The sequence below is a fragment of the Aphelocoma coerulescens genome, chromosome 1A, assembly GCF_041296385.1.
Source record: "Aphelocoma coerulescens isolate FSJ_1873_10779 chromosome 1A, UR_Acoe_1.0, whole genome shotgun sequence".
In the NCBI taxonomy this organism is placed as follows: domain Eukaryota; kingdom Metazoa; phylum Chordata; class Aves; order Passeriformes; family Corvidae; genus Aphelocoma; species Aphelocoma coerulescens.
This window is the reverse complement of record NC_091014.1, coordinates 3,895,952-4,039,148: the sequence shown is the minus strand read 5'-3', so window position 1 is coordinate 4,039,148 and position 143,197 is coordinate 3,895,952. Positions and strand designations below refer to the sequence as shown.

The window sequence follows — 143,197 nt, the reverse complement described above, 5'->3', positions numbered from 1 at the left end:
AATGGCTAATCTAAAAATATTTGTCTGTAGTAGATATCCAATATCCTCCTTGGTTCTACCAACAGATGAGATTCATCTCACCTAATTTTAGCTGCCAAAACGTCAGGTGTTCGGTGTGAGCCAAGTCTGGCCTCCCCCTCTCTAGTCAATGGAGGGAAGCAGTTTTAGAAAGCAACTCATCCCACCCATCTCTGGAACGACTGAATCACTCTCCAGGAGAGGTGTCTCTCTCCATCAGCTGTTTAGAAAGGCAAAGCAGGCGGCTGCATCAGGCACTGAGGCTTGGTAGCCCTCTTCCCTTTCAGCAGTGATTTAACATCTCCATTGCAAGCACTCCCTTTGCTCCTCATTTACTTCTTATCTTCCTTGTGCCCCTCAGCCCAACTATTCCCATGTTGCCTCTTGAAGTTACTGTTCACCTAATTAATTGCTGCATGACACTTCCTATCCATTGTCTATATCCCCTTCTTCCCCTGCTTTTTGCTGATTATATTCTGCTTTTTATTTCTTCTTGCTGCTTTCATCTTGCTGTTCACCCAAGATGAGCACCACACTGAACACTTGAGTTTTTTGGACATTCTAAAAAAACCCACTTCCTCTCAACCTTGCCTTTTCCATGCAGGAGGCTCCCTATCAATGTTTTATCCCATTTCTCTCCACAGCTTTGGGAAACCTACTGTGTTACCAGCTGCTGTGTCTCTCTTTGGGTCTGTTCTCTCTTAGTTCATACCAAATGCTGTTGCAGGTGATGTTCACAAGGCTGTGAACAGCCACCAGCCTCCAGCCCAGTGATAAATATAATTTTGTCTGTCATAATGAGGCTTGAACCAGTTGGCTCACATTTGGTGCAAGACCATTTGTGTCAGAAATGATCTCCCTTAATTTTGAGAAGGCTTGGTGATGGATTTTTTTCTGCTGGCTGCAGGAAACTTGTCTTATACCTGACTCATGCTGACATTCCTCTTAACAACAGCTGTATTGTCTGTAAAGTATTATGAAGATGAACTCATAGAAAAGTTCATTTGACTTTGTTGTTCAATTCTGTGACCCATGTTGATTGTGAGATGCTACAAATACCTGTTCTTAGGCTTGACTACAATTAGCCAGACTTGATTTTAAAACTGAGAGGGTGGAGAAGGTTTATGAGCCAACAAGAACAAGCTTCTAATCATATTTTGCCAATAAACCAGAAAGAAACATTGAGACAAACCCCTTTTTCTCTCCATTTCCCCGTCACTGTAAGGGAAACAACATCAACTCTGCTTTATAAAAAGTCCTGAATTTCTTGGATGAGAGAGGTTGCAGAAGTACAGGCAGTTACTACTGCAGACTCATGCTCGTAAAAGGTGTTCTGGGTTTGGAGAACATTCAGATCTAGTTTCCCTTTTAAATAAACCGGCTCACATGATTACCTCTGTAATGAGCTGGGACCTACAAAAACCATGGTCTAACTACCAGAGTTCAGAAGAAGCATTAGTACAAAAGAGCTCCTTTAAATGCCCTGGAGCCAGATTTACAAAGACAGATAAGACACAGCCTGTGAAAAATCAGACACCGAGTTCAAATCTCAGTTCTCCTAGGAGTCATATGTATTCATTTCTCCTCCCTCCCTCCCTCCCTCCCCTTCCTCCTTTCCCACTGCTTTTGCCAAAGGAGATGAGCTGGTTACTGTTAATGGCATCATCCCGAGCATTTCTCATGTTGCAGCACCGAGACTTGTTGAAGAAAATCCCCGTGTAATGGCATTACTTGGCACTTTTGTACAGGACCTGCACTGGGCGCTCCAACACCATCCACAAGCACAAACTGATTAAACCCCACAGTGCACTGCCTGGTAGGCACCATCACCCCCCTTTGTCAACCACTACACCAGGGCTTGGTGGGCTTTGCTGGTCCCATGGTGGAGTGGGAGAAGAAAGCAGGGACTGGTTCTCCTGCCTTTCTGACTCCCTGCATCCACACCCTGGCTGGGGGTGACCAGTGAAGCTTTTTTTGCAGCCTGTGCTGGTGGGGCACAGCTGCAAAATGGAGGGAGTGTGATTCCTTCTTGCTTTGGCATATTCCCTCCTCCCCCCTCCTCCCAGTCCAGTGCCCTGAGAGGAGTAAAAAAAATGATCTATTGGTAGAGAGAAGTTTTCTGCCTGTGCATCCCAGTGGTGGGAATTCGACTGTGCAACAGGTTAAGGGCTGGACAGCTCCAGTCAAGGCAAAGGTAACCGGACTCCTCTGGTCCCACCTCTGCACACCAGGTCTGCCAGGATGAGGAAGAAGCATTTCCCAAAATCCTGACCCTGAGGTCCTTCTCAGCTGCCGAGATCCTTCTCTTCCACCAAGCAGCAGAGGAAATGCTTGTGCCTCGTGCAGGAAATGGTGTAGCTGAGCAAATCCTCCCTGTCCCTCCCTTAAATTATTTAATGTCCTACAGGAGCAGATGACCCCTGCTAAGCAGACTGTCAGGAGAGCAGCAGCCTTTGATGCAGTAATTGGAAATTTCCATTCTTTGCTTACAGCCCTGAAAAACAGAAGAGTCTAATATACTGGGAAATCTCCATGCTGAGCTAGGAAATTTCCATGATGGAAATTTTTAATATATTCTCCGGCTTTAAACTACACAGGTTGATGAGGCTTGGGGTGTTTATTTTGTGTTTTTTGTTGTATTTGGGGGTTGTGGTTTGGTTTGTTTCTCTTTCTTTGTTTGCTTTGCAATTGGCTTGAAAGGATCAATGAGTGGCTGTGGGAAGGGTTGGAAAAATCAGCCTGACTAGAGGAAAGTGATGCATTTGCAGGAGAAACACGTGCAGGACTAGCAAGGCACCTGTAACACTCCTGGCCGAGTCAGAGATAATGGGAACCTGTATTTTAACGAGACGGTCGCTGCCAGAGGACAGCAATGACTCTGCAAGAAGCTCTGCAGCACAGCTTGGAAAGGTTGGAGCTTTTGATGCTCTTTCCATAAAAAGCCCAGGAGCCCAGAGGGCAAATCTGCCTTTGCCCCCTCAAATACTTTGCAGACTGCACAAGAAATAAGCAGGCAAATAGTGGAGAAACAGCTCTTAAGGGGAACCTGTGTGAGCCCTCGGTCTAAATACCTGGTAGTTCTTGCCGGTGCTCTGAACAGAGAGTTCTGAGGGACAGAAAATATGGGAGGGAATTGTCAGCTGTGCTGTAAAAATGATGATGAGGAGCTTGTAGGAGCGAGGGTGGGAGGACAGCAAAGGAAACACATTGGAAGCAGCGCTGCCGCCTTTCCTGGCTGTAACACTGAGACTCTGCACAGGCTACGGGTTGGCTTCTGCAAATCTCTCCCAGGCTGAGGCTCTGCCAGGGCTGGACCCAGCTCCCTGTTCCCTGTCCTTTCCCATATGGATGGTGGGGTGGCTCCTGCCAAGGTCTTGCAGCAAAATGCAAAGCAGTCCTGAAATTTCAAAATAACAACATGAAAACAAAATCCTACCAAGCTCCGAGATCCCTTGGCATGCGAAGGCCCCTCCATCCAGTGGGACCAGCAGAAGTGGTTGGTTTTATCACCCACTGGACTATTTCTTAAGCAGAAATTAGGGATTCATGGAGATGGAGACATTGCAGCTTCATTTTGTCAGGCAGCTCCTGGTGAGCAGCAGGGGTGGTGAGGAAGGGAGGGAGCCAGCCCCGCACCAGGGGCTCTGGGTTTGCTCCACAGGGGACTTGTGGGGCCAGTGCAGACACAAACACCTGCACAAAGACAGCCTAATCCAAAGACAATGGGAGTTCTTGGCTGGCTTGTTTCTAATGCCCCAAAAGGTTTTTACTCCCTTCAGCCCCGTGCTCCCAAGTGCATTCAAGATGTTCCTGCCAGTTCCCAGTGTGTAGGATCTCAAAGGAAACACTGAACTGGGATGAATGGCTGGGTGAGCAGTCAGTTCTTCATGTCCAAGCACACAAAACCAAAAAGCAAACTTGTGGCACAGTAGGGAACTTCACCTCTCTTCCAGCTGGAACAGATCACTGCACCAAAATATCAAAGGTTTTATTTAACTGTGCTCCTACAGGGCCCTTTGAGTACAGAACCACTGAGGCTGGAAAAGACCTCTAAGACCATCAAGTCCAACCATTAACCCAGCACTGCCAAGGCCACCACTAAACCACGTTCCAAGTGCCACATCTACACATCTTTTAAATCCCTTCAGGTTTGGCGACTCTACCACTGCCCTGGGCAGCCTTTTCCAGGGCTTGACAACTCTTTTGGTGAAGAAATTTGTTGTAATTTTTTTCCTAGTCTAGGAGAAGATGTGGTCAGGTGTCAGTGAGTGAGAAGAGGTAGGACTGGTCCTTCTGAGAACAAATCCTTTTGCCATTGGGTCAAATCATGAGAGTATCCTGAAGTCCCTCTTTGCTTCTCCATCACTTAAGCCCTAAATACCAAGACACTAAAACAAGTTATCTCTAACAGGGAAAGAGCTGAACTGTTGAGTGTCTGCCTGGGATGTGTTGACTATAGATGACAAAACAACAGCTAAATCCTGCTCTGCACTTGCAGTAAATGCAGAGAAGCACAAACCCTTAGGGCACAACCCATCTCCCCGTAAAATAGACACCACACTCTACCATAAGCAAAATTACTGAGCTCAGAGTCTGGCTCCACAACACAAGTGGGTGGATCCAAGCCTCACAGACTACAAAAGTGGGTGACTTTGGTTAGACAGATGGCTTTGTCACTGAGATCTCGTATTCATTTATGTGTCCTTCAATCTGAGTCCATCTGCTGTCTCCTGTGCCAAACACAGGAGGTGGAAGCCATCACTGGGGTGAGGTGAGTCCTTTACCCTGGGTCTGTACTCCTTGCACAGCCCAGTCCTGGTCCATATGTACAGTCCCCAGGTATAGGAACAATATGAACCATGTGCTGCTTCCCTCTGGGTTTGGTTGTTCAACTGGGAAAAAAAAAACAAAAACATAAAAACTCTGCTTGGTTTTCACCGTCCTTTGCTAATGATGGTATATTTTTATTTTCAAGGATTTCTTTATTATTTCCTCTTCATGGCTGCTCTGCCAAAGTGTCACTTGAGTCATTTCCTCCATCCTGGAGCTGAGCCAAGCTCAGGATCAGGTCTCCAAAATCAGGACCTTGTCTTTGAGTGGGAGATGAGCCAGAGCCCAGGACCTGGTGTCCTGGAGCCTGGCACACGGCTGGGCCACCGCTCCGGGATCGGTGCACTCAGGGCGTGATTTCAGGCTGCTGCTCACTGGGTTTTTCCACTTTGTGAACTCAGCTTGACCTTAGAGCTTGATTCACTGCTGGCTGCCTGAACCCAAGCCAGGTTCACCACCAAACAGGGTCACACCTGAACTTTTTGGGCTCAGGGTGTCATTCACCCCGAGCAGGGAACACACCCCCAGGCTGGCTAATTGCTGCTTCTCGCTCCCTGCAGATGGAGAGAGCAGGAGGAGGGCGGATTGCTGCTGTCCATGATGGCATAGCAGGCAATCTGACTTTTAGACCTCTTCCTCAAGGGCTTTATTCCTGAAAATGATTTATTAGGATGGTCTGTTTGATTTAATATATGGACATGCTTTATGGGTCACAAAACGGAAACCTGATGAAGAATCTTCAGCAAATTCTGCCAATAGTGTTTTGCCTCTATTCCCTTCCATAATCCAAGAGATTTTCTAGATTTGTGTTTGAGTGGACTGGAACTTTTAGCTCAATAACAGTTTTGCCAGTCTAGGTCAAGTTTTACTGGCTTATAGAAACTGTACGTCAAATTTACAACTGAATATTCACAGCTGAGAGATTTACATCGAGGCTGAAGCTGTTGGAATAATCAGTCAGTCGGGAGCAGCCATGCTTTCTGACCAGCCAGAATGATCCCACCCAAATGGAATAAGCCCCAGAGCGGCGCCGGTGCCTGGCCCGTGCAGAGTCACACGGTTGAACCCAGCGGCGGCGAGCGCCGAGCGCCGTCAGGAATGGTGATTCCTCCATGCATAATTCATGAGCATAATAAGGAGCCACATTTGTTAAAGGAGGTGGTGCTTATGAATGATGCACTTACCGCTCTGCTCTGGTTCTCTTAGCACTTCTCCCAGACACTGGAACATTATCCACATTATACATTCAACAGGATTTGTTCCAGCCATTTTCCAAAGAGAATTTTTTACTGTTCCCTGTTATTTTGGCTTCCCAAGGAAGCGAGGCTGACGTGTTCAATCACCGTGCATTTGGAGCCACACTTCCATACCTGTCTCTCCAGCACCTCTCAGAGCTATTGAACTTGGTGGGCGTCTTCATCTGAATTTAATAGATGGAGACGTGAAAATTGCCCAGAGAAGCTGTGGCTGCCCCATCCCTGGAAGTGTCCAAGGTCAGGTTGGATGGAGCTCTGAGCAACCTGGGATAGTGGGAGGTGTCCCTGCCCATGGCAGGGGGCTGGAACTGGGTGGGCTTTAAGGTCCCTTCCAACCCAAACCCTTCTGTGATTCTATGAACGTTTTTGGAAGTTTAATGAAAGCAAGCAAAGGGAAACAGCAAGGAAAAGAAAGATTACAGGCTGACTGCAGCTCCCCTGGGAATCCAGAGAGAAATGAACTCTTGTAAGACCTTTGCCTGCAAGCAAGGTGAGCCTCAACCCCATGAGGCACAAGAGAATCCACACTCAAAATGCATCCTTATCAGGAACCTTATCTGTTGCTACCATACCTACCTTAGGGAGTTTTTAAATTTATTTAAAAGTTGTTATTTTAAAGGAATAAGTACCTTGTGGTGCAGCATCAGAAGAAAAACACAGTGAGAGGCACCATTAGCAGGTGGAGCCGAGCAGAAAGCGCTGCCTCCCGTTGTGATGCTGTGCAGGGCTGAGCAATGGAGAAAGAAAATATTAAACAGAAACAGGCTGTGATATCAGCTGACAGCCTCAGCACAGGCCCGGGGGTTTGGAAATCCAGGATCAAATCATGTCTGCGATAACAACTCCTTTTATTGCCCACATGGACTTGGGGGTTTGGCTACCTTAGTTAAAAGGAGTGGGGATGATCGAAGCTGTCTCACAGGATCATTCCTGTCCAGCAATATGAAATCACTTGATGTGCTCAGAGGTTGAAAGCACCCTGCAGTGAAATAAAAGGCACCAGCCATCACTCCTGTAGGCATTCAACGCTTCTCCCTACCTTTGACAGCTGCCACGCTACAGCAGAGATTGTTCTGCTCAGCCCCAGCTTCAGAATCCAAATTTAGAACGTGTCCTATGACAGGAATCATTTACATGACAAAATCTGCCTTTCTCCAGATTCCTCTAATTAAGTCCTGCCTCCCTCGCAGCTCTCACGCTGGTGGAGCGTTGCAGGGGAGCCGCCGTGGGAAAGGCAGCGTGTCTGTCTGCAGGATGCTCTCCTGAGCCCACCAGGGTGTAGCTGGTGCTGCACATCCATCTGTGGGATGCTCTCCTGAGCCCATCAGGATCTAGTTCAGTGCTGAATATCTCAGGGTCAGCCCACACAGCCAGAAAAGGGGTGAGGGCTCCTCATCCTCCTGCACTGGCTGCAATCCCACCATCAAGCTGCAGATGTGACAAGAGAACACTTCCCTTGGAACAATTTTTAGGGCAGATTTTAGTGTCTTTGTAAAGCCTGTTGTGGGTGCCTGATTGAGAATGGATGTTGGCAGATTTTTGGCATCACCTGGGTCTCCATTGAGTACCTGTGGTGGAAAGATTCACAGTGGTCAACAGGAGTTTCTGTCCTCCAAAGGGTGTGCTGAGCTGCTAACGTGCCAGTCAGCTTGGAATCAAAGCTACATGGCCGCACAACTAGAAGGATTTTAGGAAATCCCACGTATCCTTCAACCTAGTCTAGAAAAAAAAGGTCCTTTCTTACTCATCCAGGGGTCACTGAGGATGTCTGAGCTACTTGCAGCAGAGTACAGTTTCAAAGACTTCCTCCTTCAATAGCTGCCTCTTCCCTGCTGGGAAGATCTTATGCATACCCGGCAAAGGAGCTTCTTCCTCCCACAGGAGGGATGTGCGTGGAGCCTTCGTGGCACTACCCACCTCTGGAGACCCCAGGAGGATCAGACATCCCTTCAGCTCTGCCCAAGGTCCCTCAGCTGAGGCACCCAGTGCTCTCCCAAAGCCGACCGGGCGTTGCTCGGTGTCCGCACGGCACTGCCCAGGTTCGTGGCACGGATCAGAGGGTTCAAGGTGCCACCCAGGCTCGGGGCACAGGGACAGGGTGGCCACAGTCAGTGAAACACAAAGGAAGGAAGGGCGGCACTGGCAGCTCCAAGTGCTGCAGCTCATCTGGTTCCAAAAAGCCTCCCTGGGATGGGTCAGCGTTTGTTCCCTGCTGGTGGCACTCGGCCATCCCTGCAAGGTCTGGGCGGGATTTGGTGTTGCTGACACTTCTCCAGACAAGGGCACATAAGCAGCTGGAGCAAGAGCAGCAGGAAGTTCCAGGAACTACAAGACCATTTGCTAGTGATGCCAGTGGAGAAGCTCTTCCCATGGAGCAGCTCTTCCTCGTGTCGCCACGTGCCAGGATGTCAGCCAGGATGGATCATTTCAGAGGAGTCACGGGCTCCATGCCCTCAAACCCAGCACCAGCTCCAGGAGTGGCACTCCCATGCTCCTCCTGAGGACGGGTGTGTTCCTCCCTGTCACACATCCAGGTGGTGACCTGAGTCCTTTGCTCTCCCCTTCATCCATCCCTCCATTGAATTCCTGCTGAGAGCCATGCACAGTGCTGCAGTGAGAAAGGACACACAGGATGTGCTGGCCACCAGCAACATCTGGGGCATGTTGAGTGGAGACTGGGGCTCCAGCGTGTCTATCCCCTTGATAAATGAGATGCTGGATCCTTGGAGGCTCAGACATTATTGGGAAAAGCCCTTGAACCTCCTTCCCACAAACCTGCAAAGCCCCCAGCAGCACCTTTTGATGCTGCCAGCAGGTCCTCCCTGCCTTTCCTCCATGGTTTGGCACTTGAGGCAGGTGCCTGAGCTTCCATGGACACGAAATTCCTGCCACGGGCAAACCTGTTATCCCAAACAGGAGCACATCAATTCCACACTCTCACCCGCTGTGCAGGAGAAGGGATCATTTCACTCAGTTATCCCGGCCAGATTCCACCAAAGCAATCACAATTCAGGGTCTGTGTCTGATGCCAGCCACGTAATGCTCTTAATCTTGGTAATTGTAGTTTATTAAGGATCTTGGAAACTGGGAAAATGGCTTTCATAGGAATAAAAAAAATTTCCCATATTCCAAATCAGGGAGGAAATTCCCTCAGAGGATCATGGCTGAAAACAAACATGTTTTTGTGCTTCCAGAAAATCAGCAAGACTAACAGTGCCATTGTTTGTGTAAGGGGGATTTCCACATTTCAGGGAACAGCTTGGGAGCCGGCACAACAGCTGCTCTCGGGAGAGCAGGAATTGTGAACCAGCACCAGGAAAAATCACAGCAGGTTAAAAATCATGGGATTTTTCTAAATGATCATCCAAATTTAGGCTGTGTTTTGGTTTTTCTTTCCTTTCTGTGTCTGCTTTCCAAACCTTTAGGGGGCATATTTTCCTGCTTCCCTCATAGCGTGAGGAGCACAAATACACCGGACTATTTTTGCCCCTCATAAAAGCTCCTTGTCACAGAGCCATGTGATTCTGGCCACCTCTGCGTCACTGATGGCATGAAATATCACAAGATTTATAATAAAATTACACAAGTCATCAATGCTGAAACGTACCACAAGAAACAAGAATGCCATCTGGAGGGGAAAAACAGTGGATTTCTAAAATCCACAGTGAGCTGCACCTTAGGACAACCCACGCTTGGTACCTAGGATTCCTTTCCAGATGAAGAACCCCGTGGAGACTCCCTCTGTATGACCCTGGAATGGCCAGGAGACAGCACCAGGGTGATCCCATTTGCAGAGGTGAGACCAAAATGGGACAGAGCCTGCTGGGCAAGGAGAGAGCCAAGGGAAGAGCAGGAAGGGAATGACAGGAGGTGTGGGAGAGAGCATGAGGGAGCCAGGAATCTCTGTCTTGTCTTGCTGGCCCCGATGACAAGAAAGATACTGAGGGGCTGGAGCGTGTCCAGAGAAGGGAACAGAGCTGGGGAAGGGTCTGGAGCCCCAGGAGCGGCTGAGGGAGCTGGGAAAGGGGCTCAGCCTGGAGCAAAGGAGGCTCAGGGGGGACCTTGTGGCTCTGCACAAGTCCCTGACAGGAGGGGGCAGCCGGGGGGGTCTTCGCTCTCAGGTAACAAAGTGACAGGATGAGAGGAAACAGCCTCAAGTTGCACCAGGAGAGGTTTAGGTTGGATATTATGAAAAATTTCTTCACTGAAACAGTTGTCCATCACTGGAGCAGGGAAGTGGTGGAATCACCATTCCTGGAAGTGTTCAGAAGACTCTTGCACTTGAGGACATGGTTTAGTGGTAAACACAGCAGCGCTGGGTTCATGGTTGGGTTTGATTATCCGAGAGGTCTTTTCCAACCTAGATGGTTGTGTGATTCAATGATCTTAAGGACATTTTCCAGCCTGAATGACTCTTTGATTCCATGGGGATGGATGCTATCACCACAAACACTGCAGGGAGATATCCCAGCCTCAGCTGATCACCCTGTCTGATAGTGTTTGGAGATTACCATATCCCTTGGCTGGGCTGCCAGCCAGGAAAACATGACTGAGAAGGCGATAAGAAGAGTGCTTTACGGGGAAGGCGATGGCGTCACTGCTGACAGGGGTGTTACCTCATCCCCTCTGAGTAAGCACCTTGTGACCACCCCGAAACTGGAGCAGGGGAGGTGACACAGGGGCCCTGTGGGGTGAGGGCAGGGTCACCTTACTCCTGCCACCATGGATGGATCCGTGACAAATATTTGGTGGGACAGGGCAGACACTTGGTATGTGCTTCTGAAACATGTGCTCTGTCTTGGTGCCCACTGGGAGTACAGAGAGTGGTTGCTCCAGTGGGTAAAGGAGTGTGGCTGTTCTCAGGTCTGCTCTACCAGGGGATGCAAGGTCCTTTTGGGGTGTAGGAAAGAAGAAATCATTGCTCAATTTTAGTACTTATTGTCACAAATCAGAAAAGACTCCAGGCATGCTTGTGGTGGGACACCCTCAACAAGCAAAGATGAGCAAACGCAAGTTGGGAAGACCCTGGCTTAAAAATATCCCTGCAACCTGCAATGATCCCCCTTGTGTGGGTGAGTCCTGATGGCCCTTAATTGAGCTATTTTTTGCACTGAGCTGCTGCCTCCTTTAGTGCTCAGGATGTGCCGTGCTCAGTTAATGAGCAGCTAATCAGTGTTGTTCTTTGGCTGCTCCAGGCTGAACCCCGCAGAGCCAATGGACCTGGCAGCCCCGATGGAACAGGGACACTCCTGCTCTTTCTCCAGGTGCAGGGAGGCACCTGGTGGGCTTTGAGCCTGCTGGGATTTCAGTTGCTGCCATTGAAGATGTCTCATCTGAACGCTGGCCAATGGCCCCTTTTGAAGATTATGGCATTCACAGGAATCCAAAGGACAATCAATCCTACTCCACAGCTCAAATCCACAGATACTTTCTTAAAAGGAAGAAACATCTCACTCTTCCCTACCCCTGTTCTCAGAAATAGCTGGCAGGTTTTGGCTGAAGGTTGAGCATTAGTACAAAACTCTCAGCACAGAAAACTTCTGCCCAAATATTCCAGAGTTCACAGTGTTGAAAGCAAGGTAATACATCTTCTGGTGGGAAGCTCTGGGTGATTTACTAACCCATCCTGGAGTGCTACCTAGAAGTTAAAAACCATGTGCCTCCATCAGTCAGTGGAATTAACTGCTCCAGAGAGCAGCTTAGCTCAGCTGAGTGCCAAGCAGGAAGGGGAACATTTAGAAAGATCCAGTTTCCAGATTAGACTCAAGGATGTTTCCCTTGTTCTTCCCCAAAAAGTCTTTTAAACAAACCATCAAAGATACCAGGAAACCATGGCATTTAGTTTCCTTAGGGTTTCTGAAGAGTTTGGGAGACAAAAAATAATTATGGAACTAACAATAAATTATAATCTCAGCCTGATGAGATGAAGGACAATGAGGAAATACTGAAATTAGAAATACCCATGGTAAGCACGGAAAAAAACGCCTCGTGTCTTTCCACACCTCTTGCAATCCTACCAGTGCAGGGTCTCTGTTTGGAGGGAGAAACTTTCATAAATGTATTAACTAAGGAAAAGAAAACTGAATGAAAGGGGCACCTGATGTGTTATAGATTGTCTGAATAAAGCCATTAGAGGCTACCATAGCTCTAAAACTTGATTATAAAAACCACCATCTTTGTGCACTTCCCAGCACGTCAGATGTAGCCCATGAGAGTCCTGCAAGGTCCACAACCTCCTTCCTCCTCCCTGTGTGATGTGGAAATGCAGGACTGACATCACTGCGATACAGAGGATGCCTTGGCCAAATTGAGAGATGGCAGCAGAACATCTGCCAACAAAACCATCCTCTTGGTGATCCCCCACTGCATAGGGACCCACTGTGCCAGAGCCAAAAAACAAAGCCCTGAAGGATATTCAAGATCTATAAGAAGTATTTGGAGCAAAATACTGAGAATGAGACCTTGAGATGTGCTTTGCAGAGAGCTCTTTGGTGAGCCAGGGCAGGACTGGCTCATGGACTTGCTGATTTGTGCTCCGCATCCACAGATTTTGAGTTGACTGTTGTCATAATAAATGAGAGATGGTGCTTCCCCAAGGAGTGAAAAGCTGTTGTAGGGATTAACTTGGTACTATCCATTGATCTCAACATGGTACCCCTTAAATGGATGCCAGGCTTTGACATGTTAAAAGACCTGGACATATTTAGAGGACAAACAGAACCATTTACGTGAAAGGTCAGGTTTTGTGGGTGGGCTGTGGAGTGTCTCCCTGAAGCACCTTTATAACACACAAGAAACAAAGATAATAACATTACAAATGCCAATTGCAGCAGCAGGGGCTGATTTGCTTCATTTTAAGGTTGGCATCAAAACCGACAGACCAACCTCCAGGTGCAGCTGCGTCTCTCCCTTAGTGGGTGAATGAAGGGAGCAGAGGGTGATGACAGCAGCAGAAGGCTCCTGTTTACCCCCAAAGTCAGGGAAGATGAGTGCTGTCCCTTTCCCTGGAGTCTGGTGCAGTCCTGCTGGGATGGCAATCCTTCCTCACCGCGCAAAAGAAAAGGTCCAACCCTCGGGCTGCAGCGGATGCCACCCAACCGTGTCACCGCCTGCTCCCGTGCCAGGCTCGGTCCCTGCTGTCTCTGCCAAAACCCAGCCACTGCTGACTTGCAAAGAGCGCCCAGAATGATCCTGTTTTGCTGCCAGTCACTCACGTCTAGACACTGAACCTTGTCCTGGACTAGCTGCAAAGACAGGGCAGGAGTAAAGTCCTCCCCTGCCCAGCGTGACTCCATCGCCTTGGGATCTCACCAAGGAATCGCCTTCATGTGACCACGAGGGAAGAGGCCACGAGCGACAAGGGGCAGTGACTCCGCAGTACAGCAGGAGCCTGGAGAACTGGGATCTCCCTGTGCTGTGCCACTGGCTGGAGAGGAGCTGACGCATCACTCCAGAGTCACTGCCGGCAACAAAGTGACCTTGGCCAACCTTGGCTCCCGCCAGTTGGTCAGCACTACACCTGGAACCTGTGCCTGGATGCTTTGAGGCAAAAGCTGATGAATTTGGTCTCTGCCTCTCCTGGATGAAGACCAAAGCTCAAAGCCTGGCAGCGGGTCAAGTCACGCAGAACATCCAAGTGAAGAGCTGCTCTGCTGAGGGAAGGAGGAAGGATGTCTTTATCTCTGGGCAAGTATTTGCTGGAGGTGCTGGAGAGCCATGCCCTTGATGGCCTTGCTGAGGAGCGTATGGGGTCACACAAGCCGTAAATTGGCATCAAATCCAGCAGTTGTAGACCTACTACACATCACTGAGAGGAAGATGTGAGATGTGACTCACAGGAGCTCCAGGTTTTTCTTACAAGTTGCCATCAGTATTTTTCTGCTGTGCTGGAGCGTGGTTGGTTCACTGTGTGGAGTTGAGCACCTTTCAGGATTTGGAAGATGACAGCATTGTGCAGGTGTTGGAGGGAAGATTCACGCTCTTGCCCATGTGGCATCTTTGGATGGACCCACACAGCAGACAACACCTCCAAATTCTCCACAGAAATCTGGCCAGGACAGACCCAGCTTAGTCAAGAAATGGTGCTTTACACAGTGGTCCAACATCTCTCTCAAGCTGGCCACAGTCAGTGCCATTCTCTGCATCCCGAGGGACGTGCCAAGCTTTTGGCTATTTCTTGGGAAGGGACACTGTATCCCACCCAGTGGTGAAGCCATCCCACCCTGGAAGCTGTGGTTAAGGCTCTTGGTCTCTCTTTGCCTCAGTTTTCCACGTTCAAAACAGGTCTGGGTATTTTCGTACCCCTGCAGAGCTGCATGAGGATGAGTATATTAAAAACTTGGCTGTTGTTCAGGTTCTAGAGTACTGGGAGTGACTTAGATAGATGATTTAATGCTAATTAAAGCAAAATCTTTGCTCTGACCATAGAGAGAGGGAAGATATGTCAGCTCACCCAGCCCTCATCTCTGCCAGTGTAGAGTTGTTCTATTTATTTTCTGATCTTCAGCCTTGTCCAAGTGTACATGCTGGAGGCAACTCACTGTATTTCCACCAGGAGAAATTTCAGCATTTAACTTAAACACTGCCTCTCTTCACGTCACCCCTGTGAAATTTATTTAAATGGGGATTCCCATTTATCCCCTTGGCAATCTATCTTAAAGCTTGTTTCCAAGCTAATAACAGGAATCACAGCAGCAGTGAGATAATGTCCTGTTAAAGGGATGAGTCTGTTTGGCCTGGGAGAATCATCTGGGTGAATTAAATGCTCCCAGGTGCCTGAGATGATACAGAACGGATTCCCTGCATCAGGTCCCCTCCTTGTTCACACCTCTCTGGCACAAATTTAGGGTTTTCCTCCATCATCAGAAAGGCCAGTCTCCTCCAGGTTGTGCTTTAAGGTGGAAAAAGTGTGATGAACGCACGCAAAGGGTAAATGTTTGTTGAAACACTCACTGCCCTGAAGCCCACGGCAATAACACAGTGCTGACTTCTCAAAGTCCAGCCCTCACCTCGTCCCTTGGGCATAAATCGCTCTCAAACCCGATTTGTTTATTTTCATTTGCCTCCTTGTCTCATTTTTACTCTGGCTGTACAGACACAAACCCATTTGTATTTCACATCCTTACAAGTGGTGTTTTATTCAATGCTTTCAGAAGGTGTTTTTTGTTCACAGTGTGTCCCCAGGGGGCAGCTGGGATGATGCTGTTCCAGCACCATGAGCTGCTGAGGGCTCGGCTGCATTGCTTTTGTGCAGAAGATCCTTCACTTCCACTTTAATTACGGGCATTTCAGACCAATGGTTGAAAACAAATAGGGTATTTTGGTAGGTTTTCACTCCTGTGAAATTAATAAGCTCCTCAGCACCACCCTGGGAAAGGATTAGCTCAAGATGCACAAGAAAATATGCACAGGCAAAACTTTTTGTTGCAATGAAACTTTTCTCCAAGCCCCTTGTGCACATTCATGGAATCATTGAATCCCAGAATGGTTTGGGTTGGAAGGGACATTAAAGATCCTCTAGTTCCAACCCTCTGCCATGGGCAGGGACACCTTCTACTATCCCAGGTTGCTCCAAACCCCATCCAAGCTGGCCTTGGACACTTCCAGGGATGGGGCAGCCACAGCTTCTCTGGCAATTACTCAGTTGCTATGTTATTTAAGCCCTGGGTAGGACTGTCACCAAAATAATCAATCCATTGCAGTCTGCAGCTGTTGGCTGGTCTTTGATCACAGCACAGGGGCACAGGAGCAGAGGTGGGCGCAGGATTTGAGCCTGTGGGATATGGCTGCTCCATGCTGTAGGCTGGATTTCCCTGTGTGCCACTGGTGATGCTGAGGAGGTGAACGTGCTCTGAGGATTTTTGGTGTGAGGATCCTTATTCTGTCCCCACTGATGCCTTTTAGCCACGTTTTTATTTTGTAAACATCAATCAGTCATGGGATTGTTTTATTTTGATCGAAATCTTGTCATGCCCTCTTTGTGCAGCCTTAGGAATGCCAACACTCTGATTACCAGAAGGCATTATTTTGAGTCACTCTCCATCAGTAGGGCTTTTGAGAGAAATCCATGGCAGCCTTCAACCACTAGAGTGGAAATAATTTTTAAAAACAATTTGACTTGTCACCATTTTCTTTGAACTCCCTGATGACTCCATCCATTTGTCTCTATTCAACCCACCCAATTTCTCACATCTTGCGAGGTGCTTCCATCAGCTCTGGTGACAGCAGCAGGTCCAGCTCATGGCAGTGACACCATCTGAGGCTGCACGAGGCTGTGGACCTCTTGGAGTTGGCTTTTCTAACACTGCCAATGCAGGTGGTGCATTTGGGACAGCCCAGCTCACACATTAATTCCCAGGTTGCACATTTAGCTCTGAAATCAAAGAGGGTGGTAAGACACTGGCACAGGCTGCCCAGAGAGGGGACTCCACCTCTGGAAATACTCAAGGCCAGGCTGGGTGGGCTCTGAGCTCTGATCTAGCTGAAGATGTCCCTGCTCATTCAACCTGACCCTTGGATGCTTCCAGAGGTCCACGACCTCTCTTGGTGACCTGTGCCTGTGTTTCACCACCCTCACTGTAAAAAAATTCTTCCTTACAACTAATCTAAATTAACTCTCCTCCAGTTTAAAACCACCAGCCCTTGTGCCAGGGATTTTTATGTGCATCCAACTGTTTCTAGCCTGTCCCACAGGTCTTGGTGGGCAGAGGGACAGTGGCCTGGCAAAGCAGAGCCAGTGCGAGCGTGCAAAGCTAGTACATGATTAATTAAGGCTTCCAAAGCACGTTAAGGACCGTAAAAGTCTCCAAGTGCAGTCAATTTAATGTTTGCATGATATCCTGCTTCCTTTGGAATAATCCCTGTTCCACATTGCAATAAATACCAGCAACCTCACATTTTCAGGAACCAGCTTGTTGTCTCATCCCCTTGGGGACAGTGACATTGGCACCCACATACAGAGCAGGCACACAGGGTCCAGGTGTGGCACCCAGGGCATCTGCCCACTCTGGAAACACCATTTCATGGATTCTGCACCTGAGCTCCTGAACTCCAGGGGTTTGGTGCAGCCAGTTCAGGAAAGCCTGGGCTGTGCTGTGGATCCCCTGGGAGGAGAGAAGCTGGGATCTGCTATGCCTCTCTCTTCCCTCCTGTGCTGGTCACAGTTTCTGGATAAATTCATTAAAGAGCAGCACAAGGATTTTGGGGACCATAACCAAGCCTGCTTGGAGCTGCAAGGGTGGATTTGGGAAAGGAGCAAACAGACATCTCAGTCCTCCATCAGCATCTCTGGCCAATCGTGCTGCCTTTGCCAGGGATCCATCCCTCAGACATGGAAATTAAGGCAGCTGGAGAAGGGAGAGGGTCATCATCCTGCCCACTGCTCCTTTTATCTGAGCTGCTCAAAAGCTGCTCCATCCTTCCCCATTGTTGGAACCCTGGGTTCCAGAGAAAATTAACACCCCATCTCTCTTCTTCTCACTTTCTCAGGAGGACGGGAATGTTTATTCAGAGGAGCAGTTCAGGTGGCAACTCAGCTGGCCTGGGCTGAGCCCAGTAGTGAAGGAAATAAAAGTCCATCCAAAAATGAAGTCCTGAAATCTCTAGAAAAGTCCCTCAGCACTGCACCTGCCCCATGCCACACATACCCCTTCTGTGCTGCCTACAAGCTGCAGATTTTTGGTTTCTGGACTGTAAAAGACCATGGGGAGAGAAGAACTTTTCCTCTGTTTTGCTCAGCATTGACACAGGGGTGCTCTAACAGGGATTTTGGGTACCCCCAAGCCAGCATCCTCAAGGAGCAGGAAGGTGATGGTTTTCCAGTCCTCATTTTCAGGATGGTTTGGAGCAGGACCCACATTTACCACAGTATTTCTCTTCTTTGGGCACGGTGGTAACAATGAGAGCACTGCAAGTAGGCTGATGCTTCTCAGTGATTAATTAGTGTTTTCTGAGGTCTGACCAATCTCTGTCCCTTGTCAGCAGCGCTGGGTAGTGAAGGAAGGGCTGTTGTGCTTCCTTTGCAAACAGCATCTCCTTGGGCCCCCAAATAACTGTGCTTCACCCCAGAGAGGGGCTGGTGGGGCTGCTGAAGGGCTGCTGACTGCTGGGGGGAGCTGCCATGTGCCTGAATGTCCACCGCCGCCGTCTCTGCTTCCCTGTGCCCATCCTGGGCCAAATCTGGGGCAAAACCGGGGTCACAACCAAGCCACAGCCATTGCTTTGCCCCTCTGCCCCTGTCAGCAGTTCCTGCTTTTAGCTACGCCCCATCCTCTGCCTTTTGCATCCCCACCAACCCCGCTCCTTGCAGCGAGGGCTTTTATTTTCCAGCCTAACCTTTGTCTCGTTGAGCCAGTGACTCATCTCACTCATTAGCTGAACTTTGAATATCTCTTTATCCGCTGGATCCCTTTCAAGCTCGTTCCCTGGCAGCGGAAGCGCCTGCTCGCCTTCGCTCTGCTCTGGATTGCAGGGGAACCGCCTGCCTCGCTCTTGCAGCGGCATCTGTCTCTCCGGCAAGGCAGGAGAATAAACCCAGGGTGGAGCAGGGATGGACTCCAGCCCTTCCCGTGCCCTGGGGGTTAATCGCAAGGACACAGCCCTGGGCGTTTAGGAAGCCACCCCGGTTTTTGGCTGGCACCCCTCATTCCTCCCCCCGAGCCGTGTTGTTGCTGCAGTTTGTGTTTGCAGAGCGCCAGGGATGCTCTGCAGCCGCTCCCGAGGCCAGCTGTGCTCAGCGCCAGTGCCAGCAGAGCCGACCAGAGCTGCCTCAAGGGCTGCCCTCCTTGTGGTCCCCGCCAGAAGGTCCAAATCCTTCCTCAGTGGTCCCCTTTGCTCCGCGCAAGGCTGGCCACGGGGCAAGCAGAGGAAATTTCGGCTCCTGCGGCTGAACAATCTCCTGGGAAGAGCAGGGGAGGGGATGGGTCAGGTGTGATAGGGCATGGATGACTCAAAGGGGTTTAGAGCAGGTTGGAGAGATGTACGTGACCTCAAATCACTGCTCCCGATGTGCTCCTGCTGCTTCACACTTGAGGAGCCTCTCACCTGATTAAATAAGAGCTGAGAGTGCTTGATCAAAGGGAGAAACCCCTTCCCCGTTTCTCCCTGGAAAGTGAACAGGAGGTGACTTTCTCTCGTGGAGAAGACCGGCAGCCTCCTCTGCGTGCCTGCTACCTTTCACCCGGCTCATTTTCCCATAGAAAATTCAATTTATTTTTTTTCCTGGTTAGCAGCTCTAATCGCCTTCCCAAATTGCCGGGCACATGACCGAGGGCATCTCCGTCGGCATCTCCGCTCTCCTGCTCCTGTTTACGTGCTGCTCCCTGGTAATTTGTGTCTCTCCGAGCCGGGGAGCTGGAAAGCCCTTCCCCGCGAGGAGCTGATGATTCACAGAAAAGGGAATCAATAAAGGATGACTAAGGTGGCCCTACATCAGGATGGTGATTAGACGCTGCCTCCACAGCTTTGTCCAGAGTGGCAATTTGCGGATTGTCTTTACAATTTTTGTCTTGCGGGGTCTCCACCAGGCTCCCAGCAGCACTTTTTACTTATTCACTTATTTTTGACTCTGGTGTTTCACAGGGATTTGCTGTCTTGCACTTTCTGGGGGTGAGAAGTTCTGCCAACCTGCACATTTCTCAGCGAGAACAGTAACTCAGGCTGCCCTAAACCAGCCCAAACAGAGAGATGGGTGCTATTAATCACTGCTCTGGGGCCTCTTGGGCGTTGCCTGCCCACGAAAGCACTTTGGGACAGAAGAGTTCTTGAGAGCTTTTGATTTATGAGCTCTCCACCCAATGCACGGAACACACAGACACAATAAGTGCACACTGGACAGGAAACTAATTATGTATTATCAGCTGCTCGACATCCATGAGAGGGTAAAATAATGCCCAGCCATGAGACAGAGGATATTTTACACCTTGTGCAGCCCAGCTCCCAAGAGTATACAGAGGTACTCCAGGGCCTGGAGGTCAGCTCTCGTTCCATGTTATTCCTCCAGTTCACCATGTGCTGAAGCCTTGTAGGAGTAACACAGGGTTGCTTCTCATGGAAGGCATCCCTGCCCATAGCAGAGGGGTTGGAAGTAGATGATCTTTAAGGTCCTTTCAAACCCAAACCATGCTGCCACTCTATGGATGCTGAGATGTGCCTGGTCACCAAACCAGCTCCACTCTTAATGTATCTTGGAACATTTCTCCAGCAGCTGTGCTGTCCAAAGGAGGCTTTTTATTTGATGGATTATTCCGTGCTGGATCAGTTCCCCAACTGAGATCATTGTGCGGCCCCATGGCAGTGAGGAGAGGGATTTGGGAGCTGTGGGGCTGTTAAATAGGGAAGGGCAGCCTTAGTGGCAGGTAATGTGAGGCAACTGACTGGTGAAGGAGGCACCAGGGAAAAGTGTGAGGAGGGGCTGCTTGGAAGACCCTCCAAAGGGCAGACTCCTGGAAAGGGGGTGGAGAGATGCCACTCATTGCCTGATGGCATTTCCTGGGCATCCCGGCTCCAGAAATGCCATGTGGAGCGGAGACCCCGTGTTGGAGCAGTCCTCAAAGCCTGCCGAGGTGATGACAGGGAAGAGGAAAGCCAGGAAGGAAGAGGCACTTCCCGCACCCATGCCAGGAGGATGCAGCACGTAATTCCTGGCACATGGATGGCAGTTTCCACAGCAGTCCCCGAGGCTCTGCCTGACCTCCCTCACCACAGGGAGTTAAAATACCTCTCTGATCTTCCTGCTCAAAACTCCCATTAACTTTGAGGTGCCTGATGGGAGAAAGTGCTCTGGGATGGATGAGCATCCGTCCTGGGACACTCCTCACCTTAGACACTGGATTTGGGTTCTTGCTAATCCCATCCCCAGTCCAGCATGGTTCCATCTATCCAAAAGAGCTGCTTCAACATCCCAAAAGTGCATATTTCTCCCTGCAGCCCTTCGGATGTACCTGAACTTCTCCATCAGCTCATCCTCATATTTGTTGCTGCATCGTTTTCCTTGCCTCCATCCAAGTGCTTGGGGCTGCCTCCAGGGGGCAAGCCAGGATGCCCAAATTTACTATAGGGGATCTGTGGAGGTGACTTTGGTCTGTCCTGGAGCAATGAGGTGTCCCTCCAGCAGAACCCGGGTCTCCCTGCTCTGCTCAGTCCACTGGAGCCCCTGGCTCTTTGGATGCCCTGAGTGAAAGCATCTTTTTACCTGGGCTGGGGGAACAGCTGCCACTGGGTAAATAAGAAAGCAGAGGAGGTACCAGCACTGCTGAAGCATGTGGCTGATGGAGACCTGTTTATTCCATGGCCTCAGCCCTCCTGCTGCCTCCTGTCCTCCTCCCAATTTCATGGCTAATCTTCCAAGAAAGAGGAAAATAGAAGCCAAATCGCAGCCAGGCATCACAGGTGTGGGAGCACAGCTGTGCCCAGTGTTCCCTATCCTGAATGGGGACACACTTTGGGTTAGACTCCCTGGTCGTGGCTCTGCATTCTGCTGGGGATGGTGATGCCATGCATCCCACCAGGAATGGTGGTGCCACGGGTGAGGGTCTCACTGGGGATGGTGATGCTGCAGGTGAGAGTCCCACTGGGGATGGTGATGCCACGAGTGAGGGTCCCTCTGGGAGCCCCCCAGCTGTGGCAATGCTGCTTCCTACTTGGATGCAGGTCCTCCTCTCAGCCTGCCTGCGAGACTCCTGCTCCTGGTCGGTTCCCAAAAGCCAGTCAGATGACAGGGTTATTTACTAAGGCTGGCAGGAAGGAAAAGCCATAAATTCCCCACATATAACGGCTGAGTCAGAGAATGAGGCGCCCGCAACCAATTCCAGCATGGTCCGGGAGAGTGGCATGAAGGGAGGGGACAGGGTCAGCTGTGGTTTGTGTTGTTCCTGCTAAGCCAGGAGGTCCCTTGGAGGCTGGGAGGGACAAGGAGGTACCAGACAGCAGGTCCCACCAGCTCTTGGTAATCCTGGAGCTGCTTTCCCTGGGAAGGCCACCCTGCTTCCCGTGCTTGGAAGACAGCAGTTTTCTTTGGTCCCCTGCCCTGCTCAAGGATCATGGCTTGGTTGGAAGGCCTTGCTGACAGCCTGCTCTCCCACCCCAGGGATTGCTGCTTCTCTGGCAGGAAAGCTAAAGGTTCAGCCTATCTTCTGCAGGGTTTTTGCAACCCCCTGGCTATTTTTTTTTTTAAGAAAATTATTGCACATTCCTAAAATTAGCCCTGACGTGCTGCAAATGCAAAATCCACATATTTCATTAAGAAAAAAAGAAGAAAAAAAAACCCCACACCATAAGGAGACATTTGGATCCATTCACATGCATTTCTTTTTCCTCTGTTTGTTTGGTTGTTTGGGAGCAAATCCTCTAGCAGCTTCAAACAGTCTCAAACCAAACCAGATAAATATTGTCTCTCCAGAAGGTTTTACCCCACACCACCTGCTCCTGCCCTGTGCAGGTTTTGGCCTCCACAGCTGATCCAACCAGACCCCATCCCTGGTAATTTTGCTCATCAGTCACTGTAGCCATCATTTCTGGTCTCTCCAGGTTTCTTCCCCCTCTATCTCAGGGGCACTCAAGACTTCCAGTGGGTGATGATAGACTTTGCAAACCCTTACTCCTGTTTTGAGTTACAAAAGCTCTGGAGTTGCAAAATGCACCTCCTGAGGACCAGATCTCATCACATCTGCAGACCTGAGGGTGTCAATATTTTATGTCCCTCCCTTCTTCAGGCCTCCTGCTCCCTGTGTGGTGCTGGTGTCTGAGACCGCGGTGCTGCAGCCCCAAGGACAACTGGTGACCAGGGCCTCTGCACAGGCAGACTCAGCCAGGAGAGAGAATGAGGTTTGGGGACCATAAAAAACATAGGTGAAAACCACTTCTGCTGCAAACCTCAGCTCTTCCTTCTCTCCCTTCAATCCCAGCAGGTCCTGAGAAGACTGACAGACGAAGGTGTCCCCTTCCCACAGTGACACCTGGTTCCCTCACTGAGGGTAACGCTCTACCTGATTCCCTTCCACCACTGAGCTTGATCTGTGAGAAAAACCATGAAATCCTCCCCAGAAACATCCTGTGTCCTTCTAGCCTGCTTAGAGAGGACACAGATGCTCCCAGGTCCCTGTCCTCTGCTGCTCCCTGTCTCCTGGCAGCCCAGAGAGCTCGGCTCAGTGCTCCAGGGACCTGGATCAGGCTACTCCAGAGACTCACGGCTGTTGCTCAAGCCCTCACGGATGGAAAGGTCTTGAGCAACAGCCGTGAATCACCCAAATAGTGCAAAGAGGAGGCAGCCAGAGGAGCGTGAGGCCAGCACAGACCTCAGAGGCTGCTGGGGGGACCAGTTTAAGCCACATTAGGTCGGAGCACTGGACGCAAAGTGGGGTGGGACACACATTTGAAGGCACAGTACTCATCATCATCATCCTTTCCAGCGGTGTTCATTGCAGAAGGGGAAAGGAGAATGAACCTGGAGAAGGCAGCTACGTGTGCTGGGCTGCTCTGTTTGCTCCAGAAATGTCTCTCTAAATACCAACCCAAGGCTGGATCTGCAGCAAGACCTGGGAAAGACACTGGTAAGGAAATTGGGAGGGTTAAAAAGAGACACTGAGTGGGCTAAGTGGTGAGTAATGGAGATGTCACTCAGCAAGAGGAGATGTTTCAGGGTGTTCAACACCACTTGATATTGGATGGAAATTTCCAAGTGTCCGCAACAAAACCAGAGACAATTCCTTATTATTTACCAAAGTGCTTCAAATTTACCATCCTCTGTGTTTCTCATTTTATGCACTGCCCTTCCAGATCGTTAGCAAAGATGTTAATGAAACTTGATCTTTAGGCCTGACTCTTGTTCTGCCCTGGTAACTGCGCCTTGCTCCGTGTAGCCCACTCCTGTTCAGGATTACTGACTGCATCCCAATGTGTTTTCAGTTTGTACAAACCACACTTCAGACCAAGGCATTTTTTTGCCTAATTTTTGTATTTCCTAAGACAAAGAAGCAAAATACATCAGTCAAAACAAAACCACATGTTCATAAAAGGCTGCACTGCTTTCATCCTCTGGCCATGCCGATCTCTAACAGCATTTCTCTTCACACCAAAAAAAGTTGGAAAATAAGAAAACTGGCAGTTTTCTGTGCCCATCATCCCTTGAGTCTGACTGTTGTCTCATTGTAATTTTATTCAGAATCTGGCTTCTGCAGATTTTCTCCCCATTGACACTATTGTGTGGACAGAACCAAGCTGTAAATATTTCATCCTGAGTTTTTAGAAAATATTTGTTCTGCTACTTTTATATGCTGGTGATTGCCATAATTATATTCTCCCCTTCTTTGTTTTAAATCACCACCTCATTTCCTTTCTTCTGCCTCTCAAGATCACACTGTCCAAGGATTTTAAAATGTAACCACCCAAAGATCAATATGTTCATTAAAGAATCCCATTGTTAGCAGCTGAGAATGGATACTGGATGTCTGCAACCCACACAGATTTGTTTCTTAAAGTTTCTCAAGAACTCCTTTTTCCTCTTTCTCCCTGCACTTGGAGAACAGGATTTTAAGGATCACTCAGAGTACTGGCTCTTTTGGCTTGTCAATAGTGTCATTTTCCTCCTCACTTACCTCCCTGCTTCCTTTTTGGGTGTAAATCTCCTTTAATCCTTCAATGAAGACCAATCTGTTTTCCTGCCTGGCTCACTGTCCTCCTCCCAGCAATTCTTCACTGTCTCAAAAGGTTTCCACGTGGTTACCTCCCTATATTTTCCATCCATGGGCAGATGTCCACCCTGCAGAGGGCTGCGCCAGCTGGAAATGTCACAGTGCCCCAGCCAATAATCCTCAGCAGCACAGGACAATCTGCCTCATGGTGTCCATGAAGTATCATTCTGACCCCAAATCTGCTCCAACAAGCAATGCTGCTCCATGTTGAAAGGGCTGGAGAAGCTGGGGGGTGGGGAGGAGAGGCTGGAGGAGGAGCATGTCCAGTGGCACAGCTGGATCAAGGAGCACACATCTGTCCAGGGCTCCCCATCCCTGAAGAGCCTCTTGAGACTCAGCCTTGGACAACTTTTATGTTGGACAAACCCTTGGACTTCATCCCTCGGTAGAACCTTCCTTGGGATTTTCCAGCCTTCTCCCTCACCTCTGGCTTTTACTGTCCCTTCAAGCAGAGACTTAAAATCCCCAAAATCCCTGTTTTATTTTCTTTCTTTCTCTATGCAATCCTCACTGTGGCCCAGCTGAGCTCCTTTCACAAGTTGCATCTCCAAGAATTCCCCTCTACTCCCAGTCTATAAGAAATAGGTTTAGGAAGGTTTTCCAAAGCATAACTCATCACATGAGTGCATGCTCTGGACCCTTGCATTGGATCATTTCTTTGGGATGAGCAGCTGAGTTGGAGAGAAGCAGGGACTGGGTGGAGGATTGGCTGGAAAAATGTAAAAGCTCAGTGCAGCCTCGAAGCAACAAGACAGAGCAACCCAGCAGTTTTTGGGAGGTTGGGGGGGTCCTCCAGCCTTAGAGCAGGAGCCAATGAACCACGGGCTTCTTTTCAAAGCATCCAAGGAACCAGCGACTCAAGCTCGGGGCCGCAGCCGTAACCAGCTGTGACAGCTCTGATTTCTCCTGCACTTGCTGTGCTGCCTCCAGGCTCTGCCACATCACCCTGAGCAATCAGTCCTTGCTGGCAGCTTCCTCACCTTGGGCTGCCAGGAGCTTGGGGTTCTGAGGAGAGACACTGGCAAGGGCTGCTCTCAAAATAGCAGGGAGGCTCCTGGCTTTGGGTCAAATGTCCCCTGTGCTGGCCTTGGCGGGGGACACATTTTGTGCCAGTGTTTCTACACTCACCACCCAGATAGGCTACTGTGGAAGGGGAAAGGATGAGAGTTTCAAATGCAGAAGCATTTTGGGGGATGCCCATCTATGCCTGAAATACCACTCCTGCTATGTAGAAAGCACCAAAAATGGGGGCAAATATCCCACTTTAATCACTATCATGATTAAACTGAGAATTCAGTATCAGATTTCAGCCCTGCTATGAGAAATAATTGCTAAATCATAAGGATTCGGTGGTCGTCGCCTCACTGGGCAAACAGAAGCGGTGATGTCAGCCTGCAAAATACATTTCCCTAGGGAATGGCTCTCTCCAGGTCCTTCTCCTTCCCCAGAGCCGGCTGTTAATGGATTTCCCTGAAAGTGACTCAGTAGCCGGGTGTGATTCTGGCTGCGCGCACCCGGCGGATCCCAGCCCGCGGTGTCCACGAGTTAATGCAAAGCCTTATGAGGTCCCTTACTATTTTATCTGCTTATGGTGTGGCTGGAGGAGACCGAGCAGTGAGGGAATGTCCCAGCCTCATGGGATCCGGGGGCTGGCAGGGACCAGCCTTCACTTACCAGAAGCCACCCCCGTGGGGAATCACCAGGAATCGCCGAAGGGGGGGGCATCTCTACAGCCTTTTTCTACTGAACAAAGGAGTCATTTCCCCACGGGAATATCCCAGACAACCCCCAAATACCTCTTACACACTCAGCCGTGGCAGGGATGCTCTATTATCTTTCAAATCACAGCGATTTGCCTTTCCTTTCCCAACTCCATAACAATGGTTGGTCTTCATAGGGCATTTTCCCTACATTAACCCCATGCCAAGGAGTGCTGTTTGTAGAAGGAAACTGAAGCACAGAAACAAGGTAAATGTGTTTTTCAGAGCTAGAGCTGTCAGGAACTGTGGTGCCTCTTGACCTCCCTTGACAGCCTGCCAGGGCTGAAATCACTGGGAAACAGGGATTTTTGGGCAGAACTTAAGCTGAAGGAGGGTAAATTTAGATTACAAATTCGGAAGAAATTCTTTACTATAAGGGTGGTGAGGCACTGGAACAGAAGTGTCCAAGGCCAGGTTGGACAGGGCTTGGAGTAACCTGGGATAGTGGAAGGTGTCCCTGCCCATGGCAGGGGGATTGAAACCATACGATTTTTAAGGTCCCTTCTAATCCAGGCCATCCTATGATTCTATGATAACTTTCCCCAAAAAAGCGTTAAATTCTCACCCTACCTCCAAAGTCTTTCCCTGCTGCCCTGTGCAAGCTTGAGTGTCTTTGTGAGTCAGAAATGCTGACACCTCATCACCAAGCAGCATGAGGGTGCAGGAAGGAGAATACTGCTTAGCAGCACTAAATCCAACCCCGCTCCTATTATTGCTGGGCTTCTGAACCTGCTTCTCCTTTGCCCACTTTGTCAACTTACTCACAGTTGCTGTTTATGCTGGAATTATTTAGCAGCAAAAGCTTTCCTAGCGGTGTTTTGACATCCACCTCTTCTCCAAGAGGTTTACATCTGAGATGCAGATGTGCCGGCTCCAACCTGCTGCCTGCTGCCCTGGAATTGTTGGAGGAGGCTCAGATGGAGCAGTGTTGATCTGCAGAGCCCTAGGGCCCAGTGTCCCCCACCCATATTACCCAGGCTGGAACAACAGAATTATTTGTACTGAAATCAGCACTACAGTTTTCATCCACCCTCACTACGCCGAATCAAGACCCTTGGATGGCTCTGAGCCGAAACATGATTAATGGTTTTCCAAGCACAAGCCAAAGGTGGGTGGAAAATACATCTTGGAAATCAGCTCAGTAGCACTTTGATGCCTTCTGAAGTCTTACCAGGATGTGAAAATGTACCTGGCATTTTGCAGCTGTAAATATGGGCTTCACAGCCACATACAGGACTTCCAGCTGCACAGATGCTACTTATCTTTGTGTTTTCCTGGAACAAAACATTGCTTTATTTTTCTCACTTCCAAAATAAACTTCCTTTTCTGCACTCCCACAGAGAATCGCCACCAGGAAGAAAAGCTGTGCAGAGTTCTCTATCCAGCAGATTGCCTCTCTGTTCCCTCCACCCTGAGAACCTGAAAGCAGAGCTGGGCTACTGTTTACAGAAATCTGAAGCGCATTTAAAGATGTCTTGTTTCTAAATCCATCCACTTCTGATTGAAAGAAGCTGAGCTAGTCACATTCGAGGAGCTCATTAAAATGTAAACAGCATCGCTTTTAATTGCCAGCACTAAAAATTGTCATTATTTATTTTAAATGTCGAGGTGCATAAGAATATGTGTTTAATTGCAAAAAGAAGGAGGAGGTGAATTTTAAATGCACTTTGGAGATGCTGCAGCTTGAGCTGTGGCTGGGTGTTTCCACAAGGAATTGCAGTCGGCTGTTTCACCCTGCAATTCCTTCCATGCAGACACACTTTTTATATATTTTTTTTTCTCTTTTAATGCATCTGTTTGTTTGGCCTTTCTTTTTCAAAACCCTATTTCCCACCTTCTGCAAATGCTCACTCTTGGAGAAATCTGGAAATCAGTCCAACACTTCCAGATCAGTCATTATTGGATATTTTTCTGTTCACGCTGGTAAATTGTTTGAATGTGTGTAATTAGTTAAAGATGTGAAGTGCCAAGTGAGTGCTAAGAAATGTTACATAAGTGCAATGTATGGCAGACACACTGTGCCACGAAAGCCACGACACTGTTCTGCACTGAACCAGCACCTTTCCCCCAGGCTGGCAGAGCTCCTCACTGGCGCTGCCGGAGGTTGTCAGCACCCGACAAATTAGGAAATTGTTTTAATGTTCATTTACAGCTGCGAAAACTGAGGCATAGAACAGCGAAGTGCCTTGTCCCCATTTCCCTGGGGCCTCAGCAGCAAAGCCAGGCATCCCAAATTCCACTGCCAGTTCCAGTTAGGGGTGACACTCCAAAACCCCTGGCTGCATGGATGCTGCTACACTTGCTGTCAGCAAAACCCTGGGATGTCACAGCCCAGGGATCAATTGGGAGCAGAGGAGGAGGAGGTTTTGGATGGGATCTGGAGATGCTGCAGCCCACTACGGCCACAGGGACTGGCTGTAGGTGTGCTAACACGAACAGTTTGTATCCTCAGAAAGGCTCCCATCCTAGTGAAGGATGGAGATCCCATCTCTTCCCTTTCCACAGTCAAGCTCTTCTGAGAAAGATCAATTTCCTTGGAAAGTGGCAGGGTTCTGCTGCCCTCAGTGTATTTTTGTAGGGTTTGCTACACTGAGGAGGGAGAGGAAGAGCAGCTTCATCTCCTGCTGCCCAGCTCATGTAATTTCCCATTTCCTGACCACCATGGATACATGCTGGACCCATTGACTCAAGGACTTTCCCCATGAAACCCAAGCAGCTGTGTGGTGAGTCAGAACTGTTGGGACATAGCTGAGCCACAGCAGGCCACTGCTCTGTGCCTAAAGTCACCAGCCAGGAGCTGGGACATGCCCCATCCACGGGATGCAGACCCAGACAGATTGTCCCTGGAGGGCCTTGGGCAGGATATGCATCATCCCTGCTGCCTGGCACCTCTGCTCTGTTCTTCTTCAGCAGCATCACTATGTTCCCCCCACTTCCTCCTCCTTGCAGCCTCTTCCTCCCTCTCCAGTGTTTTTCTTCAATTGCTTTTATAACTGTGCTCTCTTTGGATTTGCAACGTCCTCTGGAAAAATTGATTTCACACCATATTTGTATGTTTAACAAAAATAATTCCAAACACCAAAAACAAGCCGTGCCCTGACTGGCGTTACGTAGCGTTTGTGATAATTGGATTCTCAGAAAGCCAAGCACTTTCTGGGTTTTAATGAGATTCAGACTTTAATTACTGCGGCCCTTTCCCAGGCATGCAGTGGAAGCAGGGAGGAAAATGACCATAATCAGGACTTGGGCATGTTGCAAGAGACAGCCTTGATGGATCGTGTTTCGGTTCCTTAATGAGGGGCCATTCTTGCCACACAGTTGGAAAGCCACTTTCTCTTGCAGTGTGGCCTATATTTACACCCCTTAGGATTTTGGCCACAAACCACTGCTGCAGCCTCTTAGAAGACACTTCTTCCCTGATGGAGAGCCAGCAGAGATGGCTTCTGGTCCTGCAGGAGAAGAGAGAGAGACAGGGACATGGTGGTTACTGGCACATGTTTTTGCTGAGTTCTGCATGTAGCACAGGAAGGACATGGACTTGTTGGAGCAGGTCCAGAGGAGGGACACCAAGATGATTAGAGGGATGAAGGCCATCTCCTGTGAGGAAAGGCTGAGAGGGTTGGGATTGTTCAGCCTGGAAAAGAGAAGGCTTTGGGGCCACCTAATTGTGTCCTTCCAGTACTTCACGGAGACAACAAGATGGAGAGAGACTGTTTACAAGGTCCTGGAGTGACATGACAAGGAGGAGTGGGTTCAAATTGTCAGGGAGTAGGTTTAGTTCGGATATTAGGAATAAATTCTTCCCTGTGAGGATAGGGGGGCCCTGGCACAGGTTGCCCAGAGAAGCTGTGGCTGCCCCATCCCTGGAAATATTCAAGGCCAGGTTGGATGGAGCTCTGAGCAACCTGGGACACTGGAAGGTGTCCCTGCCCACAGCAGCAGGGTTGGAATGATCTTTAAGGTCCCTTCCAACCCAGGCTATTCTACGATTCTGTAATTAAGGTTTTGATGATGATGATGATGATGATGATGCTAGCAAGGGTGATCCTTGGGAAGGGTCTATGATTCCAGCAGGACCAGCACCAGCTTCCTGCAAGCCCCTAGCACAGCTCTTCGCCTCCTGCACGGTGCAGATCCCAGGCAACTCCTGCCCGTACGGCTGGGATGAGTCACTCGCTGGCTTTCTCGCTTACCCGCCTCCATCCTGCAGGATGTGGTGTTTTGTCGAGTCTTATCTGCACTGAGGTTGGAGGGAGCAGATGAATGCAGTGGTTTCATGTCGGCAGAGCGCCGGCCTCAGGGGAGGGGTGGGGTCATCAACAGAAACACTCAAACTTTTTCTGGGAGGAATCAGGATTCCACGTGGCCATCTGAGAGGACATTTAGATTGTAATGTTCAGCCTGTGTGACGATGTTCAGATCCAAGCCAAGAGAAATTAAAAAAAAAAAAGGCTTTGTTAGACACTACATCAAACTCACCAACTCACCAAACTCACTGATGAGTTGATGTATTGCCTCACAGTGCTCCCACATCCACTCATTTTACACAATGATAAGAAATCTCTCTATCTCTGCGATCTCGATAGCCCTACTCCTTAATTTTTGTTATTCCATCCTCCTTTCGCTGATCAGAGATTGATGTCACTCCGTGCCTTCCCCCTTGCTGCGTTCAGGACCGAAGTCAGAATTGCCAGGTAAAAATTTCCGGGATTGTTCTTCTTTCCATTTCCTTTTCCAAGTTCCTAGCTATCTGCCTGGTTTTCCACCACTTCTAAAAGGTCACCACTGTTGCTTCTTTTCCTCTCTCAGCAGTCTGGAGAACACGCTGTCCTTGCTTACCACACAATAGCCTTTCCTTGGAATTACCTTCTTTTTAGCCGCTCGCTGCTTCCACATTCAGCCACACACTCTGGATGCCCACAAAGCAATGACTGCTGCTCCCTGGCAGCACGGGAAGCTGAGGTCTAAGCAGGCTGCACCAGTGAGTGGCTTGAATGACATGAGGCACTTCAGCACCCACTGTGGGCAGGTTTGGCACCTCCAATCTGCCCAGTGCTGTGATCTCCATCAGTTCATGGGATGGGGTCAGCACTGAAGAACACATGTAGAAGCTGGGGAGGAGCTCAGTGGGGCTGGTGCAGTGAGGAGAAAGCCTTGCACAGGGCTCAGAGCATGCCTGGGAATGTGGTTTTTGTGGCCATCCCCTCCAGCACTGCCCAGGCAACGAGACAGAGCAGGGACACATCTTCCAGCCCTCGTCCTCCAGAGACAGACCTGTGTCTCTGGTACTTCTTGAGCCTCAGTGCCCCCTAACTGCTCTGTAGGGTCAACCCCCAGCACAGAAATGTGTTGTTGCTCATCCCCCCACCTTCCCTTTTCTCATGCAGACCTGCTTGCTTTGCCCTTTTCCATTTCCAGAGCTGTTATTTTTACCCTCAGAGCTGTGTATTCCCAGGGAGAGCCATTGCTGCTGCTGCTGTCCTGCTGGAGGAGGCAGGGCTGTTCTGCCTCCCCACGGCTCATTTTTAGGGCTCTGCAGCTCTCATGGGTGATAAGTGCCCCCCAGACATCCAGGACAAACAGGGAGCTGGGAATCATGAACAAATCTGTAGTTTTGGGGTATGTGTAGGGACATATTCCATGGGGCTACAACACAGTCTTGAGCTTCTTCTAGTTTTGCATGGAGCCAAATTCCCCATCTTTGACAAAGATGACTGGATTCAAGGCAAAGGGCAGAACTAAGGGTCTCAGGGAAGAAAAAGAGGGTGAGCTGGAGGGCTCCCATGGGATCAGGGCCTCACCCTGCAGAAGGACACAGCCAGACTTAGGTCCCATTGAGACAAATCCCAGGAACAAGGTGTCTGCACAAAGGCTCTTAAACCTGGGGCTTATGCAGAGCAAACTCCTTCACCCCCTGCAGTGACCAAGGAGCTTGAATTTCCACACCTAAGTCTGGGCAAACAGGAGTACATCAGCAGGTAATGTGGGATGACCTGTGCGGAAAGTGAAGTCCCCTGCTAAGTGCCAAGACTGGAGAAGTCTTGGCACTTAGCAGAAGAGCACCTGCCTTGTGGTGTTCCCCCTGTTACACCAAAACCAGGAGAAACTGGGATCTGCCTGGCTTGCAGCATGCAGCACCACTTCAGGACACAACCTGAATGTTGTTCTTAGTCCCAGTCTAAACCAGCAAGGGAAAACCTGTGCTGGACAGGGTTAGGAGGGAGCGTGTTTTATTCCAGCACATGTTGGGCTGATACTCTCTGGACTGTGCTTTTCCAGGTGCTCATGTTGAAGGATGTGGTGATTTGGGTCATACTCCTGCCTCTTTCCTCTGACTTTGGGTTGTGTATCCTCTTCTGGCATCTCTGGAGAGGGACTCCTCATTCTCAGCAATGTGGGGAGGCCCCTGAGCCCTACACTCTAATCCTTGGATGTGGGAGCAGGTCAGAAAAGTAGCAGGGATGGCACTCCCACAACCCACAAACCTCTGAGCTCTGCCTGCCAAGCCCACACAGAAGACTGCCTGTAAGCATGAGTCCATCCCAAGCCTCCAGCAGTCACAGGACCGTTGACTCCCTCCTTTTCCCAGGAAGCAGACTGCAAACCCATGTAACCTCAGCGACCAGCAGAGCATGGATGGGCTCAGGCCTCAGTCCATGCCTGTCTGCAGCTCCTGGGAAATTGCTTCTGATGGGGTGGGACAAGCTGAGCCTGGGAAGAAACAAGCCTCCCACTGGGTATGTGGCTCTCTTCTCTTCCTGAAAAAATGGAAGCACTGTCCTGCAATGGACTGAGAACTTCTGTATCTGTAGATAAAACCAGCCCCAGACCATGTGTCACCCCAGCCCCTCCCAAAAGCCTTTTGGTGGGAGTAAGATTGAGCTCTGGACAGAACAAAGGAGTCTGTTTGGGTGGACTTGCTGCTGGGGCAACAATAAAATGCAGCTTGAGATCCCTGAATGACTTGCACTGAGTGAAAATGCTTATTCCTCCACAGAATATTATTTCTCTCCTAAGTGGAAGAAAAATTCATCTCTCTTCATGGGAGCAGTGTGTTCCCCTTATTTTCCACTTGTGCCTGAGTGCCAAAGAGGGTCTTAAGTGGAGCATCTAAGGCCATGAAGGGTGGCCTTGGTGAACAGACGTGTCCTTCCCTAAGCCCTGCCCTCCCTGGAACTACTGCCAGTATTTCCACCTACAAAACCAGGAGCAGACACAACAGGAAGCAATGCTCTGGAATAAAGCAGCTTTTCAAAGACTTTGGAGACTGGGCACAACCTCTCCCCAGGGAGTGCTGGGATGGGTTGGTGGGTTTGGCATGTGGATGTTTCATGTGCGTGGCCATATAATTGCATTTCATCAGGCCGGGGAAGTGAAAGGATGATTTCTTTTTCCAAAGGTCAGGCCTTACTGCTCCTTAGGGATCTTTGTGCCAAAGATCAGAGAATGCCTGTGGTGGAGAGGATCAATTCCAGGTTATCCGTGGCTTTTCCTCTCCCTAGTCCTGGCTGTGCACATCCCGAGTGAGATGTCTGCACAGGATGCAGAGCAGTTGGCAGAAGCTGCTGAGATGGTCTGCAGCTGGCTAAGCAACTCCAGGGAAAAGGGATGGATCATCCCCATGTGGCCTGTGGCTGGACACTCCACAGTAAATAGGGAGAGCCCAACAGCCTCCCTGAAAAAGTCATCTTCTGCACAGATCAAAGCATGAGACTGTCCTCAGGAAGAGAAAATAACTAAAGAGAGTGAGAAACCTTGGGCTGTTTAGAAGAGAGGCAGAGGGAGAATGTGCCTGCCTGGAATGGCCTGGCAAGAGTCAGACTTGCAGAGGTGGGACAGAACACTCTAGGAGGGCACTGGGAGAGCACTGAATTTTATAATTTTCATATAAAATAAGAATAGGTTAAAAACCTTGGTTTGCAAGTCCAGAGCACAATTAGTAGTGAGTCATGGCAAGTGTTGTTCCAGCTACTGTGAAAAACAAGTTGGCGCTGAGGGGTCTGCTGGTCATTTGAAAGCATGGAGAGCTTCAGCCCAAGATTCCTCCTTCCTTAATTGCACCACTCTTGGCCACTTGCTCTAAATTAAGCAGACAGGAGCACAAGAGAACTAATGCACTGCTCTGAAAGGCAAGCTATTAACCAAAGTGTCTCTCAGATGTTTAACTTCAAGGAGGTGCGATTGAAATCTCATCAATTATGATCAGTGAACATGAGGAGGGCTTGAAGTTCATCCATAACGTAATTTGCAGAGTAATAAAAATTAAAGATGTGAAATCTCTGTTGGGCTGTGTCTGCTTCAGTCCCCAGGGCGAGTTAGATGGGTCCCTGTACCACGATTCCCACTGTGTTGCCTTTGTGCAGTAAGTGCAGTGCAAGAAAAGTTTCTCCGATGCACTTTTGTTACTCAGAGGATGTTGCTGTTGAATATTTACGCCACACTTAAAAATGTAAGGATTTTCTGTGCAGCCCCAGGCATATTTCCTGCTTTTGGCTTCATTGGCAGTTTTCTCTTTCCAAAATTCACCCGTTTTTCTGACAGTTCTTCTGGACCACCAACAGCTCTCTACTGTCCCTGGCTTCCTCTTCCTTTAAACACTTTGCCCAAGTTCCCTGCCCTCAGCAAACCAGTCAATGGGAACAATGGACTTCGGGGAGACCGTGACATTCCCGGCTGAAAAACAAGATTGAGTCCTTCATTTCCCACTGTGCTGCTGACAGAACACTACTTAGCACTCCTACCCTATGACACATTACCCAAATATTAGTTAATTATCGTGCCTGACTCCTTAGAAAGTAGGCAATTAAGTACTTAGCTTTGTTCTCCTGATGAAGAAACACAGGCACAAAAAGAGGTTAATAGGGGAAAGACCAATCCTGTCATGTAGGGTAGAGAACATCCCTGCGCCTGAATCAGAGAATGGTTTTAGTTGAAGAGACCTTAAAGATCATCTCATTCCAGCTCCCTTGCCATGGGCAGGGACACCTTCCACTGGGTTGCTCCAAGCCCTGTCCAGCCTCTTCTTGGACACTTCCAGGGATGGGGCAGCCACAGCTTCTCTGGGCAACCTGTGCCAGGGCCTCACCACCCTCACAAGGAAGAATTCCTTCCCAATATCCCACCTAACCCTGCCTCTGGCAGCATGAAGTCATTCCCCTCTGTCCTGTCACCCCATGCTTTTGTCCCAAGTCCCTCTCCAGTTCTCCTGGTGCCTCTTTAGGCACTGGAAGGAGCTCTAATGTGTCCCCAGAGCCTTGTCTTCTCCAGGTGAACACCCCCAGCTCTCCCAGCCTGTGTCCAGAGCAGAGTTGCTCCAGCCCTTGAAGCATCTTTGTGGCCTCCTCTGGACTTGCTCCAACAGCTCCATGTTCTTCTTATGTTGGGGGCTCCAGAGCTGAACACAGTACTATAGGTGGGCCGTGATCCTCCACTTGAATTCCTCTGGTTTGGAGGAGGAATGCAGAGCATGGGGCTTGTCTTACCCTTCTCAGCCATCTGCAATAAAGTGAGCCCTTCTAGAATGTGCATAAACAGACCAGCACCTCAGGAGAGTGATTCAGCTTCACACAAGACGTGTCCAATTGTGGTGAGCTGAATCATCCTCTGGGAAGAGCACCCAAGGAGTCCACCTTCTCCACAGTGCCCAGGGAAGGTGTGGATGCCCCAAGCAGACAGTGTGAGTTGTCTCCAAACCACAGACAGCAGAGTAGCCAGGATCAGTGCTCAAGAGCTCCTGGATCCTGGGAAATGTTTTGCTGCTGTTATTTGAGCCGACTTTGATGTGCATTGTGGAACACCATGACAGAGAGAGGGCTGCAAGCTCACTACTATCAATTTGATGACCAGTGCTCCATGAATTGGGGATATCTTTGGAGGGAGAAAATGCTACAATACACTATTTCTAATGCAGAGAGAAAACATTCAGCAAAAAGGTCTATAAAATAAAGCAACAGAAGGAGTCCAAGTCAAATAACAAGAGCTCTAGCCATTGTGACTAAGTACGCCATAAAATCTGTAATTAGGCACTACAGCAACTATTGAATTCCAAGGCACATTTTGCATCTGAAACACAGGACAGAGCTCTCTTTGGGTGATTCAGAGGAATCATCACAACACCCCAGAGCTCTGCAGCGTACAACGAGCAGCGTGTGCCTGGTGTGGAAGCACATCCATGTGGGAGCAGCCCTGCCTGGGATGAACACACCTGCCTGGGGGGGGGAAGAGATGAGTAAATATTTTTAGCCTGAGGCACAGCTGGAAGCGTCTCGTCTGCTTCCCACAAGTGCTGTATTGTGGAGCGGAGCTGAGCGTGGTGGCGCGTCACACTGGTGGGCACGGAGAGGGTGGCATGGGGGTGGGTGACATCGGAAAACTGCATTTTCCGAAAAAAGAAGGACGTGCTATTGTTGGAGCAAAGTCCAGAGGAGGGCCACAGAGTTGGTAAGAGCACTGGAACATCTCCCTTAGGAAGACAGGCTGAGAAAGCTGGGGCTGTGTGGCCTGGAGAAGAGAAGGTTGTGTGGAGATCTCATAGCAAGCTTCCAGTATCCACACGGGGCCTACAGGGAAGCTGGAGAGGGACACTTCATGAGGAATTGTAGTGATACGACAAGGAGTAATGGGCACAAAGTGAAAGAGGGAAAATTTAGGTTAGATATTAGGAAAAATCTGTGAGGGTGGTGAGGCACTGGAACACCAGTGGGAGGATGTGCATGACCCAACCCTGGCAGTGTCCAAGGCCAGGCTGAATAAGGCCTGGAGCAACCTGATGTAGTGGAAAGTATCCCTGTTCATGGCAGGTGAGGTTGGGACTAAATGATCTTTAAGGTCCCTTCCAACTCAAACCATTCTGTGATTTTACCAAAGGATGGAGAGCGTGGGTGTGATTTGTGCCACCATTCCCATCTCACTGTCCTTTCCCTGCCCTCGGGTGCCCTATTTCAGTTCAGACAGGGCTGAGCACGCAAGGGTACCAAGGAGATCTTCTTTCCCCAGTGTGGCTCGGAGCCATTTGCATCCCTTAAAAGGCATCTTCTGACTCAGATACACTCTCCTCCATTGTCTGGGGCATGTTGTTTTGCAGCTGGAGACTGGTGAATGAAGCTGAGTTACTGACCTTGATTCGAAAAAAATGCACACTTGTGCTTTGCAAAACAAGCCTTTTAGAGCTGGCTTTTATGCAGAGAATTATGCCAATGTGTGCATGGAGGCGCTGGCATTTTGGGCCCTTTCAATCTTCTGGATTGTCAGCGAGGTCTTTCACTGATTTAAGCCTTCAACCAAAGGATGGATGCTGCAAGAGGCAGTGAAGAGGACTCAAGCAGGTATTGGAGTGTTTAGCCCAGGAGCAGATGCTTGGATCAGGGCCTAGATCAGAAGAGGTATTTTATTACACTGAAGGAGGTATTGTTTTACTGCACTGTAAGGAGGCACAGATGATCCCTCTCTCTAAAGAGAGAAATAAAAAATCATCTGGTTTTGAGGCTTGTTCTCATCCCTTTTCAGTGTGGATGTGCACGGCAGCCCCACAGGAAATGGGTCTCAATGAGTTTTGCCACTTTTTTCCATCATGTCATCAAAATGAGAGATGAAGATGAGTGAGGCCAGTTTGAGGAGTTTTTGGAACTCTCCCTGGTTATGCTCCAGCCGTGCCCACAGGTTAGAGACATTTTTCTTTGAAGGTGCTATGGGAGGCAGCAGGTGTTTGGTTTGGGAGGAAGCTCGTAGCCTGGGTCTGGCGCAGGCAGGAAGTTTTATTCCCTTTGCACCATGTCTGAGTTAAACGAGGCCCTTGCCTTGCAGGAGGAACTCAGTTAGGTGAGCATCGCCAAAATCTGGTAGGACCATACCCCGCCAGGCCAGCGCTCCGCTTCCGCTCGCTACACAATAGGAGTTTACACAACTGCAGCCCACTTGAGGTTTCTGCCTTGCTCCATGGCTGAGCAACAAGACCCCAAATGTTACAGCTCTGCCTAATGTCCTTGGCTCTGTCCTGCTTTGGAAGGAAACATGCAGCGGCCTGTGCTGCCAATGCTATTTCCTCTCTCGCTTGTCTTTAAAGGTCTCTTTTTCCAACAGCTGATCAGCTCTGCAGCTCCGGGGAGGACGTGAGATCCGGCTGGCCCACGAGCTGGCTGGTATGGCTGCGTGCCATGTTGTTGTTTGTATTGCTTTCATTTTTCTGGCGTTACTTGGCTCTTCCACGCAACTTGTTTTCATCCTGAACTATGTGCTCATTACATATCCAAACGCCCACGCGAGGTTTTGCATGAGGAAACTCGAAACACACGCGCAGTAGAGGAGCGAGTTCCTGATGGGGGGGGGAGGAGGATGAGATATTTGTCTCGAGGCTGACACAAACAATTGTCAAATCCCCGAGTTTCCTGTGTTTGGGGTTCCAGCTCGCTGATGGACAAGCACGTGAACGCCGTGTGTGCATCCTCCTGGCAAAGAGATGTGGGGAACATCTCTTGTGGTCACCTTGGCCTTTCCCAGCAGCTCCAGCTACTGTCCAAGGCACACGTCCAGGGACATCCGAGCTCTCTGGCAGGCTGGTCCCTGAACGCCAAAGGGACCTTTCTGCTGCTAGGAAAGCTCTCACTTCCCCTCTGTGGCCCCATCCTCAGAGAGCAGCCAGCCACAGGCAGCACAGATCCACCCAGCCAGCTCTGGGCTGGGAGGCACCAAAACGTGCTGGAGGGTTGCAGTGAGGTCCCAAGTGAGGGGGCAGAAGCAGGAAAACTCTGCATTGGGGTTTGCTTCATATGGACAAGGAAGCTCATGAGGGGCCTGGAGCACAAGTCTGATGAGGAGCTGCTGAGGGAGTTGGGGGGCTCAGCCAGGAGAAAAGGAGGCTCAGAGGGGAACTTCTCACTCTTTACAAGTCCCTGACAGGACGGTGCAGCCAGGTGACGGTCGGTGTCTGCACCCAGCAATAGGATGAGAGGAAACGGCCTCAAGTTGTCCCAGGGGAGCTTTAGATTGGACATGAGGGAAAATTTCTTCATTGAAAGTGTTGTTAAGCACTGGAACAGGCTGCTCCGGGTAGTGGTGGAATCACCATCCCTCTAAGTGTTCAAAAATCATGTAGATGTGGCACTTGGGGACATAGTTTAGTGGTGGGTTTGGCACTGCTGTGTTAATGGTTGGACTTGATGATGTTAGAGGTCTTTTTCAACCTTAGTGATCCTGTGATTCTACGTACATGTGCCCTCTTTGCGGTTCTTCCCTGGAGCAACGGGTCTCAGTCACTGTTGGAGGCAGGATGGGGCATGTTGGTGCCATGGGGCTCTCCAGATTCCACAGATCCCGCGTTACATTGGCACAGCAAGCACAGCACAGGCCTGGACCAGCACAGTGGTCAGATACTTGTGTTTCTGAGTTTTCTCCCCCTCTTCTATGGCCCTGTCACCAGCTGGGCTCCAGTGGGGTTCAGATCCTTGTGTTTCTGAGTTTTCTCCCCCTCTTCTATGGCCCTGTCACCAGCTGGGCGCCAGCAGCTGCCCTGGTTGGGACACAGAGAGCTCATCTGGAGGCTGCAGGCTGTCCAAATCTGCAGCACAACACTGCCCTGCACATCACGTTCCTCCCCACCGTGCTCTGTCCACTCAGAGTGGGGAAAAAGCCTCTTTTCCAGCAGCCACTGGGAGGTGCACAGGACTGGGCAGGCTGTGCTGGAGGGACCAGGGGGCTCGGTTTGCAGCTTTGGATTGCTCTGCTTCCTCACAGCCTTCCCTACCGCCTGTGCTGCAGATGAATAAAGATTTTCCAGGGCTGTCAGTACTGAGTATTTCACCAGCATTCCCTTCACTTTAAGTCCAAAATGTGCTAAAAATACCCTGGCTTGGCATCCAGGTCTTGATTCAAGTGGTAACAGGATATTGGGCAGAGAAATCCTGGGGTGGTTTCACTGTGTAGCAGGGAGTTGCTGGCTCTTCCTCCTTTTCCTCCTCCTCCTGGCTGCTGCAGTGTTGTTACCCCTACTCTCAATCCCCTAAATTTCATATTCAGAGGTCACAGGTTTCACATGGCATCACTCCTCTTGGGCTGGTTGTTAGCGAGGCTCTGAACACTGAGGTGGCATCTCTTTCCCTGGGGTTGGGAGTACATTATTAGAAAAGTATTTGTTTTATTACTCCTGTGGTAATTTTGGGAGGGGGATGCCTGCAGGCAGGAGCTGGGATAAGTGAAGTCTGAAGTGCCACGGGAAGGCCACAAACTTCAAAAGGCCTCGTTAGTGCAGCAGCAGAGGGAGATGTGGATGTTTGTGCCTCATCCATGGATTTTGTTGTGCTGTTGCTGAGCCGTGTGGCTTTGATACCAGTGAAAACACAGTGAACCCCCTCTGGGAATGGGTCTTGAGATGAAGTGTTTTCTGCTCCCCCTCACTTTTGAAACACCCAGTTGATGTTCAGCCTTCAAGGCTGCTGAGCGAGTTTTTCATCCGCAGGCAGATTTTGCTGCCACATTCTCACTCGCTTTCCTAAAATAAAGAGGAAAAAAAAATAAAAGAATCCTTGTGCTAATTTAATCTAGCCAGGCATCCTGCTGTCCTGCCTCATAATATCTCTCCAATCTGTCATTTCCAACAGACAGCGGTTTATCGGTTTGGCTTTTTTTTTTTCTCCCCCTAGTCTTGAAATATCTCCCTGGCTTTCTCAAGTAGCCCAGAGCTCCCCCAGGGCTGTCCCAAGCGTCACCCTTGCTTTGGTGGGAGCTCTGGGTGAACACATCTCCATTCTCCAGGAAAAACCCTACAACAACCTCAGAGAGAGAAATGTGTCAAATAATCCCCATCTTATGTGCTGGCTCTGTCGGTGCTGGGTTAGTGGTTGGACTTAATGACCTTAAACGTCTTTTCCAACTTTAAAAATTTTATAATTCCAGAAGCCAGGGTGGGATCAAACCTCACTGGGTTTTTCTAGATCCCTTTCCCAATCACCCACCTGCGTGGCTCCAGAAAGGAGCATTTCCTTTGGTAATCAACACTCCATGAGCCCCTCAGGGCATCCCCCTTGAGGCACACGGGGCACTCCCTGAGCCCCTCACCCCACAGTGCATTCCCCAAACTTCTCACCTCACTTCAAACCCTTGAGGCATCCCTTGAGCCCCTCAGGGCATCCCCTCAGACCCACAGCCCCTCTGAGCCCCTCAGGGCACCCCTCGAGGTCCGTGGGGCATTCTCTGAGCCCCTCAGGGCATCCCCTCAGACCCACAGCCCATCAGAGCCCCGTGCGACACCCCCTGGACCCCTGAGGGCACCTCAGCCCCAGGGGCAGCGTCTGAACCTCTCAGCCCCACGGGACATCCCCTCAGCCGCCCCCTGAGCCCCCTCAGGCCGTCCCCACCCCCGCCGGCGCGGCCCCTTTAAGAGCGCGGCCCCTTTAAGAGCCTGGCCCCGCCCCCCGCGGTCGCTGCCGGGGCCGCTGCTGACAACAAGATGGCGGCGGCGGCGGGTCCGGCGGGCGTTGAGAGCCGCGTGCTGGGCTACAGCCTGCACCGCTGGAGCAGCTTCTCCTCCACCTACCTGCCCGAGTGAGTGCCGAGCCCTGCGCCGCGCCTGCAGCGGGCTCCGGGCTCGGGTCTGGGGGTGGCCGGGCGGCCGGGCCTGTATGGGGCCTGCGCGGGCCCCGCGCTGAGGCCTGCGCGGAGAGGCCGCGGCGGGGGGGAGTGGGACCGGAGCTGTGTGTGAGCGGCGTTCTGTGTGTGAGACGGCTCTGTGCAGCAGATTTTGGGGGGCTGTGTATGAGAGGGGTCTCTACAGCAGGGTTTGGGGGGGCTGCGTTTGTGTACAGCGGCACTTGGTGTCTTTGTGGGCAGGAGTTGCTCAGCAGGACTGGAGATTCAGGGACAGGGCACCATCACTTGGGAGTGTGTTTGGGAAAGTGGTTGATGAAGACATTTGGGGGGAGTTGTGTTGGGCAGAGGATCTGGGTTTGCAGGTTTAGGGTGGTGAGTTAAGTGGGGAGGGCCTGGAGGGTCAGGTTTAGGGGGTGCTTTAGCACGAAGCATGGGCAAAGGAAAGTTGCACTTAAGGAGTAGCAGCTGACCACAGATTTGGGGGAAAAACAGGTGCTGGTGGGGGAGAGGCTGGTCAGTTAACTGGGTGAAACGAGGAGAAGGGTCAGTGCCCCTCCTTCCCTGCCCTGCTTCTGTCAGGTGCCTGTGGGTTGTGTGTTTTTTGGCAGCTGGATATCCTCTCCTGCCCCTGACCTCTGGAATGGTGGGCTGTGTCACCTGCTGTGTGTGGTTTTAGGGGAAAGGGGTGGCCTGCTGCCCTAATCGCGTGCCTTTAGGAGTTTGGGGGTTGGCAGAACCGTTGGTTTGTGCTGCTGTACCTACCGACTGATCCCATCCCCAGTGGGAGAGCTGGCTGAAAGGCATCCGGCTGCAGCCTGTGGAATTCCGCTAGCTGCTGACCGTCAAGTTTGGAGTGACCGCAGCATGGTTTAGGTGTGATGTCTTTGGTACACGTTTTGGATAAATCATCCTTTGTGCTGGAATTCGGGAGGACTGCTGGGGTCACAGCACAGCTGGGTCATCATGGGCTGTAGAGACTCATCTGATCATCGATTGTGCTGCATGTACTGACCTTTGATTGATGTATCCCGAACTCACCTGCTATCAACAAGTGACAGTGTTGCCTTAGTTGTTAATTATTAATATCCTCAATTATCTTCACTTTCCAAAATGAAGCAAACCTCTAAAAATGGGTTTTTAACTGAACTCCGAATTGTTTTGTTTTTCTGTATATTGTGTTTGTTAGATGTGAGGAAGAACTGTTTTCTTTTGTAGTTGGTAGTCTTTGGTGATAATTAAGTCATCCCTTTTACCTTTCCTGTTAAAATAGCTTGACTTTAGGGTGCTTCTTTCAGGTCTCCGATTGTCTTGTAGTTATTTCTACTGGCATTTCTGGCTTTTGAAATCTTATTAAAATGTTGGTCCCTGAGCGGAAGGGTGACAGTCCATTATTGATTTCAGTGATTCGATATAGACACAGTGTATTGTTTTTCTCCTTGATATTCCTTTCCAAGGCTCCCATTAGTCCCTTTTGTTACAGACCCGTGTCAGGAATTAATGTTCACGTGGCATCTGCAGTGCTGCCCAAAGTCCTTAATGCCTTTCCTGATACAATTCCCATTCCTGTAGCTGGGCTGGTATTTTACAGACGCGTGACCTTGCATTTGGCTGTTCTAAGATGTTGTTTAAAAGTGCTTGTCATCAGTGAAAACAATTTTATCTGCTTTTAAGCACTGTAATCCCAGCAGTGGGGTTGTTCTCTGGTGTGCTGACCTTGGTCTGAGGGATGCTGCTCCTAACGTGCTGTCTGCTATGGAAGTTTTGGTTTTTTCTTGCTAACTTTTGATTCCCGTGGTCTGGGAGAGAGCTGGAATACAGTCTGAATTGGAAAGGAGAGGTTTTGACCTGTTAATAGAGATCAGCCTCTCAAAAAGAGAAAGTTTAATAAATATGTGCAAGGGTGGGTTATTGGGAATGGTCTGAAGATTGAAATCTTAAAAATGGCTGGGACAGGATCATAACACCCTGTGGCATGAACATGCACATAGAGCTAAAAGTTGTCTTAATATTTAATGTGTAGAACAAAATGATGCTTGTCTGGAAGGACTCAATCTTAGAGGATGTTTTCCAACCTATATGATTCTATGACATTGGGAATTCTGGTTATACTGTAGTTTAAATAAGTTTGCTGGCATAACTAGAAAGAAACCACTTTAGCCTTGAGGGAGAAAAGGGGCACTGCCCTCATGTATGTAGGAACAAGTATACAACTTATTATTAAATCTTATTGCTTGTTGTTGGAAGTTGCAAAAGTGCTGGGGGAGGAGCAGCAGAGGAGCTTGTCAGTTAAGCATGATTTAAACACATGTCTTAAGTAGCTGTGGGGTTTTAAATGTAAAACGAAGTTGTGGAATATAAAGCTTTCATCACTGCTGACCAAGGAAGAAATTAGATGTCTAGTGACATCTCACCTGCTTATGTGATGCTGAACTGACATTGACACTTTTCAGAATACTGAAATCACCTGATAATCTCTCTTTTAATTAAGAAAACCGAAACAAAGCAAAACAAAATGTGTTTTTCAAAGGCCTTTCTGGTCCTGCTCTAGTTGAGGATCTATTGAAAAACACCCCTTTTCTTTCAGTGACAAGAGAAGCTTCCTCTGCTGAATGTCAGTGTCTTTCCTCTTGCATTTGGTGGTGGTACTGGAGGATTAGTTAGTGCTGAATCCAGTTTCTTGCAATTTTACCAGTGCTGCAGCTACCTGCATGTTTGCAAGGACCTTTCCAGACATTAAGTGAGGATAGTCTTTTTCGTGTCTGCCAAGGAATAGTTCTGTTTTTCAAACCACTGGAGTTGTTGTCTGTTGGTTTGTATCTACCAGCAAGAAGACTGACTTGGATATTTATTTCAGAAACTCTGTGGGTAGAAGTCAAAGTATTGGTCTGGTAATAGCGGCTGGCTTAATCTGTGTTGTAAGGGAGGTTGTGCCTTTGGGAAGAGAATTGATCCAAGAGGAAATTTGGTATTGAAACATCTGGTGTTCCCAGAGATGCTCTGCCTGTGCAGAGGCACTGGTGCATTGAGAGGCTTCAGCTTATCCAACTTGGGGAGTGACCAACCCAGCCCATCGCCTGAGACTGCTCTGTTAGATCCCTTCCGTGCCTCTCCAAGGTTCCTCCCCAAAGGAATGGAGCCTCAGGGGCGGCTCCCTGATACCTCACATGGGACTGGCCTAGGGATTGTCCCACCACCGGCAGTCACTTCACACCAGTGACACAAAGGAGTGCTGGTGTCTTTTGACACGCACAGAGACAGGGAGATGGACTTTATTCCCCTCCCTCCTCTGCCCTCCTGTAGGAAGTGATGAGCTCAATCACTTAGTTTCTTCTTTGGACAAGGAGGGAATAAACAGTTTATAGAAGGTAATGCAGGCCTTGCTCCAACTTGGGGTTTTTTGGTAGGCAATAGAACCAGAAGCTGTTGCTCTACACTGAGAGAAGCACTTCATATCCTGACTTTTTTAGTGGCCTGTTTTTACACCTGCTCCAGTTTGAACTTCCTCCTGAGGTGAATCAGAGGTGGAGTGCTGTGGTCTGTGCTATGGCAGCCGTGTACCCTTTTTTATTGCCAGATTGCTGTATCCTGGGCCGTGGGTTCTAGAGGCTGCCTCAGCCTCGTGGCTGATGGTATTTTTTTATTTGGTAATGCACTCAGGTCCTTCTGTCACTGTTTTATACGGCTGAAATCCCACTTCAGAGAGTAACAAGAGCTTTTTGCTGTGTTACTCTATTCGCATACCTTTGTGGGCAAGGTTCATCCTGTTTCTGTTGCTCAAATTTTCAGTCCTTCAAGTTTTCCTGTATGGAAGCTGTATAGAGGATCAATATATTTCCTATTTTTGACTTCAGGATTTTTAACTAGTATTTTGTTTATTTCTTGTGCTACGGTTTTTATTAAGAATATAAATTAAGATTGGTTTCTTAGCTGATAATTAAATGTCATTAACAACCTCTTAGTTGGTGTCACTTTTTCACTGCAACTCACTTTTACCTGTTTCACAGTCAACTTCAGTTGTTCAGAGAATTCCAGTCTTCTCCAGTTTGATGCCTTGAGCAGTGTCATATGCTGAAGTCTAAATAACTCTGTTGTGCCTTTCCTAGGAAGTGTCCTGGAGTAGGGAAAGATCCAGTTGATTTGTTAAAATACACTTGAAATAATTTTATTTTTACATTGGTTTTCTGTATTTCCATCAAACTACGGGAACTAAACTTAGTGAAAGATACTTTGATGTAAAATATGAGTGACTCATAGGCTTTTAAAGTGAGAATGCAAATTTTTTTCTGCTTTCTAGTTATGAGGATGTAACAGCAAGTTCCTGGCCAGACTAAAATGTACTGCTGTAGTGTGGTCTACTCTGAAAGAAGTGTATTCTTTAATGTTTTCAAATCTTCCAAACCTTAGTAAGAAGGTAAAGAGAACACATGTAGCAAACTTTTTAGGGTAAAATCTATAAGGATTAAAAACAACAGATCTAAACAAACAAAAACAAACAAAAAAAAACCCAGGTGGAAAATAACCTGAAGTCCAGCTTCTGTGCTCACTGAGATTTTTTTTAACAGGAAAAAACATATGTTTCTGGCCAGTGAAACGTGATTCTCGGTTTCTCCCCCAACCACATGAAACTGATGACTCAGATCTGTACCTTAGAGGTTCATAAATCTCCTTATAGATACATCCAGGTCTTGAAGAATCTCATGTTCAAGCTGAGATCAGTCATGACTAATGAAAAGGTTTATTTTTAATATTATGTTCCCTGAGCCCAAGCTCTGTTCCCTTTACGAGGTGAGGATGTCTTCTCCTGACATCTCAGCAGTTTAAAGCCATCTAAACCAGACCCAAATGGTGGAAGAGTTGTAGAACTGTGACTTTGGAGATTTTTTGCACTAATAATAAGTGTTAATATATTTTTTCAGCTTAAGTTGTCAGCATTTCTAACTTTACTTCAGTATTTTGACATAGCCAATTCACTTTCCTTTTTGTAACTGCTTTGCTTTTAGGTATGGGAAGGTGAGCAGGCACAGGGGCTGGCTCTGTAACTGCTGATGACTTTTAATATTGATCAATACTTCCAACATTTATTAAAATGAGCAGGGGATGCAAACGCTGGCTAATCAGTGAGCTCACCCGCTCCTTTCCTCTCAGCCGAGCCCTGTGTATAGAAATGTTCTCAGTCCTGCTTTTCATCCTTTCCAGTGGCCAGTGGAAAATATTTTTCCCCCTCTGCTTGTTTGTGTGGATTTTCTGGATGTTTCTAGACAACCTCATGTCCTGACAGGCATTTTCCCTCTTGTTTGCATCACTTCTGTAGCCTAGGATTTTTCTGTGAAAGCTGAAATTCAGTACTTAAAAACCAAAATATTTCTGTAGAAAATAAAGTTGCCTACAGATTGAATACATAACCTTTAGGTGCTTCTTTGGTGTCTGATAATTAGTGAGAAAGAAAAATGTCAGAGGTAGAGGGAGTGAAAAAAAAATCAGAAAATTATGAAGTTATAAGGAGTTATGAGTTATGGTACTCTTGCTCCCCAGGTAAAAGCACAAGTGCTGTAGTATCAGGAGAAATCTCTTTAGGCTCCAGTTAAAATATAGACATTATTTAAGAGATTAGACAGGTTTATTCACTGGCAGGTGAAATGCTAATTGCTCAGGTTCCCTGGTGTGCCCAACCTGGCAGAACCTGTAGTGCTCTGATGTTCAGCCTTTTCTGGGATGGCATTTTACAGGAACATTAAGAATGTAAAATTTTCATGGGAGGTGTTAACATCATCAGATGGTGGATCATTTGCTGTGTACGTGGCTGGATAGCCTATGAGTTTAATAAAAGTTTTCCAGCTCTTAATTACTAATTACTGGTTTAAAGACTAACCAGGTTTTGAAACAGTTTTCCTTGGGATAAATGTTGTTGCTCAGGCATCACGTACAGTCTGCTTGTTGGGGTTTTTTTTTTATTTTCATGGCAAAGAATAAGGTTTTTAAATGTGTACATTCATTCTGTTTTTATCAGATTGTTGGTAGAACAGTCAGGTTTATCACCACCATTGACTTTGTAATCTGATCCTGATTTTTTGCTGAGGTTAAGTGGTGTGGGTAGCACTGATTCCATGACTTACACAGATGGTGACTTGTTCCAAAGCAAGCCAGTGCTTGACTTTAATTACATATTAATATAAACTTGTAAACCCAAATGTAATTTTGCTTTTTTTGCCTGTTGAATTTTGTGGGAGGAGTGAACTGTAAGTTCTGTGAACTGTAAGTTCACGGGATCTGAATTCCATAATACACTGGTTACTGGAAGGGGAGGAGGGAGCACTGAAGATGTAGAGTGGTTTGTTGCTTTAGGTAGTTGCTATTTCAGTCATTACTTGCAACTCGGTGCGCATAATCCTTGAGAAATTATTTCCTGGATCAATTTAAATCAAGGAACACAACCATCTATTTAAGTTGAGGACAGCAGCCTGCATGTCTGAATTTAAACTGCAGAACCAGACTGGCTGATAGCACTTGCTCTTCCTCTGCTGGCACCCTCTGTTCCTGGAAAAGGACAGGATCTTCATCACGGAGAGAAATTGTGCTCTGGTCAATTTGAATTTGGTGGTGTTTTCCTTGTTCTTCCCTTGCCTTTCCTCCTGAGACTGGCTTGAGTTCATAATGTCATGCTCAAGCTCTGGGAAGGTGCCTGAAAAAACATTTAAACTCTGTTTGGGACATGACCTGTATTTTTCTGGAATCCTTTTCTGTTGTTTAAACAGCATTTGACTCTTACAGTAATTATATTTAAACAGCAATTTCCTAGCCCGTTCTGCACTTGAAAGTTTTATTAGTAAAGAGTTGCTCTTAACGCAGAGTGTTAAAATTGGAGGTAAAAATTTGGGTTAGGTAAATTGACCCATGAATAAGGAATTGGTGAATGAGTTCCCACTCCACTCTTACGTAACAGTGTACAATTGCTAACTTTCAATTTTGTCTCCTAAAAATCCTGGTTTCTCCTACAGGGTTTGGAGCTGCCAAATATGGAAGTAATTTTGGCCTGGGAATGGCTGTATCCTTTAGCGTGAATTATGTATATTGATCCAAAATAAGGAATTATTCCCTAATGTAACTCCAGGGTCAAATATTTGACCTGTACTGCATTTCTCCAAATAACCAGCACTTTACAGGCTGATACTTCCTTATTTTCCCAGATCAGTATTTTGTCTTCTGCATTCCCTGAGTTGCACTGTCAGCGAAAGAGGCTTGATTTTGAAAGGAGCTCTGTGAAAGTTGTCCCACCTGGGACCAGGAGACCTTTTCCATAGAGTTTTGGTGGAAAAATCTCCAAACCTGACATCAGTTTGGGCATGAGGGTGCTTCAGTCTGTTTTACTGAACATTGTCTGCTTTGAATTCTTTTACAGGCATCAGTTTTTTGGGTGAACTTCTACTGGGTGTGAGGTTACGGTGCTGATGAGTATTAAAGATGTGTTTATGGCTTACATTAGCAATGTATATCTTCACATATAATCACTCAGTCTGGTTTTGTGGCTTCCCCTGAGTGGAATTATTACAGATATTGTGGAATGTAAGAGCATCCTTGCACTGTTGTGAAATTGGGGAAGGCCTTAATCTACTTCCTGGCCTTCGTTAAATTTTTCCACATGTGCATTAGTCAAACAAAAATACTCTGCTGAGGTTGTGATGCTTCCAAAATGCAGCACAGGGGATTTACATAGATGTGTGTTAGACATTGCTTTCCTCTAATCTACTTAAAAAGGATCTGTCCCATCCTAAGAAGATGCTTTTGAAAATGAGAAGTGAGCAGTGCTGAAGTAGGCTGCTCCACCAGAACTGTGGAAGATTTGGAAAGTCAAAGTTCAGTGACTTTTCTAGTGATTGCTGGCAGTAGAAATCCCCATGTTCACATAAGACCCAAACTATTTTCAAGCTAGATATGAGATTTTCTCAAAATGAAAACTGAACTTTGTTATCCAGTGGTTGTGGGTGGTGATGTTTTAAACTCTGGAAGATTTTACTCCAGTATTTTATCTGTTGGCTACAAATTCAGTGAACTGAAGAGTTTAATCTGTTCATCTTTTTCCTTGAGTGTTGAAAGGCAGAATTCCTGCTGTTCTTGGTCTTTTTATTAAGCCAGGGATTTATTTCTACTCAGGGAGTCTTCTGGTATCTTACCTAGGCTTAGTTAAAAGGCTGGAATTCAAATATCCTTGTGTCCTCAAACATCCTTATGTCTTGGACATGTACAAATGAACAGAGTAAGAAATGAGCAAAAGAAACTATTTCAGATGATCTCATAATCATTGAGTTCACTAATCTCACTGGCATTTTGAGTTATTTTCTTACAAAAAAGCAGATAGACATTAATTAAAGTACATAGAAAAGATCTATTTCAGTGATCTAACAATTCTTAAATCTAAACCCAAAGTTAGGTAGGTAACAAACCTTGCAGGGAGCTACCAAACCTTGGTAATTTTTCAAGCTTAGAAGATTCTCAGCATCACTTAGCAATGAAATTGCATCTGAACTATAATCCCTAATGTTGGGACAATTAGGCTGGTAATCATCTGTGATGCATGGAGTTACTCTGGGTACCAACCTAAGTAAATAAGCCTGACTTTATTTTTTCTCCTGTTTGTTTTTCCTCTGTGCTAATACTGATATTCCCAGCCTGGAGCTGGGAGCTCTTGCCACCAAGGATTTGAATCTCTCCGTGATACAGTCAAAAGTTTAATCCGCGATTTAGGGTCGTTGAGTGTCACTGGAATAGAAGTTATTTACCAAGCTCTGATAACTTGGAAATGACCTCAGGTTGTGCCAGGGGAGGGTTAGATTGGATATCAGGAAGGGATTCTTCACCAAAAGGGTTGTCCAGTCCTGGCATAGGCTGCCCAGGGCAGTGGTAGAGTCACCGTTCCTGGAGGGATTTTAAAGACATGTGGATGTGGCACTTGGGGACGTGGTTTAGTGATGGCCTTGTCAGTGCTGGTTTAATGGTTGGACTTGGTGATCTTAGGGCTTTCCCAACCCCAAGTGATTCTATAATTTCCTGCACTACGTTGCTGTTCTAGTCACTATCAATACTATTTATTTCCCATTGTGTCTTGAGGAAGAACTGATGAATCCAAAAGGTCTTGTTTAAAAAAGTCTGAACTAGATGAGGGGAGTGAAAAATAAAACCAACTTCCTAACTTGCCTTACTGGAAATGTCTGTGACAGGGTCAGTTAGCATTTAAGAAGCAGTTTGGTTGGTCTGGCAGTGATGATAGGCAGCTTAAAAAACAAAAGTAAACTTTTAATTGAAAAAAATTGTGAACCTGATTTTAATTGGGCTGTTTCTAGGCCAGAGCTAAGTAATGCCATGTTTATTGTCCAGTATAGTTAGCTGTGATCTGATGAATATATTTCTGTAAGGTGATTTCTAAGTTCTTCAGTTTATTTTTGTTATTCTGTACTTACTAAGCTATTTTATTTTTGATAGAAATAGGTTTATAATATACTGGATAATAGTGTGAGATTGCTGAGGAGATGAAACAAAATTGAGCAGAAAGCTAGCCAATCTCGTGACATTATAATATTTAAAACTGTGCACTTCTGTACGTTTTGCTCAAACTTTGTTTTGCTTTTTAAGAGGTTAAGAAATCCTGTGTTGTAAAAAAGCACCCCCAAAACCCCCTACTTTTTTCCTGAATGAATCTGCATAATAACTTCACAATAATTTCATGTTTTTACTATGTTTCAGCCAAGATGTTGTCACGTCTTTACATCCTTCTGCCACTCTAAGCAGAGCACTCTTCCAGTGGGAAGGAGAGAAACTGTAGCAGAACCTAAAAAGTGTTTTTTGACCTGGTTTAGGGGACAGCCATAGGTGCATGCAGGTTTTCACACATTGCAGCCAGGTGGTTTGAAACCAGCATGAGTTGTAGTGAGTTATGCGAGTTGCAGGAGAAAAAAAAAAACTGTAGTTCTTTCCAGATCCTTTGGGGTTTTTGGTGGTAAGTCATTTTTTTCCCCCTGTTTTTCTTGTTAAGACTGTGTGTACATTCCAGTGTCTAGGCTGGGCAGGATTATCTCCGTGGATGCTTTCTGCTGGCTGCTGTGAGGGTTCCACGTGTTTGGAATAGTTTGATCCACCACGTCTTACAGTGGACTTAGTGGAAATTCTAGTCCATATATTCCAGTTGCTGTATTCTTCCCAATCTCTTTTGGGATGGTTGTAGGAAAAACTGAAAGAATCATCACGTGGACAACTCTGGAGCAAGTACTTAGTCCATTTCCAGCCAGTCTGTGTTTTCCTAGCACTCCAAGTGCCTTTTTGCAGTGTAATGGCCTGGTAGCTCAATGGTTTTCTAGAAGAGAGCCTGAGTTCCAATTCCTCTTAGTAAAGCCTGTGCCCTTTCCTGCACAGCTGCTCTCTGAAGAGCTATGTGAATGTGCCAGGCAAAGTGAGAGTTTGGGATTTGTTTATTCTTAAAGGCTCGTTCCTAAAGTCATGGATTTCTCTAATAGCAGCTCCATGAAAATATTTAGGTTAGATGCAAATTATAGCAGCCTTAAAACTAATTTGCAGTGTATTCTGCAAAGTCATCTTATTTCTCTCTTCCCCATTGAAGCAAGGGAAAACTCTCCCTTAGTGATCATTGTGTCTGAACCCACAGAGCTTTTTGCACAGAGAAGTCCCCAGGCATGGGGACACCTCTGTCATTCCAGCAGAGATCAGCCAACAGTTGGCACAAAGGATATGACGGTTTCTGGGCTGGTAAAAGGAAAAATTATCTCCTTCCAGCAGTTGCAAGGCCCATGTCTGCCTGGGTAATAAAAAGAAACTTGCTCCGTGCTCTGCCAAGAGCTTTCTGCGTGGAACCGTCTGCCTTTTAGCGATGGGAATGCTTACAGAAAGGCTTAGCTGCTGATAGCTCTTCAGGCAGCCAGGTTAGGAAATGAGGCACACCAGGGCCGCCTCTGGCATTGCTTGTGGTGTTAATAAAATGGCCCCTTCTGCTTTGCTTCTCATAAGCAGAGGTGCCACATCATCTCATCTTTTTAGTAGTTTCCTTCCAGTGGGAAGGGGGGATTGGGAGCTCACTCCAGTGTGAACCCCTTGTCCGGATCCAGCTGCTCATCTTTTAGTCTCAGTTTGTGCTGGCGCTGGTGTGAGCTGAACTGGAGAACTGATCTGATGAAAGAAGTTATTTATGCAAATCTTTATTATAGCTGCTGGTGCATGGAGGGGGAGGATCCTTTGAGAGTGGATGGGGTGGTCCCTTTGGCAGTGTTGTAGATTCGTGCTAGACTGGATCTTGTATCTGCAGCTGATGATAAGAAGTTATCTCAAACCACGTTTAATGGCTTGCTTTTTTCACAGGAGAAACTTGTGTAAAACCATTGGTAATTGTGGTAGCTCGAGGGCTTACAAATACCTTTTTTTTTTTTTAATGTCTTGTGAAAATTACATAGAAAGTCATTGTGTTAATGGAATTTTCACTTCTAAAGTTTCTCAGATTTTAATCTAGGTGTCATACCTGCATAGTCTCCCTCCGGGTACTGTGCAGGAGTTTTGTGATGTCCAGAAAAAGGGCTTTACACGGAAAAGCGTCTGCCTTAGGACATGCATTTTTTTGTTTCTTATTGCCTCACAGCTGCTGCAGTGCTTGAATTCCTCCAAGTCCATAAATTTTCCTAAACTGTTATGGTAAATTGCCTTTGTACACATGGACTTCTGTCTTTAATGTTTGTTTAATTTTAATAAATTAATAACCCATGTATTTTAAACATTTCTAACTCCATTGATACAGCTGTCTTTCTTTCTTTCACGTTTCTTTTTAGCCTTTATTTTGTGTGAGCTGCCTTTCCCTTCTCTTTCTCTCTCTCTCTCTCTCTCTCTCTCTCTCTCTCTCTCTGCAAAAGAATTTTTATCTTGTCTAGCTGCACTGATTGAGATCTTCCTTGGTCATGGCAAACTGATCTTTGACCTGGAGAAGCAAACAAATCTACTTCTAAAAATATGATATTTGGGATCTGTCCCAGGTATAAAATGCCTCTTTCCAGCTGGGCAATATCTGACCATGCAGCAGTGCCAATTCCTGCAAGTGTTGCTCAGCGTTTGAAGAGTTTGTTGTCTAATGTTTAAACAAATGTAATGGAATCATAAATAAAATTTATTCCATATGGTAACTTGTCTTCTTGTGTTCCAGGATTAGGATAAAGTTCCATAAAGGAGAAAAGCCATATAGCATTATCTAGTTTTATCTGCCTTTGGATCCCTAAAGTATTTAATATAAAATACATATCTTTAAGTTTAGCATTTTTTTCTCTCCGGATGCTAAAAAGTATTAAGAATTTATTAAATACCACGTCTTGCCTGTGGCATGGTAGAGGAGACTGCAGGTGTGATTCTTCTCAAAAGCAAGTGTCTTGTGGTTTCTAATGGTGACTTAGCCTTCAGACTGGCAGCTTTTATTAGAAATCTGTATCTCAGTTCCCAAATTGTTCCCTTTGCTTAGGTTGGTTTGTTTTGTCCCAATTGTAATTAAAGACAGAGCCAGGTTTTCTCTTGGAGTTGAGCCTCTTTGCGCTGCAAATGATGTTCTTAGCTGGGTGTTGAATTTTGTAGAGCCATGTTCTTTATGTTTGATGGGGTTGGAGTGCAGGGCAGTGCTGTTCCGTCGTGTTTTCCCAAGTGGGGATGGGTCAATAAAGCAGCCACAGACCTGGATTGGCGCTGGCATCGCTGTGTTAATAAATGCTGTGTTATGATGGGAATCAGCTAAAGGGAGGGGGAAGCTGATTTATTCCTGCACTGTGTGAAAATCCGGAGGTGTCCTCTAAGCCTTTGGATAGACACAGCCAGTTGGCCAGCTCTCGAAAGTGTTCAGATTTAAGAGGCCACCCTGGTCTGGCTCCTGGCTGTGTCCCTTGTCTCATCGTGGGACTGCTTGGATACCGTTGCTACTGCGGTGATTTTGGGCTGCCCAGTGTGGAAGGAGCCAGCTAATTTCTGTCTGTTAATGCTCAGCCTCTGACTTAACCTCTTTCCCTTTGGTGCTTTCATTGGAGTGCTTTTTCCTCCAGCCCTTTGTAGTAATCCAGATGCTCATGTTCTTTTCCTCCTACACAGCAGATGGAGATGGCATAAGCCTTTTGATGACTGTTTCCTTCTTTTTACATAAGTTTTATGAGCTGACGAGTTCGTTAGTTGGATGTGGTAGAGCTCACAAGCACTGTCCAGCAGGTGGTGCATTGTCACCTTGCCAATAATTATATATTTTAGGGATTTTTAGGGTTTTTTTTTTTAGTTTAATCTGGGACGTGAGCTTTACTGCGTGGTTATAGGAGAGAAAGCAGATGTGTCACGTAACTGTCATGATGAATCTGTTTAATTTTAGCCAAAAAATCCCCTATTTTGAATTTGTTAAATACCTAAGTATTGTACTATTTCAAAATGAAGAAAGCAACTCAATTTTGCTGGTTGAAGAGCTGAACTTCTGCTTTCTTGTGTGTTGTTCTGGGCTTGTAGCTCATGAAAAATACTTGTCAAAATTTGTCATGACTCAGGTGGTCATCTTTCCATGCTTCAGGAAAGCTTAAGTTGTTTAGCAGCCCTCTCTATCCATTCCAGTATTGCCTATCTACTAAAGGAGAGTTTTTGGCTTATTAACCCTCCTGCTCATCATTTTAACCTTATTGAAAAGTTCTTACCCCACTGAGGTGAATAAGCCCATTTTTACCACTTCATTACAGACTTAGGCCTGTGTAAATTCATCCGTTTTACATTTATTTCACAATTTGGCTTTTTTTTTATTTCGCAACTTGGCGATCCGTTTCACAACCACAAAGCTCGAGGGTGTACTTTTATGGGTCCTGTAAAATGGCAATGTAGAAAATCTTTATTAAAGAAGGTGGAGAATCTGAGTCTGTACCTAATGATTTAGGTAGTTGCATGAGAATGTTACTGATCTGAATCTACAACACGTTTATTGGAGATGTAAACTATGCAGCTGTTATTTAAATTACTTTTGGCTTCTCATTTTTTAGGAATATCTTGGTGGATAGGCCAAATGATCAATCCTCACGATGGTCTTCAGAAAGCAATTATCCTCCCCAGGTAAGCTCCTGAATCTCTGCTGCTCTATAGCTGTGTCGTACAATTTAATGTGTACTGGGGTTTTTATTTTAAATGTGGGCTGCTGCTATTGACATCGACGTATTTATAGGCTTCCTTCTCTGAGAAAAATGCAGGTTGTTGGTACATGAGATACTTATATTTCTAGCAATTTATGATCCTTCTAGAAGTGCTTCATTGCGGGGGAAGTTTCAGGTTTCCTCCTTGGCAATCGTGGTTGTGCTGGAAATAATCAAACCTTATGGTGAGATTAAGCTGCTAATGAGGCGTGCAGGTCCCCCCCTTTGTCAGCACTACTGGAGGCTGTTGTAGGTTCTTGGCCCTGAATCCCAGATCTAAGGAGCTGGTGTTTGTTTCTCCTAACAGCACGTTTAGAAATGTGGCCTCTGGTTGGAGACATGAATGTCACCTCTTCTACTGGTTAAGCACCTTGTTAAAATAAGATTTGTATTGGTTTTAGCATCTAATTTGTTTTCTCACTATTATTAAGGCTGTTAGATTATCCAGAAAATGCTTTTCCACTTTTTTTTCTCTCTCCAGTGAATGTTATCCTCCTCTCTGTGTTAGATCTGTACCTTATTAGTCTGATATGGTTTGATCAGCTTCTATGTCTCTTACGTTGCTTGTTTTAAATTCTTTGTTTAAAGTATTGATATATAGCAGAGTGACTTGCACAGTGTCTCTCTCATGCAAAGTTCTCCTTATCTACTTATTTAATCCAAGTATTCCTCATGAGTGAAATATCACAGGATTTTTCTCCAGGAAAATTTTGTTGTTTTGCCTTGGAGTTCTGTTAAAAATCCAGAGTCTGCACTGGTGGCTCCCTAGAGCAGCAGGTCATCTGCTCCAGCTGAAGAGGTTTCACCTGGATTTTCTGATCAATCCTTCTATGTCATTGTGTCGGTAAAATTAGGTTTTTGGGTTTTTTAGAGGAGAAGGAAAGCTATCCTTTGTATTCCATTAACTTGTTCCTTAAACTTGAATGTGAAGACTGATACTGATCCTCTGTGCACCTATGGCTCTTTTAATTGGATTATTTTACATACTCATATTTTGATAAACAACATAGGATTTTAATCCACAGCCTGAAGCAGTTCTAGTCTGTCTAGGAACTATGGATTGCTGAATAATGGGTATTGAGCATGGATTGTATTCCAGTCTGTACCATCCTTTACTTTCTTTCATGCAGGAAGCACATGTTTTTCTTGAGATGCTTTTGTTCTCAAGGCAGGGCTGGCTCATGGTGTGTCTTTGGACTGGGTTTTTCATCTGAGATGTGCTCCTAGTTGTGCTCAGATCTGCTCTTCAATTTTCTGAGCCATCCTGAACAGTTAGTACTTCTAAAAATCTGATTCTGGGATGGGAACACACCTACTGTAAGTGGATGCTTTGGAATATTCCCACCTTATACTTAAGGCTGACAAGCAGTGATGCAGGTTATACTCAGACATGTAGATTAAGCAGGGATTAATTAGAGTGGCAGACTTCTGTACAAACCACACAAGCTTGTTAAAGAGATGTCTTCCAAAAATTTCATGTGTGTGAGTCGTGACCTGAATGGAAATGTTGTTGCAGAACGACTTGACTCCAACCCTGGAGAGTTGGGCACTGCTCTGCATGCTAAGCAAGACATTTAAACCAAACTTTTTCGTAGGAGAGAGATGAATTAACACTGGCATTATCTACCTGTGTGTGCATATCGAGACATGTATTAGGTATCCAGAATTAAGACCTGGCTTGCAAAAAACTAGTCTTCATAGTGGCAACAGAGATTGGCAAGACAGTATTTGAGTTTTATTCTATTACTTAGTTTAGTCTTTAACAGAAAACCTGGCTGCCTAACTGGAAAAGACAATGCTGCTGGATCTTCTTGCTTGAATCTCTGTATCTAACAGTGAAAATATGACGTACTGTGTAGCTGCCCATGTGTTCAGCAAGCCCAATCCTGAGCACTGAGTAAGAGGGACGATGTATTTGCAGTGCCTTTATACTACATAAAGTACTATATGCTTCAGCTACTTCTTGCGTTTCTAACCTGAGTGTTCAATTATTCATGCAAAGCATTTTTTATGATTTAATTTCCCTGTTGAAAAATTAGCTGGAAAGAGGAAGTGGGGAATTAAAATCTGCAGAAGAGTCCTGTGTGCAAAGAGTGCAGTTTTTGTCACTTCTGTGTATATAGAAGCAGTTCCCATTTGTGTTTCTCATACTTGACAAGAGAACTCCAGATCTGCTTGCATTTTGATCAAAATAGTTCTTGTGCCTTGTCCATTGAAAGACTGACATGTTTAACTGCAGGAAGAACATTTATATAGGTGTTCTGCTTCCTTGTTTCTTACAGCAGAATTTTAGTTTGGAAAACTTCAGTTGAAACAGTGGATGACTGAAGTGTGGCGAGGAGAGAATTTGGGGAAAAATCAAGTTGAGTAGTTCATATTCCAGAGGAGGTTGATGTATACACATGACTTTTAATCCCTGGTATAGACATCATGTATCCTATAGAAAATGAAGCTGCAGGGCATTTTATGGGTGTTGTGTTGGCAGCTCTTCAGTTAAAAACTGGTAACTCGTGTGGTGACGCACTTGCTCAAATGTGTGGGTGGCCATAATAATTCGGACAGGAAGTGAAATAAAACTCAGGGAAAAAAAGCTCTCCTTGTTCCCAACTTTATTAGCTGAACCCAGGGCTAAGGGACAACACAAGGACTGGTGTCCAGCGTGTTCAATGTGAGATATTTTAATAAGCTCTGCAGCTCTAATCGCTCGTATTTGTCTCCTCAGTGCCTCACCTTAATGCCAGGGTTTAGCAATTCCCTGCTGAGGTGATAATGCTGTGCTGTCTTAGAGGTAAAAATATGAGTGAGTCCCTAAACATTGGTTTATTCCCTTCCCTGACTGAGTGAAACAAAACCTTTCCAGGCACCTTTTCTTTCAGAGCACAAATCAGAAGAACATAGGTAAAAACATCAAAATGTGTTCAGTAACACAGTGAAAATGCAGTAGATGTGCTAAAGTCCATACCAGACCTTTTTAAAAAGAGAAAGAAAATGAAAGTGGAAGTGTAGTCCCTTGAAGTGTAGCCATGTGACTATATTTAGTAAAGGGTTTTCCGGGCTTCATGGGTATGGTAGAGTTAAATAATTCTTGTGGCCATGGGAGCCACCAGTTGGTTATGAATGAGTGCCAGTGAAAGGAAATACATCTGACAGCTGTTTTTCTGTTTATTAAACTAGATATCTTTCTTGAGTCTTGAAATAGATGACCCAGAAATTATATATTTAATAACAAACCTGTTACGTAGTAACCTATTCAGGCAGGAGAGGGCTGATGGTTCTATTTTTAATGTCGTTCTCGTCTTACATAGGAAGTGTGAAGCAATGAGGCTGGTGATGCTGAAGACCACGGCCGTGTCAGAAAGGCTCATCCTGATGATTCCAGTGATAGTCTGATGTGGAAGACTGTGCATTTAATTCCCCGGAGTGGCTTGATTATTAATGTGTAGAACAAAAGCATAGGTTTTTATTTAGCCACCAGCTTAATTGCAAGAGCAGTTGAGATGTTTGTGTCATGCACAAGGGCAGCCCTTGTTATTTTGTTATTTTGTGGGTTTTATTTTACATGCAGTACAAGCTTCACTGTTCCTTAATTAAAAAAAATGCTTCAGCAGAACTGAGGAAGAAATTGATAAAAGACAGTGTGACTCTAATTGTACAAGCAGTTTGTGTAGTGCAGCTTGGAATCTGGTTCAGCATATTTGATCGCAGAATCAGTTAGGTTGGAATAGACCTCTGAGATCACAGAGTCCAACCTGTGACCAATCACCACCTTTTTAGTGCCAGGGTCCAGTTAAATGCCACATCCAGTTGTTTCTTGACACCCCCAGGGATAGTGACTCTGCCAGCTGCTCCCTGAGCAGTCCATTCCAGTGTTGTGGAGATGTGAATTTTGAACCGTTGAGGAGCATATGTATAAAGTTTATGGTGGTGTCCAAACAATTGGTTTCAGTTTTGCATCTGAAGAACAGTTTTCCTATGATTTCCATCCTGCTGTGTAGATTGTATCAGGAATTAATTTAAAGTACATTAATAAAATTTACACTCTGTTGTGTGATGCAGCAGCCTGCATATGGTTGTCATCAAATGCTAGCACAGACCAGAGCTTCAAAAACGTTTGGAATTTGCTGCAGCTCCCAGTGTGACAGGGCTAGACTTGCTTTTTTTTGGGGGGTGCACTGTAAGGAGCTGTTGGGGTGCTGAAGTGCCGTATGTGACTTACTCTACTCTTTGTGCATATTTACTTACAAATGTGTTGAATCAGAAACCAGAAGTTTTGCTGTTCTAATGTTCTGTAGCACCTTTTTTTGTTAGTGTTGTGATATGAGGCCTAACAACTGGGCTGTGGTTTTTGCTCAGTCATGCCAATTAATCTGTGTGCTGTGTTCTAATGGACAAACACTTCAGTTATAGTTTGGATTTTTGGAATACTGCATGAATACGTGGACCTTAAATATACTGATGTTGCTCGCAGCAATAAAATGGAAAAGTGTCAAATGTCTTGGTGTATGTATTTGCCTGAAATCTCATAGACTTGTTCTTTCCAGGTTGAATAAATCACTTGATCTTACAGACATTACTGTCACATCCTTCAGAGCTACAGAGAATAGTCTGTCCCAGCTAAAATCCTGGTAGCAGTCCAGAAATATCCATGCAGCCAGCTGTTAGCAGCTCTTGAGGCAGTGTGTTTTTTCAACATCAGTGGGATTCGTAGCTGGTACCCACACAGTGGCAGTAGTGTGTGTTTGTATAGAAACCCAAAAAGTACATCTCTGTATTTTTATGTATATACCATAGAATTATAGAATTATAGAATTATAGATGACCTTAAAGCTCATCTCATTCCAACCCCCTGCCATGGGCAGGGACACCTTCCACTATCCCAAGTTGCTCCAAACCCCCCAGCCTGGTCTTGGACACTTCCAGGCATGGGGAATCCAAAACCTCTGTGGGCAACCTGTGCCATGGCTTCACCACCTTCACAGGGAAGAATTTATTCCTAATAGCTGATCTAAATTTATCTTTTAGTTTGAAGGTCTTTCAATTTGATATGTGTCTATGTATTCATTAAAAAACAGAAAAATACGTACCTAGGCACAGGGTTTTAAAACAAATCTGTCCTTTGTTTCCATATCAGTCAGCAGACACAATTCACAAAAAAAGGTTGATTTTAGTTTTTGTGCTTCTATTTTCTGTAAGATCTGCATGACTCAGCAGATGGTGGGATGTGTGGAAGAGGGAAGGAGGGCGGCAGAGTTCCCTCTCTATCTGTAGGGTTAAGAAATCACTGCTGGCCATGTGGAGTAATTGCTGTGCCTTGCTCCCTTCCAGGCATAAAGGACTTAACTGCAGTCCTGGTTTTCTCTCCTTTAATTTAGGGTAAGAATTGAATAATGCAGGGTGACGTTTGTGCCAAGTTTTTGCAAATCTTGTGTGGTACTTGAGAAAGTATGTGTTCATGGCCCAGGCATTAGGTTTGGGATTCCAGCAGGATTAAGAACTGCAATTGCTGGTAGTGCTGGCTTCGCTTTTCCAGCTTTGGGAGAAATCTGCAGGGAAGATATGATGGTGTAGGAGGAGTTCTTAGACATTGTGTACTGTCTGTTCTGTATGGGAATTTTGGCAGCGGGCTGTGCCATGTATCAAGTGCTGCCTTGCTCATTAAAGGACCGTCCTTTTGCTCATCCTTTCCTTTCTCCTGCTTTAGAAAATCAGTTTTCTCTGTAGAATTTTAGTGGGGTTCTTTTCCTGAAGTTTGGGAAGTACTTCAAGACAACAGCATGGCTTGCTGCTGCGTAAACAGTGGGTTCTGACATTTAGGTGGATGGCGTTCTTCACAAAGCTAGAAAATTTTCATTAAAAGTATTTGGAAAAGCACCAAAGCATTCTTCTGTTGTACCCTCACAGTGCTGATACTGGTTGATTTTCTTCATTTTGAAAAAAAATGAGATGCTGGAAACATCTTTGACAGTAAATCTGCTATTAGTACCTATCCAATCTACATCCTCACCTGTAACTGCTCTATATACAAGTATTTCTCTTAATCTAAGCTTTCTCTGAATGTAGTAGGAACCAGCCATTGAGGTCAAACCTTTATTTATCATACCTTTATCCTGGTGCTCTCCAGAACAATATCAGTACTGCTCCTAGACTGAGAATTAGTTGCTTTATAGGGCTGAGACAAAAAACAAAACCTGAGAACTAAATGGATGAGCAAGTTTTTTCTGCTGCTCTCCCAAAAGTTACCTGTCTAGGGTAAGATTGTCCTACTGAAGGAGTTGTTTAGCATAGGAGATACTACTCAGTCTCTACAGAAAGCAGCCACCCACATGCAAATAACTCTACTTGATGTTGCTGAAAGACCAAAACTCAGGCATCATGTCTGGCTTGGCGGTGCTGCTGCGTGGAGGACAGGGCCACCAGCAGAGCCTGCGGTGGGAGGTGTCCTACAGTGTGCTGGTCTGCTCGTGCTGGAGTCCTGATGACAGGGTTTTGTAACAAAATCAAGCACGATGAGTAATTGTCATTCTGTGCTTTGCCTCTGTGGTGCACTGCTTATTTCTGAGAAATCAGGGAAGAGAATGAAACACATTGTTTTCGGATATAAAACTCGGTGTATTCTGTAAAACAAAGTGTCTCCAGACTCCCCACAAGAGCTGTTTGGTAGGGGAATGTGCTCGGTGGACCCTGATGGATGGTGCAAGTGCTTCCTTGCATCTGCTTTTCCATGGGAACAGACCTCTTCCTCCAGCAGTGCTGGTGAAGCTGGTAGCTGTGGCCTTTGTATAGATAATCTGACTACTCATACACAGATTGTGTCCACCCAGTGTGAGAGGGGAGCAAATGTTCACAAGGGAGAACATTTTCATCATTTTCCATGTAAAGCTCCTTTTCTATCATTAAGTGGCTCCCTTTTATTTGGGATGGTTAATAATAAGCAGTTGGTTCCTATGTTTGCCACACACCGAACTTAGTGTTCAGTGGTTAAACAGCATCAGCCCAGAGAGGAAAAGTAATTTGATGTTCTCTTAGCATGTGGAACATACTGTATTTATCTAATTGTGTATTCCGTTTAGGTTTCATTTCAGGCTGTAGTGGGCGTTTGAATCTTCATTCTCTGTAGTTTGATCCTATTTGCCAGATTTCAGGAAGTCTTGCGTCCAACTTAAAGGAATGTATGTAATCTCTGAATAGAATTGCTAGGAATAAGTAGTTCAACCAAATCTTTTTCCTAGGTAAACTGCTTTTAAAGTAATATTCTTAAAAAATCTTTCCTTCATTCCAGGACCAAATGAGAAAATACCATAATGGGGAGGTTTCATCTTCACTTTCATTCTCTGGCTGTGTAAACTGAATATTTGGAGGTTGTAATGCTTCTCCCTTAGTGTGTTTTGCTTTGGCTTTAATATTCAAACTCACTGTTCTCTTTTCTGCAGTATTTGATTCTGAAGCTTGAAAGACCTGCCATAGTCCAGAGCATCACATTTGGCAAATACGAGAAAACACATGTCTGCAATTTAAAGAAGTTTAAAGTCTTTGGTGGGATGAATGAGGAGAATATGACAGATCTCTTATCCAGGTAAGACGTGATTCCATCAGCTCTGGGAACTGTAAAGGCTGGACCAGAATGCTCTTCCCCCTTGGCTCCCCAGCAGACACATGGCCAGCAGTGGGGCAGAGCTGTGGTTGTGACCCTGCCATTGGCTGCCCTCATGTTTGTGGTCGGGTCAGAGAACAGCAATCCCAGCGCTTGCTCCAGGAAGCCTTCCTTATCCTGCTCTAACCACAGAGGATTTGTGGAGAGCAAGCTCTTGGGGATTTGGAAGAGCTGAGCGCAGGGTGCAGCGCTGCTGGATTGCAGTTCCTTCCTTCCATGTGTTTGAGGCACAGGAGAAATGATTCCCCAGGTGTAGGGGACTTTGAAGTAATTTCTAAAAACCCAAGTAACCTCCCCATGTCAAAAACCTCATTGCAGCCATAAAGATCTGAACTAGTCAGCTGCTCTGCCTTTTTCAGATGGGTAAATAGATCAAACAGGCAAATGGAAACTTGCATATTCCTTTGTTTAGTTGCATTTGGTAGCGCTGTACTGTCAGGTACTAAAGAAAGAGCCTTTAGGCTGTTCAGGTTATCCAGAATTTCTGAGTAGTTGCTAATATAAATTTGCAAGGGCCTTTTAAGGGGTCTGCTGTTTCAGAAAGGGAAATGAGAGTTAAATATCCAGGAGTACAAGAGAAAAGATTAGCAAGAACTTGTAAATTTTGGGAGGCCTACAGAAGAGAAGTCCATCTCCAGGGATTGTATGGGGTACATCATTTGTAGTCAAGCAGAGTAGCCATTGAGAAACATGGGAAATTCTACATTGCAGGTGTCATTCAAGACTGTATAGAATCTATCCAACAACCCTTCCCACACTTTTGCCCTCTTAGATAGATCAGTCTTGAAATCTGCCTTTATTGCTGTTACAATTGTGGGGGGAGAAGTCTTTTAGTATCATAGTAATTACTGGCATTTAGTATAATTTCACTTGTCCGAAGTTCAATAAAAATCCTCATTTTGTGACCTGTACTTGTATTTTTGGTTAAAATGGACTTAAGATTTTTGATAAATTATACTAAATATTTGAGTAAGTAATGTCCATAAATGAATCACAAAGCACTTTGTCAGGGTGATAATTTTGAGATCTGGTCCACCTCCCTCTTGAGAATGGAACAGTGCAGTTCAGTATATCAGGAGCTGAAGTCTCAGGGTTCCAGATGCAGAGGAGCAGCATTGATCCAAAGCCAGTTCCCTCCCAGAATCCCAATACTGCCTCCCAGGGAGGCACAGGTAGGTGGAGAGCAGCCCAGGCCTTGGTCCAGCACATGTACTGATAATTCAGAGTGGTATGAAACAAGCTTCGCGTTTCAGGCGTGACCTAGATTGCATTTATTAGCTAGTCCTAAAATACAAGGTAAGATTTAGTAACCTTATTTATTTTTTCCCACAGTGGCTTAAAGAATGATTATAACAAAGAAACATTCACCTTGAAGCATAAAATTGATGAACAGATGTTCCCCTGTCGATTCATTAAGATAGGTAAATGCATTTTTTCAGCATTCTGAGTAGAAAATAATCTCTTCTGATACTTGTGCCGGTCTTGGCACTTGTGACTTCATTGTACTCAGGCAAAGTATCCACAATAGCTGTTCCATTTCATCATCTTTTAGTCTGGTTAGATTGGAACACAGTGAAGTCCTGTTAATAAGAAATAGTAGCTTCATAATTTAAATCCTGCAGAGTGAAAGCAAAATAGAGCAATTTTCAGTAATACAGCTGTTGAGTCAACTAATTGCGGGAGAAGCTGCTTACTGTCCTCCTATGAATTGCTGTATAGAGCTTTAAATAAATTACTAAGCTAAATAGCAGTAAAAGTTTCAGTATTGGCAGCCCTGGAGTCTGAAAAAGCTTGAAAAGTTTCGTTCTCAAACACGCTCGCAACTCATAAAGCAACAGCAGAAGCCTCCCTTGTTCTCTCCCTGCTGCTCTAATCACGATGTCTCACTCACCTCTGGCTAAAGATGACACCCAGGGGCAGGGAAGGGTTGTACCCCCTGATGTCTGGTTTGGCTGGGGCAGGGGCTGAGGGGGTGCTCCTGAAGGCTGGGTGCTGGGACGTGTGATTGGGAGCAGGTGAGGATGTCTCTTCCTTGCTTTCTGCAGGCCAGAGAGAACAAGAGTCTTACAGTTCTTGGATTTAATCCAAGGATTTGGAGCCTTTCAGCTTGCTCAGTAAATTTATCTTTCCCTTCCTACCTACTGAGATAGTACAAGAATGACTGGGTTTAAACTAGCTGTTTAAGGTTAAAAATAGAGCAAGGAGGTAGTTGCTGAAAAATGAGATAAGATCCTGTTGGCTAATTTAGATGAATTTAGGAGTGTTTTGATGTGTTGGGTAATTCCTTTGCCAAGACTCTGATGATAGTGGCTGTGTAGGGGCTCCCCTCAGAGCCCTTTGCTCTAATGTGTTGTTTCTGAATCTCTTCATGTTTGTCAGGAACTGAAAGCTTCAGGCTGGGAATCCGGTACTCATTTGTGGGGTTTCCTGTTCTTAGAGAAGCAGATGATTTGGTTGTTCACTGGGCTGGTTTCTGGCTGCTACTTTTGGAAGCAACTGTAGTGCTTGGCTTTAGGAAACCTCAAGAGTAGCAGAGGAATCGAGTTAAAGGTTGACTACATCAGGGAAGTTAAATGAATTTTAAAAAACTTTTATTTTTTATTTTTTATTCTGAAGCTTCCAGCATTAGGTTTTTGGAAAATGTTATTTTTCAGTGGCTAAAAAGCATCAAGTGGTTCCTGGAGGGCTAAAGGAGCCAATGGAAAGATTTCTGGCTGCTTCTCTGGATGTGTAAATTGTATTCCAGAAAAGTGTGTTCTGATGAAATGAAGTGTAGCAGTGAGTTGAAACTTGTTATGAAAGTGAAACGCTGATTACTTTCTACTACCAGGATGTTTTCCTCTGAAGTTACATGAGTACCTTATTTTCTTGGGATGGGATCTTCATGTCGCAATTTTCACAATGGCATGCAGTGATAGGACAAGAGGAAGTGGCCTTATCTGAAGGAGGGTAGATTTAGATTAGATATTAGGAGGAAATTCCTGATTGTGAGGGTGGAGAGGCCCTGGCACAGGTTGCCCGGAGAAGCTGTGGCTGCCCCTGGATCCCTGGAAGTGTCCAAGGCCAGGTTGGATGTGCTTGAATCAACGTGGGATAGTGGAAGGTGTCCCTGCCCACCTCAGGGGAATGAAGTTGGATGCTCTTCCAGGTCCCTTCCAACCCAAACCATTCCATGAATAAGCATTCTCTATTGTATCAATTAATATGAGGTTTGCACTGAGCTGTCACTTCCTCACTAGTTGTGGTTTGAGGTGAGTTTTCCTTTAACTCTTATCTATAGCCTTCCATTTCTTGAAGCTGTCTTCCATGAAGGAATTCCTTTGCTAGGACAGAACTGGAAATGATCTTTTCACCCAAACCTATGAAAGCCTCTGGTTGATGGCCGGTGCCATTTTGTTGATGAAGTTGTGAGAGCGTTTTTTGCTGCGAAACAACTGCAAAACACTGTTATGAAATTCTGTTATTTTTCAGATTCACAGCTTGAAAATGTTTTGAGTTTGTTAAAATTTCCAAGCTGCTAGCCAAAGTAACTCAAAATTTCAAGCACCGTGCTGTGTTCCTTGTAACAGTGCCAGGAAATGAGGCCAAAATCTGCCCTTTTGGACTCTCGGGGACTGACATGGCAAAATCCCACTATCAGTGAGGTTTGGGTTTGGGGTTTCACAGCACCTGCATCAGGAATTGGCTTCATGATTCCACAGATGAGCACAGGGACCTACAACAGCACTGTCAATGACACAACACTGGGGTTTATATGGGGGCATGGGGCAGGAGGAGCCATGGGGAGATACGGGAGAGGGGACAATTCCTGCTCCAGCTACCATTGCTCACGTATCAGAGGAATTTTCAGGCTCATAAAACACAGAAAGAATAACCTCTCTCCTTCTGTCAAGAAAAGCCTTGCACTTCTGCTAGTTTAATTACTTCAACTTCGGTTCCTGAGCACTGAAATGCCCAGTTGTGCAGGCTTTTGACCTACTTGACAGGTAATTTTTACATTTCATGTAGCACCTCATTAAAGAACTGGAGAGAGGGAAGAAGATATTTATCCTGACAAAATATTGAAGAATAATCTTTTTCATGTCTGTGAGCTTTGTTTCTGGCTCTGTTCTCATGATTCCTCCAAGCAGAGATTTTTCTGTGCTGTGTCCTTGAGAGCAGAAGGTGTAAAGACTGATTGCCATGAAAGAGCTTGAAAAGTACCAGGTGTGATTCTCATTGAAGTTTGTTACTAGCATGGGGTTTGGTAACTAGGCTTCAAGAGTTTTAGGCTTTGATGGAACAAAAATGAGGGATACTTTTTTAATGGATATTTTCTTCATTTTTGCAAGTGTACATGTTTGTATGTCTGACTGTAGATGAGGGACACAGAAATTAGCTTGAGAGAGGTATTTAAAATAACTGTGTTTAATGCCTTTGCTATTATCTTCTCTACTGTAGAGTTGCAATCCTTGTCTAGGCATAGCTATTATTGAGAAGTAGCCCTTAAAATCATCCTTGTGTGGATTAAGAAGTGTTTAAGTGACTCAAATACCTTCTGCTTCTCAGAAGAATATTGATTTTTTAAAAACTTATTTTTCCTCTGCTGAGCTCCTCTCACTGTGGAGTGACAATTCAACTGCTCCGAACAGTTACACGTTTTAGGATGGATTGCTGTGGTACCTGCAGGAACAAAACTTGGTGAGGTGGCTTTATGATAAGAACTGGAAGAATTATGTAGCTTTAGGCATTCAACACCTTTGATTGTAGTGTATTACCATCTCAAAGGTGTGCAGAAAAAAGTGCTTCCAGGCTGTACTTAGTGCCTTCTCTTTCCAGGTAGAAGTCAGGTTGTGGGTGCTCTAAAAGGAGATTTTTCTGAAGATCTGAGCACTCCTATGGAAGCCTCAAAAAAGAGGGGGCAGAAGGGATGAGAGGTGTCTCCTGGGAGTCAGGAAAGAAGTTCAAAAAATGGGGAGATGATCCAGCAGAACACTTCAGCTTGCCTAACTGGAATAGAAATCACGTTCCAGTCTCAACCTTCAGCTTTGTTTCTTTTCCTGCTCCTATGGAGTAGTTTACAGAGATCAGGCTCAGTTTTCTCTGCCAGTGCAGTGCTGGGGAAGTGTTTGCCTTCCCTTTCCTGTACACCTTAATGTGCTTTCCTTAGAAAATATGGTTGCACTGTGAAAATCTTGTTGTTAAAATCACCATTTCTGGTGGTTTTTTTATTCCTTTTGGTAAAAAAGACTTGGAAGCTCCCAGTTAACTGTGGGGAGGACAAATGTCAGTAAGTTGTTGGCTTTGCTTTTTCTTGTGGTGAGAGCTGCCTGGGATTCTTTTGTGCATCCCAATAACTTCTTAGGTGTTGCAGTTGGCTTCAAAGATAAGGGGATGAATTGTTAACTGTTTTCTGAGAGAAGTTTATGTAAGTTCTGAGGGGAATTGCTGAAAAGAAATAGAGGTGGATAGAGAAGGTGGTAATACTTTGGTTAGGAAATTGGCCTCAGGTTCACCATCAGGAAATGTATGGTCTTGGCCCATTTGAGGTGGTCTGTGGTTTAGTTGAGTGTTTCAGTTCAGTGAGCTGATGGATAGACTTTGATCTTTATAGCTGACCAAATACCAAATTTAACCTCAGTTTGGTCTGGTCTGTGTGTTCAGGCTTGAGGACAGACCAAAGGTGTTAACCTTAGATGTGGTATTTTGTCAGACTGCTGCAGTAATGGGTAGGATATCCGGGACCAAACTTGGGTTTAGAAGCAGTCATGTTTTATGGTGTTAAGTTACCATGTTGGCAGCACTCAGGTTGTGCAGGGGATGAAAGACAGGTGCCTCTTGGTTTTTCTGACCACTTCACTTCTCTCATGTCTCTGCAAAAATGCTCCTACAAGGAAATGCTCTGAAAGCATCACACTGTGTGCTGAATAATCAAGTTGAAAAAAAACTGCTTGAAAAGATGATTTGAGAGCTGTGACATAGCAAATACCTACTTAGGGGTATTAAAATCAGTTAAGAGTTGCATATACAGTGTCTCTTTGGATCTTGACTGTTCCCAGAAGTTATCGTGAGTCTTTAGGAATAGGTTTGTAAACACACCCTCTAAAACTTAGAAAAATCATGTGCCTTGTGCCCAAACACATTGCAGACAGTCAGAGATGTAGTTTGTTTGAAGTATAAATACTTAAGAACCTGTGAGAGCTCGGGAACAACTTTATGATGAGTTTGGGGTTTTTATTTCCTCAAGGAGTAGGTCAGAAAAACATGAGTTCAACAGGTTAATCTCAGTGGTATTTCATGGTGGTTTGAAAGACAACAAGCAATTTCTCTGTGGCAAAAATAGTGGAAGGGAGGAGGTAGTGGACTCCTTGCTGTTGCTGGTAACTGCTCATTCAACTTCAATACTGTCTTTTCCTGTTTATCAGTTACAGTCAAATAAAAAGGAAACAAAAGTATTTGAAATGAAACCACTTGATTTCACTGCAGTTTTAAGGAGTCAGAGTTCACACACAAGTTTTCTGGGAGTTGGAGTTGCTTCAAAAAGCAGAACCAAGTCTTAACCTGCAGATAAATCACGAAATCAGTGCAAGGCCACAGATGTTAACCCAGTGTGGTAGAGAAGCCATAGGTGAGAGGCTGTAGTGTATTTCATGGGTCTTTTAGTATTTCAAGTTAATTTGTTCCAATATTCAGATAAAATAGTATCAGCAAAAAAACTGAACAGATTAAAGCTTAAAAAAAAAATCGGAGTTTTTAAATTAGAAACTGACAGTTATCCTTCTCTCCCTCCTCCACAACTTGCAGATGTTACTAATTTTGTGAAATTTGAAATACCCAAGCTTCTTGTCTTCACCATTAGGGGAAATAATTGTTGCTGACAAATGGGGAAATAAATGTACTATGAGGAACAAATACTATCGCTAGTATGCTTGTGATTCCCATCCTTGTCAAAGCTTGTTGCCTCTTGGAGCTGTTCTTAATGATAGTGTTTTTGCTCTTTTGCTTAAAGCAAGCTTCTGCTTTGTAATGATCTGCTGTGTTAATGTTGCTCAGCACAGGTTGCTTTAAATGACAACTTGAACGTGATATATTTGATAATTTTGCTAAGCTAAGTTAAATGAGCTAGAACTTAAGTCAGAAATACTGACTTTTGTGTAAACTTTAGAAGCATTCTGTTGCAATAGTGGTGGTTTGATGTTTATGCATCCTTTTTCTCCTTTTCCTTTCTTCTCCAGTTCCACTCTTATCCTGGGGACCTAGCTTCAATTTTAGTATCTGGTATGTTGAACTAAATGGCATTGATGATCCAGATGTGGTCCAGCCCTGCCTCAACTGGTACAGCAAGGTAGGCCTGCATTTTAGATGCCGTTTGTTTGAAGATTCCCAGTCTCAGAATCTTGTGAAACTTCTCTTACTGGAGTGATGTGACCTTTTCATTCCTTGAATATCAGCTATTAAAACAGCAAACATGCACAGTTGAAACCACGTGGCTGACTTTGACTCTAAGGGAAACTTTCTGAATTTTATCTGTCTGTTCTCTTTGAAAAACCAACAAAACAGCCCCAAGACCCCCCAAAACCACCAGCGTCACCCAAAAAACCCACCAGGTGGACGTTACAAGAAGGACATGAAAGAAAGGAACACTGAGTCAGAGGGGACAATATTAGTGAAGTAGTATTTGTATTGGAAGGGAAACTAATCTTAACAAAACCTGATTCCATTTCTCCTTCTTCCTGCCTTCTGATTAGTCATTCTTTTAACATGCCTGGAGTCCAGAGCCTTTTGGGTTACAGATGCAGCTTTTGTTACAGCATATAAAAATGACTTTCTTTGAAAGAGAATCTACATTGGTGTCGTTCCTGTTGCAGTTCCTTGAACTTTTGCTGTTTCCCTCTTACTGTCTTTTTGCTCAGTACCCTGGAACAGAGTGGGGCTGGTGCCACTGAGCTGTGACATGGAATGATTGATGCCATTTGTCATTCAACAGACAGAAAGTTCAAAGGGTTCCAAACTTTATTTTTATAACCTGTATTTAATTGAGTATAAGAGATGCCTCTCCTGCTGGAGGGAAGTGTACTCTGACAACCAGAACCCATTTTGTTGCTGCATTTTGTGCATTGAATCTTCCGGAACAATTAATGAAACTGATACTATGTTGCAGAGAAGACATCCTTCCCAGCTGAATAGGACTGAATAGTGGAGCAGTGTATTTCTACTTCCAGAAGGAAGAACTTAAAAGGGGATAGAGGTTGTGTGTGATCAGTACTGAGACTCCCACACCAGTTCATGGTGCTGCCAGAATGGTGAAGAAGCCATGTGACTGGTTTTTGGTTCGTCCCCATTTGCATCAACATCATAAGCTGCTTTGTGGAGGATTTAAATAACCAGCACAGTGGAAGTTGTCTGGAGCTGCTTTATGATCCAAGTGGTGGTGTGGTCATGAGTCAGCTGATGCTGGATGTCCAGTTTTGAAAAGTCCAGTTGACAGAAGCTGCTGATGGTTTTCCTTTTGCTGGCTCTGCACATGGTAGTGTCTCTGGCAGTTTGGACCAGTTGCTGCAAGCAGGAAGCTCTGATTTTATGGTTTTTTGGTCAGGAGTCATGCAGTGATGATGTCTGTTTTGTTCCATATTATCCCATGGAATCGGCACTTTTCCTGGTCAGCATTGTGTGTAGGGACAGCTTCTTCAAGGGGTGCCAGCATTGTTCTCCTAAAGGTTGGAGCCCCAAAGCAGCAGTGCGGAGACTGACTCACGATGGTTTGGGCTCTACTAGGATCTGTTGCCAAGTTTTTGGTGATGAGTGCATGTGTCACTGATGTTCTCCTCTCTCACAGAGAAGAGGCCACTGTTGCTGGATCCATGGAGAAGGATGTGCTGACCCATATTTAGGGAAAGGCAGAAAGGTTGACCTGTTTGTTCCTGTTCTTTGAGATGGTGGGAATATTTTCATATGTGTTTTTGGAAATCTCAGAGGCTTTGAAGTGTAATAATTCTTCACTGCCTGCGACATCAGATGAGAGGAAGGTTCTACAACACATTGTCCTTCCTTTTCATAATGTGCCAACAAAACCTCCCTCTCCTGTGTGGAGTGGAGTGGGGGATAATGGATAAGGGCTGAAACATTCCTTAGTGCTTTCTCCTCGCTGTCTAGCTCAGCCTACTGCCTTCAAAAAGCTTTACTCCTTTTTCCTGAAGAGTGGACATACTTCAGCACCTAAGAAGGGGTAGTTTATTACTGGGTACCACTTCTGCTAATGAACACATCTAAGTATTTTTAATTCTATGAGTGTATTTGACAGTGTTGATGTCTTAGTCTCATGCTCTTGTTACGTTTTTAACCATAGGAATTATTTACAGCTTTGGATCAAAGCTATTATTTGGATTGTCATCTCTTTAAACCTGTATGACAGCATTTAAAAAGGAGCCTTTTATATGCTTTTTATACACTTTTTTTGCTTAGAGCAAATTTTTACATTTAACTTCTGAGGTACTACTATGGTGTCACTTGAGTATAAACTTTTATAGCATCAAGTGACCAAACTCCATCCAAGTCATTCCTGTCTATCTAAGCCAAGTCTATCAGTCATGAGAGGCTCCGAGGAGGGGAGGAGGTACCTTCTATCCCAAGTCTTCATTTTGTCTTATTTCTAACCTGGAGGATCTGAAAATGCAGAAGCTGGTAGTTACTGGTGTGCAGCTCTCCTTTTGCTTGTTATCCCTTTGAACAAAAAAATCTAATTTGGTTTTGGCCTTGACTCATGCAAGTGAAGATTTGCTTAAAGAGCATGTCTTAGGTATCTCTTGGAAAGAAAAAAAGGAGTTGTTTTTTGCCAGTTGTGCTGTAAAACTATTTTAGCTTTAATATTCCTTTGCTGAAGCCTTGCATTCTTATCGGTACATGTCCTTGGCCTTTATGTGGGCTGGGAACTGGTTTTCTAAAAATGCGTAGTTCTGGCTATTTGCAGCTGTGAAATACTGATGGATTAAGAACTAAAAATACAGCCCATGGCCGTGTTTCTTTTTAGCCACTTCAGTTTATGAGATTCTTGCTATCGAGCCATTATTTCAAGAGCACTAATTTTTGTTGAATGTCAGTGTTAGTTCCAGGTTTTCATAAAGATTCTATTCATTTAAATACTATAAACTTCATTTTTACCAGTAGTGTCCATTTAGGAGTAAAATCTTTTGTCTGTAATTTGATCAGTCTTATAGATGCTTAAAGTTCCATTTGCTTTTTACCACAGTAGTTGTGTGTTAAAGATGGAAATTGAGATTTTTTTTTTCTTTAATGCCTTAGAATTTAGGCTTGAAAAGTGTATTTAAAATAAGTGATTCTGCTACTTATCAACTTCAAAATCTGTGTTTCTTATGCATCTTGTTAGCAGCTTTGAAAATTGTAGCTCTTACTCAGAGTTTACTACTCCCTCGTGTGTCTGTGCCAGGATGTTTGACCCCGCGTGGGTTTTATCTCACCTTTCTCACCCGTTCCCACAGCTGAGTGGGAGATGGGCAGCTGTGGCTCCATCCATGGTGTGAAAGCAGAGGTTCTGCTTCAAGATGCAGGGAAATATTCAGAAGTTAAAACTTTGGTGTGCACATAAATCCTTGGTGCTGCTGATCCCAAACCCTCACGAAAGGACCCCGCAGGATTTGGGGTCAGCCTTCTGTCTTTCTGTGGCAGGAGTGCTGGTCATTGCAAGTATTCCCATTCTCGCGGCTTTTTTTTTTCCTTCTGCTTCTAGAAAAGCTGTGACCTACTTACTCTTCTAAATTATTTTGTTATGTAAGAGTCATACAATCAAATTATGTAACGCTGATAGTGAAGGCTTTTTCTTGCTCTGTGCTTCATGTAGGCCTCGAACAGCAGGGCCAAGCGGATGGGGGGGAAATAATGGTCACCTCAAGAGATCTGGGACACCACGGCACTCTCTTCTTGTATGCTTATTAAATTGGATGATACCAAGTTGTATAATTTCTATACTGTTGGAAAGTAAATGCCTGCACAGCTTGTAATGTCTCTCACACAGCGTTCCTCCGTGAGCTCGCGAGTCATTTGTGTGGTGTGGATAAGAGATCCTGTCTCTGGGCAGGTTCACAGGTAGTTGCCAGCAGTGCTGGTCAAAGGAAAAATCTCCACGTCTCAGAGGTTTTCTTGTGTTCCAGTAGTACCGTGAACAGGAAGCCATTCGCCTTTGCCTAAAGCATTTTCGGCAGCACAACTACACCGAGGCTTTTGAGTCGCTGCAGAAGAAAACCAAGATTGCTCTGGAGCACCCCATGTTGACAGACCTGCACGACAAACTGGTGTTGAAGGGGGACTTCGATGCTTGTGAAGAGCTGATAGAAAAAGCTGTGAATGGTAAGAGAATCAGAGGAATCTGATTCATTAATTTTACAAAAAGCATTTTTGTAATTGAAGTATTGCCTTCTTTTGAATGTTAACGTGCTTAGTAGTAGAATTGGCAGGTCCGTGTGTTGTTTCATTTCTGGTGTGCTGTCAGCTTTTGGACTTGTGAGTGTGTATGTGATGAAGGATAAAAATTCATGAAATCTCTTACCACTGCTACTTTTGGAGTCTCTTTCCCCCAGAGATGACAGTGAGGTGCACTTGAGTGGGTAAAGAAAAGTTCTTCATGTAAGTGTTGGCAAGCTGAGGGTGGGCTTAACTGTCAGTAAAGTCACTGGAATGGTGAGTAGGGAAGCAGAAGACTGGATTTCTCAGTGGTGATCAGGATCATGGTTTCTGCTTGGAGCTCACCACTGAACTGGTGTTCACGCAGAAGTTTTCGGGTGTATCTGGATGAGGCTACTCTCTTTGCTTATGGGGAAAATAATCCTTGGAGAATGGTGTGGAAGTCAGTGGCAGCAGGCAGAGCCTGTTGTTCTTTGCAGAGTGGGACCTTTGCAGGGCAGTCAGTTTCATTGGAACTGCTATTAATTTTTTACTTGGAAGCTTCCTACTTAAAAACACTGTGTATAAACAGCTATCAGCTCCTAAAAGGAGGGAGATGTACTCTCTCTTGATCGAATAGGATACAGAAAGAGTGGGGCTGTTGCACTGAAGTGACTCTCAAGATCTGTGCAGCAGTTTTGGATTGCAGTCTGATAAAACTGGGGCGCTCTTGGTGGTGGGTGTAGAGCTTTTTGACTCTGTGCAGTCACTCGTTATTGGAAACTTGTACTGGCGTAAGAGAAAAACTTTGTGTCTGATGCCAGTAGAGTTAGAGACTTAGTGAACCAATTTCATGGATAGCTGGCACCAGAGATGTTGTTCTCTAATTCTGGGCTAATCAGTTATTTTGTAATACCTTTGGATGGATGCCGGTGTACCTGCTTGACTTCCATCAGTGTGGTTTGTACCACTGAAGCTGGAAGTGGTTCTCAGAATGTGATGAAAATCAAGGGTTGTCTTCCATGAAAACTCACCATCTTTTTGTGACTAAGCTGTTCAACTGAGCTCAGTTTTAAGGAGCTTATTGCAACAGGTCCTCCGAAACTGCAGTAAATAGTTTTCTATGGGTTTGGCTCAAGGTTTCTCTTCAGACAGAACAGCTGAGACCTGCCCTGTGCTGAGCTCCATGAGCAGCTACAAGTGTTGAGACTGATAATTGCCATGTTCATCCTCACCCTCCTGAGACAGCGGAGTGTTGACTGGGATGGGAGTGTGAACAGCTTCCTGCAATGCAGGGGCATTTTGCAACTGGCAGCTTCCTCCTGAATTGTAAGGGCAAGGGAGGATTGCAGGCTGGAAAAACAGCAGGGAGCTGGTGCTGTCTGTGTCTCAAAGACACGAGTGCCTGGAGGGAGCTGATGAGCCCACCACGATGCTGCAGCAGCCAGAGGAGTGCTGTGTGCTGATGGTGATGATTTTATCATTGCCTCGCTCTGCTGCCTTGGCCATGGCTTAATCTCAGTGCCTGGAGGCTGTCCTCTTTCCACTTCATTGCAGGCTGGAGTGGAAATGATTTCTTGAATGGAATTTCACTCAAAATCTTAGAATGTGCTGAAAAAGTAGTCTCAAAAATGGAATTTTTTTCTTGGGCACTAATGAAGTGAGTGTTTGTAGCCTCATATTTTGAGCTGTTATATCTTAATTTCTTTTACTAGTTAATGTATGCTGAGAGGGGGCTGCTGTCAGCAGTGCTCTGCTTTACCAAGTGTGGAAGTACTGCCAAAGGACTGGCCTGGTAGAAAACTGTAGGTCTTGTATTGTTCTGTCTGACAGACAACTTGTTTCCTGTCAGATTTGATGTGGATAATCCTCCTTCCCTGGTTTTTGTAATCATGTCCCTTTTTGGAGGCTGAGGAGCTCGGCATCACTTAAGTGAGCTGGAGAAATACGCTGTAGCTTGTTTTATCAGTCCTTTTTTTGTTCCAGCAAGTATAAGAAGCAAGTCTTGGTAGTAACAGACGGTGGATAATTTAGCAAGAGACTCTCCAAGAGCATCATTAAGTTTTGTCACTGCTTCTGAGGGACAGGAAGATATGCATAGGGATGTTTATTTTGCTTCGTTTTAATCCCACACCTGGCTAGCTGAAGTTAAATGTCAGCGTGCGCATCTCCCATCGCTCTGTTGGTCATCCTTAATGATTTTGCTTGTCTTGGAATACATTAACCTTCCTTCCCCCATCCTCCTGCCATTCTTTATGCTGTCTTCAGCTTTAAATGTACCCATTTAAAGCTCTGTCGCCTCCCAGCACCCTTTGGAGAGAAGTGCTATCTATCCCGAGACACCGAGGCTGCATCCCATATTTGCTTTAAGCTGACACGACTGCGGGTTTTCACTAACTGGGTCAATCCTGCCCTTGCTCAGGACAGTGTGTCCCTGGCACTGGTGCTCGTGCTGCCACATGGCCAACCCAGACAGGGAGCTGATCAGGCTGGAGTGGGGGAGAGGACAGGATAAACCTCTTCTGATAACCACAAAAAGCCCCAAAACTGCAGCTGGAATAATTTGTCTGAAGTTGTGGCAGTCAAAGTGCTGAATGTTACTGGTGCTTAACAGCTAGATTCTTCTTGGCAGGATGGGAATAGAGGTTTTCAGCCTTCAGCAGGTTCTCCTACAGTATTCCTACTACCTGCTCCCTGTGGTCTTCCACAGTTACCTGTCCTTATTCTGTTCTGCATCGCTCAAGCTCCCCAGCATTTTCTGAGCAGCCTGGTCTGGTGAAAGGTGTCCTTGTCCACAGCACTGGGGTTAGAACTAGATGATCTTTAAGGTCCCTTCCAAGCCAGGCCGTTCTGTGATGATTTTTTTACCATTTTACTTTCCTGGGAGCTCTGTTGTGAAGTCACAGGAGCTCGCTGCTTAGTCTCTAAGGTGTGGGTGTTGTTAACCACTGAACTCCTGTCTGATGTGCTGTTTTTCCAAGTAAAAGTGGATTAACTTTAGTCCTGTGTCTGTGTAGTGTAGCTGAAGTGTAGAGTTAATTGAGACATACAGATCCTTAAATTATCCCTGAAATTGTTCAAAGAGCGACTGTTCTGTTGCAGACTGGGCATGAATATGTGAACTCCTGACCGCTTGCTGATCTGGGAGTTCATTGCCTTAAAGGCACAAACAGAAGTGCAGCGAGGTTGACAGAGATACTGCACACTCAGTTCAGCCTAAAATGTCTTCTGGAGAGGCTGATATTTGCAGTGGTGGGTATTGACAAAGTGCAACACTCTGCATCTCTTGCGGGCTATTTCCATAGGCTTAGTCATGTAGAAAAAGAGTAGGTGGTCAAGAATTAGTGCTGGCAGAGCTAACTCTTGTTCTTTTGCATTGCTAATGATGAACGCTGTCTTCCACCTCACATCACCAGATGATTTCTTTTGAGAGCTCAGTGGCAGGCAGCCACACTTTTCCCGCTGATTCTTTTGACTTGTGCGTTACACTTAGAAAATGGGCAAATGGAAACTCTGGCAGCTGCCTGACTTCCTCTCAAAAAGAAAAGGTTCCCTAAATCTCAGCTGGTTCACAGACTCAGTTCAAATGCTTCACATTTGGATCCATTCTTATAGCTTTCGGCCCTATATTATCGAAGGAAAAAATCTGCTTAATATTCCTACAGAGAGTATGTGGAGTGCAAATTGCTTGGTTGAACTGCTTGCAGCTCCTGTAGACATGGAAAGCTGCTTGGAATGGGTGGAAGAGCTGCTTGTTTCGTGTTAGTATTCCAGGGATTGAGGTGTTCCTTCTGGCACCACTCGTGTCAGTATGTGACATGTGTTTATCTGGTGACAAGTCAGTCCTGTGCGACAAACAAGAAGTCATGATGTGCAGCCTGCAGGCTTCAGTGTCTCCCAGAACTCATGATTCACAGGAACAGGATGCACAGGAACAATTGTATTCCCCTGGAAGCTCTAGACAGACACGTATACCTGAATTTTGCCATTTAATATTGTTTGGATTTGGTTCTGAGAAAGGTGTTCTGTATATTGGGATATATGGAGGGGAGAGGTTGGCTAGGGATCCAAAGCCTCTGGGAAGTAAATCGTAGTGTTTGTGTAGAAGAGGGATAACTTACATGGATTTGAGAGCAAACCTTGTCTCGTTTTTATGAAGAACAAAGTGCAAGAAAATATTACAGCTCTGAGCTGGAAAAAAAATTGCATGTTTCCTTGTTCCTCCTAAGTCTTGAGGAAATTGTCAAGTAATGGCTGGATTTTTATCTGGTAGCACCTTTCTCTCCTTCAGTTTTTCTTTAGAAGGTAGTTATGACTCAAAAAGCCTCAAACTGTTTGGGTGTTTTGGCTACTTTGGTTTGAGAAAAATCTTAAAAACCTCAAACCCCAGCTCCCAGAAATTATGGGCTAAATGTCACTCTGAAGGTTTTTGAGCCATTAGCAGTGAAGTGAATGGATTTCAGTAACCCTGTCTGGAGATGTGTGTTGTCTAAAACCCCCAAACTGATTGGCTTGTGCAAGTTAAATATTTTTGTGCACAATGTTTGTCCTAATCCTTTCTGGGTAACCTGCAATTGGCTGGCAAAGTAAAGACTTGGATTATCAGGGAGGCAGAGCTTACTTAGCTTTAACCACCGTGCACTTGGTGTTGTTACATCCAAAATGCGTCACGACTTGCTGCAAAGGGCTTGAAAATAGTACAAAGTTAGTTTTTTTGGCTGTAATTTTTGTAAACATGGACATTGAAGTGAGAGGTCTCTGGGGCAAAGGAAAATGCTTCATTTAAAAACTTCCACCTGGCACTTTTTTTTTTTTTTTTGACAGGAGTCTTGAAATTTATTTTAAACTCCTGATTCATTGGGAACAGCTGACAGACCTGAGCAGGCCTAGATCTGATCCTCAGTGCCTCACAGGAGCTTTGGAGACCTTTTTGGTCAGCAGTGCTCTCCTGACAAGGAACATAAGGAGTGCGCTGGCGTAGGTCTGGCATTGGGTACAGAATCCACCTAGAAATCCTCCTTTTTTTTCCCTGGTGGTGTCAGACAGGTGGTGATTCAGCTTCCAAAACAAGCTGCTGCTGGTTTGCAACGCAAGTAGAGTGAATGTGGAAACATTTCTGGGAAGCAAGCTGGAGTATTTCCAAACCGATGTCCCGTGGAAGACAAGAAGCATTATTAAAAGAGGCTGAAGGCACAGTAGGGGAGAAGTGTCATATCTTGACAAGTGCAGCCTGTGGGTGTAGAGCATGGGAGAGAGGTTAAATCACCCTTTCAGATCCTATGTGGTGTAATTCATCCTTTTGAGCTATTTATGTCCAATTATCTATTGGCTGCCATCGGGATAAATACGGTTTTGGTTTCTGTCTTGCAGACCCAAGGCTGTAACAATAACCAAAAAGCTGTGTTTCTGTCTGGTTTTGTGGCTGAGTCACTGTGGGATTTCTTACAGCACATGCATTTGTTCTATTAGGGCTGGCTTTTCTGAATCAGAATTTATGAGATCTCAAGCTTCAGGCCTCTCGTGTGTTGTCCCAGCTTCATAAATGCTGAAGAAGTGGGAGTTAAGAACCCTGCTATTAAACCCAGAATAAACCACTTTTCTTTCTATATACGTTGAGCAAACTTCTGGCTTTCCTCGATTACCTAATGTGGGGAGAGAGTTGCTGGTTTTGGCTCTGAGGTGAAAGTAAAATCTGCCCTGTTTTCAAAGTATTTATTTGGAAAAACTTGCACAGCTGAGTTTATGGAAGTTTTATATTTTCAGACCAAACTCGTCACCTTTCAGGAGCTCTTGAATGCCCTTGTTTTCCTGTTAGATAGTCTCTAAATAGAGCATTCATCTTCTCCCAGGAAATACTTGCTGGCTTGGGTTTTAATTAAAACCTGGATTTCAGTCACGACAAACTACAGGATGCCAGGAAACACTTTAAAATTTTCTCTGAACCTTGTGTCATGCTTAACAAAGATTTTTACCTTTTTCTAAGTAAGTAGGGATGTGTTCAGTAAGGATCATTCTTTTTGCCTATGTAGGATCCAAGGTGACAATTTTTATATACCTACAAAGGGCTTTTGTATAAATAAGCGGGGGCAGCATTCATCATCTATTAAATTCCTATTGTTTTGTTTCTAGGTAATGCATTAATACAGCAGAAACATTTGTCAGGAAGAGCTTGTGTGTTGAGATGGTGGGTGCTGGGTGGGATGGAGCCAGGCAAACAGTGCTCAGGGGGTCTCATGGTTTGTTGTGCTACAGAAGGTGAGGTAGGTGTTTCAGAGGAGACGTTTGAAGAACAGCAGCACCAAGTTCCTCACGTGCCAAGCCCTTCCGACACTGGAGAGCAGTCCCAGGGAGTGTGGGTGTTATGAGTCTCATTTACAAAAAATTGGTGTTTGTGATAGACTGCTAGTATCTAAGCAAGATTAGGAACTGGCCTCTGGGTGCTGAAGAGGTGGGAGGCACAAGGGGAATGTGGGTAAAGTGCTGGAGGTGGTGCTGCTCACAGAAATGCTGCACTTGGCACATCTGGCCTGGGTTCTAACGCCTCTTCTGTTGCTCTTCTTGCTTAACTCTCTGAAGAGAATGTAAACTATTATTTTGTTTTCATCCAGTGCTTGGTTGTCCCATATCACAGCATTTAAACAATCTGGTCTGCTTCCCTTCTCTTCTCAGATGAAGCTCCAGAGATGCTGTCTGACCTAGTTTTAACTTAACGTCCGCTAAAATGGTTGAATTTTATATGCCCTGGCAACTTTCCTTTTGCCTAAATAAGGGGGAGGGATTCTATTCTTAATTAAATACACCACACTGGAGATTTATAGACACTTGGCACGACCTGGCAGGCAAACTGGATAATTCCTGATTGATCTAGTAGCAAGTATTCTTTTTATTTTAGTGCTTGCACATTTAGTTCATTAACAAACTAACAAAAGTTTAACAAACTAACAAAAGTTTAACAAACTAACTGACATATAATGGGGAATTCACTGAAAATGAAGGCTTTGGAGTGGCATACTGGATTGAGTTAGGCTGAAGTTACCCACATTAAAAGTGATTTTGCTATAATGGAAGGATAAATGTTTTATCCAGCAAAATTTTTTGTTTTGCAGATGGCTTATTCAATCAGTATATCAGTCAGCAAGAGTACAAACCTCGCTGGGGGCAGATTATCCCCAAAAGCACCAAAGGTAAGGACATTTCTTAAGATAGAACTCATGTACTGCCAGTTCTGTCTTGTTCCTTTGAGAATATGGAGCAAGAAAATGATGCAAGAAAGTCTCTAGGAGAGTTCTAGGGAATGGTTTCTTCTCTGAAGAAATTGCATTTGTCTGCAAATTCAGTGAAACTCAGTCTGGTCTCTGGTTGAGTAAGGAACACTGCAGGAATACAAGTGGTAACTTTAAGGATAGATCATCAGTTTAGTAACAAATCCCAGAATACTGGTTAAACATGAGATCAGTTATCTGTGTTACTGGATTTCGCACGTGGAATTGATGTGACTTCAACTTAAAGTGAAGAGTTGAGAAATAAATACATTATCTTAACAGGGACTATTTTAAATGAGGTGGATCTTTTGAAGTCTTGATCTGTTACACAGTAAATCCAAGTTGCAGAATCTTTTCCCTTCCTCTCTGCCTTGAGAGGAGACTTGTAGCAGCATCCCTGACTACACAGTACAAAAATCACTGTCGTAGAGCAAATGTAGGATCCAAGGTGACAATTGCCAAATGTGGAGCACTGTCACCAAGCCCCTTGGGAGGGGTTATCTATGTCACCTGTCCTGAATGCTTAAGATACATAAAGTGGTTGGAAAGCTGCTTTAATTGGACAATTGGAATTCCCTTATATGTGAAAATAGCTGGTGCAAAGCTGGCTGTGCTCTACCTCTGCATCACCTCCTGCTCCCATTCCAGGGGTTCATTTCCCTGTCATTTGAGTATCTGTTCTCACAGCTCAGCCCTCAGGCAGCTCTGAAGTGGGGAGAGATGGAAGGGGAGCCAAAGGCTGGCTGTGTCCTCCCTGCTGGAGAGGTGCAAGGACAGCTCAGAGCTCTTTTGTGTGCACCGAGTGTGTCAGGAACACTGGAGCTCCTTTCAAGGCACTGGGAGTTGCAGTATTCACTTCTGCTTTCTGTACTGTCAGTCACCAGATAATTCAATATAGAGCTTTGTACAATTTTATAATACACAAAAAATATTACCTGGAAAAAAAATGATGTGGTAGTGTTGAAAGAAGGGTGAGTTACTTAGTTTCTCTGCTTCTGTGTTGAGGTTGTATCTTTCTTTGGTTTAAAAATCTTATAATGGAAAACTCTCCCTTCCCTCTTTTTGTGAAGGTGACGGGGAAGACAGTCGGCCAGGGATGAGAGGTGGCCATCAGATGGTTATAGATGTGCAGACAGGTGAGTAGTTGTTACATTTCTTAACTAAATAATTTAATCAGTTATTTTCCAGGTTAGTATGCAAATGTGTTTTTCTTCAGACACTGTGTTAGCTTCAGGTTTTGAGAAAAAAAAATCGAACTTTCTAACAGTTGGGTTAAATGCTCTGCTTCCTCTCTGGATCCATATTCCAGCTGCCTTTCCCTTTCTTCCCTATTAATTCTGTGTTATGCCTTAGCCATTGTCTTGTCTTAACTAAGAAACCAAGAACAATTGGTTTTAATTTTTTGTTTGTCCTACCATCTTAGAGCAGGAGTTCAAACAAGAGAAGAGAAATTAAGAATAATAATTTCCCTTATCTGCTACAGGCTCAAGCAGTAGATCTGATGTGTTGAAACATTCCTTGTATTTTGGTTGGAGTGGCTTCTGATTTCCACAGTGTGCAAGAAACTCCTGTTAAATATAATCCTTTAGATATCCTTTGCAAAATTGTTTCCTGTAGTAGTTTAAGGAATGGTTCAGCCTCTGTTTCAGAGAATCTGCAGAGAAAAGAAAGTGGGGTGGTGTATCAGGAACAGTTCCAGTGATTGTTGTTCTGCATAATTTTCTGTATCTTTGTCTTTTATTTAATCAGATTTCTGTGGTATGTCAGTCCTTACTAGAACAAGGAAGCATCTGCCTGAGTCTTTGCTGTGTGAGTGAAAGGATTGTTCTTGGGAAGGGAGAAACAAGACCAGGGTGTGGGTATTGGACAGGAATGTAGGGTGGCATTGAAGGAGTTGGCAGAAAAATGCCCATGGCTGTATCTGCTGTGGTCACAGGACGGGGACAGAGCATGTGACAGGATAGGACCTTCCAGAGTAATTTGCTAAGTCATAGTGAACAAGCAAAAATCCAGCAGTAGCTGCAGCCTCTGGCTTTTGCTCGGAGTAGTTACTGCTCTGGAGGAAGCACTCGAGTTATTCTGTGTATGAGACTAAACTTTTTTCATGTGGTGGGAGAGGTTTGAGATTGATTAGAACAAAACGCTGCTGGAGGATTTGCCGGTGTTTGTCTGTGCAGAGGCTGGGAACGCTCCCTAGTGGCCTCAGGAATTAGTAGTGAGTGTCTCACAAGAGTGGGGAAGAAACACGATCCTTGTTAACTTGGAAATGATAGTCCTGCACACCTCCTGAAAATAAAATATCCATGGTAGTGCGAGCCTTCCTTTCCATTCCTCTTGGTTTTCTTAAGGCCCAGTAAGGTTGTTAGCTCTGCCTTTGACTTTCACTCTGCTTTAACAAGGCAGTAAAGCTCATCCATATATTTTTCAATATTTCTTGATATATTTTATATGTATTATATATACTTTGGATATATTTGCATGTTTCATATCTATTAATATTTATATTATTTATGGAAATCTGTATCATGTGTATTGCAAATGTATCAAATATATACCATTTTTTGTTTTTTACTTGCACAAAAGTGGATGAACAGCACCCACAGATGTGGAGTCCTGGATCCTCCTCCCTTTCTCATGCTGGTTCTTTCTTGCTGCAGCTCTATTCAGAGGTGGTGGGATACCATCCCAGAGTTTCCCTGCAGGCTCTTTGGGAAGTTGCTCTTAGTTTTGCATCCGGGTCCACTGAGGCTTGTAAGAGCTGAAATGCTTTTGAGATGATCAGTTTTTGCCATTTAATTTGGCTCGTGACAGGCTAGGGGAAGTTCTTGGGGCTGTTTCCCATTGCTGATTGCTGGAATTTTCCTTTTGGATATAGGTAGAGTTTAACGAGCTGGTGGGAATTTAGCCAGTTATGTCAGGATGCATTTTATAGACTGGAGCTGGAAAGCTCCCTGGCTAACCTTGGACAGATCCAGTGTTAATGGAAAAGGGAGCAGTCAGTGGTGTACTCTTCCCTTCAAAGACATCCTCCCTCCTTACTCACACACTTGCTGAGTGAGTTTTTTTTAGAAGACTTTGGCAACTGAAGAGAAATCGTCTCACTTTGCGTTCCTTGTTAGAAGAGTGAGTGCCTTCTCAAAAATCAGTATTTTCTTCAACTTGAATCTTTTGGAAATGAAGTGAAACATCAAGATCATACTTACAAGGGGATTCTGAAGTTCCATATCACATAGAATAAGCGTTGGAAGCAAATTTTCGTCTATGATGGCCAGACCTGCTGTAGGTATCAGTGAACTATAAATGGTTCAATGCTTTGATTAACCTCAAGGAAATTTTAACCAGTTATTACTGACTAGAAAAATAATTTTAATTTAATAGTATGGAGCTTGCTGGATGCACATGCTGGTGTTAAGATAGAGGATATGGGTTGGCGAGTAGCTGAGCTAGATCTTAAGTTGCTGATAGTGCATGGAGTCACTGAGACTTTGTTTATCAGTTTCAGGTAGAACATGGATTAACTTGGTCTAAACTTTAGCATGGTTTATCTTTCACTTAGAGCAGGCTGAAAGTAACTGAAAGAGAATTTAGCATCTCTGCTGGCAGCCAGTAACTTGTGCTGGAGCTCATTTCCATCTGATACTCCTGTTCTTAATACCTGCCTGTTATGATCCAGTTTTAAGGTTCTTAGAAATGCTTCTGGCTGAATTAAGGTGCAAACGAGACCATATGCCAGTGACAATAGTAAGGGTTTTATTTGATGGTCAATATGAGAGAGAGAGAAACATGTAGAAAATAGGTGGGGGGGACAGAAAGAGTGACCAGGACAGAATAAGGAAAATATCACCCCTCTGTGGATCCCAGCGATGTCCCGTTGATCCTCTCCAGCTGGTCTCTCGGTGGTGAAGGTCTCCCAGAAGGCACAGAGTCCCATGGGTGCACATGCTCAGGCTGGGTGGGCACGTCCGGCCATGTCCCCCTGGGGTGGGGTCAGTCTCTCACAGCAGACTCTGGGTCTGTTGCATCATGTGCAGCCCTGGGGGGCCAAGCCTCTCATGTGGATGTCCCGTGGATGTGGCCTGTGGGGTTGAAGGTTCCACAGCTGGGCCAGTTTGTGTAATTGGAGGATGGGTGTTTATTGCCTCTCACCAGAGGTTGCACCATGCACCCAAAACCTCCTCCTCCCCCCTTGGTTGGGGGGAGTCTGTGTAAACCTGGCTTCTGTGAGCTGTGCTCTCCTCCACCCCAAACTCAGCCAGGGTAGTTGCAGCTGGTGGCTTTGCCCTTTTGTGGATGCACACCTTTCCCTCAGCCTGAGATGACTGAACAATGGGTTTCCCTTTATCTAATCAACAGTTTGACTTTCAGTTCAAAGACCCACTCTTCAGGGAAGCTTCTTCGGTTGTAGCTTCTTTATAATGAGCAAAACTTTATATCAATGTTTGAGGCATGAACTATTTTCAGTCTCTGACACTGCCACAGCTGACTGAGTAAGTGCAGTGTTCCTGATGCTTTGGAAAACTCATAAAGCAGTTTGAAATTGAACTGTAGGCATTGTGGGATGCAGAACTGAGAATGCAGCCTAATGTCTTCCTATATTAAAAAAAAAAAGAAAAATTAAAAATGGGAAGTTAGTTATTCTCACAGTGTCCTCCATGCTTTTAATTCCATTAGCATTCAGACTGGAATGACTCTGGATGGCAGAATTAGGAAGTTGGATTTGGGATACAAATGCAGATGCATTAACTGAGAGAAATTCACAGTCATAGCTGTTAGGTACTTTACAGCTTTAGGCTGCAAATGAAAACAGAAAGCTTGTGCTATTCCTGCTTTTCCCTGCAAGGTGCATTTCTCATGCAGCTCTCCATGTGGGAGGCTGGAGAGTTCTCTCTGCTTTTCTATGAGGAAGGGGAAATATTTGAGTAGTTGCAACCCAGGTACATAGATTAAAACAAAATTATCCCCCAAACAACCCCAAAACTACACAAGAGCACAGTGTTGTGTGCTGAATGTCAGACATGAGAAGCTGTTTGTGTAGGCCCTGGGGAAATATTGGAGCAGTAGCACAAAGGTTCATGTGTAAAACTGTGTTTCCAGGGAATTGACCCATAATGCAGTTTTGGATGAGGGTGTCAGCATCTGCCACTGGTTCCTTATTAACAGCTCTTTGAGTCTGCCCTTTCTGGCCTCCTTATGGGTCAGATATGGCACATGTTTCAAAATTCCAGTGCTTATTCTGGAAGAAAGTGGGAATGGGTAAGTGAATTGCCAAAAGCAAAGTTTTCAGGAGTAATGTCGGTACTTAGGAACAGTATGTGTGTTGTGTTTTGGAGATGTGGTTTATAATTCCATAGGCCAGGTGGAATTGATCTCTCCTGCTCTTACAGGGCAGACACAGTGAATGACAGTGCAGTCCATAAAGCCATGTAATTTATTTTGGTAACAATAGAAATATAGACCATGTAGAAGTCATTCTATTTTAAAAAAAGGATATTTTATGTTATGTCATGTCAGGCTTTCTTAAGTGTTCATCTTTTAGTTCATAAAGCTGAAGCCTTCTGAAGTTTTCCAATGAGCCTGTTTTAGAAATAACAGCAAAGCAACCAGGATGGTTTCTTTTCTGTCTCCATTTCTCTTCTCTTTGGCAGGCGAAACAGTTTTTTGAGGGAAACCATTAGTGAAATGCTCTTTATTGATGTAGTACCTCTGTGCTCTCACTGAAGTGCAACTGCTCTGTAATTTTGGTTGTACATCATTTTGCTTTTCGTTTCGTCAGAAGGAATTCTGTTTGCTTCCTTCCATTAGATAAATGAGGACAAATCTGTGGGTTGGGAAGAGAGGGAGATTCAGAGCAGTGGGCCCAGCGTGCCCATCGTATATGTGGGCAGCACAGCAGAAATGACAAGGCTGGTTCAAAAGCAGCATGGAAGGATGAAAAAGATGAAGAGAGAGCAGCAGACGTGAAGGATGCTGTTTTGCCTGAGGAAAACACTGCTATCCATAAGATATTTAAAGACAGGACTTGTGTACAGGATGAAGGGATCTCAGAAACAAAACACAGATGGCTTCTAAGCTCTGAAACACAAACAGCTGCTGAATCCTGGAGGTTACTCAACTTCATGGTGCTTTCACATTTGGGACTGTGTGCCTATCCTTTAAAAAAACCCTTGTATCCAGCCAGCTTGCATCCAGCTGAACTGTGGCTCAGAAATCAAGGGATGTGATACTGCAAGAAGATTTAAGGCTGATTTTATATTTGTGGTCTTAAACACTCCTCACAAAGTGGACAGCGCTGCTGGCACATAACTAAAGGTGTGGGTGCTACGTGGAGAAGTGACATCCTTTTGTAGAAGGCTTTTGTGAGATCTTAAACATTGATTTTTTTATTTCTGAGAGGAATCCTTTGTAGTTCTGGGACACTGATGCTCCAGTACAGCCCCAGCAAGTTTGGGCTGGCAGCTGACTGGGAGGGCAGTGGCTGATGAACTGGAGAACAGGGCAGTGAATCCAGGGGACCCTGAGGGGCTGCAGGAGAGAATTGAGAGGTTCTGATCCTGGCCCTGGGATGTGACAGCTGTGCAGGAGGACAGACTGGGGACTCGCTGCATGGAGGGATTTGCAAGGCGCTGGAAGTGGAACATGTGTCAGCAACGTGTCCTTGTGGCATTGAAGGCCAGCCTCTCCTGCTGGGCTGTACCAGCACAAGCACAGCCAGCAGGGAGAGGGGAGGGTGATGTTCCTCTCTTGGGTACTCGAGGACATATCTGGAGTGCTGTGCCCAGTTTGGGCTCTCTGGGAGAGTAAAGATTGTGTCAAACTGAACTGACCAAGGTGGTCAAGGCTGGAGCATGTGATGTGTGAGGAGATGCTTAGGGAGCTGGTTTTGTTTGTCTGGTAGAAAAAAGGTTCATGGGAGGATCCTAGAGATGTCTTCAGCTGCTGGTGAGAGCATGGAGATGGCCAGGCTCATTTTGGGGCGAGCAGAGGGATAGGATAAAGGACAGGAAGGGAAAATCCTGTTAGATATTAGGGGGAAAAAATTGTAATGAAGTTATCAGTCATTGCATGTCCATCCTTGGAGATACTCAAGGTATAACTGAATAATTCCCTGGGCAACATGGTCTCTGCTGAAGTTAGCCCCTCCTGTGAGGGGGTTGGGGGATGACTAATGGACCAGATGACTTGCAGAGGTGCTGTAGATCCATAATTCTTCTATATTCCATGGAGAACTGTTCTAGCAGAGACATGGAAATACCACTTGACCAAATAATGTAGTTAAATATGTCACCAGGATTGGAATGCATTCCTTGAGGAAGGCCTCCTGTACCAGAATCCCACCAAGGATTTCACCACATGGAGCAGATGGAGTTAACAAGAGTTAGAGAACTGTCCTTGAGAATGTGTGTGAACCTGGACTGAAACCACCCCAGGAATTTTGATATTTAATGTGTTAGAGAAGGCTGCTTTGCTACTTTTCTGAAAAATAGAAATTAAGGAGAGGTTGACAGGAAATATGTTGATTGTTGGGAATGCACCTTCTCTAATTTGAGGACTTCTCTGGCACCTTTTAATCATCCAGAGAGTAAGGGAATAAAAGAACTCAGACATTACAGAAACATTTTTGACTGAGCAAGCAGTTTAGAAATACTCAAAGAACATATTTAATTCAAAGTGTTGAATTTGTATTCAGAAATAAATGTAGAGGAAATAAGCTGAGGATGCTGGAGGAGAAATTTGACTTCCTAAACGTAGCTGGTAAAAGCTTTGGGTAAATATAATTGCTTTCATGTTTTTTTTCTTGTTGCCTTGCAGGTAGGTTTGAAAATTCTCCTTCTCTGCCCCTAAAGCTGAATAGAGACTTGCTTTAATAAAGCAGCATCAATTTTGCTGTGTTCCATATTGCTTGGATGCAGAGGGAGGATCCTTTCCTCCTTGAGTTCCCCCCAGTGCTACCAGAGTTATATTGGTGTGAGACTGCTGGGCCCCCCTCGAGCTGCCCCACTGCTGCTGCCTGGGGTTTGTGGCCTCTGTCCTCTTCTTTGAATATTGTCCTTTGATATCTGTCCTGGTTGGTCTCTGCATGCAGGGTGAAAAAAAATCCCTCCCGTAAGATCTGAATTAACAGCTAGAATTCAAGCAGTGATACTGGTTGGGAAATAGAGTGGAGCTTGACTTCAAAAAAACCCTTAAAATCCCCAAAAAACTCAAACCCAACCAAAGAAAACAATCAAACTCAAACCCAACCAAACAAGAACAATCCTACAAGCCACCAAACAACTATTTTTTTTTTCTTTATACCATGGGAAAACATTTACAAATTTTAGGAGAACTATAACAAATTATTTGCTTGACATTACCAGCAACAGATGCATTTATGTATTAAGAAATAAATCTTTTTAAAACACAGAACCTTCCTCTAAAGTATGCATATAGTTCTGCAGTAAGGCATGAAAGTAAAAAATTATTTTCCTTGGGTCTAGACAATGATGGAGCCTTTCTTTCATGTGAGCTACAGTTTTACTTCATGGTAAAGAATGGGTCTGGCACAGAGTTCATGTCCATTTGTGTTCAGGGTGTCGCTCTGGGGATGGTCAGCACCAGCTGGGTGCTCGTGTTCCTCTCTCAGTGCTCACATTCAATTCTGTCAGCCTGGGTTAGGTAACTTCCAAAATCTGAGTTTTCATCGGAGTCATTCAGGTTTGCTATTAAATTTCATGTGAGCCAACAAAGCCTTTCCAGGCAGGCCTGACATTTTGGCAAGGTCCCAGTAGGATTTTTAGCTGGTGCCAAATCTTTTATTTTTCTCGGCTATCAATGAAGCTGTTGTGGTAATGTGGGTTTTGTGAGCTGTGAGAATTTATGCGCACAAAGGGACCTGCTCTTTGCAGGGAACACTGGGAGCCCTGAGTCCAGGAGGAAGGGTAATTAAAGTTAATGAACCAGGGTAACCTTTCCATGGTGATGACCACTATCCTGATGGTAGGTAAGGGTCAGGGACTAGTCCCATTTTATAATCGCGCTCTAACCCTGCTCTTTAATTGGTGTTGGATTAAAAATTGGCCATTACCTCCATAATAGAAGTGGGTTTTGGATTTTAAAGGAGTTTTTCAAAGCTCTGCAAGTCTTGAGGAGCTTGTTCTTCTTGGACTTGGCTTTGTGTTGTGTTTTAATGCAGTCTAAAAATGAAGTATATTTAGCATTTGAGACCAGATAGTGCTGTTTCTATAATAGGAGCAGTTTGGTTATCTCTCTATGGCAGAACAGAAACTCCTTTCTTAAATGCTTCCCCTCTTCAAAAGCTTCATCTGGTTTTATCAGTGACTCTGGGAAGCCTTAGAACTTGTTGTACACAGAGCAGTTGTGGGTTTGAGGTGACAGCCCTGAAACACTGACTTAAATTTGTAACTCTTCTACTCACTGGCTTTCGTGGCATCAGGTAAGTTACTTTATGCAAGACATTTCCCTGGAAGAGGATTTTGTAGTTGAAGTAGATTTTTCTGTCTAAGGGATGGACCAAACAGAAAAGCTTTGCTGCTTCTATCTCAGAAGTCTTGTTGATGTATAAATCCTGCACCAAGCGGGGCACAGGCTGAGATGTCATTGATAGACTACATGCACAGGATCCAAAATGTTAAATATTGTTCATTTGTCTGTCTGGAATTTTAATCAGAAGGCTGTGGGTTTGATTGCCTCTTATGTAAATGTGGAAAGAGAAAATGACTCTGAGAATTGGCTGTCTATCAATCCTAAAATCTTCCATTACTAAACCAAACCACATTTTTGTCTTGATGACTCGTTCCATTCAAAGAGGAGTGGTGTTTTAAGTAAAAAAGAGTTTAAATTTCTCTTCTGATAGTGTCTTTGTCACAGATGTTTTGTGGGTATTAGCCTGTTTAAATACATTCTCTTTTTAAAATAAAAGTAACTTTTTTTTTTTTTTTTAATAATAGAAACTGTTTATTTGTTTGGTGGCTGGGATGGAACTCAGGATCTGGCTGACTTCTGGGCATACAGTGTGAAGGAAAACCAGTGGACCTGTATATCCAGGGATACTGAGAAAGAGGTAAGTTCTGCAAACATCCATATTTTTTAAAATACATCAGTTGTTGCCCACAAAAATGCCTCTTCTAAAGTGCTTGTGTTGAAGTTCAGCGTGAGGTGAGAGCCTCAGAGTTCAGACCTTCAAGTTCTGAAGACTTTTGAAATGCTTATGTGGGGAAAATGTTAGCTGGAGGTGGCTTTGAAGTGTTCAAGATTCCTGGAGGGGAAAAGTTTATTTCTCAAAAGCAGAAAAATCAGCTCAGTGAGTAGAGCACGAGTTAAATAATTTTGTGTGGCTGAACAATGAGACTTATCACAGAATCACAGAATGGTTTGGGTTGGAAGGGACCTTAAAGATCATCCAGTTCCAGCCCTGCTGCCATGGGCAGGGACACCTTCCACTGGAAGGTTCCAAGAACTTGCTAATGAACATTTCAGACCCGATCCTGGTGTTTGAGCTTCAGAAACAAATTGTTTATTTTTTTAGCTTCCGTCAAAAATGAATAGAAATGGACAACTACCAGATGGAAATCTAGACAGGGGTTACTGCCAAAGGCTACACAACCCTGAGAGCTTTCGTGGAATTCATTTGAACCATTTTCCTTGGCCTGTTTTGCTCAGTATTTGACAATATGAAACCTGAAATGAATCTAGCTTGGGTTACAGGGCAAGACAAAAAAAGTCCAAGACCTTTGGCTTGTGTAATTCATTCCACTGTCCACTGAAATCTTCAAGTTCTGTGTGGTTATTGTGTTTTGAGTTCATTAGTTGTCTGTCAGAGGACAACTCATGCCACCTTTTCTTGGAGGTATGAAAAGTTTGAGATCCCTCCACTTTTTGACAAACTTGGGAGTTGATTTCCTCAACTGTTTGAAAACAGTATAAAAATGTCTTGTTTCTCATTTGTATTTCCCAATTTCTTGTCATGGTTAATTTTGTAAGCTTCCTTACCAGATTAAATAACACTTTAATATTCTCATTCTTTTCATGGCAAAGGTTTTTAGAGGTCGTAATCAAGTAGGACAAATAGCCTGAGCTGAAAAAAAAAAGAATAAAATCTCACAGGCATTTCCTGTAGCCTTCAAATCTCTGTCATGTACTTACTGATTGGAACATCCTTTACAAAATGGGCAACATGATACTCTGGTTTCTGTCATAACAAAGCTGTGGAGAGGTAAAATTGTTATATTTATGTAGTGTTTAGTCAAAAAGGGGCTACTGTATTTTCTTCCTGCACAAACCAGTATGGGTCAGTCCGGTGTTTAAGGGATTCATTTCCTTTCTTGCTGGGGTCACGCCACATCCAGTTGAGTTTCTGTAAAGCTTCGCAGGCCTGGCTGGGATGTTTTCTCTTCAGGTTCCTCATGTCTGACTCCAGCAGGATAAAACTGGAATGGGAGGAAGGAAGGATGCACAAAAGGAGGGCTGTGCAGGAGACACAGTAGAAGAGTTGGGAATTGATGTGATTAAATGATTATAAAGGGATTTTGGAGGGAAAAATGTTAACAGAGTGTTACGGAAGTTCAGGAAATTCAGGTGGAAGATGGGAAGGGTCTAGGGGAGAGAGGAAGAAAGAGGAATTTTTAATAAGTGGAGACTTGTTAAATCTATGAATGTATGAGGAATTTTGAAGAAGGGATGTACTTAATAGGGAAAAATGTAAAGAAACGTGGGTGTCTTTAGAAGGGGAATTCTGGAAGGACTCTCTGTGACAAACTTGAGAGGTGGGGCCCCTGTGAGCCTCATGGAGTTCAACAAGGCCAAGTGCAAGGTCCTGCACATGGACCTTCCAGGGGTTGGAACAAGATGATCTTTCAGGTCCCTTCCCACCGAGACCATTCCATGATTCTGTGATGTATTCAGCAGTGTTCAAGAGGCCTCCTGAAGTGTAGTCCAAGGTTTTGGTGACTTTCAGAGGTACAGTGAACTGGCAGCAGCTGTACTTGGAAACCAGCAGTGAGTTGTGGTTTGTTTTTTTTGGGTTTTTTTTCCAAAGAGATCTGGATGAAACCTGATTTAGAAATGAAAAGGTCAATCTCAAATGTTGAAAAGTAAATTCAAAAACAGAGACTCCAGATGTTTCTCTAATAGGGACATCACTGTTCACAAACAATTTGCAAAAAGGAAATGTCTGTTGACATGGAATTTTAAAAAATATTCAGAGTAGATTCCAGTAGAGCTTAATCTTATTTTGTTGTATTGTGCTAGTTCTGCTTCTGGCTTTTTTATTCTAATTAATCAGTGACAGTGGTTAAATTAGCCACTCCATAATTAAACTTGGACAAGAGCAAAATATGGTGAAAATTGCATCCTGTCCAGTGTTATTGTAGGGATAATGCACAGTAATGCTTTTGGGATAAAGGTACTGGCAGCTTCTGTTGCAGTGCATTAGGAAAAGGTTGTTTGACCTTTTTAGAAAAACTTTTTTGCTGCTGTTTTTCAAAGTTTTCCAGTGAGGTGTCTCTTTGTCACCTGAAGTTGCATTTGTCTTTTTTAACAATTAGACCACTAAAGCCGATTTTCCATAGCTCTTTTTCATAGAATCATTGAATAGTTAAGTTGGAAAACCCCTCTAAGATCAGCCCCAGCTGTTCTCCCAGCACTGCCAAGGCCACCACTACACCATGTCCCCAGGTGTCACATCTACATGGCTTTTAAATCCCTCCAGGGATGGGGACTCCACCACTGCCTTGGCAGCCTCTTCCAGGGATGAACACCCCTTTCAGTGAAGAAATTTTTCCAAATATCCAAGCTCAACCTCGCCTGGTATAACTTGAGGCCGTTCCCTCTCCTCCTGTCCCTGTTCCCTGGGAGCAGAGCCTGACACCCCCCCCCCCCCCCCCCCGGCTGCCCTCTCCTGTCAGGGAGTTGTTGAGAGCAAAAAGGTCCCTCCTGAGCCTCCTCTTCTCCAGGCTGAGCCCCTTTCCCAGCTCCCTGAGCTGCTCCTGGGGCTCCAGCCCCTTCCCCAGCTCTGTTCCCTTCCCTGCACATGCTCTGCCACCTCCGTGTCTGTCTTGTATGTCTGAACAATGTGCTCAGGGTACTGCTGGAGTAGCTGATCACTTACAGCCTGAAAAACAGGGTGTGGAGGACCTGCTGGTGAACACACCACCACTGCTGATGGACAAACAGACCCCACCATCCCTTCAGAGTATTCCAGCAGGGCTCTTGCTGTCCTTGTCAAATCCTTGTCCTCAAGCCTGAATCCTTCCAGGGAGATGCTCCATGGAGCAGCTCAGGATCTCTCAGCCTACCCACAGGTTCTGTCTCTGGAGTGTGTGACAGCTCTGTGAATAAGTTGGCACAAGGCCCAGCCAAAATATATTTCATTTAAGAGTTTCTACCCTGAAAATCAAGGTGGAATGTTCTGACAGATGCTGTTGTCTTCAGGGTTTATTAGTGGCTGTAGATCAACAGACCTCTTCAGGATTAGGGAATAAATAATTTTAAAAAAACAAACCTTGTCATTCCTTGGACATTTTTATTCTAGGCCAGTGTCAGTTAATAGAGAAAGTTAATGTGTATGTTTTGATGTCTATTTCTAGTTACCAAGCAGCAGCTTTCACTTTTGAAGGGTAATTTAGTGAAATTCAGTGCAGGAGGACGATTTTAAGCGTAGGAAAGACTTCGTTTGGTGTAAATTGATAGGCATGGGGATTTTGAAATAGGATCAAAATGCTGAGGGATGTTGATGCCTCTGGAGATCAGATAAGTGAGACTAAAGTAGTGTGATAGTTGGCATATTTTGTGTGTCACTGGTATTCCTGTACCTTGTTTTAGCATTTCCTAGAGACCAGAGATGGGGGGAGCTCCCTTCAAACAGTGTCACTGCACTGATTGGTACCTTCTGTGCTGCTTCTTGGAAAATACATTGACTCATCCTCATTCTGGCTGCTTCAGAGAAAAACCCTGCTCTCAAATCAGCTCTGTGAAGGACGTGGAAATTGTGTAAATGGGTTAGGTTTAGGTGACACTGTGTTTCTCTCAAAAATTTTTGAAGTGTTTTCTTGCCAAAGGTAGAAGTGAAGGTCTTGTCATGGTTTAACTGCTTGAGAGGATAAATCTTTCCTCACAATGAAGGAAAGTGTAGGTCAACAAGTGCCTCCTGTTCCTTAGGTTCAGAATGATGTAGAGAATGGCTGTATTGTGAGGTGACAGTTTGCTGTGAACACCAAGTGCTTTTCCAGGATGCTGAAAGTAAAAGCTGACAAGTGTAGAAAGATCTCCTAATGGTGAGAGCCAGGGGGAATTTCAGCTGCTATTGTATTTCCAGTTAAATTTTCTCCAGTCTCTGCATGCATTGCCTTACATTTGTTGACATGGATGAATTTACCCAAAGCTTTCAGTGTTGTATTACCACAGGAGCATTTTGTTAAGAGTTTGTGACACCTCTGACTGTTTTTTTGGGTGTGATGCAGAAGTACATGAGCTTATAAATGTAAAGCTTTTACCCTATGCTGTTTGAAGTGTAGGAATTGAACTAGTCTCAAATATTGACTTCTTCCCACAGATGGTGATACAGTTTGGAAGACACTTCAAGTGACTTGAGGGGCTTTTTGTTTCAAATATTGTGATGTTTACGGACTTGAGATCTAATACAGTGAATGTGCCATGTCCTACTGCTGAGCAGTTCCAGTGGTACAGATGCTCAGTTGTACAAGATGCCTGGTGCCACAAAAGCACATAGGGAGAAGGCAGCTGTCCCTGAAAGAAACTTGGATACTGCAGACGTACCTCGGAGCCAACTTCCTAAATAGTGCAAATGCCTACAAAAGTAGGGACAAAGACGGCAGATGCTGAAGTGAACCAAATGAAAAGTATCCTAGGCTGATCCTAAATATCACAGGCTAATGGTTTATTTTACTCCCTATTAGTAGCATAATGGCTTAAAATGTTCTAAGCCTGTATTCTTTCCCCAGAATGTTAGAGAGAGACTTTCACGTATGCCTAACTGACATCCCCAGTGGTTTCCACTTAGGCAGCCTAAAGCACAAAGACCCTGTTGAGGGAGTAACACCTCAGCTTTTAAAAATAATTTATTTTTAAGTAAACATTTTGGTAAAGGTTTTCAGCTTTTAAAGCTAATTTATGTGTGCCTCCAATTCTGTCCTCTTAACACTGGTTTATTTGTCTTTTTTTTTAACTTTGACTTTTTTTTTTAAGGAAAAGATCATCCATATTTGAAAACAGCTCCAGGTCTTAAGTTATTCAGTTCCCTCACTGGGTGCCTGTATTTCTTGCTTCCAGCATGAAAAAAAGCCCAGAAAACTAGCCAAACTTCAGTTATTCCTCACACCAGATGTTTGAATGTGTGGAGGTCCCTTTCCTCCACATGCTGCTGTTCAAGTCAGTCTCGTGGAGAAAGAGGCATTAAATAAATGCCTTGTGCCCGGTGTTCTGGAGGCTGCACAACTTTGGCAGCCCTGGAGCTTGTGCGTGCCAGTCTTCAGGTTATACTGAATTTCCAAGTCATCATAAAGCTTTCAGTTGCAAAGTAAAACTACTTTTAGTCCTTGAAGTAATGCATCAGGCAGAGTTGATTTGTGGCGTTTATGTTCCGATAAAAATCACCACTTCAGCTGCAGCTTATGATGAGTTTAATGCTCTGATCTCTGGTCTGGAATGGAACTTTATTTTACTTACATGGCTTTATTAGGACATTATTGCATCATCCTAATGCATTTTGCAATTCCCTGTGAATAGGAGATGAGGCAGTGTAGAGTCATTCTTGGGTGGCTGTGGATGCATTTTGGGGGAAAACAACATTACCGGATTGTCAGGTAAAGATTTAGTGAAGAGGTTGATATTGGTACAAGGAATTCTGATTTATATCCTTTTGGCTTTTAAAGACACAGAAATATGCACCTGTGAGATGAGCCAGCTGGAATGTCAGGACCCCTGCATTTCACACTGAAGGGATTAAAAAGAAAGGATTTTCAAGAAATAGGAGAATATGTAGAGGTAGAAGGAAAACTTACTCTTTTGCCAGTGAGTGAAAGTAGCTTTACACACCAGTCTGCTTTGCCTTGTGAGTAGAGTAATGTCTTATTTCAGCTACACTGAGAGTTTTTACATTAATGTTACATTAACATTCCTCAGTCTGTACAAATACAGAAATCCCTAAAGAAATACTGGTTATCCCAAGGTGGTAACATAGGGGAAGCAGTCTCAAGTAGTATCCCAGACAAATCTGTAGCTAAATTGTCTGGATAATTACATGCTTGAAAATGTAGTAAGTTTTTGTGGACCTTACTACTGAGGTATCTCAGCCACTGGATTTTGGAGGTAATTATGAATTGAGCTTTCTGGAGTGTCTCAAGAGAACTTACTGGCAGAATGGGTGGTGCAATGATGTGTTGAATTCAGACCTGCCTGAAAGACCTTAGTGTGTTTAATAGGACTTAATCCATGAATTTTCCAGGGCATGCATGTGATGGAAATGTTACTGATATTGGGCTCTAGGAAATTAAACAGCCACTCTTATGACTTGCTTACTCCTTTGGGTGCAAACTACTCTTTTGTCACCTGTTTGAAACTGTCTTTACTTTCTCAGAAACATCTGAGAGCCTGTGTCTGTCAAAGGATTTAGACTTAGAATTTCATGTTTGTCTATCACTGACATCTCAAGGACAATTAATTAAAAAAAAAAAAAAATCAATTTCCAAAAGTGTAACCTTGCTGCATCCTCACCTTTGTGGCTAAACAGTTTATAAGCAACCAGTTAAATTTTTTCAGCCTTTTGGTCTGCAAGTGGGGCTGTAGCTCAGCTGAGTAGTTTGTGTCTATGGAAAAATCTCTCTTGGCTGGACCTTTGTTGGCCATTGTTACTGGTAATGAGAGGACAGCGTGAACTTGTGGTGCATGCAAAAATGACCTCATTCAACATCCTGCAATTGTTAATGGGGTTAGTTAAATTCGGCACACAAGGGATGTTGTCCTGAGGGCCCATCTCAGAGCTGGTGAAAGCTCTGGTTCTCCGGTGGGTCGTCTGTTACATTTCACCAGTGTTGCTGAAAGCAAAGCTAAGGAGTGAATGTGGAACAAACTGACAATTTACTTGGGTAAAATTTAAGAAGTTATATGTTTTTTCACATTTCACCAGTGTGAGCAGCACTTGGTTTGCAGGTGAATTGTGTCTTTTGTTAGAAATAGCACAGAATTGATGTCCTTTCGCTGCAAGGTTGCCTTGTATTGGGGTATTCCCTCAGTACTTCTCTTGTTTGCATTTGTAAGCTGAATCACAAAGGTTGAATGACTTTTATTTTTGACTGTAAACTAAAGCCTGTGCAAGACCTTCATACACATTCCTTCGACCTTCTTCACGTAAATGAAAGAATCCCAGAATGGTTTGGGTTGGAAGGGACATTAAAGATCAACTCATTCCAACCCCTGCCATGGGCACGGCCACCTTCCACTATCCCAGGTTGCTCCAAGCCCTGTCCAGTCTGGCCTTGGACACTTCCAGGGATCCAAGGGCAGCCACAGCTTCGTTGGGGAACCTGTGCCAGGGCCTCCCCACCCTCCTGAGTAGAGAGTTTCTTTCTAACAGCTAATCTAAATGTCTCCTCTTTTAGTTTAAAACTGTTCCACTTTGTCCTGTCACTATCTGCCTCTGTAAAAAGTTCCCCTTCATCTTTTTTACAACCTCCTTTTAAGTACTGAGCGGCCACAAATTATTTCCCACTCTTTGCATGCTTGAAGATGTGGAGCTTTTTCCCCTTTTCACTGTCCACGGGCTGGTAAGATGTCTTGGTGTACTGCAACATGAGATCCCTGGTGTTATGCATTGCTGGAAGGCCTTGATGGTACCTTGGTATGAAAGCAGAGAGCTCAAAAGATGCAGGAATGTGGCTCCTGCACTGGCAATTCCTCTGGCATTGGCTGCCAAAGCCATTTCTGCACTGTAGGGGAGAACTCAGGCAGCACAGCTGTCAAAGCACAATGTTGGTGCTTTGGAAAGTTCAGCTGTGAGGACACATTTGGTCTTTAGAGGTACCTTGATCAGGGCACATCAGAAGCCGGAAGATCATGTACTAATTCATTCCTTTATAAAAATACTCTCAAATTAGTTATTTCTGCAAGCAGGCTGGCAGGGAGGCTAATAAATAATAATTTAATGGGAATAGAGCATTATCTATTTGTTTTCATAGCAGTGTTCATGTGCTGCACTGAGTCTGTGCTGTGCTAAAGCTGTGCTGATCCCTGAAGGATGGAGCAAAGACTTGGAGTCAAGTTCATGTCAGACTGGAAGGTTGGGCTGTCAAGGGTCATCAAATCCAGCCTGCTGCTGTCATAAGGATCGTGTCGTATGATCTCTGAGCCTGATCATTTGACTTATAAGCTCATTGAACCGTCTTTCAAAAATAGAACATCAGGCCATTTATTTTTTTAATTCTAACTTAAGCAGGGAAAGTCTCTTTGTGGCAGACTCAGCTCAAGGCTGCGCAGCATCAACAGTGGGAAATTAGGACTGTCCCAAATGTGAGTGTGCTTTTAGGAAGGGGAGAAAAAAAATCTTCATCCTGTTTAATTTTATTGTTTTTCCACCTTGAAGAGATGTTCACACAAAAGTGTGTGCTAAAAGCTGCCTCTGAGTTTAATCTGCTCCATCATGTCTGAGTCAGATGCCCAGAGAGGACTTTGCTGGTAAATCTATCCCGTGGCATCTCTGTAGGAGGGCACCAGTAAGCAGATTAGCCATAGCTCAAATTCTGTGTCAACTGCCTGACCGAGGGTGCCTTCCCTGTCTTGGCTGTGCCTGGACTTATTAATAGTTAATTACAACTTTTTGATATCCAAACCTAGTATTTATCATAAGACATTTAACTCTCCTGTGTGAAAAATTGTGTAAATTCATGGCTTTCCAGTACTGGTCCTGAGGAGTTTTCAGCATCATGACTCTTAGACAGATTCTGGTCTATTTGTTAGGCTTCCCAAAACATTTATTGGCAGAAAATAGTTAAATTATATGTAACAGTTTTCTAGAGAAGCAGTGGCTGCCCCATCCCTGGAAGTGTCCAAGGCCAGGCTGGACAGGACTTGGAGCAACCTGGGCTACTGGGAGGTGTCCCTGCCCATAGCAGGTGGTGGTACTGGATGAGCTTTAATGTCCCTTTCCAACCCAAACCATTCCATGGTTGATGAATTTGCACGTTCTCAGAAATATTCTTTGTAACTGGTAAAGCAGCCTTAAAATTAAATTGGTATATCTGTTATTTTTATAAACAGTGGCAAGAATCATGGAATGTTGAAGGTTGGAAGGGACCTTAGAGATCATCTAGTCCCAAACCCCTGCCATGGGCAGGGCCACTTTCTGCCAGACCAGGTTGCTCCAAGCCCCATCCAACCTGGCCTTGGATGCTTCCAGGGATTATTTGCAGAGTAATTAAATGAATGGAGTGTACATTGAGCATCCAGAATCTGCTTTTTGGAGCTAAACTCCCATTTTATGCTCCTAGAAACATTCAGTCCTTTGCTGCATCTACCCCGTGTGACATCCAAAGGGTTTTAAACGACTGCTGGAGCTGTCAAGTCTTGGACATAAAAAGACACAGGTGGAACTGATTTCTGCCATCATACCGAGTAGGAAGTTGGGATGTGCTGTTTAAGGGAGGGTCTTTCACGTTGAAGAAACCCTTACAGAGGGCTCTGAGCCCTGCCATGTGCCCATGCTGGGCTGCTCTGTCCGTGAGCGTGGTTGAGATGCTCCTGTTGTGTGACTGAACGTGCTCTGGTGGTTTGGTGCTCCTGACACATCATCGGTGGTTTTGTGGGTGATGGGAACGATACATCAGCTCCCAGCTCTTTCTGTTTTGTGTTCTGGGCTGATGTGCTATCCAAATCCTCCATGCTACCATAAAAAACGCAGTAGATTAAATTATTTTATTATGTTCCTGGCGCCATTAGGTTATGAGAAACTTAAAATGCCTTCTGTGAGTAACTTGTACAGGATGGAAGTGTTTTATTTTGTCGTATGGCTGCAGTTGTTTCTCTTGCTGAATTTAGTGCTCAGCTAGAGCAAAGCAAATCTTTGCTACAGCTCAGATGAAACATTTTGGGAGCTATTAGCTGTAGACCGGCATTGATAAAGCACTAACAAGCTCTAATCTTAAAGCACATGGACTTGAATTGATGCCAAGAATAATATGCATTTCCTTTCATTTTCAAGTTTATGGAGAACTTTCCCTTTTTTTTGGTGGGGGGGAGGGGTGGAGGAGGAAATGAATTATACTCTGAAACTGGGAAATGAGAGCAATTAATCTCTGCAGTTGTGTGTAGGCAGGAGGGGACTATTTGTTGCCTGACAGGCTGCTCTCAGGACTGGAAACAAAGTAGGTTGTTTGTGTCTTTTTATGTCCTCGTCCTAGTTTGCTTTAGGACAAGAGCATTTACCTCATGATGCTTATTTTTGAACTTCATACTGGAGGCAGTGTTCACATTCCTCTCGGTCTTTTACAGGACCAAGAACGGAGAATTAGTCAGCTGTTCTTTGTTTTTATTTCCCTGACTCTTGAACAGGATCCAGGCTTGCTCCTGAGATTTTTCATCTGGATTGGTCTGAATAAAACAGATTTTTCTTGCAACTGAAACCCCTTTATTTGCAAAAGGTTATGATAACCAGAAGAAGCCAAGCTCCCCCAGTTCTTGTTTGGGATGGGCAGTGGAACCGGCTTCCTGCAGTCATGTTCACATTAAAGGAGGTTCATAGGACACTTACTTAAAAACAAACCAAAAAATGAAAGCTATCATGTTTGTGCCTTAGTGGAGCATGCCAGGATGCTGTTGCTATGATGATGCCTGCTGATTCTGGCATAAATAGTGATTTGAGCAGACCCTACCCTAAGGAGTTGAGTCCCAATCCTTTCTCCCCTGTATAGGAACAAATCAATTATTCTAAGGAGGCGGTGTTGTCTCTCGGTGCTGTTGTGTTGCTTTTTGAAAACGTTTTGTAAGTTAGTCCTTAAGTGGGATAATTGCTTTCAGCATTTGCAAGTTAAATGAAGAAAGCTCTAATTAGATTTTATAAAGTGGCTTAGCATGTTGAGAAGGCTTTTCATAAAGTATACTGTGTATTCACTTGGCATTGCACAATTGAATTTCGTGTAGCACTGACGAAACCTAAAAATCCTATTTGGCCCTGGGTGCTTAAAGGATTGAAAGCCTGTTTTAAGTGCTCCTGGCCATACAGACTGTCTTCCTTTCCCCACCATCCCACCCTCACCAGGACGTTTATCTGTGTTGTAGAGACCAGAGAAGTTGCATCAACACCAACCTGTTTGAGGAAGAGCCTTAGAGCTGGGCATAAAGCTTGGTATTTTGTAGCACTTCCAAATGGGACTCTGCACATGCTGTTTAATCTGTTTTAGCTGTTATTGTGCTCTGCTGATTGTATGGTGGGGCTGGGTGGCACAGAGCCACTTTGTTCAGGTCAGTCCTGGCTCTGTGTGGGCACTTATTGAGTCCCACACAAACCCAGCAGTGCCTGTGCTTAGTCGTTTTTGGTATTGTTTGGTGTCCTGTAGGTTAGAAATGTGATATGCTAATGCTTTCCTCTTGCCATCACAGCCTTGGCAGGCAGCTGAGGCACTGGCCAAAGCAGCACAACGCACTGCTTGCCATCTTAGCCCAGTCACAAGCCCCTTTCACGTGTGGTTTCTGCAGAATGTCTGCCAGTAGCTTTCTGATGAGAACTGGAAGGAGTCCCCAGAGCCAGTGTTTGTTCAGGTCGTTTGGGTGCTGTTGGTGGATGTGACTTTTAGAGTCTTACAGAAGATGGGCTCTGTTTGGGAAGGGACACCTCTGCTACCTCGGTCAATCAGGTCGTGAAGCCTCATCTGCAAAAATGTTGATTTCATGTGTCAACAACTTAGAAGAAACCAGATCTAAAGTAAAGCATTGAATCATAGAATCACAAAATGATTTGGGTTGGGAGAGACCTTAAAGACCCTCTAGTTTCACCTCCCTGCCATGGACAAGGACACCTTCCACTAGGCCAGGCTGCTGAGGGCCCCATCCAGCCTGGCCTTGAACACTTCCAGAGATGAGGAGTCTTGCATGGGTTTGTTAGGAGTTCAGATAACCACAGAAGCAACTGATCAAAACTGTGACTTGGTGCTAAGGCCTGAATTTGAAGAAGGCTGTAGAGATGTCTGTTAAGATCCACTCAGCTTGGGACACGAACTCATGGATCATGACCGGCCTACATCCTGGCAGGGAGACAGAAGGTTGTTCCTTTGCCCTCTAGCCATGCTTGATCTCTTCAACCTTAGGTTAGAGAGTCATCTCTGTCATGGTCAGTTTTTCTCACTAGTTGCTTTTAAAGGGTCAGATTCTTTGAACATTTGTGGAATCAACAAACTTTCCCATTTGAATTTACTGGATTGCTGTGTCCATGACAAGTTGTGGCAGTGTGTTCCTTTTGTGAACAACAGGCTGCTGTTGTAACCACATGGAGCACATGGCTTTGCATGAACGCTCACAGCCACCCACGGGCTCTTGATTCATCACATGTGCCTTGAAGCGTTTTACTCATTTGCAGTGTCTTTCTAAATGGACATTGTGTCCCTCTTTGAAGTACATACAAACTGCAAGGACTGCCATGGTCAAGCTGAACTCAGAAGTGAACACAGGTTTAGACCTTCCCCCTTTTCTGCCTCAAATGTCAAACTAGCATGTACCATTGTTAATGGAGTTATTTACTCATTTTGGTAAACATGTAGGCTAAGGAGGAAACTTTTGGCAGGTTCCATGTGATCTTGTGAGTGGTGTGCAGGCAGAACTCCAGTTTTCTTTGAGAACAGATTTTGAATTGGATGAAGTTTCCTGTATTACAAGAGATAGCTCATGCTATGGCAGGCTCTGCAACTTGGTGAAGCTGAAGTTCTTGAGTGAGCTTGAGGTGATGAAGATTCTGTGTTCGTAGAGATGGAATGTTAATACCTTAAGAGATCTTTTAAAAAGTAGATGTGGCCAGGATGTAATTCAAGAAAAAAGGTATTTGTCATGAATTCTTTTCTCATTTTAAAATAGTCATGGGAAATCTGTATGTTGTGTATTTAGTGTAGCAACCGTGTTGTTGGTGCCAGTGCCTTGAAATGGGAATTGAGTTGTGAAGTGTCTCAGCCTTGTGTCTGTGTGCAGACAAATTTTGGTTGATGATGTAGCTTTTTGAGGCAAGGCAGGGTCTGGAAATTGCTAAATTGGAGATTTACTCTTGAAAGTGCCAAAGACATCATTTGAATGAGTTTGGGAGGATTTAATTTAGTCCACATAGAGGTCAGGGAGTAGGGGATGATTCTTAAATTGTCCAGTTCAATTAAAAAACTGCAGTGACGTGTCAGAGGGGAGGCTCAGAAAGCACAAGGTGGGTCCTCACATCTCACCTACAAGGCAGCTGTGCCAAGGCAAATACGTGCTCATTGGCAGAGGACTGGTGCCATATCCCTCAGTGTCCCAGCTCCATGGCTTGGGATGGACTTTGCACACTGGGGTGACTTATTTGTGAACCAGGGGCTGCCTTTGTGAGTGTACAGATTGGTGCTTCACATGCTAAGGCACTCCCCTGTGTGTTTGGAACAGGGTCCTCTGCAAGATACTGTTTTTGTATTTTCTAAGAACAAAGTAAATTGTGTTGTTGCCTTCTGTGTCATCTTCTTCCATGTGACCAAAGGCAATCAATGAGCTTTTGCTGCATTTCAGGATTTTATGCTAATACTTCACTGCTATCAGTACTTTTTATTTTTTTTTTTCAGAAAAGAAAATTATCTTAATTGCCATGAAGTAACTAATCCTCAAAGCTGTAATCATTGCCGACATAATGCTTCATATTTACCAAATATGAACAATTCAGTTCACCTCTTCACGTGGTCTTTTGAGTTACTGTAAACAGTTTCCTGGAACCATTGCCTAATCAAGAAATTGAATTCTGTAACATGAATAGTGCAGGCTTTTGACAACAAAGATGTAATGCTTCCTTTCTTCTTTTAGGCAATTTAGTGATGTGCATTCCATTAGTGTACTTTAAATTTCAGTAGAATTTGAGTGAAAGCGTACAATTATGCAGATTTTTTCATAAGGCAGTACTTGGTAGCACATGGAGCAACTATTGTGCTGATTATTTGGTGTGATATGGCTACTCTTCTTTAACTGTAAGTCTTCAATAATGATTTCAGTGATTTGCTATATCCTTGCCTACTTGCCTAATCTTTACTTTTCAATAATTTTTAATAGACTTTTTGGTATAGAATCCCAGAATGGTTTGGGTGGGAAGGGACCTCAAAGATCATCCAGTGCCACCCCTGCCATGGGCAGGGACACCTTCCACTATCCCAGGTTGCTCCAAGCCCCATCCAACCTGGCCTTGAACACTACCAGGGATCCAGGGGCAGCCACAGCTGCTCTGGGCAACCTGTGCCAGGGCCTCACCACCCTCACAGGGAAGAATTTCTTCCCTGTATCTTAATTTAAACCTGCCCTCTGTCAGTGGGAAGCCATTCTCTGTGTCCTGTCACCCAACTGTGTCAAAATAAACTATAGAATTGATCTACACTCAGGATGTGATGTTTTTCTTTTTTCTGATATTTTGCACATAAGGCTTTGCACATCTTCATTTCTAATGTTTTGGAGTACCAGAATATCACTCTCATGCTTCAAGAAAAAGAGTATGAAGGCCCTTAAAATGAGGTTTGGGAAGCAGAAAGGAAACTGCTCAGGACTGTGTATCATCATCATAATGTCATTGAATAAATTACTTCATGATTTAACTTGAGCACTCCTGGATGGATTAAGCCCATAATAATTTGACATGGGGCACTCTGTGTGTTCCTCTTGAAGATCATAACTCAGGGCAGTTTTGCTTACCGTGGGAAACTTTCTTTTAGATGGAGGCTGGGAGGGCCATATCTATTTGTGAAGGACAGGGAGTGCTTTTGTTACCTTCCCAGAGCCATTACGGGATATGATTGCTTGGGGGAGTGTCTGCTTATGATCTGTTAGAAAACAGCCTATTAATAAAACGGAGGCTCTTGTAATAGAGCACTTCTTAATCTTCTTCCTGTGTAGTTATTTATAGGCTGTGACATCTTAATTTGCCTCTCATGTGCATCGACTTCTGTTATTTTAAAAGATCAAGTAGTTTTCACACGCCTCTTGAGAATCACTTCTGGGAGAAACTGACTGTTTTCTAAGGAATCTGACAAAAAGGGGTTCAAATCATAAGTTTGTTGTGACAAGCACATTAAGCTTTTTGCTGGTGTCTTTCTAAAGGACAGAAGTTATGGGATGTGCTCTTGTAGCTATTTATATATTAATCCTGTATTTGATTGCAAGCAGATTTTCCTGAATTCCCCAAGGATTTCTAGTTGCAGCTAATACTTATTTTCCCTTAGCGACCTACCTGGAGCAATATTAAATCCATTATTCTCCTTATTTTTGGGGTCCTTTCCTTTCTCAGAGTGGTCCCAGTGCCAGGTCCTGTCACAAGATGTGCATTGACATCCAGCGCCGGCAGATATACACCCTGGGGCGGTACCTGGATTCCTCTGTGAGGAACAGCAAGTCCCTGAAAAGCGACTTCTATCGCTACGACATCGACACCAACACCTGGATGTTGCTGAGCGAGGACACCGCAGCAGATGGAGGCCCCAAGCTGGTGTTTGATCATCAGGTCAGCCACACTCATCCTCCTACTGCAAGTTCTCAGTGTTTAAAAGTCAGTTTCGATCTAGTCTCTGCGATTTCAAGGTGCTGCAGCAGGTAACAGAGCAGGGATGAGGAGGGTGGGAGCACTCAGTTAAATCCTAATAGCGTTGCTGCTCAACGCCACTGGCTGCTGGTGTTCTAATCAAATGGAGTCAGAAGAATCATAAAAACCTTTGCAGACAAATGATTTTATTAAGACACGTTTTATTAAAGCTCAAAGCACAGTTCATCTGGTTTTAATCAGTCTCCTTGAGCTGGGTTTGCAGACCTGCCTGCCCAGAGGGCCTTAGGGAGCAACTTGAAAAGCTGTGTATGGTACCTTTGGAAGAATACTCCAAGCAAGCTGCTGGAATGAGGCCAACACAGGAGCAGGATTCTTTCCAAACTGGTTACTTTAAAAACTGTAGAATGTGCTTGAGTTGTAAAGCTTGAAACACCTTAGAGGAATGGCTACTAATCCTTTAAAAGGCACATCTGTCCACGTGTTCAAATTGAAAACTTCTTTACTTATGTTGTGTTCAGTGGTTTTTGTCTACTTGAAAAAGGTATTTTGTTCTCAATTGATTTTTTTTTTTTTTTTAATGAAGCATTGCCAAGAAACAGCACATCAGTACTCATTTTTAAAGCAGCCCAAGATCTGCTTTTATTGGTACTGGCTGTTTTGTAACCAAAGCTGCTGTTTGCCAGCACAATGTGCCTTTCTGCTGACACCGAAAATTAAAGATACGCCATGTCTGCAGAACAAAAGCCAGTCAGTCTTTCTGTTCTATTAATAACCAATGCCAGTCTCTCAGGTGTTGGGGAAGAGGCACAAGGAAATTGTCAGCTGGCAAGGCTACTCTGGGTACCTTGTTTGCCTCTTGAAATGTTTCTTTTTTATCCTGTGCTGTCTCTCAGGAAAGAAGGGCCTCACTGAATTCTGTCAATCTACAGCTCTTCCTCTTCTCTCCCTCAGCACCTACTGTAATTTCAGATTTTATTTAACCTTCAGAAATGTGCTGCACTAGAAGTGTTTTGTGTAGGCTTTGCTGAATAGCATCTCTATCTTACTGTAATCTTGTCTTTTGCTTTGCCTTTTTTTTCCCCCCTCTGGTGTTCTGTAACCCTCTGCTTTGCACTTTGTCTGAAAACATCACCTGGAGTCAGGGAGTTTGGTTTGGTTTGATCTATGCTGCAATGCTTCTCTTGTGTGCCATAAGCTCAGTTCAGGTTTGAGGGTTAAATATATAAATATATTCCATGAGGAATCTTTGGCCAGGTTATGCCCTACTTTGTGTTCCAGTAATGGGGGTAACAGTAAGTGTGTGCTTGGAACGGAATCACAATAACAAATCACAGGCTGATTTTTGCTTCAGTTGTGTGGTGGGCAGTGAATTAGCAGCAGTTTTGAATTTCTTCCTTGCTCAGCTATTGCCAAAGGTGATACTCTCTTAACTCTCTGGCTATAAGGATGTAGCTTGAAAAGATCCCCATGGATTTTTTCTGTGGAAACTATGGATCTATGGAAAAGAACCCTATGAATCCTTGTGAAAGACTCTCAAGTACTTTTCTCTGAAAGCAGTAGGTTTTTTAGGTGATGAAGGGTACATTTTGTCTTTTCTTTGGCATATTAAATGGCATATAGAAATTAGGTTTGTGTTTTAAATTTCTTTTATGAGATTAAGACCTGACAACCACGAAAATGTGTGTCCTTTTCTGTTGGTTGGAGGCTCAGGAAATGTGCAGAGCAGTGTCTTAGCTTAGTAGGCATTGCTTGCAGGAGAGGAGTGTTTAAGATTAGATCAGAGTGTTAAGCTGTGCCAGCTTAAAACTGCTTCCCTGGTTCTTGCAGATGTGCATGGATTCGGAAAAACACATGATCTACACCTTTGGAGGCCGAATTCTGACCTGCAATGGCAGCGTGGACGACAGCAGAGCCAGTGAGCCCCAGTTCAGTGGCTTGTTTGCTTTTGACTGCCAGTGCCAGACGTGGAAACTCCTGAGGGAGGATTCCTGCAACGCCGGACCCGAGGATATCCAGTCCCGGATAGGACACTGCATGTTGTTCCATTCTGTGAGTATCCACACCCTACTTTGATTTATGATGTCTGACTTGAAGGAGAACATCTGGTTTTGGTTTTTCTTGCGAGTTTTGAGCTCTTTAATCTCCTGAGTGATGTGTTGTCTCAGTTAATTTGATGTTTGCTGACATTCTGATGCTGCTTTGGTAAGTGCAGCAGGTGCTAATTCAAGTTTAGGAGCTTTCATGACTCAACTGAATAAAATTTCAAGTAAAAATCAAGGTGAATTTAAGAGAGTTGATTTTAGTGGAATAATAGTAAGTAGATCCAAAGGCTGTGGTTCAGTTTGACCCAAAAATATGTTCTTTTTAAGTTAGTAGAGGAATTTAGAAGCTTCTGATCTGGTAGATACTCTTTGTTTTTACTGGAATAGGACTTACTGGGTGTGCATTGAGTTGCACAGGCCTCAGAGCCCTTGGTGCTGGAGCATCAAGCTGCTTTTTGTTGTCCTGAGCAGCTGCAAACAGCTGTAAACAGCTGGGGTTATGGACACTCCATCCAGAGCCTCATGGAAGAGCAGAGGGGTGGGGTGTATGTAGCATTTTACTCTGTACTGGGTATTAAAAACCACCTTCCATTGCCTTTCCAGTTGTGTCCATCAACCACATGTCTATTTAAGAGAAGAGAATTAAGGAGAATTAAAATAAATGTGATGTTTAAATATTTACTAATACCACCAATTCAAAACCCACCAATTTGAAGAAATTGCTGATTTTATTTCTCTTCCCCTTTCAAGTGAAGGATCAGAATTTTTATAGTGAATACTGGGCTTTCAGAGCTTTCAATTTTATTTTTGTTTTGAATGGTTCTTTAAAATCTCGTGGAAAAACATATTGCCACACAAAATTCTGCACAGGGCCTCGAGGACCTTTCAAATAGGTGCCTGTGGTAAATGTAAGAATGCTGGTTTCTGTAAGCACAGGTCATGGAAGTTTAAGTCCTTTTCTGTTTTCTCAACCATTTGAAAGAAAAATAATCTGCCTCTTACGGACTTTCCACTTGGCAGACTTGAAAGAAGCAATAAACCTGTTATTCTTGGCTTGCTCCTTGCCATTTGCCTGTACTGAATTTAGTAATCTGCTGGTACCTGGATGGTTTCTCCTACAGTCTGTCTTTTGTTCCCATTGTGTTTTTAACAGTGAATTTATGATGGCTTTTAGAGACAGGGCCTGTTAATTCCTTAATAATAAACTTGAAAGATGTGCTGCTGCTTTAATGGTATGAAGTTAAAGCATCAGTTAAAGCTGGATGAGGCAGGGCTGCAGCAGTTACCTGTGTGCAATGATTTTAAACTTAGAAGAGACATTTCTGTTCCTCTTTGATTCATTAATGACTGCCCCTGGATCCCTGGAAGTGTTCCAGGCCAGGTTGAATGGGACTTGGTGCAACCTGGGATAGTGGAAGGGGATTGGAACTGGCTGGGCTTTAATGTCACTCCTGACCCAATCCACTTATGATTCTATGATAAATATTTCTGTTAATGATCACAGTTGACCAGCATACTGTCTTGAACTTCAAAAGACTTTCCTTTTCTGCCCCCCATTCCAGAAAAATCGCTGCTTATACGTATTTGGTGGCCAGAGATCAAAGACTTACTTGAATGACTTCTTCAGCTATGATGTGGACAGTGACCACGTGGATATTATCTCAGATGGCACAAAGAAAGATTCAGGGATGGGTAAGAGGATAACTACATTATCATTTCTTTCTGTTTTTACAAATGAGAAATATCCTGTGAAAGATGAAATACTGTAAAAGGAGAGATGTGCAGGTGAAAGGCCAGGGTCAACCTGTGGGATCAGGTTGGCATCCTTAACTAACCCTCCACACCCAGGTAAACTGCACAGAATATAGGTTAAACTTATGCCAGCTCTTCTGTTCTTTCTGTCATTTGACACTCCCCTTCTTGAGCACAATACAAATAATTGATGCATGAAACCATATAGCACCTCAAAAGGAAAAAAAAACAACAGCAAAATAAGAAGTAAAAATACCTCTTCTGAAACTCTAGCAAAGACAAAAAAAAAAAAGCTGAAAAAAAAGTCTTAAAACCTGGAAAGGAGAAAGCAAATTCTTATTTTTCTGGTTTTCACTAAGTGAAAATTACCATAAGATAGAGAGATAAGCTGCAGAAAGGCAGGTAGGGTGCTCAGAGACAGAGAATTGGAGTGGAGGGACAAAAGTTATTTTGACCAGAAAAATGAGACCAATCTGTTGTCCTGTTATATTTGTAATAAATATCAGAAAGGGGCAAAAAAAGGAAGAGGAGGGAGCAAGGCTTCAGTTCTGTGTGATTCATAGCACTGGAGCTACATATCCTATGTGTAGTTCTGTATGACAGAAGTCTTCAAAAACACCCAGAAGGCCTGTAACATAACCATAAAGAACCGATTTCATACCTTTTCTCCTCAAATGACAGAGAAAAATGTTCCTTTCTTCCTGAATAGCATTTCTGCATGTATAAGCACATCATTTCCCTGTTCCAAATACTCTTGATTTTCATCCTACAAGTCAGAATTTGAAATTTGAGTTGCACTGTGTACCACTATGGGACAGAAGTTAGGAGTATTTCTCATTTTATGTATATTCAGTCCTTGTTCAGATCTTGTTTTCTCTTTTTCCAGTTACTAAAAACCCCAGGAAGGTAATTAATCTTGAATTTAGGCTGCCCTCCTCCTTTTGATCAGGCTTAGCTTTTAGCAAATAATTTTGCTGAACTTTTGAAGTGAATTATTGATGGTGACGAGTTATTGTTTGCTCATTAATTTAGTTATGCCAATTCTGGAGAAAAGTACCCAAGCTTTAATTCTCTGGAGTCATTTATTTACTCAAGTGCTTCCAAGAAAGAACCAGCTCATATTGTTGACAGTCTCCTTTATTCAGGTGCATGTTGCCTGATGCTGCTCTGCACACACCCATGCTCCCTTTGTTGTCCTTAGAGCTTTTAAAGAATTATTTTTTTTCCCCAGGAAATTAGTAGCATTCTGCCATTTTGATCTTTTCAAGCTATGCGTCTTCACAGGCAGAAGCTTGAAAACATGTTCTAAGTTGACACCTTTGTCTACTTCAGATTTAAAGAGAGAGTTTGTCAGGACACTGAGCTCTGCTTTTCATACATGAACTGCAAGGTTCAGTGAAGTAAATGAGAAATGAAGTAAGTTTTTAGCCCTTCTCCCCATTCCCACAGGCCCTGAAGTGATGAATAGAAGATTTTTTTTTTTTTTTTTTTAAATAAGAAAATGACTCACTGGAAATAATTCACGAGTAGATTTTTTTGGTTTACTGTTCTCCTGTGTGCAGAAAGTAAACAAACAGATTTGAACGTTTCCATCGCTTTTGAAAGAAAATGCTGGGATAATTTGCATTTTAACAGGAAGAGAACAAAATGCTTATTACGTTCAGACAGCAAATGTTGACAGCACTGTTTTCACCCAAAAAAAGTGAGTCTTTATTGTGCTCTTGTTAGGTAGTGATACACCATTTTGATCTGTCTGAACAAAGTGATTGCCCGCCTGGTTGCTGTGAAGTTTTAAGCTGCTCAGCGTGATGAGTCAAGTTGAGGATGCCTGACCTAAATGTTCCTATAAAGTCCCATGATTACATTTTGTTCCTGGCTCGCATGTGGCATTCAGTTCTATTCTTAGTGGTGCTATTTTGATTTTTACCCTTTCTAAAAGAACTTAATTGTGCATTTGTTTAAATATCTTGTGGAGTAGGGAGATTTTTTAAAAAGTAGTGAAATGGATAATAAGGATTATGAGTAACACAGAGTTGTTGCAGTGCTCTAAAACCATGGTAATGATATGTTGATTTTGCTGCTCTCATCTTCTGGGTGAGATATTTATGCTGTTCAGCATTTCTTTGCTTTTGTTTGTGTCTCTGATGTTGATCCTGTGACCAACTCCTTGGATGGCTGGTGTGTTCGGGAATAATGGGTGATAAGTATCACTTAAATTTTCTTAATTTGAAGTAAAAGACGTTATTCTAACAAATTCAGACATGTCTGTGATGATGTGTTGGATGTGAAGGAAGACAACAGAGGTACAAATTGGAGGAGTTTTAGTACTGTTGAATCGAGTTTGTATTTGAAGGACAGGCAGAAATCTTTATGTTGATGGACACTTTTAGAACAGTTTTATACTTTTAATTGCTTTAAAAAGCACATGAACAATACACAAACAGCAAACCTCCCTCCCCCAACAAACAAAAATGGTGCATACCTGAAGCATATGGGTGGTCTGGAGATGCCACCAGTCCTGGGTGTCCCCAAAGGCTGGACTGGGAGCTCTCCTGACTCTATTCATGCTCAATCCATGACTAATCCTGGGCAGTCATTTCAGTCTGAGGGAGCTCGTGGCAACACTTGTGGTCAAGGTTCCTGTGATAATCCCCTCTGGCCCTGACTCAGGTGGTGTGTCAGAGCTCCTGGTCAGAGGGGGAGTTCCTTCTGCAGGAGGATGCAGAGCATCTTACATCCCTTGGCATGGAGTAACTTCCAAAGTCAAATGTGAGCAAGCCTTAAATGTTCTTGTGGTTCCTTGTAATGGTGAAGTGGTTCTTAAGGGCAGCCTACAGATAGTTTTTCAGCTAGGGGTGAAGCTCCCAGGTCTCTTGTTGAGCAGGTGCTCATTTCACATACAGAACTGTGCACCTGATGGATGGAGAATTTCATGGATAAGTACCACGGACAGAGGCAACACAGCCCAGCCCAGGAAACAAGGCAAAGTCAGAAAAACATGAATCAAAGTAGACAGTACAGCTGGCTCAGCTTGGCTGGGGTCCAGCTCAGACAGGCAGCCTGAGTATCCCATTTTCATTGTCTCTTTGTGATACCTGGCATGTTTTGCCTGTGTTCAGGTAAGTCAGGTAAAGTCAGTGGCCAGCACATCCCTTGCCATGGAAGCATTTTGTTTTGTGAGGGACCTTTTGTGCTTTTCATCTTGTGAGGTGCTTCTCTGAACCAATCCCCAAACCCTTTCTTCTACCTGTGAAGATGAGGAGGGGGGCAGGTCCTAGAGTTGCTTTGCAGAGCTGCCATAGCTCAGAATTCCATTCAGATTTACTGACTAACTGTTTTTTTCCAAAATCTCAGAGAGAACCGAGTGTTGGACATTGGATTGTTGCTTTGTCAACATGACAACCAAACTGTTCAGATGGTTTCCTTAGCTGTTCCTTGGCCGACTGCCAGATGCAGTCTCATCAGGAAAAATCCAAGAGGATAATCATTATCTTGCTGTGTCAACAGCTGGCCTGGTGCTATCACTCACCACGACTTGCTCCATTAAACTCTGGGGGAGGTGCTGCTTCCGCTTTATAGGAATTACAAGGAGTGGCAAGGAATAATTTGCAGACCTACCACTTTTAAAAATGAATCCACCAGGAGGTGCCAGGTTCTGGTGAGCAGTAGTATCCATGTGATGCAGCTTTCTCCCAATTCTCTAATCACGAGGCATCACAAGGAGGGAGGATACTTGCAAATCACTTGCACTGGGATTGGCAGGCACATTTTCTGAGGGTTTCATAACTCAGGTGACACTAAAGCCCTGTCAGTGAACTTGCTTCCCTTATTTATCCTTAATGATATCCTTCAAACGCGGTCTATAGACTATAAATTTATATATTTTTTGCCATTGTTGCATTGCAAAGGGTGTTGAAAAATTTGCCGTAGTATCTCCTCAAATGTAAGAGATGAGATTTAATTTCTGAAATTCTGTCCAGTATTATGAGAACCATGTCTGTGTAACCATAAACTTGACTTTAGGTTGCCCATGTGGCTGCCCCATCCCTGGAAGTGTCCAAGACCTGGTTGGATGGGGCTTGGAGCAACCTGGGATGGTGGAAGGTATCCCTGCCCATGGCAGGGGGTGAAACTGGATGGTCTTTAAGGTCCCTTCCAACCCAAACCACCCTAGGATTCCATGAATTTCAATTTCCTGCTTTGCAAGCTCTGTCTCTGTGTAAAAGCTGTTTTCTTGCTTTGATTCTGGCAGCAGCCAAGGTTGTGCTTGAAACAACTGTAGCTGTTTGTACGCACAAGCCAAAAAATATTCAGCTGGCTGAAATGCTCACTGTGATCCATAAACCCCTGTAAGCAGGGACCATGGTAGTGGGAGCGTGGCTGTTCCATGATTAGGTGTCACTTTTGGGGAAAAGCTTTTCTCATGTGTCGTATTTAAATGGAAATTACACTGTACAGAGCTCCACAGCATCTCTTCGGAGCTTGCTCAGGAATTACTGCTTGTTTATGGAACTGGCTGTGAACTCCAGGCCTCTGTGGGTGAATGTTGTTTTCAAATATTGAGGCCATGAGCTTTTAATTTTTACTGTGTAAAAATGGATGAAAATAATAAGTTCCTGAACAAGGATTCAGACCTTTTATTTTCAGGTGGTTACTGCCCTTCTACTCTGGGCTGGTTAATGAGATTAAAGGGGAAAAAAACATTCAGTAGCACAGGAAAAGCATTCATCATCTTCCTAGACTTTTTGGGATTGTGTTGTGTTTAATGATTTCTCTCTACAGCTTTTCCTCTTCAATAAGTGATGTATTGTCATAGGAACCAAGTTAATACCACGTAGCCACGGGCCAGTGTTTAAAACATCCAGGGCTAAGTCCTCAATCACTGCGCTGTTCCTGGAGCTGGCTGCCCATGGCCAACCCCAGAGGTGCTCTGAAAGATGTGGAATTGGTGGAGATTTGCTCCAAAGCTGATCTTAAATCTCTGTGTAGAAGCAGAAGCGAGGGAACTTGCATGGAGCCTTTCCTACCACTTCATTCACCCTTTGGATCTAGTACATTGCAAGTAACAGATCTGGAAGTGCTCTGGTTCTCACCCCTTGTTATTTGACTTTTTTCTCCCAAGTCCTAAAATTAAAAAAGATATATCCTAAGCAATCAGTTACTGTCACTGTTAGTAGACTCATTTTTATAGGTTCAATTTTGTTGCCCATGCAGAATTAGATTTCCTTCCCGGCGTACATTTTGTTACCTAAATATCACAAGTATTTTTCCAATGTTTCCATCCTGTGTCCCTCTCTAATATTCCAACTATTCTCGTGTGAATTCTGTCCAACATTTCCTACCAGTCTGCTGCACTTGCAGATGGTGAACCTCTCTTACCCCCTAGTGGAAGTATTTCAGTCCTGAGGTTTTTATGGAGCCCTTTTGCTCTGTCAAGGATCAGACTTCCTTGGAAAACACCTTTTTGATGTTTCTGTTGGGTTTAAAACATCACAGCTTCTCCTGCTCACTCTGTAGTATCTTGTCTTACTGTGTATTTATTTTCAGGGACTTGTTTATCAAATTTGTGTTATGGTTTTTTTTTAATGATACTGCATCCAACTTTCTCATTTTGTCCTCCTCTGCAAAAGACCAGATGTCAACTTTTTCTAGCCTAAGGCACTACTTAAATACAGTTTCTACACAGTTGCTTAGATAGGTCACAGAGTTTATGTAAGTTACTCCTCGTCTTAGGCCCTTAGTAAATGTGGGGATTTATATTTCTGATACTTTTCTAGAAATTCTGCATTTCAAACAGTCTCAAGAAGGGATTGATTTACAACTGAGGGAAGCCTGAAATTACTTGACTTGAATCTGGGTTTGATTGCAGTTGCTGCAGATGAATTCTATTCTTAATATCAAGAGGAAGAAATCCACCAGCACTGAACTTTGGCAGCTTTTCCCTCCTTCATTATTTAAATAATAATTTCAGCTTCGGGAAATCGAGCTTAAATGAGATACAAAATTCATTTATTTAACAACATTTCAGGAGGAGGGATGGGACTTCCATAGACAAGTTTCAGATGCTTTGGGTATCAGTGGTAACAGAACAGCCATGTTTCTCATGATTATAATAATTTTCATTTCAATGAGGTATTAGTGCTCTGAAGATTTGCATGGGAGTTTTTTATGTAATATTCCCGGCATGGTCTCAAATGTTCAAAGCAGAAGATAGGGTTGCAAAGACATTTTCCATGTGCATTAGCATTGCTGGTCAAATTTAGATGGCTCTCCTGCCAGAAATGTCTCAAACAGGCCTTGAATTTAATCCTTTTGGGTCAGCAACTTAGTCTCTGACAATGCAAGCAAACACATTACACAATACTTTTCAAAAATTAGCAATTTTTACTCTATAATTGTCTTTTTGTTCTCAATTTCTTTATGGGATCACTTTCACAGTCCTCATTTGTTGTATTTAAAAATCAAGTTCTTTGTGGTTTGCTGGTAAAACAAGATGTGTAGTTGTTGTTGTGCCAGTGTTATTCCCTGATTTTTTTTTTCTTTTTTTTACCACCCATTTCCTTATAAACTAGATTAATTTTCCTTTAAAACTTTGTAGCAAAGTTGGAGGTCAGACTAGACAAGTTTATGCTGATGAGAGCTCCAAAGCCTCTTCCTCCTGTGAAATCATAAGGAAGGATTTTGTCAAAGGGACTCTGCAAATGAATTATCCAAATATATTCTAGTTTCTATTTAAATTTACATGAGAATTAAGCGTTTAAAATTTTTTTTTCCGAAATGCTTAGGTTTTGTGGTGTTGCTAAATTCTTCATTAGGGGCTAAAATTGTAGAAAACCAAATTCTACTCAAAATTTTTAAATTCCTTGATTGCTTTCCTGGCCTAACAAATGAAAAGAGTGAAGCGTGAGAATGAAACCAGTTACACAATGGGTTTCCAAAATACCATTTTGTGTATTCCCCAACAGCAATATTAAATGGTTTATTAACGTAGGGCTCTAAGCCGTGGGTGCAATTCAGTTAATTACAAGGAAGAATTTGCAAAATACAAGAGTTCTGAGAATTTTTCATGCCAAAATCTTGACCGAAGGCCAGGAACCTTTACCAGCCTTTGTAAACTGACCCAGAAAGAGAGAGGAGACAAACAGGATCTGTAAACAAAGATCACGTGCCCTTCACAAATACATTTTGGAAGGATGGTTGCCTAGGGAAACAGGAAACGGGGAATTATACAACAAACAAAAAGGACTGCCAAACAAATTTGCTGACCTTTTTTTTCAGGGAATTATGATGAAAACTGTTGGAATCGGCAGGATTTCACCATATTTCTAAATCTGAAGGTGGGACAGAAGAATAGTTTGGTGATTACACCCCGACTATTCAGAAAATACAAAAAGCTTCTTTGACATCTTGGTCCTGCAGGGTTGTGAGCTATAGAATAGTGAGGTCATCTTGAATTTTTTGGAGTTTCCCAGCTTTTGCGATGAAGCTTTCTGGAATCAATGCTTCCTTTTATGGATGAGACAATAACAAAATCACTCCATTCATATTTGTAAGGGTCATCTGGTCATTTAGTTCTATGTTAGGCACTTAATCCTCATTTCTGAGCTGGTAGTCTCCCAAATAGCTCTATCCATATCTTTCCCTAGGAAACAGCAGCTCTCAGAATGCCTTTTTTTCCTTCCAAGAGTCAGAGATAGGAAGAGAAGAAGAGAATTTGCGTTGGACTTGGCTTTAGCAGGGAAGAAGTTGGCCTCTGGATGATGATCTGCTCAATTGCAGGGGGAGGGAAACTCTTTGCTTGATGATTGGATCCCTTCCTGCATCCTCTGTTGTTTCCAGCCTGTAACTTTTATTTTCCTTTCTCAGTTCCAATGACAGGTTTCACTCAAAGGGCCACCATTGATCCCGAACTGAATGAAATCCATGTCTTGTCAGGGCTCAGTAAAGACAAGGAAAAGCGGGAAGAGAACGTAAGGAATTCCTTCTGGATTTATGACATTGTGAGGAACAGCTGGTAAGTCCTAGGTTCTGATTTCCACACTGACTTTCTTTAGAAAGCAATCCTGTCTCCCAGGGAGCTCTGTAACCTCTGTTAACCATGGAACTGTTGAAAGTTGTTGAAGACAGCTGAGTTCCCTTAAGGCACCTCTTCTTCCCATTGTCTTTAGAGGCGCCATGGCAATAATCCAAATGAGGAGAGAAATCATGTCAACATCTTTATTGGAGCCAGGTGCAGGGGATGAGGGGAAGTGAGCAGTTATAAAAGGCTTTTCCTGTAGGAAGGGTTCAAGGCCAGGGTTCAGCACCAATGCAGCACATTCAGTCCAGTGTAAGTTGTTAATGGCAGTGTACATGGTGCTAGTTCTGAGAAACTGAGGAAACTGCTGCATGTGAATGGTGGTGGAGAAGTCCCCGTGCATTCTGAGAAAATATCTCCTGGTTTGTTCACTGAGTTGTACTTGGTAGCTTGTTGCCACTGTTCCTTTCCAGAGCTGGCAGAGTTTTTGTGTTCAAGGCCTCTTCTAAAGTGGGGTCAATCACTTCAAAAGGTGTGAGTGTTGTTTTTTAAAAGTGAATTCTCAGTTATAACTTAAGTCTGCTTGGAAATCAGTGACTGAAATACCACCATTGCTGTAATCCATGGTCCAAAGCTCTACTGGGTGCAAGAGGGTTTTGTTCCATGATAAAAAAATACTTCATGCTGACAGTTCTGTAGGCAAATAATGTAATGTCTTAAGAGATCCCCAAAGCTCAGGACAAATAATTTTCTAGAATTTTTTCCTGTTTGACTTGTGCTTGAGGACTGTTTTCAGCCAAGGTGACCTCTGATTGCTGACTGAGTTCTTTGTAGAGCTAAGAATGGGATGGGATAATAGAGGACAACATAGAAGTAAGAAAATCTTTGGTATTACACATCATTTGTACCTTCCAGCCTTTCAGCAACTTTTCCTGCTTCCTGTAGGTACAACTAATAATTCCTTACTGCTTTGAATTTCAGGTCTTGTGTCTATAAGAATGACCAAGCAGCAAAAGAGAATCCAGGTAAAAGCCTTCAGGAGGAGGAGCCCTGCCCAAGGTTTGCCCATCAGCTGGTGTACGATGAGTTGCACAAGGTATGGGGTGATTTTTTTTAGTCTTTTTGCCCTTAAGATGTAGCTGTTTCCTTAAAGATGGTACCATAAATATAGCTTTCAGTTTAGTGTTAATGTTCAGATTAATATGGTGAGTAGCTCCCATTTGACTCCCCATATTTCAAAAGGAGGTGCTAAGCTACTTTTTATGTCAATATGAAGTAAACACGAGAGCTGCTCTCATGCTTCAGAGCACACAAAAGCTTCATTCATTATCCTCAGGGATTTACTCTCAACTATTGGTGACTAAATGAGAACAGAGAGTTACCCACATTTTTAGGAAAAGGTGTGTTCGAATGAACTAATCACAGCTAAGAATCCTCTGAACCAGAGGTACCTGACTTTGCAGAAGCAACTGATGCTCTTTAGCACTGTCAGCCTCCAATGGACACATTCATACTTAAATAGACTTAAAATTGGGTTTAGTGTATATGACAGCTCAGTAAACTTAGAGCTTTGTGCATATTAACTGATAAAGCACAAACCCGCAGATTAGGTTCATAAATTCATTAACTCATGAATTTAAATTACTGTGACATGCTTACTGAACCTTTCATGGATTTTTCTAAAAATTCTCCCTAGTCTGAAACAGTCTGAGTTAAAGAAAAACATATTTTAATCTTGCATTCTGTGGGATGTTAATCAAATTTGGGAAACCCAACTAGCCCAAAACTTTGACAATAGGGGGATTTTAAAGAGGAATGGGTGCAGATTCTGCATGGAGAATTTGCATTGCTTGTTGTCTTCACTGTAATGATACAGTAAATAAGTAAATACTGTTCTTCCTTTACTTCTAAGTATAAGGCACCATGAGACTGAGAGTAGTATTTTATGAGTTACTCTGAAGGTTGCTAAATCATTGCAGTTGCCCAGCTTTATCTGAAGAGCTGTTTGATGTGCTTGTTTTGAAGAGTCTTATTTTTAGAAACCTCTGTTCCAATGACCTTTCTAAACTCCTCTGATATAAATAAGGAGAGCCTACAGCAGTGGGATGCAGAATACATTGTTTTGAGTGATTATTTTTAAAGCCGTGGGGAAAGGTAGCCTGTTGGACTTGTTAGACTTCAGTATTTGAAGGTCCTTTGTAGCATGTTTAATAGCACCAGTTCAGAGTCTGAAATTACCACATGATGGGAAGAAAAATGTAGTGAAGAAATAAACAGTCCTTTTGTGACACTTCCACTCTTCTGGAAATTTGCCTCTCTCTGTAGGTCTAGATTATGCTGAACTGGGCTTGCTGTCACTTCACTTTGAGCATCTTTAGGACTTCCCACTCCCTTTGTCAGTGCTTAAGGATTTATCATGCTCATAGGTTTTTCCTAAAGAAAGAGTCTGCACAAATTTGGGATGTTTATTTATAAATATCTTAGGTATATGCTAGGGTAATGTTCTCACAGTTCAACTCTCCTTTTATCTTAAAATGTAAATGGTTTAAGAGAACTTTCTTCATCTCCAAGGGGACAAAGTGAGGCTAATAATAAGATGGAGCAACTTGTCTAAAAGGCAGAGTTTCTCCCACTAGAATAAACCTCTGCAAAGCTGCTGACATAGTAAATTGTCTTTGTTCAGTGGATGTACACAATCAATTTTTTGATCTGCCTCTCATTTCCTTAGGTTCACTACTTATTTGGAGGGAATCCTGGTAAATCCTGCTCTCCAAAGATGAGATTAGATGATTTCTGGTCTCTGAAGCTCTGTCGACCTTCGAAGGAATACCTGCTAAGACACTGCAAATACCTCATCAGAAAGCACAGGTATAGAAACAAAGGTGGTTTGCAATTTTCTTTTCCAGGTGTGTCTTTTTCCTTTTTTTTAAAGCTGCTAAGACTCAAATCTCTCATAAACTTTTTTGTGAAATGTCATTTTGTTGGTTATATGGAACTAGATGATCTTCAAGGTCCCTTCCAAACCTTTGGCAGGTTTCTTGGTTATTTTTTAAAATTATTTTAATAAAAAGCAGTGGGCCAGGGCTAAACTACAAAATTAACTTGATGCATTTTGCCTATGCTATTCTAGAACTAGAAAAATCTGGTTATTGTGTGGGGAGTCATGGGGAATTTTTAGATTCCCTTTTCACTCTGCTGCTCATCAACATGTGTTTTGGTGCTGTCACCTCCCAAGGAAGTGGAGTATGTTTTGGAAACACTGTGCTTGGAGATAGTAACAGCCTGCAAGGATGCTAATGAAGTCTGGGGGCTGGATGGCTTTGCACATCTGAGACTCAACTGTGGTGAGGTCATCAGAGTTTCTCATTCAGAAACTCCTGAAAGAGCTCACTTAGGCAGAATTCAGCTACACTGCAGTGCTTCTTGCACTCTGGATTCTTCAGAGCTGCCTTATATTTGCTATTTAGGGCAACAGCTTTTCAGAATCAAGCTTATGGTGTTGCCTTAGTCAAGAAATTGCAGCAGCAAGAGAGCCTTTCAGGACCCAGCAAATCATTTGAAGGCAGTAAATAGCTCTCCCTGCATTCTGGGGGAGAATACTTTGTTATCAGGCTCTGCCAAGAGTTGGAAGGTCAGGTTTTCCTGATGGTTTTTTATTTCTGAGGCAGCAAGTAAATTGCTGTACTCAACTCTCAGCCACTGTGGCTGGGTGAGACACTAACATTAGCCACACAGTAGATGTGAATACCTACAAGAATGAAAAAAGGCCTTGCCCAGTTATCTGTTAGGCTTATTAAACCCAGATGTGGTGGTATGGAAATGCAGCTGTGCAGCCTCCAGAGACAGCTCTGGATTATTTGTTTCTACTTGCTTAAATTGCATTTGAAGGAAATGTTGCTGTGTGTTATCTGGCAGAAATTCGGGGTTTATGCACCGTGCTGCCATTTTTGGGGTCCATGTGAGGGAGCTAAACCTGAGCAGCCAGGGATGGTGGGATGGGTGCCTGGCTGCAGCTGAATTGCTGTGGAATCACTGGCTGCCATTTACCTGCACTCCCCCAAGCTCTAGGTACCAGAACAGGTACTGGCCTTGCAAACCCACAGCAAACCCACAGCATCAGCTGGGGTCCTGTTTTTCCTTTGAACTTGTTCAGTACCAGTCAGCCAAGCTGGGCAGGTGGAAAAGAGCGAGGTGGCAGTGGTTGCACTTATTTAAAACACTTCAGCTCTCTGGACCATGGTGATGTCATCTGAGAAAATCTATGTCAGTGACTGAAACCATGTCTAGTGACCAAACTGTCAGGTGCATCAGGTGACAGACGAAGTCTTTGTGCTCCCTGTGCTGCTCAGTCACTGACATCTTTAGGCAGTTGCAAAATTCAGGCTACACATGTCCACTGTGGTATAAATAGCCAGGTAGATGACGCAAATAAAAAAATAACAATATGGAAGATGACAAACAGTGTGATGCTCCACTTGGTGGTAGGTGAGAGGAGGAAAAAAATCATTTTAAACCTCATCTTTTCTAGGCTTATGCAACCAACTCAGTGCTGCAGGGAAGTTGATCCTCTGCTCACTGAGGATGCTGAGCCCAGAATCATTTCCTGAGGGCTCTGTTCGCTTCTTGAGGGAATTCACAGAAGTTACAGTTCCTGTTCATTAAAAGAAAATGAGAAAATAATGGTGGTGGTGCACAGGATTTTTATGGAGCTGTGCTCTTTCCAAAGGTGGGATATTAATATCCCAGGGACTGAAGGGCTCAGGGCTTGGCTGTGTCTGATCTGTGAGGTGCTACTCACACCTTTGCAGAAAACAAGCTGTACTCAGTATTTTAAATTTATATATTAAGAAGTTCCTGTCCATATGCTTTTGATTATTTTTAGTAAGAATGTAATACTTTGCCCTTTTAACTCCTTTACACCCCAAAAAACCCCTCCTTCATGTTTCAGTCTGGCTTGAAATTCCAGGAAACACGAGGCTCAGCTGCCATTAACATGGAAATACTGCGATTGTTATGAGGATTTTGCTCTTTGTTGAACCAGTAGTACTTAGATCTAAAGGAAATGGCTTTGCTCAAGTTTTCTGTCTCTTCTCTGCAGGTTTGAGGAGAAAGCTCAGACTGACCCTCTCAGTGCACTGAAGTACCTGCAGAATGATTTGTATGTAACCGTGGATCACTCGGACCCCGAGGAGACAAAGGAGGTGAGGATCGATGATCCTTGTCCTAAAGAAATTTAAGCTGTGTTCTCATTGAAAGTTTTGAGCCTCTTAAACCTGGGTTTTATTCAGTTTGTAAAAGCTCTGCAGGTGCCAGACACTTTGCTATATCATGTAGTTCTCTGCACTGAAGTTCACACTGTTTTAGAAGCAGTCATTTAACAACTGCAGGTCCAGATAAAATAGCTTTTGTACTCCTAAGAGTGAAGACTAAGCCTTTGTTTTAATTCCAGTGTGCTGGTGTATATTTTGGGAGCTTTAATTGAAATGTAAACTCTCTGAAATGTCACCAGTCTGTAGTTGGTTGTGCATTGGAAAGGGAATAGAAACTTACTCATGCTGCCTTTTGGCTTCTCAACATTCAACATCTCTGGGGAGGGAAAGTTTTTTCAAAGATGATCAATATTTGTGGAAGTAGTTTATATATATACATTGCTTGCTACCCTTAAAATCTTATGTCCTTTGCCTTTTGAATATTATCCAGTAGGCATGTTCTTTATTTATTCCAGGAATTTGTTCCCATTTCCTGTTTTGATTCCAGTACTGCAGTGCATGTCACTTTACAAAACAGATTAAAGAAATAGTGAGAAGTGTCAGATAAGGTGATTGATTTGACTCTGGCATTAATTTCCACATGGAATTTGAGTTGTGCCAGCGTTCAGCTCCTGATGGGTAGATAAGGAAAAGTCCATGGTTCTTGCTGTCTTCTTTCCTTAATGACTTGGGAAGGGATTCAACAGCTCCTTTTATAAAATCATGATAGGAGGAGGGGCAGTTCTATTCCATGCTGAGTCCCTGGATTAAATCACCTAATCTGGTGGCTTTAACTTGCTACTTTAGCTAAAGAAAAGATTATACAGACACTGAAAGGTCTTGGGGGAGAATATGCTTCTTACATGTGCGCAGGATGAGATTGTACGGTTAGAACCATAAAAAAAGTTTACTCTTATCAGGATCTTGGAACTGATCACATCTGTCATAAATTCTAATCAGCTTTTATAAACATGTGATCCAACAAAACATTCAAGTGCTGTGACACTCTGTTCTTTTTAAATGGTTTCTTGTTCAAATTGTCCCATATCAAGTAATTTCAAATCATTTCCACTCATTTCTAGCATAGGAAATACAACAGATGATCCTGCTTTTCATAAGGTAGAAAAGGTCATTTTTTTCCCCCCCAATATGTACCATTTTACCAGTGTGGTAACACTTGCAGAGTCATATAGGTTGGAAAAGACCTTTAGGATCAAGTCCAGCCATTGCCCCAGCAATGCCAAGGCCACCACTAAACCATGTCCCCATGTGCCACATCTATATGACTTTTAAATACCTACAGGGATGAGGACTACACCACTTCCCCAGGCAACCTGTGCCAGAGCTGGACAACCCTTCTGGTGAATTTTTTCCTGATATCCAACCTTAACTTGAGGCCCTTTCCTCTTGTCCTATGTTTCACTACTTGGGAGTGACCCCCCCTTCCCCCTCCTGTCAGGGACTTGTGCAGAGCCACAAGGTCCCTCCTGAGCCTCCTTTGCTCCAGGCTGAGCCCCTTTCCCAGCTCCCTCAGCCTCTCCTGGGGCTCCAGCCCCTTCCCAGCTCCGTTCCCTTCTCTGGACACCCTCCAGCCCCTCAAGGTCTTTCTTGTTGTGAGTGGCCCAAAAATGAACACAGAATTCAAGGTTTCTTCTTCCTGTTTGAGCCTGTACTAACCCATACCATACAACCCCCATTCTGATGCTCTCTTCTCCCCTCCTGCTACCTCCCACTCCTGTAAGGTGTGTCCTATGTTCCCTGATGTCTCTTTTTCTCCATGTCCCACCTGTGTGCTGGTAGCCCGTCTCTCTTCAGCCAGTTACTCCTAAGGAGATCGTGCATCTCATGGCTGGCTGGGCCTTGTTATTATTCCCTGAACAGCAAACAGCTGTGGTGTCATGAGCAAGCTCCTTTCCTAGTTCCTGCTGCCTCCTGTCACCGACAGACTGAAGGAGCTGCTGCAAAAGCTGCACGTTGGGCACATCTGGCACAAGAAAGCCTTTAATATCCTGCTTTTCCTTTTCCCAGTTCAGTGTGCAGTGTTCAACTTGTCCACCTTGTAGGAATGGACAATTTACATGACTGCATGGGCTCCTCTGAGATTTGGGGGAATGTAGTAGCTGTATCATACCAAGTAGAAATAGAATAAAATGTTTGAAAAAAAGAATTACCCCTTTTCAGAGAGCACACTGGTGTTCTGAACATTAATGATCCAGTGAATGAGCTTACATAGCTCGATCCAGCTGAGTGAATATATTGTGGATTCTTTCTCTGCAGGCCTAATGTCTAGTCCAAACAAAATCCAATAGCTTCTGTCTGTCATGCTGGGCCATCGGATCAACACTCACCATTCAGCACAATTAAAGCTTCCATCCATTCCAGCCATCTCCAAAAATCATTTAACAGTTTCTGGGACCCTTTTTTTTGTTTGGGTTTTGTTTTGGTTTGGTTTTTTTAATTATGATTGTTATTCATTGTGCTGGTCATAAAGCTTTAACTTCCAAAGCTTTTTTACACTGGACAGATCTGCCAGGGTGGTGGCACAGAGCCAGCTGCTGGGCTGGTACTGACTGGGTGTATTTCCAGTTGACGTCAATTTACCTTCCGGTTATCACATCGAGTTGGCTTTTTGCTCTGGCATTGCATCTTCCAATTGCTCCTGTGCTTTCCAAAGGACTGACGCAGGCATTTTGGATTCCATATCGAATTTCAAGCACCAGTTTGATTGTGTCTCTCAGCCCAGACACCTCCATACCCTGCCTTTATTTGATTTGTATCTTGATTAATACCGAAGGCGATAGATGTGATTGGCTGCAGCCATTGAGTGCTGCAAGGCTTCTTAGTGTGGCAGAACTTTAAGGAATCAATTCCTGCCTGTTTTCCCCTCTTTCCAGGGTAACTGTTAAATTTGGGAAGGACCAGGCTGTGTAGTTTTGTCCCCAGCTTTGTGCAATAATTCTGGAGGCCAGCCTGTATGGCTTCATGTTTTATGGATGGAGATCTGGGTGGTGTTATATACCATTACAAGCAGAATTTCCCCTTGTGGTGAGGCTTGCTTGCTTTGTAATAGAAGTAATTCCTTCTAACTTAGTTAGGCAAGTCTGTTCAGCTGTTTGGAGTTGGATGCCAAGGAAAACAAACAGACTGTTCTTGAAACTTACTTTGGCTTTAGTAACCAATTTTGTTTAAAGTAGCATGAATGATTGATAGTAGGAACATACCCCAAGATTTTCATTCTGTTGCTGTGAATTTTAGGGATGCGAAGAGGACTAGATTTTTATTTCCCTTTTTTATTACTCTAAAGTCAGGTAGATGCCTGCAAGTAACAGGTATTGCTTGGGTGCTTGGTTTAGTAGCTGCAGGCTGTGTGCCAGCAATTTCTCTGCCCACAAATGCAGATCCAGTTCTCTTTAACTGTGATTCTGCTTGAAGTCCCTTAAACCTCCTCAGTCTGTTCAGTGTTTTCCAGTCAGTGGATCGTTCTTACTGGCTGTGGGTTAATAGCCCTGTCACTGTAGGAAAAGGAGGGTAAATCCCTAGAGAATGGGGAATTTTGCCCATGATTTAACAGGTTAAAAGTTATATAGAAGTGTCATTTGTTGGTGTAAAATTTTCTGCTGGCATGGGTGGTCTCTGTCACACACAGATGTGAATTTGGTGGTAGATTGCAACAGTAGGCTTTTAAAGATAAAAAGACAGTCAAAATAAATATCAAATTGAATGCCAGATTTTGTACTTAGAGAAAAACAGGTGCTGTTAAAGCACAGAAACATCAGTAGTGCATGTACAAAAGCTAAAGATGCTCCTTGAACACTGCAGTAAACATGCCCAGAGCTTTGCTGCTGTTAAATGGGCTGCAGTAGAAATCAAGATGACACAAAAAATGTCCAGTGCTTTCCAAGTATGGGAGAGCAGGATGATTTTGTACATGGAGATTCAACAACTGATGAAGCTCAATCCCATGATTGTTGTAAAACAGATACAAAGCGCAAGGAAAACTCGCAGGATGTTTTTCTTGGAGCATGGTAGGAGAAAGAGCAAGGACCTGGAGGCCAATCTGAGGCCTGACTTGCTTGTAGACTGAGACTGGAGGCCCCTGTTCAAGGCTGCTTCATACTTTCCATTCTTAAGACCTTGTCTTTAATAAATTTGACAGATAAAGCCATTGGGGCCCAGAAGTATTGTTTGAATCTGCATTAGACTGATATTTCTGGGAAAATTAAAGCTCAAATGGGAAAAATAGTTCTAAGAAGGAGGTAAGAAAAGCCTGTTTCTCTTCTTTGTGTCCTGCTGTGATTCTTTGTAAAGCCTCAGAGCCCAAGTGCTGCAGGAGCAGAGGCTTTGGAGCCAAGGAGCCTCTACAAAAACAGCGTTCAGCCTTCCCAATTTCAGCAACAGCTCCGTCCTCAAAGGGTTTGAGCCTCTCTTTGAGCCTGTGCTGGGAGTCACCAGCCCCAGAGGACTGATCAAAGCTGAGGAACTGGTTTATGCTGTGATCTGAGCACTTACACACATTACAGAGGAGGAGGAGGAGGAATTGTCTGATTCACACAACCTGCCCGGTATCCCAAATGAGAGTTAGTCATTTCCCCTTAACCATTTTGTTTGTTCAAAGGCAGAGGTGTGCAGCAAATATATAAAAATAGCCATAGTATAACCTTTTATTAGTTATCCAGATGTGTTTATCTGCAAGGAACCCCTGCCTCTGTTCAGAAGGTTGGTTGGATCTCTGAGAGGGAAGTTAATTGTGTAACAAAGGGGACTGCTGTCTTTTGTCTTTTCTTTGGAATGGATGAAGCCAGTGAGCCAGAGGGATTGTCAGAAGAAAATGGGTGGTGGTGTGATTAAAGCAGTTGGATGCTTCTGCTGGATAATTGAATTCTGGTCTTGCCTCCATAACAGAGTTGCTGTGCAATATTAAGCAAATTGTTTTTCCTAGATAGTCATTAATTGGGTGTTTCATTCTGGTGCCTGATGGGAGATATCTGAGGTGTGATTTGCTTGAGGGCTTTGCTTTTCTGTGAATTCAGAAGCTGTTGCATAACACTGCATATTTTGAAAAATCAGATACTGTTAGTTTCAAATAGATCCAAAATTAATAAGAATCAGAAGTGCCATCTGTTACAATAACAATTAATATGATAAGAAAGTCGATGAAGAAAATAATTCCTTCTTTAGAGCAGAGCTTGAACTTTGTGAAGAAAATAGCACATTGGATATCTGCTGTGAATGGTTATGTGGGAGACCTGGCGTTGAGTGAGCAGTAACTGTCCTACGCTTTGGGAAAAAAGTAGGGATCCTTTAGGAGAATATTGTAGGGTTTGGGATTGTAATACGAATGCAGAGTGAACCAGCTTAGGCTCAGCACTGTCCTTAACTGTTGTTCTTAACTTACATGCTTGACTTTTCCACCAGGAACTGCTTTTCGAGTGTGAGCTGATACAGAAATTTAATTTCAAACCAAGCTAACAACAGCCCTTAAGGTTAACTGAAGAGCGGTGCCATCAGTGGAGAAGGAAACAGGATCCTCCTTCCCCACAAAGCTGCAAAGAAACTCATAGCCGTGAAAATCCATCATGCCTGGTGCAGATCAGGCTGGAATATTTGGCAGAGGCCATTTTCAGCAGGTTCTGGTCTCAGTTCAGCAAGTTCCTGGCTGAACCCTGCTCATCTGGCCTCTTAGTCAGGCACCTGAGCCCCAGTGTGGCTTTGTGCTGCCAGCAGGGCTTTGCTGCGAGAGCCCGGGAACCCCTGGCAGCACGTGGCATCCGCTTCATCCCAGCTTTGTGTGCCACCAGGCAGCTGGCAGCGGGCCCGTGAGGTAATTGTGTGGGAGGGAAGGATGGCCAGGGCATGGCATTTGCTCTCAGAAGCTGCACAGATTTAGCCACGGGTTTTATTGGAACTTTTGGAGCTATTTATGCTGGGCAGCTGTTTAAGTATGGTGCTGCTGGGAAGCCAAGCTGCTGTCACAAATGAGGCTCACGGTGGAATCCATGTGTGGCACTGCAGTGATTTCATGTAACCAGGCCTTACACTAAGGAGGGCACTTTGCACCCTTCCCCCCACTTCTGCAAGTTGTCAATCCCTTATCTTTCTAACCTGTTCTTAAACCTTCCCACCGTACCCTCCCCAAAGGATTCAAACTTACCTGGCACACTACAGTCCTTATTTTAGCCTGTTTTTTCCCTTGACGTCGCATTGAAACTGATCTTACTGAAGTATTTCTTGCACTTAGTTGTGGATCTACTTTTTGTAGCAGCCTTCTGCATCTGTGACTTCTGGCAGTTTTGTGCTTGACTGTTGTTCTGTGGGGGCTCTGCAGCCCTGACTCCTTTGAGCTTTCTTCATAGAACTTGGTTTTCAGACCACTTAATTTTTTTTCTAGTGCTTTCCTCATATGTTGCTAATTGATACAGGGCATCCCAATATGGGCACCTTATTGTAGAGGAGATTTTAAAACCTCGATAACAGCAAGAGTATTTTATTTAAAGATTCTGCTCCTTTTCATGCATTTGTCAGTTTTATAATAAAGTGATACTGATCTATTGCAGCTCCTAAGTGCGTTTTTCACAGAGCCTCTGCACCTGTTTTGTATTGCTGATTTTTCCTCTTTATGTTGATTTGCTCTTGGCCCTGGTGAAATGCACCTCAATCCATCATTATAATTTGGATTAAGTGGAAAAACAGTTGGAAGGCTGTCTGTTCCATGCTGGCAGTCAGTCTGAGTGTGGTGTGAGGTCTGGTGATCCTGCCCTGTTCTGCCAAGCAGGTTATCACTGAAAACCCAGAGTGGTGCTGACCTTGGGGCACAGATGAATCACTCCTGATTCAAGGCTCCATTTTGATGTCAAACCATTGATGGCCACCCACAGTAAAGTTATTTGACCTGTTTGCCTTTCCCTCTTGGCTTAATCTAAGTGATGCCTTGACAATGTGCTTTAAATATCATATAAAAGTGTTAGAATTCCTATGAAAGTCAGAATGGACAAGGTCTATTGCCAAGTCCCATCCCTAGGGCCTTCTGCCTCATAGGAGAAATCAGATTGATGTGCTACAACTTGTTGTTGCCAAATTCACGTTGGCTGCTACTCATCACCTTCTCCATTCCTCCATGCCTACAAATTGTCTCTGTTCCCATTTTTTCTTGAAATTGAAATTAAACTGATGGGTATGTAATGCCTGGCTGTTCTTCCCACTCATTCCCTGAACATATTTGCTTCTCTTCTGTTTTTTTCCTCCCTTCCTTTCCTTCGAGCTGTGTGCTGAAAAGATACACAGGCAGGAGGCACAAGATTCCAAGGCTTTAGGGAATCAACTCTTTCTTTACAGACACATGACAAAGCACTAAGCTGCGCTGTTCCTTGGGTAACTGAAAGCAGCAGGCAGGGCAGAGGAAGACACTGTGGTCACCATCTATCAGTGAGACATGAAGGGAGAATAAAACCGTGAATGTGTTAATTAAAACATTTTTGTTCATGGTCCTGATGTTCCCAAACAAAGAATTTTTATTTTTAGTTAAGAAAGTATTGCCTTAAATTTGTGATACGAGATCTCTGGCAGTTCAGAAAGATTGTTGTCATTAGAATCATAGAATGGTTTGGGTTGGAAGTGATCTTAGGGATCCTTGAGTTCCAAACTCCCTGCCATGGGCAGGGGTGCCACCTACTAGATCAAGTTACTCAGGGCCCCATCCAACCTGGCCTTGAACATTGCCAGGGTTGGGGCATCCACAGCTTCTCAGGGCAGAGTTTTCTCTGTGTTCAAGAAGTTGATGCTCACTCCAGCAGTTACCCTGATTTTGTGCCATCTAATCCCCAGCTGCTGAGCCTGTACCATGTAAATCCCTGGGATTGTTATTGTGTGGAAGGGACTCTACCTTCTGCTAAAGAGGCAAAAAATTATATGTAAAAAAATGAGATTTTTAGAGCTCTCAGTCAAATACCTTTCATTGCATCAACACTGCTCTAATTCTAAGAAAAACCATCTGGCTTGTGCCAAGGTGACAAATTGTAGTGCTCATGTGAAAGTGCCTGCTGCTGTTATTCATGTGTATGGCACAGGAGTTCTGAGGATTGTGTAGAGAAAACACAGCAACTCTAAAGCTACTCAGACTTCTATGAATCCTTTGGGGTTTTTGCCTGTGTGGTTAGTAACACTTTTTTCTTTCTTTTTCCCTTTACCTCTTCTTCTGCAGTTTCAGCTTCTTGCCTCAGCATTATTTAAGTCTGGCTCGGATTTCACAACTCTTGGTGAGTATTGTGTGTCAGAGGAATTACATGATGTTCCCTTTGATAATTACTCTTAGTTTCTCCTGGTTTTTATATCAAATGTTATAGTTCCTATCAACATTGCAGGCTCTTTTCAATATGCAAAGTGCCACTACCCAGACATTTGAGAGGTTATTTATAATGACCAGCATCCAATACCTCAAGCCCATATTTAAAACATCTGTCAACATCAGTGGTTTTAAACCAGTGCCTCCTGGGATCATTTTGTGTCTCTTATTACATCTGATCCTTCGCTCTTACCCAAGTAAACAGAAGCTTTGGTCAGAATAAAGCACCTCCTGTCATGTTACTTTGGAATCTCACAGCATGGCTACGGCTCTGTTTGCTGTGATAACTGCAATTCCTGGAGTAGTTTGGTTCGCTCTGTTCTCTGCAGAATGAGTTCTTTGGGCAGAGTGTCAAGAGCGAAGAAAACAGTGGCGTGAAGGGCTGGAAACAGGAGGGCTGAGCCAAAGCCATGATTTGTTTCGCTGCTCTGTCCAGTTAACTGTTTAAGAGATCTCAGAGAGTCGTCCTGGGTGAGCTACAGGAAAGCTACAGGCAGAAATTACATCCTTGTAATGCTGGGGTGTCCTCAAGTCACTGAGCTCTTGCTCAGAGAATGGATGACTTACAGTTTTTATGGAGGCGTAATTCCCAGTCTGAGAAACCGAGGGAAAGAGAAAGCCCACTGCACTTCTGCCTAGCTGGATGAGGAAGCTCTGCTGAGTTCCTGTGGTTTGGAAGACATCAAGTTGACCCTATAAGATCAATTTTTTTAAAAGAAAGAAAACCCAAGTTTCAAAAAAGTTGGATTTTTCATAGACTCATAGAATGGTTTGGGCTGGAAGGGACCTTCAAACATCATCTCATTCCAACCCCCTCTGCCATGGGGAGGGACACCTTCCACTATCCCAGGTTGCTCCAAGCCCCATCCAAGCTAACCTTGAACACTTCCAGGCATGGGACATCTACAGCTTCTCTGGGCAGCCTGTGCCAGTGCTTCACCACCCTCAAATCTCTTCCCTAGTTTTAAGCATTTTTAAAGATGAGTTAGTTCTTCACTTGGTACAACATTTTACCCAGATTTTGGCTCTACAGATAGGAGGATATGTACGTCAAGAGGTGCTTTGAAGACCAAACAAAAACCCCAGCCCTCCTTGATTTGATTAACTTGGTTGACTAATTAACTGAAGAGTGAGTTCACTGAATTAAAAAGCATTCCTTTGAGATAGCAGCAATGGGAGTAATCCAAAGTGGAGGAAATCATTGTGTGCCTGCCCTATTGTTCTTGCTGGGGGCTTCAGTGTAGGATTTGGATAAACAATGCAAACCAAACCTTGCAGTGCTGGGGGGCAGCACTTCACAAACCAGTTTGCAAAGCTCCTGTGTGCCAATATGCAACCAGGTGCAAGTCTAGTGAGTAAATACCAACTCTTGAGTTGGGACTCCTGCTGTCAGCAGAGCTTGTCTCAAGGAAAACTCCAAGCAATCCAAGGAGCAGTTCTGGTTATGGCAGTGAAGATAATGAAAAAAGCCTGAGGACAGAAGAAATGAGGCACCAAATAAAAATAGCTGCACGGATTTTGTTTTCTGGGACATCAGAGCAGTCCCCTGAGAACTCCTGCTTCCCCCGTTTCTTCAGGGCTGTCAGTGAGCTTGACAGGCATTTGTTTATTACTTTCTATGGCATTTTGATGGCAGTGCTGGCTTGGGGTGACATAATCTCTGTATATGTGCTCACAGTAGTGGGACGGAGAGCTGGCAGCCTTGTTAGTGGAGGCAGAGGGAGGAAACTGTTAACATTTCTCCTAAATGGACAATTCCCAGCTAAACTGAATGTTTGGGATTGTGAGGACTGACTTTCCCTTTCCTTCCTCCCCCAGGATTTTCAGACGTTGACCATACATATGCCCAGAGAACTCAGCTGTTTGACACGTTAGTCAACTTCTTCCCAGACAACATGACCCCTCCTAAAGGCAACCTGGTGGACCTCATCACGCTGTAACGGAGCAATCACTGGACACATGGAAGAGGGGAAAAGCATCCATTTTCAGTATTTTAATTTTTTTACTGCATTGATTGACTGCTGGGATGAAGTTAATATAGTAACCCCTAGGTGTTTGGAAGGGGTTTTATACTTGTATGGTGAATCCCTGGAGCTTTTCCCTTGGAGTAGGTTAATAAAATGTAACTGACGTACTTCTGACTAAATATATATATTTTTTCTGACTTTGGATTTTGAGTTAGCAAATGTAAAGGTGGGGGGAAAAGAAAAAGAAATAAAACCCAGATCTTTTTGCCTATGGGGGAAAATTTGAGATTTGTGAGTTGTCTGGGATTAAAGATGATGGGTTTTATTTTGCGTTTCCTGAGGAAGAGGGGGGAAGAGGTTTTTCTTTCCTCATTTGTAGCTAGTCATGATGTATTGCTTTATCCCACAACTCCATCCTCAGCAGCTGAATGACTTGGTGGCAGGACACTGGCACGTGTTGAGGTGATGTAACTTACGTCCTGAGTCTTGTGCTCACGGTGTGTCGCGGGAAGGCGAGCGCGTGTTCTGAACCGTCTGTCTCCTCGTCCCAGAGTCGTGCTGACAGTCGTGTCTAACTGCATCTGAGACTCCATCTAAACTGACTACCTACATCCCTGTCTCCTGTTCTCTGGAGCCTTCCACTTAAACCTAGCAGGCAAGAGGGAACCTCAGAGATACCGCTGGAAAACGGGAGTGCGGTCGCCGTCCGCATGGGCCCCTTTTCAGGGGTTGATCTCTTTGCTGCTGTGCTCTTCCACTGAGAAACCCTGCGGGTCCTCGGCGAGCCTGGCAGAACTGGGTCTTCCACCACACACACCCCCAACCTCTGCAACCTGACCCTGGGTTGGGTGTAGGATTTCTGAAGCAGACTGTCTTTGTTTCCATGTACTTCTCTATGCATTTGTCCATGTGTACGTGTACAGGGCGTTGCTCCCAACAGCTTGTCTCCTTCCTGTGTAATGCAGCTCCCTTGTCAATGCATTTTAGACCTAGATCTGAATGTGAGGGAGGCCTTCTTAGCATAAATCTCTGAAAATGAGCTGATGCATATGTATAGAAAATATATTCTCCCTTTTGCTGAAAGTGTTCTTTATAAACACCGTAAGGGCTTGGTGCTGCACTGTGAGGTGGAATGAAGGACACGCATACCCAGCATTAGAAACTCTGCATTTGGTGTCCATGAGCATTCAGTACACACTGGCAGATGTAAATATTTATCTGAAACTGCAAACCCTTCTGTCCAGCAGTGTTCATGCCAGTTGGGTATCATTGCTGCACCCACTGTGGCTCCTGTTGAACTTGGTGGAAGTCCTGTGTGTGCAAAGATGATTTGGACTCTTGAAATAAAGAGTTAGTTGAGTGTCTTTTTCAGAGCTCAAGTGTCTGCTTGCTTTGATTGTATTGCCTCTTTATCATGTTCTTTGTGTGACTTTTGTAGTCCTGCTGCATTAGAAATAAATTTCAAAATCTCATACTAGTATTTAATCACTTAGAAAGGAATAGTGTTGTCAGAGGCCAGGCTTGTCTTCAGGGAGGGCTGTACAAATGAAGTGTTTTTAACCTGTCACTTGAGACTGTTCAGACACTGTGGACTTCAGTGGATGGCAAGTCAGATGTCTGGGGAAGAATCCACTCGGTGTGGGAAATGAAATCTGATGAAATTGTTTCTTTGGAACATGGCAGGTTTTTTTCCTATTGACATGGAAAGTTTTACATCACTGCTTGGCTTTGTGGTGTGCTACCTGTGCTGAGGCTTTGTTTACTAATGTAGAGTTTATACAGTACAAATGTACATACTGGGGGAATATTATGGTTGAGGTGTTGCTTCCCTTGAGATCAAACCGAGCACTTTTAATGCAACCAGCCAAAATTCTGCAACCCTCTAGTACTTAAATTTAGTGCTGCTGTGCTCCTTTATCACTTGATGTCATTGCTTGTGTATCCTCAGCTTCAGTCAGATGATTAAATGCTCTTTTTGACAGTTGCTAATTAACCAAGCTTTTGTAAACTGTTGTGTGTCCACCTTGGATGGCTAAAAGAACCCAAAAGATACACCTTGGTGGAGAAGCCCTGGCGAGCAGGCAGGGGAAGTTCAGGAACACCCAGAGCTGTGAATGGCATTGCTGGTGAGCAGTGCACCGTGTCAGGTCTGATTTGTGTGACAGGAATTCGATCCAAACTCATTGTCCTCTGTGCCAGGGGTGTGCGTGGGGCCCGGCAGCCTCAGCTCTGTGTTTTGTAGCGTCGTGCAAATCAATGATTTGTCTGAGCGAGGGGAGCGTTGCTTCTGCAGGACTGACAGTCCCAGCTAACGAGAGCACTTCAGGATGATCAAATATTGACCTGCCTTTGTCCCGAGCAGATCGATGCCGCTCGCACCAGCACAGTTCATGGATTACAGCTGGTGATTAACCAGCAGAAACTTTGCTCAGCTCTGCAGTTATTTGTTGAGCAGCAGAGGCACCATGTGGCCAAAGAGGTTAATCCAAAGGGAAGGCTTCTTGTGGCTTTGCCAAGGGTCTTTCCTTCTTTTTGTCCTTAAGGCTAGGAGTCAAATGATTTCTTTGCATTGGTGTATGCTACGTTACCGTCTTTAAAATCTAATAAAAAATTCTGAGCAGTGAAGTATAAATTTCCTTTCAAAATCAGCCAGTTGTTGTCAGGCAGTGACACAGGCAGTCTGATTTTCATAGCATGCTGATCTTTAAAGACACTGGTGATATTCCAGGAAAGCATTAGACGTGCTCATTACAGAAAGCCCAAAATACAAACAGTAAAGAAACCCACGGGATCTGAAAACAGCCACCTGAAAACGTTTCACAGCCCAGTGCATGCGAGGTTATAAATATCCAAGCTGTGCGTGAGAAGTCTTCGAACCTCACCATCGTTGCTTGCAGGCTGTGTCTGAGGCTGCTCTTTAGCTTAGACAAGACAAACATACTCTATTTGCCTTTAGATTATAAGGTGACTTTGTGTATGAACTTCATGCCACATAATCTTTGCACTACAGTGAGTAGTTTTATCTGTAAATTCTGTGTTAACCTGTAAATAAGGTATTGCGAAGGAAAGCATCGTTCCTTATCAGAGAGGAACTCATTCATCATGATTGGGGTCTTTAAAGCCAAAGTTACAAGGTTCTGGTGTGTCTTTTAAAACGAGAGGAAGTGAGGGTGGGATAAACTTGATACAGACATTCAGACTTCACTCTTGGTTTAGCTTTTTTAAAAATACCCTTTGAAATTCCTGTGTTCGGTTTGTCACTGACACTGACCCTTACAATATCCTTCAGTGGATCATCTCCTTGGATAACAAGAAATTATTCTTTATATTGTTCCTGTCAAGTGACACATTTTCTTAGAGAAATAAAGCCCTTCAGAATTAATTATTTTGGTCACTTGGATTAGGTAGAATTAAGTGAGTTTGTTAACGTTTGTCTTACACAACCCCTCACAGTAGTCACGAGGCAGAAGTTGTTAAGAGTCCTCCCAAAATTACCTCTCCAAGCACGTTTTGCTCTTGCAGTGTGACCCTAAATGTTGTCACGTGGCAGAAGGACTTTGTTACACGTTAAATGAGATTGTAGCCACCTTAGCCACCTTTTTGCCTTTTTATTTTGAGGATCCCATTAGTTAGTATTGGTCCTGGGAAGGCCTGAAGGGTGATGCAGAATGTTCCTGGAAAATAGTTGCAGTTTTTATCTTCTGGCTGTTTTTAAAGATACTTGTGATGTGTTTATTATTATAATCTCTTCCTTTTGCTGAGCATAATGAGGAGGGAGAACTTTGTCTTGGAAAAGTTTGTTTGCCCTTTCCCTGGGTGGCATCTTGCATGGGTAGTTAAGGTAGTCGTACCCAGTTGCATAAGTGAACCTCTGGAATTAGGTTTTTGTTTGCCTGGCATGGCTCTGGGTGTGCACAGGTACACGCTGGCTCAGGGATCAGGCTGGAGCTTCCTACCAGAACTTCAGTTAGCAAAATCTTACTCTTATTTTGGAAAATCAGTCTGGGGACACCCAATTGGAAAAGCTTTTCTAAGGCATTGCCTTGTGCAGTGGCAACTAGAGGGAAAGCAGAAATTTTCCTGAAGAGCGTAGAAAAGCTTCCCTTTGTGAATTGTCCTGGACAACTGTTAAATGAAATTGCTGAAACTTTTTGGTCACTGATTATAATAACCAAGCCTGAAAATTTAATGATTTAATGATTAGAGTTTAAAGATTGAGGAGTCAGTAAGCAAATTAACTGGACCCTCCTATTTGCAGGAGGGTGGCAGAGGCGTGGGGCTCGTTGCCAGGGATTGCTACAGCTCATCTGTGTGTTTCTTTAATTGGCAGCCACGAGTGTCCAGGGCTCCATGAGCTATTCCTTCTTCCAGAAGAAACTCCTTCCAAAGCCGAGTAATGACTCTGGAAGAGAGTTTTTCATAAGGCTTTGTGGAACAGCTGTTTGCTGAACCATTTTCCTGATGTATGCACATTTTTTGAAGGGAGTTTTCTCTGTCCCAAAGTCGTGTGCTGACCTGGCCCTGCTGTGCCAACCTGCTCTGGGGAGTGATGGATTCAGAGCAGTGTCCTGAGGAACGCTTCAAACTTGTTTGCTGCTCTTACTGTGGGAAAGATGAGCACTAATGCTGCTTGTTTCAAATGCAGGAGGGTGGTAGGTACCTGTAACACAAATACTGTCAGCTCTCTTGCTGCCTCCTGCATTTCAGAATCAAGAAATAAGTACTTTTGTAGAACTTACCGAGTGAACTTTAGGTTTGAGTAACTTCTGTACAACCTCCATCTCTGTACAGGCAGTAATTCTGCTGATGTAATGCTGTGCCACTTCTGGGGAAAATGGCAAAAATGAGTAGATATGTTTCCATTCAGTCCCTTTGTTTTTAAAAGTGGAAAAATGTCTTGTGAAATCTTGAATCCCTGTGTATGCTTTGAATTTTAGCTTATTAGTTGGCTCAGAGTTAAGGAATGTTTGGCTATTGTCAAGTGAAGTCCTGACGGTAAAAGCAGTTCATGTATGTCTCTGGAAGTGCTTGTGTTGTTTTATAGCTGTACTTACTACAAAAACAGAGGTGGACTCAGTTGAAAATTAAAATGATTGGTGTTTTGATTTAGGGGGAAGATTATAGAAACTCTGAGCTTGGCCTGTTTTAATAAGTACATGTGTTAATTTGGAGATGGGTCTTATTTTGTGAGAGGAGAGTTTAAGAACAACTATATGACTTGATATAGATTGCTATTAGTATATAAGCTGTAAATACTGTTGAAATGTACATGTGCTGTCAGAAGCTTGTTAGTGTATCTAAATGCCTGTGGGAGTGGGAGACCTGATCATATCCTGTCATGGAAAAGGTTATACTGGAGATTATTCAAGTTGTGGTAATGGCTTATAGGCAAAATCCCTCTTTTACTGAAAGCTTCTATTATAATGAAAAGTTGGAGTGGAAAAAGTAGGTTTACTGTACTGGAACCAGGATAAGAGTCCATGGCTCAGCGCTTGGATAAATTGACTCCAGATGCTTTTGTCCATAGGCAATGGATCCAAACGCGGTTTTGCAGTGGAAGCCAGTTAATGACCTGCTTATTGCTGCTGGAGAGTCCCACAGGGGAGCCTCACAGGGATGCCAGCAGGTATCCCTTTGGCATTCCTGCAGAGGTCACAGAGCTGGCTGGAGTTTGGGATGAGCCACGTGTGCTTCGGTTACACCCGTACAGCTCCGAGGAGGATGCGGTGGCTCTGTGGGCTGTGTGTAACTCCAGCTGTAAGGCTGAGGTGTGGAGCTCTGCAGGGCAGCCCCTTCCCCAAGCACAGATCCTGAGGATAACACATTGCTGCTTTCTGCTTTGCTTTCATGGACTCGGTTTGATAGGGGTGAACTCCAGATACTGCTGTGACCCACATTCAGTGCTCTGCTTCCAGTGGAGCTGCTGTCAGTGCATCACCTTGGTACCCTGAAATCTCAATTTATACTTGGTGCAGACACAGTTCCACGTTGCCTTGGCTTCCAGCTGTTTGCTGTAAGTCAGCACAGCTTTTACTGATGACCTGGGGAGTGTGAGTGCTGTCAGAACTCACTCGACTGCTCAGCTCCAGTGTGGCATCAGTTCATTCCCGGAAATAGGCATGTGAGTGAACAGCTCAAAACTGGCTCTATCAGGTTAGATTTTTGGGTTTGCTACTAATTGGAAAGGAAAGTCTTATCACGAGCAGGTATGATGGTCAAAGCACGACCTCTTGGTTATTCCCCCATTTATTCTGACTTTTCCTGTGTGGCTGTTCACTGCTATTAAAATTCTTCAGACTTCCCTGAGTTTAATGGGTACTTACAGAGGAATTGAAGGTTAAAGCTGTGTAGTGTTATTGAGGCATCAGTTTCTCCACATCATGCTCCGTTTGCTTCCTTTGCAAACCTCCTTCCTGCTGCCTCTGAAACAGTCAGGAAGGATCCTTGTGATTAACATTGTTCTTTCCAGGGATGTTTCTCATCCTGGGTAAGGACAGGGAAGTGTAGGAGATGATTTCCCACTGCAGCACAGACTTATTTCCTTATGCCCTTCCATGGCCCCACATTCAGTCCTGTGATACTCCTTCCTTCCCATCTCAGGGTTTATTTTGTGTGACCCCAAGAAGAAAAAGGTGATGGTACCAACCCTCAAGTTGTCCCAGGTTCCTGCACCTGCTCTTGTTATCCCAAAACTTTCACTAGTATTGGGGTGTTTGGTTTATTTCTGCAGCATAGCTGGGCAGAGGGAATGAGAAGAGAAATAGTCTTGGGTTTAATACAGGGATGCCTGATGTGAGTAGATTTGTAAGATGTGGTCTGTCTTTGTGGAAGAGCTTTGAGGAACTCTCCTAACCAGTAGCGTTGCTGTTTAGAGCTGATTTTACAATGTGAGCTGGATTGTTTGGCTCTTTTTCAGAGAGAAGTGATGCAATATTGGGGTCTTCTAGTCCTGGAGCTTCATCTCGAGCCTTGGCCCCTGTCTACCTCAAAGACACCAGAGAGGATAATACAAATTTTATTCTCTCCACAGCAATTGCAAGGAAGCCAAGTTGGGCTTAACCCTGCTCCGACAGACTGGAGGTGGTGCAGCACCATTAGCTTTTGGATCAGGTCTGGGTGCCTTAAAGGATTGTTAAAACCTAAAAGTGTTCTGAGCTTTCTGATGAAAGCTGCCAGTTGGATTAAAGGAGATTAGGTGCTTTTTAATTAATATGATGGTGGGGAGGCTAAACCACAACAGTGGCTCCAGTGGTTGCAGTCATCTCCACATCCCAAATAGCAATGGATAGGTTTTTCTCCCCAGTGACAGGAAAATATACTTTAAATATCCTGACTTAGTAACCAAGGGATTCAATCAATTACTCAGTGTTTCACTAAACAGAGAAGTGCTGCGGTGTGTGAACAGGGTCTGTTCATTAAAAAAGCCACTTTGAGGCTAAAAAGTGATTTTTTTTTTGAGGTTTTGACAAAAACTCAGCTCTTAAAAGGGGAAAATGGAGGAG

The 143,197-nt window shown here is 44.3% G+C and overlaps 1 protein-coding gene across 3 annotated transcripts; it reads left to right on the top strand.

Moving 5' to 3' along the window:
- Positions 1-41,965: 41,965 nt before the first annotated feature.
- On the top strand, positions 41,966-137,167 carry MKLN1 (muskelin 1). Of its 3 annotated transcripts, XM_069034344.1 has the most exons (18): positions 41,966-42,084; positions 56,157-56,226; positions 63,734-63,876; positions 65,287-65,375; positions 71,169-71,278; positions 75,102-75,294; positions 82,434-82,511; positions 83,660-83,725; positions 92,537-92,649; positions 108,079-108,291; positions 110,158-110,379; positions 111,935-112,064; positions 119,991-120,138; positions 121,123-121,237; positions 122,870-123,009; positions 125,240-125,342; positions 133,588-133,642; positions 135,547-137,167. In XM_069034344.1, the coding sequence occupies exons 1-18, from the start codon at positions 41,990-41,992 to the stop codon at positions 135,666-135,668; spliced, it is 2,205 nt and encodes a 734-aa protein (XP_068890445.1). In that variant the 5' UTR covers positions 41,966-41,989; the 3' UTR covers positions 135,669-137,167. The 3 variants fall into 3 exon arrangements, with proteins under 3 accessions (XP_068890445.1, XP_068890454.1, XP_068890458.1); XM_069034353.1 differs by lacking the exons at positions 133,588-133,642; positions 135,547-137,167 and adding an exon at positions 130,806-133,579; XM_069034357.1 differs by lacking the exon at positions 56,157-56,226 and having other exon boundaries at positions 42,008-42,084.
- Positions 137,168-143,197: the final 6,030 nt, after the last annotated feature.

What these genes read in the sequence shown, in the direction of transcription:
- MKLN1 (XM_069034344.1), top strand. Translation starts at nt 41,990, where the DNA reads ATGGCGGCGGCGGCGGGTCCGGCGGGCGTTGAGAGCCGCGTGCTGGGC. An exon ending in AGCTGGTGTTTGATCATCAG is followed by an intron (nt 108,292 to 110,157) that starts GTCAGCCACACT and finishes TGGTTCTTGCAG; the next exon opens with ATGTGCATGGATTCGGAAAA. An exon ending in TACCTCATCAGAAAGCACAG is followed by an intron (nt 123,010 to 125,239) that starts GTATAGAAACAA and finishes TCTTCTCTGCAG; the next exon opens with GTTTGAGGAGAAAGCTCAGA.